The 114,307-nt window shown below is 31.5% G+C and overlaps 11 protein-coding genes and 4 pseudogenes across 31 annotated transcripts; 6 read left to right on the forward strand and 9 right to left on the reverse strand.

Moving 5' to 3' along the window:
* Window positions 1–2,101: 2,101 nt before the first annotated feature.
* Window positions 2,102–4,092, reverse strand: LOC111291326 (uncharacterized). The gene has a single exon (XM_089768176.1). The coding sequence runs from the start codon at window positions 3,969–3,971 to the stop codon at window positions 2,487–2,489; it is 1,485 nt and encodes a 494-aa protein (XP_089624302.1). The 5' UTR covers window positions 3,972–4,092; the 3' UTR covers window positions 2,102–2,486.
* Window positions 4,093–7,035: 2,943 nt separating this feature from the next.
* Window positions 7,036–8,781, reverse strand: LOC111290420 (uncharacterized). 3 transcript variants are annotated; one of them, XM_022881722.2, is made up of 4 exons: window positions 8,196–8,781; window positions 7,618–7,715; window positions 7,521–7,542; window positions 7,036–7,380 (listed from the first exon to the last, which is right to left on the reverse strand). In XM_022881722.2, exons 1-4 carry the CDS (start codon window positions 8,407–8,409, stop codon window positions 7,364–7,366), a joined length of 351 nt encoding a protein of 116 aa, XP_022737457.1. In that variant the 5' UTR covers window positions 8,410–8,781; the 3' UTR covers window positions 7,036–7,363. The 3 variants fall into 3 exon arrangements, with proteins under 3 accessions (XP_022737457.1, XP_022737458.1, XP_022737456.1); XM_022881723.2 differs by having other exon boundaries at window positions 7,521–7,527; window positions 8,196–8,779; XM_022881721.2 differs by lacking the exon at window positions 7,521–7,542 and having other exon boundaries at window positions 8,196–8,746.
* Window positions 8,782–19,499: 10,718 nt separating this feature from the next.
* LOC111290765 (tetrahydroberberine oxidase pseudogene) lies at window positions 19,500–21,984 on the forward strand (annotated as a pseudogene).
* A 5,904-nt stretch (window positions 21,985–27,888) lies between these two features.
* On the forward strand, window positions 27,889–29,785 carry LOC111291375 (tetrahydroberberine oxidase pseudogene; annotated as a pseudogene). The gene has a single exon (XR_016346441.1). The product of XR_016346441.1 is annotated as a tetrahydroberberine oxidase pseudogene (transcript).
* Window positions 29,786–52,928: 23,143 nt separating this feature from the next.
* Window positions 52,929–54,866, forward strand: LOC111289391 (tetrahydroberberine oxidase pseudogene; annotated as a pseudogene). Its single transcript, XR_016346442.1, has one exon. The product of XR_016346442.1 is annotated as a tetrahydroberberine oxidase pseudogene (transcript).
* LOC111289393 (Sugar isomerase (SIS) family protein) lies at window positions 54,356–57,958 on the reverse strand. Its single transcript, XM_022880396.2, has 2 exons — window positions 56,992–57,958; window positions 54,356–54,627 (listed from the first exon to the last, which is right to left on the reverse strand). Exon 1 carries the CDS (start codon window positions 57,610–57,612, stop codon window positions 57,004–57,006), a length of 609 nt encoding a protein of 202 aa, XP_022736131.2. The 5' UTR covers window positions 57,613–57,958; the 3' UTR covers window positions 54,356–54,627; window positions 56,992–57,003.
* A 155-nt stretch (window positions 57,959–58,113) lies between these two features.
* Window positions 58,114–61,686, reverse strand: LOC111289394 (protein phosphatase inhibitor 2-like). The gene is made up of 5 exons (XM_022880398.2): window positions 61,587–61,686; window positions 60,467–60,520; window positions 59,588–59,700; window positions 59,228–59,401; window positions 58,114–58,570 (listed from the first exon to the last, which is right to left on the reverse strand). The coding sequence occupies exons 2-5, from the start codon at window positions 60,469–60,471 to the stop codon at window positions 58,347–58,349; spliced, it is 516 nt and encodes a 171-aa protein (XP_022736133.1). The 5' UTR covers window positions 60,472–60,520; window positions 61,587–61,686; the 3' UTR covers window positions 58,114–58,346.
* A 150-nt stretch (window positions 61,687–61,836) lies between these two features.
* On the forward strand, window positions 61,837–64,996 carry LOC111289392 (uncharacterized). The gene is made up of 7 exons (XM_022880395.2): window positions 61,837–61,995; window positions 62,737–62,923; window positions 63,079–63,219; window positions 63,590–63,698; window positions 63,836–63,897; window positions 64,327–64,430; window positions 64,625–64,996. Exons 2-7 carry the CDS (start codon window positions 62,831–62,833, stop codon window positions 64,725–64,727), a joined length of 612 nt encoding a protein of 203 aa, XP_022736130.1. The 5' UTR covers window positions 61,837–61,995; window positions 62,737–62,830; the 3' UTR covers window positions 64,728–64,996.
* Window positions 64,997–65,283: 287 nt separating this feature from the next.
* Window positions 65,284–68,840, reverse strand: LOC111289395 (uncharacterized). 3 transcript variants are annotated; one of them, XM_089768186.1, is made up of 4 exons: window positions 68,714–68,840; window positions 66,341–66,506; window positions 66,035–66,242; window positions 65,284–65,612 (listed from the first exon to the last, which is right to left on the reverse strand). In XM_089768186.1, exons 2-4 carry the CDS (start codon window positions 66,488–66,490, stop codon window positions 65,545–65,547), a joined length of 426 nt encoding a protein of 141 aa, XP_089624312.1. In that variant the 5' UTR covers window positions 66,491–66,506; window positions 68,714–68,840; the 3' UTR covers window positions 65,284–65,544. The 3 variants fall into 3 exon arrangements, with proteins under 3 accessions (XP_089624312.1, XP_022736135.2, XP_022736134.2); XM_022880400.2 differs by lacking the exon at window positions 68,714–68,840 and adding an exon at window positions 66,638–66,867; XM_022880399.2 differs by lacking the exon at window positions 68,714–68,840 and adding an exon at window positions 66,589–66,863.
* Window positions 67,029–81,517, reverse strand: LOC111289389 (uncharacterized). 11 transcript variants are annotated; one of them, XM_089768180.1, is made up of 8 exons: window positions 81,166–81,202; window positions 80,871–81,056; window positions 76,678–77,455; window positions 70,658–70,783; window positions 70,458–70,553; window positions 70,101–70,247; window positions 68,714–68,894; window positions 67,029–68,386 (listed from the first exon to the last, which is right to left on the reverse strand). In XM_089768180.1, the coding sequence occupies exons 6-8, from the start codon at window positions 70,206–70,208 to the stop codon at window positions 67,155–67,157; spliced, it is 1,521 nt and encodes a 506-aa protein (XP_089624306.1). In that variant the 5' UTR covers window positions 70,209–70,247; window positions 70,458–70,553; window positions 70,658–70,783; window positions 76,678–77,455; window positions 80,871–81,056; window positions 81,166–81,202; the 3' UTR covers window positions 67,029–67,154. The 11 variants fall into 11 exon arrangements, with proteins under 11 accessions (XP_089624306.1, XP_089624309.1, XP_089624303.1 ...); XM_089768183.1 differs by having other exon boundaries at window positions 70,458–70,561; XM_089768177.1 differs by lacking the exon at window positions 76,678–77,455 and having other exon boundaries at window positions 70,101–70,202; window positions 81,166–81,517.
* A 6,846-nt stretch (window positions 81,518–88,363) lies between these two features.
* Window positions 88,364–90,996, reverse strand: LOC111291151 (membrane steroid-binding protein 2-like). The gene is made up of 2 exons (XM_022882773.2): window positions 90,644–90,996; window positions 88,364–89,048 (listed from the first exon to the last, which is right to left on the reverse strand). The coding sequence occupies exons 1-2, from the start codon at window positions 90,949–90,951 to the stop codon at window positions 88,706–88,708; spliced, it is 651 nt and encodes a 216-aa protein (XP_022738508.2). The 5' UTR covers window positions 90,952–90,996; the 3' UTR covers window positions 88,364–88,705.
* Window positions 90,997–93,712: 2,716 nt separating this feature from the next.
* LOC111290820 (RNI-like superfamily protein) lies at window positions 93,713–97,726 on the reverse strand. 2 transcript variants are annotated; one of them, XM_022882303.2, is made up of 3 exons: window positions 97,561–97,726; window positions 94,997–95,404; window positions 93,713–94,532 (listed from the first exon to the last, which is right to left on the reverse strand). In XM_022882303.2, exons 2-3 carry the CDS (start codon window positions 95,353–95,355, stop codon window positions 93,974–93,976), a joined length of 918 nt encoding a protein of 305 aa, XP_022738038.1. In that variant the 5' UTR covers window positions 95,356–95,404; window positions 97,561–97,726; the 3' UTR covers window positions 93,713–93,973. The 2 variants fall into 2 exon arrangements, with proteins under 2 accessions (XP_022738038.1, XP_022738039.1); XM_022882304.2 differs by having other exon boundaries at window positions 94,997–95,419; window positions 97,561–97,701.
* Window positions 97,727–98,656: 930 nt separating this feature from the next.
* On the forward strand, window positions 98,657–101,246 carry LOC111290229 (single-strand DNA endonuclease 1-like). Of its 2 annotated transcripts, XM_089768190.1 has the most exons (3): window positions 98,657–99,250; window positions 99,633–99,700; window positions 99,850–101,246. In XM_089768190.1, exons 1-3 carry the CDS (start codon window positions 99,085–99,087, stop codon window positions 99,862–99,864), a joined length of 249 nt encoding a protein of 82 aa, XP_089624316.1. In that variant the 5' UTR covers window positions 98,657–99,084; the 3' UTR covers window positions 99,865–101,246. The 2 variants fall into 2 exon arrangements, with proteins under 2 accessions (XP_089624316.1, XP_089624315.1); XM_089768189.1 differs by having other exon boundaries at window positions 99,633–101,246.
* Window positions 100,995–102,153, forward strand: LOC149516171 (uncharacterized; annotated as a pseudogene).
* Window positions 102,154–102,221: 68 nt separating this feature from the next.
* On the reverse strand, window positions 102,222–105,668 carry LOC111289987 (splicing factor-like protein 1). Of its 3 annotated transcripts, none has more exons than XM_089768187.1 (2): window positions 105,319–105,637; window positions 102,222–104,762 (listed from the first exon to the last, which is right to left on the reverse strand). In XM_089768187.1, the coding sequence occupies exon 2, from the start codon at window positions 103,536–103,538 to the stop codon at window positions 102,816–102,818; it is 723 nt and encodes a 240-aa protein (XP_089624313.1). In that variant the 5' UTR covers window positions 103,539–104,762; window positions 105,319–105,637; the 3' UTR covers window positions 102,222–102,815. The 3 variants fall into 3 exon arrangements, with proteins under 3 accessions (XP_089624313.1, XP_022737101.2, XP_089624314.1); XM_022881366.2 differs by having other exon boundaries at window positions 102,306–104,671; window positions 105,319–105,654; XM_089768188.1 differs by having other exon boundaries at window positions 102,473–104,671; window positions 105,319–105,668.
* Window positions 105,669–114,307: the final 8,639 nt, after the last annotated feature.

Consider the following 114,307-nt stretch of genomic DNA (forward strand, 5'->3'; position numbering starts at 1 on the left):
TAACCTTTCCAATGCTTACCAAGCAACCGGCTGCAAAGAACATACTGACAGACACTAGTAAACCATTTTTTATAACAATATCAAATGGATTTACAGATATCAATTGTTATTCTAAATGAATAACTCCTAGATTTCTAAAAATGGAAGAGCAGAATAACAACAAAATTCTCAGAAAAGAGAAACCATCAAGTTACGTCTCTGACAGAACATCCATAGTAATCACTAACAGGCTCATTTGTAAGAAGCCTAGAATCCTTCTATAAACTGGTCCAATTGTGTTGCATTATCCACCTATCAACTTGAGATGAAAAACAAATATTTCTGTTACATTAACTAGCGATAAAGATCAACAGAGCTCCAGTTCTTAAATATTATGATCATGGATTTAAATAGCGGTGCAGTTGCGGTGTAGTGGCCGCTATTTTTGGGTTGAGTTTGACAGTTGAGAGAGTGCTGTACATTGAGAAATAATGAGAAGTAAGAGATTGAGATGAATGAGAGTGTGAGAATGAGACTGAAGAAAATAAAAAGGAAGAGATGCTGAGAGAGAAGAGTGAGTAGAGGGGCATAAAACCAAAACTTTAGTTCTGGTGCAGAGACCATGGGTTTTGTTCATGTGAATTTTTATTTTTTAGGGAAAATTTTGTTTATAGGAAATTTTGAAGGTTAAATTTTATGGTAGGAAAGTTTAAAATTAAATAAACTTAAGAATTAATATGAGATAGATAGAGAAATTTTGGAGAAATTAAATAAAAATTGAGGTAATAAATTTTTGTATAACTTAAATAAAAATTAATTAAAGTTAAATGATTATATATTGATTTATTATTTATTATTTTATATTTTATATTTGAATTTATTAATGATATTTTGTTTTGGTATTTGTATTTTTAATTTTTTAGTATTAGATTTATTATTATTATTATTATTATTATTATTATTATTATTGTTGTGTATTTAACTAAAAATTGAAAGTTTGATCCCTTGTATAATAATTTAAAAGTAATTTATGATAACAATTTTAAATTAATTAATGTGTAAAAAATTAAAATACTTGATAGAATATTGCATTTCAAAATCATAAAATAATAAATATTTAATAGATTATTACATTTAAAAATCAAGTAAATAAAAGATATGTGATATCATAAACTATTTTAAAAATAATAAAATAAGAGTTTTTATAATAATAATTATAATTACAATATTTTATAATATGTAATGCAAAAAAAAAAAAATAAATCACGATTGCAATAACTGTGATAACCGCAATAGCCTCCGTTATGCCCGTAACCGCGATAAATGTGATGTGACAAAAAACGCGACCGCAACCATAATTTAAATTTCTGATTATGATTAAACATTGTGTTCAAAGTTCTTAAAATTTAAGCATTATTTCAGCATCCAAGCAACATCACAACTGTCCTCTAAGGTTCATCCATCATACGTCTAGCTACCTAATCATTGGCATTTAAAATTTCCAACACCGGTCACGACAAAAAATTACAGTTACATCCACTTGTACAAAGACAAGCTGCATACATGTTGACAATAATAAAAATCATCCTTCAATCAGAAGTATGAAGCTGATGCACCAAGTCTATTAATCAACAATACCATCACAATTGCAACTGCTTATAAATTAGAGTTAATAAGGAAAATATGCACAACTACAGCAACCACTTCCACTCAATTAAAAGAAGAAAATTGAATTTGAAGTTGTTTTCTGCAACTAACAGAGCATAAATTCAAAACATGTAACAGGTACTCAAAAGTCAAAGAAACATAATATAGGCACATACACTTTAGTATTCCAATATAATCAAACATTTCATCCAAAACCAGAGTACTTAAATGATAGTAAAAAACTAAATCAATTACAGTTTGTGGTACCTAACATGACAGCTTAATGATAGGTAGAGAGTTCTGTAGCATGAAATGGGAAATATTCTATACTTTATCAGAGTAAAACGCAGGTCAAGATATCATAAAGAAATAAGAGGTTGTTAAACTCCACAAAATAGTATAGAGGCTATATTAATGAGAATAACCCTAAGAAATTATATTGCTTAAAACGAAAATAATTTATATGGATCAATGATAACAAAAATATATCACCTGGTAGCAGCAGTTGTTCTGAAAATAACAGATTGAAGGGTCCAGGTACGTGTCTTGATAGTAGTTCATGCCTCTCTTATGAGTAATAGATATGAAACTAAAAAAATTCAACTATGGTTCACATTATTCTACACTTGCACACTTCTGCAAAGTTCCAACTGCATCTTTAGACAGGCATGACTATAGAACCCATAAATGAAATAAACTGAAATGAAACATCTGGGAAGAACTTTCCATGGGCCATGTATTCCATTACAATGTATCGACAAACATCTGTAATAATCTGTTACAAGCAAAACAATCTCTATCCAAAATTAGGCAAAAATTCCAAGTCAAAAACTGATTGCCAGTACAAAAAAGCTGAATTATCAGAAAACATACAAAATACCACGACGATAAAACAGCAGACTAGCTGAAGTAATAACTGCCCACACAAATATGATCCACCAAGCCATAAACAAAGCCACTTCTTTAACAAAACCAGAACAAGGCAGTAAACCACAAACCAAGTTGTATTTGTCAAATGAATTACTGTCAATCTGAGATAAGCCAAGAAAGAGAAGCACCAATACTGGAGGTGCAAAGAATTGCAAAACTGTAAGGCATAAGTAGTGATTGTGCAAAAAAACCTTAGCACGACTAAAATCCAAATCTGGGACCTTGCTGGCATGTAATCTTTGATACCAAGACAAAACTGCTTCATTCAAAAACATCTGCAGGTTTAAACGTAAAGCCACAATTTGTAGGACTCCTGACAGCAATAAGCACAAAACCCTAAGCCTGGTAAAGTCTAATTTTGAAAAACCCACATTTCCAACCAACTTCTCAGCGTCTCCTCTACCATCATAACTATTCTTGTTAACAAGAATTTCAGTTAATGGACTAATCCAAAGTAAAGCTGTGAACACAGTTAACAAATAACTGGCATACAAAACCATTCTAGCAAACAATCCACAAGAAATTATGGACAAATTACATCTAAGCTGATCAGTCCCTAGCCAAAAGGAACGTGCATTCTTCCCAGCAGGCATATACAAAAAACCAGCAAGGAATCCCATCAAAATAGCAAGAAAAATCCTCCAAGATCCTTCAACTGAATCGAAATGGAAATCGAAAACCGACGGTCCAATTCCAGAACAAATCATAATCCCTATAAGAAACCCCACAACGCCAAAAATTGCACTAAATCGCTTCTCCGACCTCTTAGAAGCAGATTTCTCAAAAGATATCTTTGCAAGTGCTAAAAACACTTTGGTTAAACCAATAAATCCAAAAATAACCGGAATTAAATTCCCATTTGCGAAAACCCCAGAACCCTCAGACTGACCTAAATACTTGTAAAGCAGCAAACAGGAAATACCCACAACGGAGAAAACAAAAGAATTGTGATACTCATTGAAAAAAAGCCTTGTTTGAAGATGACCCTCGTCGAGTTTCAGCCTGAAGATCTGGGCATTGTTTTCATCGAACTCGAACTTGTCTTTAGATTTGTTCCTCTTTTTGAGCTCCACATTGGTCCTTGATGACAAAGATTGGTAACCATCAAGTCCAGGACCTGAATCTGAGCTGGAAGGTCTACGAATAGCGGCTCTAACACCAGAGGAAGGGTTGTTGGAGTTGCCAACGTTTTCAGGGTGGATGTAAGTCTGAAGACCTTGAAGAAAGAAAATCGGGATTTTAAGGAATGTGAGGATTAGAGTGAGTGATAAAGAGAGCAATGTTTGGAGTATAAGATTCTTGTAAAATTGAAACAAGGGTAACATTGTTTTTTGCTCCAAGGAATTTGGGGCGTTGAGAGACAGAGAGAGATGATTGAGAGATCCCGATGGTTCAGTCTTCAGTTTTAAAAACATGGTAAGGAATATGTTTATTTTAGGGAAGTTTGGACTTGGGTCGTTTGCTATTTCCTTGTTTGTCGGCCTTCACTTCAAATGGAGCCCAACTGATATGTGGGTCATGTCCTCATTGTAGAAATGCCAAGCCTATGATAGTTCTCAACAGTATCATTAAAAATCTGTCTTTCCTATGACATACTAAAATAGTTTGAAATTTAAATCTTCCTATCTGCAACTAGTTTTCATTTTCTTAAATTTCAACTTCTTTTATAAAAATTATTTTTAGGAAGTGTACGAATAAAATTTTTGCTTATATAGTAGTATCAATTTTTTAAAAAATTTTATGAATCGATGTTTTTCTCGTTGTTTCGTCAAATATATCGATTCTCTCAAAAATACGAATAAACTCATGTTTCTGGAAGATTTTGAGTTTTTAAAACCACTATATGCATTTGATTTCTCTTTTCTTACTCAAAAAATTGAAATTTAGATTGTAGGATTCAACAACTCCTTTCAAGTACTCTTTGGATTTTGCTCATAACATGTGCACTACAAAATTTTTGCAGATGCTGATACAATATTATTCATTTCCTGCTGATAATTCTCACAGAAACACTAAAAGCAGGACACAGGACACTATTCCCATCTTGAGGTTGAGAATTGCAATACCGTACCACTCTCTAAAAACTTCTTGTTATGTATCGGTTCTCAGTTTCGTCAACCTAAGTGAGTTTGTTTGATTTAATCCAGATTTAAGCTGATCGGGGACTTTTAGATATTGCAGTTTGTCAGAATTTGGACTCCAAATCTACTAGAAGCTAATGACCACACGAACTAACAAGCTAAATCTAAGATTCAAAACTACAACTATTTCAAAATGCTCGTCCCCTGCCTGCTCAGTCTGATCAAAGATCCTTGCTTCAGGATTCGCTTCAGTTCTTGTTCTTGCCATAAATCTGATAATTTTTAGTAACACAAGCTTCTTCTTTTCTTTTTTTTTTACTTTTTTTTGGGGGGGGGGGGGTGGTTAATCTCTTCTCAGAATGCTAAATCCGATGTGCAACAGTATATACAGCTAGCTAACAACTTCAGAGAGGAGATGAAAATGTAAAGTGATGATATAATTATCTTAAAAAAATAGAAATAGGCATTCAAAATTTGGGTTGAAGAAAGCATGAAACAGTAGCGGAACAGTCGATTATTGTTTCATCAACGAGTAATATATATATATATATATATATATATATATATATAGTTTCATCAGGACCATTTTTATACCATAGACGGTAGCATGCATTTATATTGCCAACGGAGCATCTTATTGGCTTGGCTTCAGATACAAGAAAAGAAGATAAATGGAGAAGAGCATTTTCTATAATTTGCACGCACTGTGTCAAAACTCAAAAGGACCATCTCCCCCTACTCCCATGTGCTTTGTAGTGTCCTCCATAACAATCGGCCTATACACTCTCCTGGTCGCATGGATGCTCTTAGCCTCCTTTTCCTGAATGGAAAATGACACCTTTTTTATTATTTTTTAAAAGAAAGAAAAATTGTCGCTGTAAATTGCTTGATAAAAACATCAGCTTAATGGGATACACAGTAGTAGTAATACTTTTGAGTACAGTAATAATGATAATAATAATGAAGGGCTAGCTTGACTGGTAGCTAAAATTATTGCAAATTATATATACAGTTGATATTTTAATATGGTATACGGCAACTGGATGGTTTTGTACAATGCAATGATATTTCCAATCCAGCTATACCACAATAATGGAAAAATGTCACTTGAAATTGAATGAAATGACAGTCCACACAGTTTGATTTTTGTGCCAAAAAAAAAGTAGATAAAAGTTTTATCATAAAATAGTTTCATCTACATTTTCTCCACTTTAATTTAAATGGTGCAAATTAAAAGTCTAAATGCAAATATCTCTCTTGGGGAGGTTGTTTCCCTTCATTTGGAGTAGGATTAACGCTAAGTCTGAAATAAAATATTGCCTCATTGAAAGATATAATGAACTGAAATGAATAATTTTGTTATCGCTGGTTTGAGTTTACGTATGAAGAGCAATGCTCTCATAAATTAGTTAGTACATAAAAAATCACACATCAAATATAGAATTATTTAAATAACTCGTTTCCAAATGCTTCAATTCTATTAATCTCAAACTGACAATCTCCTCAATATGACTAAAAACTTGCATAAAAGATTCCTACAAGTGTGTATGTGTTTCTTTTGCTTTCTCTTTACATTTAAATTCTTCATATATAAGTGAAAAGAATATGAATTGGCAATGAAAGTGGCCCTCTCTCTTCCTCCAACGTCAAGTCATTTGATGGTAGCAAGCTAGCTTGAGATTTCAAGTGCAAATTACACCAAACACCTCCCACTAAATATCTTCACGTACGACATTCTTCTTTTCGCTTGCAATATTTTTTTCTTTAGTAAACTGGAGTACCTTCTTTACATCCAAGAAAAGAAAAAAAAATCATACTTGAGCAAAGGGATTGGGTGGCAAGTTGCAAAATCGAAATCAACCAAATATTTTTTTTAATCAAGGAGGCTGCACTTCGATGATAAAAAAAAGAAATTGTAAATAGCGTGAATTAAATTTTAAATTTATTAAATATCACTTTAAACTCAAATTTCAGCATCATAGTTGATAATATGTCATAAAATTTCTATCAAGAATTGATATCTCCATCCATTATTCATTGACGTTCATTAATTTCCAGTTATGTCCTGTTAGCCAAATACATTGCCATGCATCGGTTGGTAGAAACAGATAGGATAAGATTGTCCTTTAACTTTATCTGATAGGCTTTATTATCTCTACCACGAAAACTAGCAGCAAGGTATTTAATATTTTTTGTGAAAAGATTAAGCAACTAACACTATCATGAGGATAAGGCGTGCCTGAGAGATCAAGATTGAAATCTCTCCTTTTGTACCTGTCGCCATCTGCTTTATCCCATCCTGTGACCTTTTCACTAAACTATATATTATTCTAGTAAATATAAACAATCATAAAACATTGTATATAATGAGCAAAAAGATCTTGCTCAAGAATCAAAATATCGTGAAAATATCTTCCATAAATCAGTCAGCCGATATACAGGACTAAAAGGGCATTGTCATAATCCTGGAAACTCAAGTACTATTAGAAATGTTAGCCAGGCATAATTCAGCCATTTTTCGTAGTACATACACTCACAAACCTCGCCACTGCTTATATATTCTACTTAGAAACCCACTACACTGAAGAAGTGAAAGAAGCAATGGAAAAGAAATTAAATAAAAATAAGTCCTAAAACAAGAATAATCTTTTTATCATTTTGCGGGTGCCATGGATGGAACTGGTACATTAGGAAGGTCTTTCTCATCTTTATCTCCTCTTCCGTTTTCAATCTGTGGGACCACCTGAGAAGACACATAGAACTCTTGTCATTGCATACGAGGACTTTGCTTGTAGAAAAAAGAAGTTTATTTGCTAAGTAAGGCTAAAAATTCATCAATATCAGAAACAGTCGAGACAATTTGTTGTACAGATTGGAACTTGCCAGCTAACTGGGCCCATAGCACCTTGATTTTCAAAACATCTGATCATGATCGAAAAGATCAGCGTTCAATTAATATGGGGTCGATAGAATGACCAACCTGATCTTGTGATGAATCATGCGGCTGAGCTGGTGGTCTCCTTGATCTTTTACCGGGCCTACCCTTCATTTTGCTTCTACTTGTGCCAATAAAATCCACTGCGGGTGAAGCCCAAATGGACCAGACAAAGAATAATTAAGAATACTTAAAAAGAAAGTTCTGACCAAGTGAACCCTGCTACAAATATCTCCAGGCATATTCGACATTTTATATATTCTTTATGTGGTGTTTGGAAGACCGGTCAAAAACGAATTTTAAACGTCTCAAATAAAAGAATTCACGAGTCAATATTTCACGGCTTTTTATGCGTGGACACTTCCCAATATGCCCAAAAAATCTTCCAGGTTTTGGCACTCTAACAAAAACATTAAAGCATTAAGCAAACAAGGTCTAATGATTAAAGAAAAAACACTAGCGTTAGGCAAAAAAATTCACCATTCCGCACAAATGGAAGATGGAGCCATGATTAATACAGCTCAAAACAAAAACCCGATATCTCTAAAGGGAAAGGACTGTGGCTAAAAATGCACCATGATCAAAACCAAAACAAGGCCGATTACAATAAGGTTAAGATTTACCTGAGGTGGCATGCTTTTTCCTTATATGAATATTCTGTTTGCAATCGAGAGTCGACTCAGAGCTGTCTGGAAGGTATCGGTCGAGACGGAGATTATAGCGGTCGTTGTTCTCAAGCATTGTTCGGACGAACCATGCCTCCATGGAGTTCAAGAAGTGCACATGCTTCTCGTCCGTCCACGACTCATTTGGGTTGCTGGGCACGTGCGAGTCCATGCCCACCGGCCTCCTTCTCCAAAGCAAAGCCGAATACAAAAACTTTTTCTGTCTCTCTGATTCGCGATAAACAAACAGTTTGTGCCTTGGTTGGGTGGGTTTATTTATTAATTTATTTTCCGATAAATGCCTATTTTGTTTTTCTGTTCTTGTTTCAGGGGTAGCAATGTTTTTGAAAGAAGAGAGGTTTCACCCAGGGTTTATATATAGACTGGGACCGCAGGGTTGGTTGCAACTTCAAAAACAGTAAGACCCTCCAATTACAAAACGTTGAGGGTACTGAAATTCTATACTCGCTGCTTTTTACCGCCACCTGTTCAAACTTATCTGGATAAATACTTTCATGTTTCCCAACAATATTTGTTTTCTAACGGGAGAATTAAAGGCAATGAAATTCCAAAAATCATGTGCTCATGTAACTCTAGCTGTCTTTGCATCATTTCTTTTCTGTGTTCATAAATATTTTTAAATAATTATATATTTTTTCACCAAAATATCTTCTTGTTTTTACATCATTCGATTAAGGATCCAATTAAGGATTTCATTAGTGTATATCTTAAAATAATTAAATTATTATATAAGATTAATATTATGAATATTTTAAAATTATAATAAAATATGTAATATAATATTTTAATTTAAAAAATTTTTAAGATAATTTTTAAATTATAAATTTAATAATTAATGTAATAATTACGTTAAATAATTAAATTTAAATAATAACATATGACACATAAATAATTTTTTAAGTATCAATCATTGTATTTAATATTTTTATATTAAATATAATGATTGATAATTGATTTGATAAATTTTAATATATTAAATTTTAACTAATTTTAAAGAATACTTTAAAGATATTTTATCAGCAAATGTATAAATTTAAACACCAAAAAAAGGAAATTAAAGTACTTATTAAATTCAACAAGTAGTTGTTTCTAAAGCTTTCCAACCAAACACTTTCCACGTTTCTATTCATCATTGCTTATAAGAAATTTCAAGAAAGAAAAGGCATGATTAATTTCATATGCCAATGATAAAAATATTTTTATAATATCTTGTCATGTTTCAATAATGTTAGCTTGATTTAAAATAAAAAAATATATTTAAAAAAGATAGATTTTTTAAAATTTTTAACATTGATTTTTTTAATTTACTCACATTTGACAAACTTGAGTTCGAGAATTAAAAATTTTGCTTAAATATATATATATATATATAAAAAAAAAACAAAGAATGTGGATGGCATATTTAGTGTGGGATAGAGAGGCGAGTATGAGGGTTGAGAGTAGGCGAGCGAGTACATGTAGGGCAAGCAAGGTGAAAATATCTGGGGGCGCCTAAAAAGGATTAAAATTGGATTGAAAAGAAAGATATTTTGGGGATCAACGAAGAATCTGCTGGGGGAGTTTTTATGAGATGCTGACTGCCTTCCTTTTCGTGGGTAGGGATTTTCATTGAAAGGCATGAGATGTATAAAATATTAATTTTATCTTCAAGAATATTTAACGAGTAAAAATAATTTTTATATTTATAATTTTAAAAAATATAAAAGTTTAATTTATTTTTTAATAATTTTATTTTTATTTTCTATATTAATATAATTTTATATAAATATATATATTTTTAAATAAAAATATTAATTTTAATTAATCTTGGTGGGTATGATTTTATTTTTTATTTCTCTTTTTGATTGGAAGGGGCAGCTAATCTAATTTACGCATCGATCCTTCCTGTAACACTGTAGTAGTCAAACACCGCAAACAAAACACAGCTGTCCTTCCATGATTGTACAGCGCAAACACAGCTGCCCACCTGTGCTTACCTGCAATATTTAATCTTGAAAACTTTTTTTAAAAAAAATTTACGAGTAAATAAATTATTAAATATTTTAAATTAAAATAAAATATATGTATTTGATAATTTAAGATAAATAATTATAAATTATATATTTAAAATAATTTTAATAAATAATTATAGATTAAATTTAAATTTAAAATTTTTTTATCAAAAAAATAAATTTAATCAATTAAATTAATGATATTAACATTTTTTGTAAAGAAAAGTTTTTTTTTTCTTGCTGCTTTTTACCCAATAAAACAACGACGTCTATATCAAACTGGCAAGGTAATCATTTTCTATGTAAATTGTTTTTTTTTTTTAAGCAAATTTTTTTATTTTCAAACTTTACTGATAGAATTTGATATTATATCTTTCACTAATAGAAATAATTCTTAATATTTGTGCTTGGTATTTATATAAAGTTATCCACACGGAGCTGATCAAACTATATTCAATTGAAATTTTTAAAAGCTTGTCCAAAATTTAGATTCAGCTTGTACATCAAAATCCATTAATACTCATTTAATTTAAATTTATTATTAAAATATTTAAAAAATTTTACAGTAATATTTGATAAATTTAAATATATATTTAAATTAAAATTAAATAATAAATATTTATTTAATAAAAAAAACCTTCACAAGCCAGGACTTAGCACGAAAAATTTTGTTCAAAGGCCAAGTTGAGAAAGGCTCACTAGCAAGATGAGCAAATTGTGATTTAGAAGAAAAATATAAGGAAAAAAGTTAGGTAAGTTTCTCTGAAGCAAAAAGGCGAGTAGCTTTTTTTTTTTTCTTAAGTGGGTAGTTACTTTTGTTAAGGGAACATACCAAATATCATTAATTTTATTTGATTTTTATATATTTTTCTAACTAAATGGATGTCATTTTACTTGTAATATTAACTAAATCAAAAAGTTTTTTATATATGGTATAGGCACTTGCAGTTGGTAGCGCATATAAGTATCCCTAAATTTTGTCATATTTTGTCTTTGAAAACGTCAAAAATCAAAATTAGTAGGGATTGTTTGGAATTTTGCTCTTAGAATTTTTTTTTCTAAAATAAAAATTCACTTCATTTTAGCCTTACATCTTCTTTAATTAGTTGTCTTTTAAAACAACACGTAAAAGCTTAGGATATTATGCTTATCCCAACAAATCCTTTACGAAAAATCCACTTTCAATTCAAGCATGCTTCCAATTTTTTTAAATGTTTTTTAACCGGAAACCAACAGATTCCAAAACTTTTAATATTGCCTTCCATCTGTCATTTTCTTCTATTCCTTGTGTGTGTGTGTGTGCTTTTTTTTTTCTTTGGTCATTACATTCATAGTTGGCTAAAATTTTAAAGTTTTATCAAACAAGAAACTTTTTTTTTGTTCATGCTTGTTGGATTCTATAGCTTTATAAACGTTATCGCTCGTGAAATAGTAATTAATACGAATTCTTTACCTACTTTATCCACTTATACATGGACAATCGCAATAAAATATTGTCTAACAAAAAACTCAACAATTCATTTTATAATTATCTTGCACATAAAAAGTTTCCTCTTTAATTGCGCAACAAATTAGTTTTTGATGAAGGTTAATTATGCATGGCCTGTTAATGCTTTCAATTCCATCATGGTTTGTGTTATAGATTATTTGAAGTACATGGTTGTTGTTAGTAGTGCTTCTCCAAATCGGCAGCATCTCCATATTGTTTCAATGTTCTCCAAAAAAACTTTGTTAAGCTAAATGTGGAGGTGCATTTCTAAGTCTAATCCAGGTAATTTAGGTACTAAAGATATGTGTTGGGACAGTGATGGCTATTGTATTTTTGGTTTTATTAAGAAACTTTTGGTGGAGTTTGATTAATTGAAATCTAAGCTATCTATAATGGATTAAAACTTACTTGGGAGCATAGTTGCAGGAATATTCTTGTGGAGTCTAATTCATTATTGGTTTGTTCAAAAAAATTTTACAACCTTTTCGTGATAATTATTCACTCTACGAGGTCATCCATGATTGTAAACATCTTCTTTTAATGGATTGGAATTGTTCTCTTGATCATATTTACATGCATGCCAACTCTTAAGGTCACAAAGACCGTAAGACAAAAGAGTTCTATCAACAGAAGACAAGAAACCCAAGAACAGTGATAATAACAAGAGTCCAAACATTCACAAAACCCTGAAAGCCAATAATCAATCAAACTGACCCCAAAACCTACATTGCTAAGGGGTTTGAACTTCTCAAAAAATAATTGCACCCTGGACCAAAGCACCACCAGGCCTCCAACAAAAGGAAAGTTAAATCATGATGCTTCCAACAAGCAACAAGTCATCAACTACTCCCACCAATTACAAGCAAAGATATTAGAAACATCGAATAACCCATCAAAATAATTTATGAGTAAAAAGTAACCAAGATTATTCCAATTAAACACTAACCAAAAAGACCCTGAACTACTATCCTCATCAACATGCATTTCTTTTTTCATTTCCATAAGTATTTTAATTACGGTACCTTCCTCTGGATGTGAAAGACCAAGATTTTTCTGAATTATCAAGTTTGACAGCTTCATCATATATACAAAGAATTCATATTTTGGATTCATTATCAGAGATACATATATCATTCTCAAAAATTACAGGAGGTGTAGAAATACGCTATCTAATCTTAGAGCGAGTCTTCTTCCTACTCCAGTTAAAAATTTTCACTTCTTTATCTTTATAACAAATTTGATGCAGTTGAGTTAAATTCTCCTCCAACGCCTTAGTTAGGCTTTCGTAAGAAGATAAGTTGGGAGTGACAAAGCCTAGAGCTTATACAGTGTAGGCAGTTTTATGCTCTTAATGAAACAAATAAAAGTTACATCTTTTTAGTTTTTATTTTGTCATCAATGAGGCTCTATCCACTTAAAGGCCCAACTTCAATGCCCTAATGGCATACTGTTCCTTCCCAAGATGACAATACCTGTTTTCGGTAGGTCCAACTTGATGAGTCTAATAATAGAATGAGGTTCGGATTAGGGCCCTAAATATTATATTTGACCTCCGTTTATATAAATTTGATTAAGGAATCCACCAAATCGCCAGAATTTAATCTTCGAGTAAACACAATTAAATTTTAACCAACGCTTGAAATATCATATTTACATTTGAATTTCAACAAAGTATATATACTCACATTCAGATGCCATTTTGTATTTTATAAGAAGAACTGGATTATTAGATTCTCCAACCACTTCTAATCCACTTGTGTACATAAGCCTCCTAAGCAGGGATGGCATCGGGTCGAGTTCGGAGCGAGTTTTGCTCGTCCCGAACCTGACTCGATTTTATGGTTTATTAAATCCGAATTCGATCTTATCCGATTTTTTTATACTCGAATCCGATCCGATCCGATACTATGTAAACTGTATCCGATCCGATTCGAAATTAATAAAATATTATTTTTTAAAATATAAAATATTATTTTTTAAATATAAATATTTAAAAATATAATTATATAAATATATATAATTAAATAATTAATTAAAAAATAATTTTTTATATAATATCGGGTCGGGTTTTAGGCATACCAGAACCCGACCCGACCCCAACTGCTCCATAACTATACCCAATCGAACCTGATCCTAAACCCGAAATTCAAAAAAAAAACCCAATCCCACAAGATCGGATCGGACCGAAACCCATAGGGGACGGGTTTGATTGCCGTCCCTACTCCTAAGAACCATCCTAATATAAGAGAAAGAAGAATAATGGTGATAACTGGTAACCGTCTTTATGAACAGTTTGCCTCAAAAAGTTCATTGGAGATGGCTAGAGAAAGTGTGTGAAAAATATGAGAAGGTCGTGGATGTGTTTATTCCATAAAAGGAGTACAAGTGGAAGAATGATAGGTTTTGTCCGTTATGCGTCGATGGTTGAAGTGAGAATTAGGCAGTGCATAACCTAAATGGAGCATTGCTACTGAACAAAAAGATTGGATTTAATTTGGCTGGGTTTAAACTTAAAGCCGCATATTGGGAAAAAGTAAGGGGTAGAAGTTTTGAGGAGAGATCAAAGAAGGTTAAAGTAGAGTTCCAGATGGGAAAACGGGCATGCCAGCGAAGGAATGATAGAGGGTCATTTTTAGTAGAAGCAGAGCCCCATTAAGAGAGACAGAATGATAATTCTTATCTTTAGGCTCTGGTGGACAAATCAAAGCCTTCTGGTAGTCTTCAATCTCTAGAAGTCAGCAAAGCCAAAGAGAGTGTTGGTAAGGTAGATGATGAAATTTTTCACTGGCTGGAGAGAAGTGTAGTAGGCATTTATTAGACTATAAATTACTTTCTGATGTCATAAGTAAGGATGGGATAGAAGTTACTATCATAAGAAGAATCTCTGTTGACGTTTATCTTATTACATTTGAGGATAGTGTAAAGTTTGAAGAAATGAAATCTAAAAATTGCTCTGGTTTATCCAATTGGTTTGTGGATATTGAGATTTGGTCTGAGAAAAGAATTAAAAGTAGAAGTAGTATGCCGTGTGCCTATTCATGCATGGATCGGCAGACCTTCCAAAATATTGCCAGTTGTTAGGGGGAGTTTGTTTGTATGGATAAGAATTCTTTGAAGCTTCAATCTTTTCATAGGAGATATAATTTTATTGTTACAGATTATTTTTCCAAAATAGAAAGCATTGTTTAACTTATAGAGGGGTAATTTTGTTTTCCAATTAGAGTCTCATAAATAGATTTGAACAGCAAGAATTTGTGAACTTGTCAGGATAAACAGAGTCATGTAGCAAAACAATTCCACAGCTCAGATGATCTCGGTGTAAAAGACGCATCAGAGGAAGTTGAAGAGGCGAGCTCTAGTAATAAAAGGGCGAAGAAGAAAGATGCACAAAATAAGAGATGATAGGGAATATTTCCCTAGAGGCCTGGTTCCTATCATTGGAAACAGGAAGGATTTTGAGAAGAGTGTATAGCTTTTAAGAAGGTAGTTAGGGAGATGTCAGAGCAGGCCTGTAATTCTCAATGCTCAAGTACGGGTCGGAGTCCTCAGAAAGGACAACAGTCTAATATTGGAGACGATATTTTAGTAGTAATGAGTTAGATGGGTTGGGGGCTAGTAGAGAAGCTAGGCCTAAATTAAAAGGAATTAAGCATCAACAATAAGAGTTAAAAGCAGTAAATTTTTAAATTTTTAATTTTTTAAAATTAAAATCATTCAATAAGATTATACGAACACATAATATATGCAAATTATATAGGTTTCAACTATGATTGTTACCTTGAATGCTGAAATTCTTTTAGTTCAAGTTAGTAACCTTTCAAATAGCTTCTTAAACCAAAAAGTTAATCAAGTATTCAGTCTCTAACGGTGATCCATACGAAGAAGGTGAAAGAGTCTTCTCTAAGGGATGGAAAAAACTCAAAATCGAAATCTCTAGCAAGTAAGATTTGTTGATTGCCTTTTTTGTATTTTCTCTCAATTGTTCACAACATATAAGATGTTTATTCTCTTAGAATACTACTAGAGAAGGGTGGCTTAATTATATAAAGACAAAGAGTAAGTCAAAACTCTAAGGTATTTGGGTTTCTTTATGCTTAATTCTATTTTCAATAGAATAACCTTTTGAAAAAGTCCTATTCTTAATAGGACTACTTGCTTGGCCGGCCAAACAACATCCCATTTAGTATTAGATTTTTGTATGTTTCTCTATATTAGATTTTAACTAAATAAATTAAGTCTAACTTAATTTATCTCAATTTTAATCTTTCACAACATGTTTTATTGTGTGTGACCCATTAGGTTATTTAGCATATTAATAATAAATATAAGTATTGTGAGTCTTAGTATTTGGTTGTGGATGAAACAAATTTTTTGACTTCATCACTAATTCTTTAATTAGACAATCTTATGTTTATAGATCATGATTAGTACTACCTTTATTGCCATGACCTTTAATTGCTAAAGAAAAATTAATATGGCTTGACAACCTATCAATGACTGATCTTAGTGTATAATTAAAATCCTTTCATCGTATAACATCTTGGTTTAAATATTGAGTATAGTTTAATATTTACTCAATCTTGTTCAACCATGTTAAGGTTTTTCCTTAACTTTGACTCACAAATAAGTTTTACAACAATTTTAAAATTTCATTTCACTTTGGCCAAAGATTTATCAAGTTAATTCAATCAAGACAAGTTGAGATACTCTCTTGATTACACAAAGTAATGAATCCCATTTTGATTACTACATGAATCTTCATATATCTCATGTTATACCTAACAATACTCAATTGAAACATTATTAGTTAGAACTATAAGTAACGTAAAGTTAAAGTATAACATTCAACATATAAGATTATAAATAATCTCAAGTAAAAAAATTACTTATACAACCAACACATGAAAATGTAGCTATAGAGACTATGTTAACTACCATATAGCATTCCCATCTCAGGTTATGTTTAGTGAACTTATTCTTATAACAAGTTCTTATATGTTAGCTTAAGTTTACCCGAATTTTAACCTATGAGTTTAGTTGCTTGCTTCATAAGTAAAAATACAACCATGCGTCTATCTAAACAACTTTTATTTATGTCCTTTTTTAACAAAGCATTGACTATGAACATTTTAAAAATAATGCTTTAATGTAATGATACTCTCATAATTACAATTTCATTGCAATTTTCTTGCAAAGCATATTTATTCCAAGGACTTTATCTATAAAAAGTAAGTAATATTAATCATGTGTATACAATCTCATAGATAAAGAATACCTTTGATAATAATAAAAATACATAATATAATATGTTTCCCATAACCAATCTGATTGGTCATAAGACATATTACCAACATAAACATCTATACACCTCATGAATTTTCTTTTGTGTTAGGAGTTTTGGGGCTAGATAGAAGGGAGTTGTTGTCTTTATCGCTAGTCATAACTTAATTAGGGGTAGTTAGGGGTATAGTGTAAACTATCGGGTGTGTTTAGCATATTTATAGGTTTCAAGAAGAAAGGGAAACAATGAGAAAAGTGTTTTAGGATGTTTGTGGAATATCTGATGATATGAAATACATACCGTAACGAGGTTGATAACGAAGTTTCATATCGAAATGGTATTCTTACAGGAAACTAAATTGGTTTCTTGGGATTTTAGATCTATAGAAAATTTGGCCAAATGGGAATTTCAATTGGGCTTATAGTATTGCTGGGGGGAAATCAGGAAGTCTTTTGACAATATGGGATAATCAGTTCTTCAACAAAAATGTACTGGTGGTAAAAAACAAATTTATATCGTTGAGATGGATGTTCTATTTTTAATCAAACTAAGATTGTTTTTTTGAGGTCAGAGCTATTGAAGAAGGTGCCCTGGTGAATGATTCTGAGTGGTGGTCTTATCCTAGAAAGTAAATGGTCGGATGATTATTAATAAAAGAGGGGGAGTGATGTGGTCATGCCCGTGTGATAATATCTTAAAATTTAATGTTGATGGATCCATGAGAAGCAAGCCTGGTTTAGCGAGTTGTGGTAGGGTGTTAGGAGATTCGACGCTTTTAATAATTGAATCAGACCCGAAAATGGCAATATGTTGGGTGTATAGTAAATCTCGACCTTAAAATCTTTAGAAGGTTTTTGCTAGAATTGACAGGCTGAGAGAAGTTATTGGAGACGTTGACTTTGTTCATGTTTACAGGTAAACTGACTTATTTACTGATTCCCTGGTAAAAATGGGTGTTGATTGCTCTGTTTTGTTTCTTGCTTAGGTGTGTGTTATTTGTAGGTTCTATTATGATGTCTTGTTTCGGGTGTAGCATTTTCGAAAGCTTGCTTTTCTTGTAAGGAACAAGTTTATTGTATTGCTCTTTTTCATGAATGAAATATATTAATTGGTTAAGAAAAAACAAAACACAACTTTAAATGAGCCAATCGATTTATTTGGATAAACGATAAAATTAATTTTAATAAGATTAATTATTATATAAATAAAATTATATTGTGAGATATATATTTGAATACAAAAATATAAAGAAGACATTGAGATAAATTGTAGTGAGAATAAAAAATTATAATTAAAGAAATTAAATTAAAAATTATTTAATTTATATAAATTTAATAAATAATTAACATTTATTAAATTAGTTTATGGCAAATAATAATTTTATTAATAAATAATTAAGTTATCTTATATCAAACAATAATTTTATTAGTAAATAATTAAAATTTATAATATGATCCTTTAAAAAAATAAACTTTTGAAAATTTTTAAGTAAAAAAAAATTAAAAGTAAAACAAAATGAGAAAACAAAAATAAGTGTTGGAAAAACTAATCAAGTGTTAAAAAAATTAAAGGGAGGATAATAATGAAAGATTATTATGATTAAAATTTGCCGATTTTTACAGGACCTACAAGAGCTCGGTCTCTAACTAAAAGTCTTAAAATATTTTTATGACGTTGATATTTGTTATCCAAACACACTTATAAAGCGATCACATCCTGTAATCTTGCCTTTTGAACCTGCATTTAAATCCAAATGAGCCGGTAATTTTATGTCCATTCATCAAAGAAATTTCATAATTGAAAGTATTTGATCTGTTGGTTTTGCTAGAAATGCATTTTTTTAGTATTTTAAATAAAAATGAAAACGAAAGAGGCCCATTAAGGCATTGGAAAGTGGATAACACTTTTCGCTTAAGCAGATATCAACGCTTAGAAAAAAAAGAAAAGTGTAGGATGACTTTGCTGAAAGTGATCATCGAATTTCCATGGCTTCTATGATTCGTACTTTCATGGAAACTTCATTCATGTCTGCTTGATAAACATTTTCTTCTGACATATACGTGGCCTTTGCCAGATGATTTTCACATCATGTTGGTATTGTTTTTAACCACCTGATTAGTATACAAGAAATAAATATTTCATCATCCTTCATTGAATATAAGAATCAAAGACTGCTAAAGGGTTTTTAAATCAATTGAGCCAAGAATTGCAATAATAAAAAAAAAACAAAGTTAAGAAATTTAACTATATGCTATAAAAGGTCACACAATTTTTCAATATAAAATAGGTGTTTATTTGACTCGTATCATTAATCTATTGGTGACTACATTAACTGATTGTTCAATTATTATATATTTTGCCTAATAGTCTAACGAAATTACCATGAAAGTCAGATATGTATATAAAAATTCAGGATTCAAACTTTTATCTTCAAAATACATAATCTAGATACGATTGATCAAGTTGGCACATGACTCGTGGTATTCGTGGCCATCAAGCATTAGCCTCACTACTTTGCACTATAAATACGGTAGCAAACTTCAATCAATTCCCAACTCCAGAAAATGAAGTCCCCTCAGCCTCACTACTCAACGTTTCCTTTCCTTTTTGCCTTTCTCTTGTCAATTTCATGGGTGATCACCACAGCTGATCAGTCTCATGAGAAATTTCTTCATTGTCTTTCCCTGCATTCAAACGATTCATCTTCCATTTCTAAAGTCATTTTCTCACGAAATAATAATTCATATTCATCTATCCTAGAATCCTCCATTCAAAATCTTAGATACTCCACAATTGCTACCCCAAAGCCTTTAGTCATTGTTACACCCTTGCATGCCTCCCATATCCAAGCCACAATTTCCTGTTCGAAAAGACATGGCTTGCAAATTAGAACTCGAAGTGGTGGTCATGACTTTGAGGGTCTTTCTTATGTTTCTGAAGTTCCATTTGTTCTCGTTGATTTGGTTAATCTTCGATCAATCGATGTTGATGTTGATGTTGAGAACCGCATTGCATGGGTTCAATCTGGGGCAATATTAGGTGAATTATATTACAGGATTGCTGAAAAAAGCAGAACCCTTGCCTTCCCAGCAGGTACTTGCTATACTATTGGTGTTGGTGGCCACTTTAGTGGAGGAGGTTACGGCTTATTGTTTAGAAAATATGGGCTTGCTGCTGATAACATTATTGATGCTCACTTAATTGATGCTAATGGAAGAATTCTTGATAGAAAATCAATGGGAGAAGATGTGTTTTGGGCGATCCGTGGAGGCGGAGGAGGTAGCTTTGGGATTGTTCTTGATTGGAAATTAAAGTTGGTTTCTGTTCCGGCAAATGTGACTGTTTTCACAGTCACAAAGACCCTGGAACGAAATGCAACCCAACTTATCCATCGTTGGCAGTACGTTGCACACAAGCTTCCTAATGATATATTCCTTCTTGTTGCCATATCAAGGGTGAATTCTGGTCAAGAAGGAAAGAAAACAATTCAAGCTTCTTTTGCTGCCTTGTTTCTTGGCGGGGTTGATAAGCTCATTTCATTGATGGAGAAAAGATTTCCCGAGCTTGGACTAGTGAAACAAGACTGCATTGAAATGAGTTGGATTCAATCTCTTCTTTACTTTGGTCAACTTCCAACAGACGAAATTTTGCTTGATAGGGCTGCGGTTAACAAAACATTTTTTAAAGTAAAATCTGATTATGTGAAGGAACCTATTCCAAAAGCTGTATTTGAAGAGGTGTGGCCAAAGTTCTACGAAGAAGAAGGAAACTATGGCATAATTCTCTTGATACCTTATGGGGGAAAAATGGATGAGATTCCAGAGACTGAAACGCCATTCCCACACAGAGCTGGCAACATGTACAAAATCATATACAATATTGGCCTAGCAGGAGAGGAAAATTTGGAATTTCAGAAGTACCTAAGTTGGATCAGGAGATTTTATCATCACATGACTCCCTATGTTTCCAAATCTCCACGAGAAGCATATGTCAACTATAGGGATCTAGACATCGGAGTCAACAATAAAGGCAAAACAAGCTATGCACAAGCTAGCATTTGGGGTTTTAAATATTTTAAGAATAACTTCAATAAATTGGTGCATGTGAAGACGTTGATTGATCCTGATAATTTCTTCAAGCACGAACAAAGCATCCCTCCTCTTTCATCTTGGTAGAAGGAGAAAGTTTACTATAGCATCCTCAAAAAAAAAAAGCAGTTAATGTTTGTTTCTTTTTCGTTACAACTTAGAATAAGATGCTTAGAGTCGAAGTTCTTCAGTTGTTAAGCATATATAGAAATAAGCCAAGTGATTAAAATTGTTGAGTAGACCAAATACAAATGGTTAACGTCAGCAGTTTTAAACATGTGATAATAAAATAATAATGTTTTGTCTTCAATCCAAACTGCTGGTTCTGTCTTTTGCCATGGATGGATGGGATATGTTGGATTAGTGTCTAACTTTGAGACGATTTCGTTGCAAGAGGTCATAATTATCTGCCGTTATCACACCATTTGTAGTTTCCTCATTTCTTTTTTTTTGTTTTTGATAAAAGGTGCATTAAACAGAAACAAAAGTCCCAACAGTCCCAACAGGGGTCACACAGAAATAGTTTTGGGAAACATAATTCCCATGGCATTAGTCAATAACAAAGAAGCCAACAGTTCAGAGGTTCCTCAAAGAACAGAAAGGAAGAGTTCATAGGGGATCCATTTAGCTAATTGGTCAGCACAAAAGTTTGCCTCCTTAAAGTTGTGTTGCACCCTCACGTTCTGCATCCATTCCAGCAACGACTTGCAATCATCCACAGTAGAGCCAGTAATGGGAAGGAGCACCCTGCAAAACATACCTTAAGATTGGTTTGGGAGTCAATCTCCACAATATGATTGTTGTAACCCCGATCGGAAGCAGTGCACAATCATCTCCACAATAAGAAGTTTATGTGTATAATATCTTCTTCAGTCAAATAAATAATATGATGAGAGGTTTAAAGGTAAATTAAATTCTTTTTTTTTTTTTTAAACTAAAATATATCTTTTATTCAAAATTTTAATATATCAAGACGGTTTAGATATATTTACCAATATTATCTCATATATTATTAGATCACTAAAAGGCATATGACTTTTAGCAGAATTTTATCGCTAAAATGAAATTTCTTGCAATATGAAACTATTCATGTTTTGGAATCAGCAAATAACATATTGGAAATAAGGACGAGAATTTGCTACCTTAGAATCATACACGATTGGGACAAAACAATATACAATTATATACAGAAAATGGATATTAATTACAAAATTATGGATAGATTTAAAATCCCATGGGTTGTTTTTGACTAAAAATGAACAAATTATCAAAATAAAAAAAAATTAGTCAAAGTACGATTGTCCACTATAAAATTAGGTGACATTTTCGAACTTTCCTCATGGCTTAATTTGGAGTCTATCGTAGAGAAAAAAACCAGGTAAATGGACGGCTTTCCTGATCAGATGATGGCTTTTGGAGTTGTATTTTTATTTTGTAAATCCAACATTAGATAAAAGTAGTATTGATTTTCAACTTGTAATCTAAAAAAGGCGAATCAGCATTAAAAAAAATTTTATTTTTATAAAAAAATTATTATATTCATATTTTTATTATGATATTAAATTTGATTATATAACTAATATTTCCTACAAAAATAATTTTTTTTGGAGTATTTTATATAACATTATTATCAGAACAATAAGTTATAACATTATTATAGTTTATAAATATAACAATAAAACAAGCGAAATTATTATCAGAATAAATAAGTTAATACATTTTATTATATTAAATATGCTCAATTTTGTTTAAAAAAATTTGTTTATACAAACTATGTAGTATAAAGATATATTTGTATGTTATAAGTTATTTTATTAAAAAAAAAGATTATAATTGAAAAAAAATTATAATGAATTATTTCTTTCCTTTTTATTATTTATCAGAACAATGATTGTTAAACAATTTTTTTATTAATTTTAATTATCCAAATAAAAGGTATATATACCTATTTTAAAAAAAAAAAAATTATTTTCTTTTATTTATTTATATTATCCAAACATAAGGTAAAAAAAAGAAAGGGGAAAACATGACAAAATTAGCGCTGTTAAATTATTATGGAACAATCTAAAACGACAGAAAAATTAATACTATAATACAGAATCAATTAAGTTTGGGCAGCTTTTAACGTTGAGAAATGGCCAACTAAAGTGCTAAAATTATTCCGCCAACTAACAGATTGATCATAACAATCATTTTCCACATTATTATAACAAAGAAAATGCCAAATAGAAAAACCATTTGATTCATTTGTATTTGTAACTACTTGCTTTTTTTTTTTATCATTTGTATTGTACGTAAATAATAATATAAACGAGTGCGTCAATAATGAAATATTAATATGTTATTTATTATCATATATATGTTTAAGAAAGTATCTCATACTTTGATTATGAGGTTTTAAATTTTACCAATAAAATTTAAAAGTTATCACGTATACTATATTAAGATTTATTAAAAATAATTATTAATTTCATATGATAAATAAAAAATACATCACATTATTTTATTTTAGACTTACTTATGAATTTTAAAAACTCCATATGCAGAATAATAGTCTATATGATCACAAGTACTTTTAAATTAACTGGTTGCACAAATTATTGTTAACCTAGTAAAGTTTAATTTGAATTACTAAAGGAAAATGTTAGTCAATAGGAACATGTTAGTCAACCATGCATTTCATATTTCAGGATGGTCATTACTAACTTTATTAGGTTTCGTTAAAAAGTCAAACTTTTAAATCAAACAAGCTTATCTCATACATACAAAAATTGGCTAAATAAATGATTTAAGCAATCTTACATTTTCTAGAGCTACATATATATTTATATATCAAAGAGACCATACTTCATTCAATATATATCAAAATCATATAGGAATTGAAAACAAAAAAAAACAAAAAAAATTGCTTATCTTCTCATTGAAAAAATGGGTGAGAAGCTTAATCATCCCTTTCCCTTCATTTGATCCATGTCCTCCCTTTATCACGTATCTTCAACTATCAAGCAAAAAAAAAAAAAAAATTCATAAAAGCATGTTCAAAGTTGGTGATGCTTTTTTCTTTCTCATTTTTTTTTAATTTTCTTTCTTTTATTGGTTAGCGAGAGAGTTTCTGATTAAAATTTGATAAAGAAGCCCTAAATCGTAAACAATAATCTTCTCCCTTTTCTCTATTTCTTTTCTTCCTTAAAATCCCCTATTATTCCTCATCTTTTACCAAAAGGGTAAGAAATGGAATCTGGTAACAAAGATCTTTTTTTGTTAGATCCTTTCATTTTTTTCTCTTTTAATTCTTTTTTCCTTTGTTTTCTTTGCAAACCACTTCTCATTTTTCTCTTTTTCTTCCTTTATCTCCTCTCCATTTTCCTATTTTTTGTTCTCTTTACAGATTCCTTAACCCCTTTCTTTTTTTCTTTTTTCTTCTCCCAAGCCCTCTGTTGTTTCCCCTTTCCTTTCTCAACATATTTGGAAGTTCCTCTCTCAAATAACACTTAATTACCTAGCTAACCCTAAAACAAATGAGAAATATCCTTTGTGTCTTTATTTGATTGGTGTCACACAAGTATAAACCTATAGACAAAAATGTATAATAGTTAGATTAGGTATATATTAATTTAGCTTTAATATGGTAGACTTGGTATACAAGGCACTTTTACTTTCTAAATATGAGTAGTTAGACTCTCATATAATAAGAGTTTATTAAGATTAGGATGAAATTAATTTCAATAGAATTGAAAATGGTAGTGGAGATGAGATTTGTTATTGTATCGGTAAAATTGATTATTATAGTAGTAAAATTAAAATAAGCGACGAAATATATGTTTGGATACAAATCCAGTCATGACAGTAAAGTAAATTATAATGAAAAGATAAAATAACAATTAAAGAAATTATATTAAAATTTATATATAATGAAAAGGCAAAGTTAAAACTTACAAGGGACATTTTTGTTCCTTTGCCATTGTTTGAAGGGTAAAAAAAGATTAAAAAAAGAAATAAGAAAATAAGGGCATTATAGGAAAGAAGATTGTGGTGAAGAAAAAAATTTTTCGCTAAAGGGAAAAGTAGTCAACAAAAAAAAAATAAAAAAGAAAAGAATATGGTGCATTTAAAACTATTTACCGCTGTCATGGAGTTGTTTGCCAAATGTTTCTATGGTCCACTTGGCACAACTTTTCAAACAAAAAACATATCCATTAGAGCCACATTTGAATCCAAATGGGCCTAGGTATAAATCTCTAAAATTTAAGTCCTTCCAACATTAAAAATCAAAATAATTTGTAAGGCGGTTTTGAATTTTGCTACTAGAAAATTTCTTTGAAATGAAAATGCAAAAAATTTTGGTCATATCTCCTCTTTTGTATTTGAAAACAATAAGTAAATTTTACTTATTTTGTCGAGTAATCTGTTAATAAAATATTAATTTTTTTAATTTTAATAATTAAAATTCAATTCTTAATAATAGCAAGTAAAAAAAATCATTTTTATTATTATACTTATAAAAACTTTCCTCTTTTTATCTTGGTAAAAAAAGAGAGTTTACTATAAACCAATTTTTTCTTCTTCCATTTTTTGTTGTATAACTTAGAATATGATTCTTTGAATCAATGTTCTTTAGTCATTCAAAAAAAAAAAAAAAAAGCTAAATGATTAAAATTGTCTAGTTAACAAAGTACATATGGTAAATTTCATCGATTTTAAACATGTGATTTATTTTTATTGATGAATTCAAAGAAAATGATGTTTTTCTCCCCTTTCCCATTATAAACAATTGGAATTAACCCTTGTCAAATTTTTAATTGTTTTGAATATATTTATTATTATTTTAGTATAAAAAAAATAATAAATAAACAAAAAATTGAAATGTATATATAGTATTTCATTTTTCATATTGTATATGTTATTAGCATTGTATTTTTATTAATAATTTGATCAAATGTATGATTTTTAATTATTTAAATTATAATTTTTTACAAAATATTTAAAATAAAAGAAAAATAATAAAAGTAACTTTTTATTTTATTTTTATTTTATTTCTTTTAATATTTATATTTATCCTTAGTATTATATTTTAATTTTTAATTTATTTTATTATAAAAATAAATAATAAAAACTCAAAATTCATAAAAAAAACACCAAATTACAAACTCACACCATATAAATCATAAAAACTCAAAACTTACAAAATCTACTTCATATCATTTCATATTGTGTTATAGTGTCATGTTTAAAACTACCAAGTCTAATCTCAAGAATATTTAAGAAATCCATTTGTTCCTTTAAATAGACTATGTCATTGAATTAATTTAATACTTTAAGAAAAATTTATTTATTTTTATTTTATCTACTTTATTTTTTACTAAATGTTTTATTAGAAAAGTAAATAAAATTTTTTATTGGAATATTTTCAAAATCTTTTAAACACTTTTGGTAAAATTTTAGGAAAAATTTTCTCTTTGGAATGTCTAGGAAACCACATTTGTAATTTTTTTAAAAATTTTATCATTGAAAGAATGTTCGTTTTTTTTTTTTTTTTTACAAAATTTTATAAAATTTACATGATACAAATAAATGAATATAATTATAAAAAATTAAAAATTTATTTATCTAAACCCATATCTTTAGTTTGTTTATGTTGTCAAATGATTAAAATATAACTTTAAAATAAAAATTTAAATATACATGTAAATAAAATAAATAAAAAAATTAATAAGCAAATTAATAAATAACAAAATATAAAATAAATAAAACTAAAAAAACGAAAAGTAAAGCAAAAAATCAAAATAAAAAATTACCAAAGAAAAAAACAAAGCAAAAAAATTGATTGACATGGGACAATCAATATAACAATCAATGTGCAACTGAATTAATGAGTTAGACTTAAATTAAGAGTTGTCTTCGTTGAAAATAAGTTTAATATATACATACATATAATAATTGTTAAATTAATCATACAATGTTTATAATGTATTTCAAAATAAAATATTTTCATGGATCGAGTTGCTTAACGAACTTGTAGATTTGGTCTAACTCAAATCGAGTTATTAATAAAAATTTCCCAAGCCCAATTACGGTGTCATATGGAAGAGGGAAATGTGTTTGTTTATTCTAAGGTTAAGTTGAAAAAATTATAATGAGATTTTTTTAATTTAATAAATAGATTTATATAATTAAGACACGTTTAATTTAATTTTTGATAATAATTAGAACATCATTATTTAAATGAGTGCATAGCAATCATCTAAGGCAATCAACGACGTTGAAAACCTTGAGCATATATATGACAAAATTATCATTATTCTCTCTGACTATATTTCTTTTCTTTTTTTTTTTGTTATTATGGATATACTTAAAATCTCAATCTCATTGGTTGTTTACAATAAAACAATTTTTTTTGTCAAATGAAAACTAAAAAAAAAAGGGACAATTGTCCGTTAGTCAGATTAGGTGGCCACTGGTAACTTTCTTCGCAGTATAATTCCTAGTCAACGAATTGGACATTTTCTAACGACAGTTCACATAACCGGGCACCGCCTAAATGATGCATCCGGAATTGCATCGCATATATTCTTTCATTATCATTTGCGATCTGAAAGTTGAAAATTGGGTTTGATTTTAACGTGTACGCTACAAATTCTTTGAAAAAATTAGAGAAATTTGAAAAGCTTTTTTATCTAAACATATATGTGTAGCCCTCGCATTATAGTCAAAGATTGAATCGCCATGAACGACGTCACGTCGAATATTTATTTATTTGCTTGATCAAAGTCTGGATCACCTTCATTTTAGTAGGAAAAAACAGAAGAAAACAAATTAAGTCGAGTCGCTCCTCAATTTCATCCAGGGGTTCACATATTTTGCGGAATATTTATAAATACGGATTCTCTCAATATACTTTAGACGCACAAAATCAACATAAGAAATGAAGTCTCCTCACTTTTCACTGTTAACGCCACTGCTTTTTGCTTCTCTCTTCTCCTTGTCATGGGCAAATTCGGCTCATGAGGATTTTCTTCATTGCCTTTCCCTTCGTTCAAATGACCCTACTATTTCTAAAGTAATCTACACACGAAATAATTCTTCATTTTCCTCTGTTTTGGATTCTACTATCCGAAATCTTAGGTTCTCCACACCAGATACACCCAAACCTTTGGTCATTGTAACACCAGTAAATACATCCCATATTGTAGCAACAATTTATTGTTCAAGAAAACATGGGCTCCAAACTAGAACTAGAAGTGGTGGGCATGATTTTGAAGGTATTTCTTATGTTTCTGCAGTTCCATTTGTCATCATTGACTTGATTAATTTTCGATCAGTCGATGTTGATGTTGAAAATAGAGTTGCATGGGTTCAATCTGGTGCAATTCTTGGTGAACTTTATTACAGGATTGCTGAAAAAAGTACAACTCTTGCCTTTCCAGCGGGTACTTGCCACACTGTGGGTACGGGTGGATATTTTAGCGGAGGAGGATATGGCTTATTGTTTCGAAAATACGGTCTTGCTGCTGATAACATAGTTGATGCTCAACTCATTGATGTAAATGGAAGAATTCTTTATAGAAAATCCATGGGGGAAGATTTGTTTTGGGCAATTCGAGGAGGTGGAGGTGGTAGCTTCGGAATTGTCCTCTCATGGAAACTAAAGTTGGTTCCTATTCCGACAACTGTGACTGCATTTTCAGTTAGCAAGACCTTTGAACAAAATGCAATCAAACTTATTCATCGTTGGCAGTATGTTGCACCAGAGCTTCCTTATGGAATATACTCATCTGTTGCTCTAAACAGGGTGAATTCTAGTCAAGATGGGAAGAAAACAGTTGTAGCTTCATTTAGTTCATTATTTCTTGGTGGCATTGATGAGTTTGTTCAGTTAATGCAAGAGAGATTTCCTGAGCTGGGACTAGTTAAGGAAGATTGCATTGAGATGAGTTGGATTGAATCTATTCTTTACTTTGGCCAAATACGAAATCAATCGTTGGAGATTTTGCTTGATAGGAATTTTCAGAGTCCTCTTACCAGGCCATCCTACAAAGCAAAATCTGACTATGTAAAGGAACCCATACCTGAAATTGGACTGAGAGGTTTATGGTCAAGATTTTCTGAGGAAGAAGCAGAATCTGGTGTTATTGGTTTTTTTGCTTATGGGGGGATAATGGATGAGATTCCAGAGAGTGCAACTCCATTTCCACATAGAGCTGGCAATTTGTACAAAATCTTATATAATGTGGGTTGGCAAGAAGAAGACAACATAAACTCTGAAAGGTACATAAGATGGATCAGAAGGCTTTACAGTTACATGAGTTCTTTTGTTTCAAAATCTCCACGAGAGGCATACATTAATTATAGAGATCTTGACATTGGAACGAACAACAATAAAGGTAATACTAGTTATGCACAAGCAAGTATCTGGGGTCGTAAATATTTCAAGAACAACTTTGATAGATTGGTGCATGTGAAGACGATGATTGATCCTGAAAATTTCTTCAGACACGAACAAAGCATCCCTCCTCTCATTTCTTCAAGAAATAAAAAAACTCATTAGCATAAAGCTTCTTAGAAAAATAATAAAGAGTTGCTGAACTTCTTTCTTAGCATTTCTGGCACAATGGTTGAATGCCCAGTCTAATAAATTATATATATACCAATAAGATCGACTCGGTTTTTTCTGTAGTATAGATTTTAGCATTTCTTTCTCCAAATTTCTATTTTATGCTATAAAGTTCGACTTAATGCAATTATTTACTTTATGCATTTCGCTTATATTTATTCAAACGAATACATAATAAAATCATCAATACCATCCACCCAATTCAATAAAGTTGCTCAATTTAAAAATTTGATGCATAGTTTTAAGATAATTAAGCTTGGGCATAAATGACGATGTAGGGCTTAATTGCGGTATTAAGCTATATAATTTTTGGTTTAACTTGTGATTTTAGAATTAATTGGATCATTTAATTTTATTTTCAGGGTTAGTCTAGACTTTTAACTAATTGTAAATGGAGTATTTAAGAAGATAACAAATGTTTTTGGACTAATTAAGAAGGTAAATTAAATTCTTTTTTTTTTAAACTAAAATATATCTTTTATTCAAAATTTTAATATATCAAGACGGTTTAGATATATTTACCATTATTATCTAATATATTATTAGATCACCAAAAGGCATGTGACTTTTAGCAGAATTTTATTGCTAAAATGAAATTTCTTGCAATATGAAACTATTCATTTTTTGGAATCAGCAAATAACATATTGGAAATAAGGACGAGAATTTGCTACCTTAGAATCATATACGCTTGGGACAAAACAATATACAATTATATACAGAAAATGGATATTAATTACAAAATTATGGATAGATTTAAAATCCCGTGGGTTGTTTTTGACTAAAAATGAACAAATTGTCAAAATAAAAAAAATTAGTCAAAGTACGATTGTCCACTATAAAATTAGGTGACATTTTCGAATTTCCTCACGGCTTAATTTGGAGTCTATCGTAGAGAAAAAACCAGGTAAATGGACCGCTTTCCTGATCAGATGATGGCTTTTGGAGTTGTATTTTTATTTTGTAAATCCAACATTAGATAAAATAGTATTGATTTTCAACTTGTAATCTAAAAAAGGCCAATCAGCATTAATCGGAGTCAAGGACGAAATCGCAGTGAACGACGTCACCTGATCTTAATATCCATGGTTCCAAACTCACACCAACAAAGGATATCGTCACATATATTTAGATTATAGAAGTTCACATATTTTGACTAATATTATGAAAAGCTATAGTTAGAATAGTTTTACTACAACTACCATGCTATTCAAATAAAAAAAAAAAAAGTCCAAATTATTCTTTTTTTTTTTTTTTGGGTGTAGTATAAGAATTTCCACTTCATGATTTGTCAACTCATTTGATCTTTTACCTTTAATATTTGATAACGAGAAGAATGTTTGTGTGTTGTTACGGATAACAATTTTTTTATTTTGTTATCTTTATTCATCTTATAAATTTTTTTGTAAAATTTATTTGATTGAAAAAAATGAAAAATAAAAAAACAAATGAGAATGACACATGAATATTTTAATTGATCTTTATTTTTTTATAAAATTTATTCAATAAAAAATTAAATATCAAAGATAGAGAAAAGTGAACAAGTGAAAAAACAAAGATGAAAAATAAAACAAAAAATGAGAAAAAAAAAAAAGGAACGATGAGTTTTTCTTGAGAAATTTAAATAATTGAAAAAAAACTAAAAAATAAAAAAATCAAATTCAGATATGATGCCAACACCAGTGTTAATAATGAAAAATATTTTTAATAATAATATCAAATGAACTCAATATTTAAATAATTTAAAAATATTTATTAAATAAAAAAAATAAAAAAAATAACTGGTATGACAAGTGGTGTTACGAAAAAATTAAAAATTAAAAATTATTTATTGAACATATAAAAAATAGAAAATGTAAAAAAGCACGTCACATATTCTTGGTACAATGTCTTTATTAAAATTAATAAATATTTTAAAAATTAAAAGAAAAGTGAAAAGGAAAAAAGGAATTTAGTATAAGTGGATTTCAAAAAAATAAAATTTTTAAAAAATATTTTTTATAACTTTGGATAAAATAATGAAATATAAAAAAGAAAAAAAAATGCAATAAGAGGGTGCTATGTGGCGTAACGTAAAACAGTCAAATTTAAAGCCAAAGTTTGCAAAAATATAAGATTTAATAATTAAATAGTAAACATGCCACGTTTCACTGTAAGATATTACATGAAAACTTATTTTATATATTTTACATGTTCGATATAATTTGAGGTATTTAGAAAATTATTAGGGCATTTATAGTTATATTTGGTATTACATATTTTATTGGTGTTTAAAGAGTAACTGTCGTAACGATTTTGAGATCGTCAGATGTAAATGAGTTTTAAAATTGAAAAAAAATAAAAGAGAGTCGTTAGCAATATTTGTTAGGGTGTGATTGGTCACCAAAAAATTTATCTTTTTAATAAAATTATAAAAATGAGTTTAAAGTTTATCAAAAAGATAAATTTTGATCTACGAAAAATCAGGTTGAGTTCGAGAGTCGATTACATTGGAGAAAGATTAGTACCCCCACAACGCTCATAAATTGATACTATTTAATTATGCGCTATTTTCGGTGTTGGATAAAAATGATTTTGACTTGAAATTTAATACTAATTCTCTTCGTTTTAAAAAAATATTTTTGCTAAAATTTTTATTTAAAAATATTGAGAAAATCTTTAAGTTAAAGAATTATCTTAAAATTCTCCAACATCTAAATAAAATTTAAAATAACTCTTTTCGCTTAAGATTTAACACAACAATCCTTAAAATGAAATAACACTCTTTTATAAAAAATTGTTGGTGACTCTCCAACATCTAGGCAGAGTACCAAGAATTATTTCTTTTGGAATGTTTTTTTTTTTATTTTGTAATATCACAATTTTTTTTAAAAAGTATTATTCTTTTTTTATTATAAAATATTTTATCACTAAGTAGTAAATAAAAATTAAAGACAACATAGTGCAAATAATTACTGATAATAACATGCTAACGTATGTATGCCAATGAATGTTATGTAGGATGAGATGCAATTTAAAAGTTAAGTTCTTAAGTATAATGAGGTCACCCCGACTCTCCAACATCTAGGCAGAGCTTAGATGTGACTGTTTATATTTAAGATCTTAATTTACTGTTATACCTTTTATTTATTAATCTTATTATCAATGCGAATTACGAAATCGTGTGAAAAGACTTAACGAAATAAAATTTCTTAAATACCGCATCATCTAGGCGACAATCGGGAACAAATTACTTTAAATGAGATTTTCACACGTGTCTTTAAGATTTTCAGAAGGTTTTGAGTAAAGGCTTGAATAGAGGTTTTGAAGGTTTGGTTTGAAGGTTTAAAGGATTTTAGGCTTGAATTTTAAGATATAGAAGGTTTAAGATTTTGATTTTAGAGTTTGGAGATTTTAAGGTTTGGGTTTTGGGGTTTGGGGTTTTGATTTAAGGGTTTGCATTTTAGAAATTTTGAATTTTGGGATTTGGATTTTAAGGATTTCAGATTTTAGGGATTTTAGATTTTTAGAGGTTTCGGATTTTAGGATTTTGGATTTTAAGATTTTGAATTTTAGGGGATTTTGAATTTTAGGGATTTTAGAAACCTAAGATTTTGAAAATTAAAAATTAGTGTTTAAGGTTTCGTTTTTAAGAAAATACGAACATCTTAAAAATCTCCAACATCTAGACAAATTTTCGTAGCAAGTTCGATTTTAATGATTTTTTAAAATTAATTAAAAATTTCTTATATTTTTTATTTTATTTTTTTCATGAAAATTTATTAATAATAATTCTCCAACATTTAGGCAGAATTATTTCTTTGAAAAAATATTTTTTATTCCCTCCAACATTTAGGCAGAAAAAATAATAATAATAACTATTATTTTTTGAGCATTTTTAATATATATTTTTAATTATTACTTGTTTTCAATTTATTATTATTAAAATAATTAAATATTTATTCTAACAAATTTAAGAATTTATCATGCATCAATATAAAAAAAATACTTAAAATAACAAAAATAATAATATATAAAAAATTTAAAAATTCAAAAAAAAATTTTTTTACCTGAACCGGATCGATCAATGGTCCGGTCAACGTTGGTCTGGATCGGTCTGACCAATTTAACAGTTCAATCAGCGGTTCAGACAGTCTAGTGGTTCAGACCAGTTCTACCGGTTCACTGACGATTCGTCTGGATCGGTTAAAGGTTGGCTGAAGCGGATTGGCGGGTCAGTTTACGTGGATCTCGGGTCAGATCCTGATCCACACGCGGATCCTCCTTGGCTAAAACGACGTCGTTTTGGGTCTTTCCCAAAACAACGTCGTTTTGAGTTTTGCTTTCCTATATATAACTAAAGATTTTTTTTTGGTTCATTCTTTTCTGTTTCAAAAAAAAAAAGAGAGCTCTGGGGCTCTCATCGTCCGATCGTCAGACCACTGCGCTGGCAGCTGCCTGGTCACCGCCGATAGTCGTTACCGGTGATTTTCGATCGTCGAAAAATGCAAAAGTTATTTTGACAGCTCTCTTCAACGCCTTCTTTCTAGATTTGGCTTTCTTTTCACCAGAAACAGTCTCGATCGTCGTAGATCGGGGCTTGAAGTTTTTTGCTTTTTTTTTTAGACTAAAACTGATCTGTTTTCTTTGTTTTTGTAGTAAGCTCAGCGCTGAAGTTCCTCTCTATGGGGAGGACTGTTTATCTTTATTTTTTGTTTCTGTTTTCGTGCTTTTGTTTGGGTATGGGTTTGGTATGGGTTGAGGCTCGGATTGAGGTGCTAGTATGGGGATTGAGCTTGTTGAAAGGGGGGCTAGGCAATGATGAAGGGTAAGCTCTTCGTCTGGTGTCAAAAGGGTGTCCGAGAGAGAGATCTTTAGGGGAATAATTTATGAGGTTTTTAAGGAGCTTCAAAGGGGAACAGATGATGGTTGTAGGGGTGGCTATAGGGAGTGGCAGGATGTGGGCTGTAGGGTGGTGAGTATATAGTGAAGGTGGGCTGTAAGGTGGCTGGTTGGGGGCGGCAGCAGTGCCGTACACCAGCCACCCTACTTTCTGTTTTCTCTTTTTCCTATATTTGCTTTCTTTTTTTTTAATAATTAATAATTATTTTTAAAAATATATATATATATATTTATTATTATTATTATTATTATTTATTTTAATAGTAGACCCGAACAAAACCAGTGTCTACAGTAGCTTATATGAACTTATGTTTTTTAATTTATAGTAACTTTTGATTATTGAGATATTATGAATTCAAATTTGACTTTAATGGTTAAGATTTCTATTCCTTAATTCGCATTATTCCTTCTATTTATTATTCTATTTTTCCCCTCTTATTTCTTTTATATCTTTTGTTTTTTTTTCTTTTTCTCTATATTATCTATTTCATAAATATCTCTTTCCCTTGCTTTCTCTACATGAAAAATATAGCAAGAAAAAAATGTAGAGACTCCATTTTGCATATTAGTCATATATGCTTGGAGTAAACAATAGTTATAAGCTCAAAATGCATAGGTACACAGATATTAGAGCAGAATCAAGTTAGTATACCAAAAAACTAACGAAACAAACAAAATAGAACAACCAAGCATTGGTTCATTAACTCATAATGTCTTTGCAAAGTGAAAAATATAATTTGTTTTTTCACATTGAATCTAATTACTATGAAAGTATTTATAACCTGTTTGCTAATATTATGATAACAATATATATATATATATCAAAACTTTCAAAACTATTATACATCCAGTCTTAATAATGAGATGTAGCATAAAACTCTTTATTCACAGTTTCTTCTGTCACTATGAAAGCTCAAACTATCTTAATTACTCCAAAATGCATTATTTGCCTATCTGGCTATGTTTAACCTTCAATATGCTTCAAATTTAGCTTTGCGTTCCCAAAAACTTCTAATACATCTTTATAAATGCCATTTCAAGAATACAACCCATTTCATCTACAATAATTTAGCAATCCGAACCTAAATAAGCTTTTATTCATATATCTAAGCAAGCATTATAATACTTATAACTAGCTTTCAACCATGCATTTCATATTTCAGGATGGTCATTACTAATTTTATTAGGTTTCGTTAAAAAGTCAAACTTTTAAATCAAACAAGCTTATCTCATACATTTAAAAATTGGCTAAATAAATGTTTTAAGCAATCTTACATTTTCTAGAGCTACATATATATATTTATATATCAAAGAGACCATACTTCATTCAATATACATCAAAATCATATAGGAATTGAAAAAAAAAATTTTGCTTGTCTTCACATTGAAAAAATGGGTGAGAAGCTTAATCATCCCTTTACCTTCATTTGATCCAGTCCTCCTTTTATCACGTATCTTCAACTTTCAAGCAAAAAAAAAAGAAGAATTAAAAAATATAAAAAAGAAAAATTCATAAAAGCGTGTTCAAAGTTGGTGATGCCTTTTTCTGTCTCATTTTTTTAAAAATTTTCTTTCTTTTATTGGTTAGCGAGAGAGTTTCTGATTAAAATTTGATAAAGAAGCCCTAAATCATAAACAATAATCTTCTCCATTTTCTCTATTTCTTTTCTTCCTTAAAATCTCCTTTTATTCCTCATCTTTTACCAAAAGGGTAAGAAATGGAATCTAGTAACAAAGATTTTTTTTTGTTAGATTCTTTCATTTTTTTTCTCTTTTAACTCTTTTTTCCCTTTGTTTTCTTTGCAAACCACTTTTCATTTTTCTCTTTTTCTCGCTTTATCTTCTCTTTATTTTCCTATTTTTTTCTCTTTACAGATTCCTTAACCCCTTTCTTTTTTTCTTTTTTTTTTTTTCTTCTCCCAAGCCCTATGTGTTGTTTCCCCTTTTCTTTCTCAACATATTGGAAGTTTTTCTCTCAAATAACACTTAATTACCTAGCTAAGCCTAAAACAAATGAGAAATATCCTTTGTGTCTTTATTTGACTGGTGTCACACAAGTATAAACCTATAGACAAAAATGTATAATAGTTAGATTAGGTATATATGAATTTAGCTTTAATATGGTAGACTTGGTATATAAGGCACGTTTTTTATCTTCTAAATACGAGTAGTTAGACTCTTGTATAATAAGAGTTTACTTAGATCAGGATGAAATTAATTTCAATAGAATTGAAAATGGTAGTGGAGATGAGATTTGTTATTGTTTCAGTAGAATTGATTATCATAGTAGTGAAATTAAAATAAGTGACGGAATATATGTTTGGATACAAATGCAGTTATGACAGTAAGATAAATTATAATGAGAAGATAAAATGACAATTAAAGAAATTATATTAAAATTTATATATAATGAAAAGGCAAAGTTAAAACCTACAAGGGACATTTTTATTCCTTTGCTATTGTTTGAAGGGTAAAAAAAGATTAAAAAAAAATAATAATAAGGGTTTTATAGGAAAGAAGATTGTGGTGAAGAAAAAAAAATTTTACTGAAGGGAAAAGTGGTCAACAAAAAAAAATGGTTGTCATAACGATTTTGGGACCGCCAGACGTAAAACGATGATGTTTTAAAATCGAGAAAAATAAATAAAAAGTAAGAGTCGCCACCATTCTTTGTTAGGGTGTGATTGGTCACCCAAAAGTTTATCTTTTTAATAAAACTATAAAAACGGATTTAAAGTTTATCAAAAAGATAATTTTGGTATACGAAAAATCAGGTTGGGTCCGGGAGTCGGTTACGTGTGTAGAAGGATTAACACCCCCACAATACCCATAAATTGGTACCATTTAATTACGCGCTATTTTTGGTGTTGGATAAAAATGATTTTGACTTGAAATTTAATACTAATTCCCTTCATTTTTTTAAAAAATATTTTTTCTAAAATTTTTATTTAGAAATATCGAGAAAATCTTTAAGTTAAAGAATTATCTTAAAATTCTCCAACATCTAGGCAGAATTTAAAATAACTCTTTTCACTTAAGATTTAATAGAATAATCTTTAAAATGAAATAACAATCTTTATTGAAAATAATTGTTAGTGACTCTCCAACATCTAGGCAGAGTACCAAGAATTATTTCTTTTGGAATGTTATTCTTATTTTGTTTTATAATATCACAATTTTTTTTAAAAGTATTATTCTTTTTATTATAAATATTTTATTATCAAACAGTAAATTAAAGATAAAATAATATAGACAATTATTAATAATAACATGCTAACGTATGTATACTAATGAATGTCATGAGAAATGAAATGCAATTTAATAGTTGGGTTCTTAAGTATAATGAGACCACCCCGACTGTCCAACATCTAAGCAGAGCTTAGGTGCGACTATTTATATTTAAGATCTCAATTTTTTATTATACTTTTTATTCATTAATTTTATTATTAATGCAAATTAAGAAATCGTGTGAAAAGACTTAACGAAGTAAGATTTCCTAAATACCCCATCATCTAGGTGGCATTCAGGAACAAATTGCTTCAAATGAAATTTTCACACATGTTCTTAGGATTTTTAAGAGGTTTTAAGTAAGGGCTTAAGTAGAGGTTTTAAAGGTTTGGTTTTAAGGTTTAGAGGGTTTTAAGGCTTGAATTTTAGGATATGGAAGGTTTAGGGTTTTGATTTTAAAGTTTAGAGATTTTAGGGTTTGGGGTTTTGATTTCAGAGTTTGAATTTTAAGGATTTTAGATTTTTGAGGGTTTTGGATTTTAGGAGTTTCAAATTTTATGGGGTTTTAAAAACTTAGGATTTTGAAAATTAAAAATTAGTGTTTAAGGTTTAAGTAAAACGCGAACATCTCTAAAAATCTCAATCATCTAGGCGGACTTTCGGAGCATGTTCAATTTTTTATAATTTTTGAAAACTAATTAAAAATTTCTTATGTGTTTTTTTTTATGAAAATTTATTCATAATAATTCCCCAACATCTAAGCGAAATTATTTTTTTTTTAGAAAAATATTTTTATTCCCTCCAACATCTAGGCAGGGAAAATAATAATAATAGTAATAATTTTTTTTTAGCATTTTTAATATATATTTTTAATCGCTTTCATTTTTATTATTATTAAAACAATGAGACATTTATTCTAACAAATTTAGAAATTTATCAACCATAAATATAAAAATATACTTAAAATAACAAAAATTAAAAAAAATTAAAAAAAAATTTTTGTAAAAAGAAGGCTGATCTGATTCCTTTTTTGTTCTTGCAGGAAGCTTGGCGCTGAGGTTCCTCCTTGAGGAGAGGACTGTCTTTGTTTTTTTTTTGTGTTTTGTATAGATCTGTTTTTGCATTTCTGTTTGGGTATGGGTTTGGTATGGTGTTTGGGGTTGTTGAAAGTATTTTGATGGGGTGTAGTTCGTCTGAGAGTTTTCGAAAGGGGTTCTGAGGGCTTTCGAAAAAGAGGGTTCGAGAGTTGTTGAAGGAGATTTTTTTTTTTCGAGCTTCGTGGGGAAGAAGTAGGGAGTTTTTAAGGAGCAGATGATGTTGTAGGGGTGGCTATAGGGAGTGGCAGGAGGTGGGCTATAGGGTGGCTGGTCGGGGCTGCTAGTGGTGAGTGTAGAGTGGCTGGTGCCAGGCATCAGCCGCCCTGCTTTCTATCGTTTTCTGTTTCTTTTGTTTGTTTACTTTTTTTTTGTTTTTTTTTTTTTATTAATAATTATTTTATTTTATTTTTTATTAAAATTATTATTATTATTAAAATTAAAACAATAGACCCAGACAAAATCGGTGTCTACAGCTGCCCCTCTTTGCACATTACTGAGAATCAGGAATATGGCAAAGACAAAGACAACGATTTTATCCAAATCGTGATTTTTGTTTGAAAACATAAAATGATTGGGATGATACCGCAAGTCGAAAAATAATGAATCGATCGAGATAACATCGCGAATCGAAATTATGCCCGGAGGTCTTAGGAATCATGCCCGGATGTCTTACAAAATTACCGAAGGTCTTAGAAATCATGCCCGGAGGTCTTACAAAATTGACTGGGATAAAATCGCAAGTCGAAAGATAAAGAATCGATCGGGATAACACCGCGAATTGAAATTATGTTCGGAGGTCTTACAGAATCATGCCCGGTGATCTTTCAGAATTGTCCGGAGATCTTAGAAATCATGTCCGGAGGTCTTACAGAATTGACTGGGATAACACTGCAAGTCGAAAGATAAAGAATCGATCGAGATAACACCGTGAATCAAAATTATGCTCGGAGGTCTTAGAAATCATGCCTGGAGGTTTTACAGAATTGACTGAGATAACACCACAAGTCAAAAATAAAGAATCGATCGAGACAATATCGCGAATCAAAATTATGTCCGGAGGTCGTAGAAATCATGCCCGAAGGTCTTATAGAATTGATTGGGATAACACCGCAAGTCGAAAGATAAAAAATCGATCGGGATAACACCGCGAATCGAAATTATGCCCGAAGGTCTTATAAATCTCAAAATTTTTGAATGCTTCTCATAATCAGAGGCAATGAAACTTTAAATTTTGAAAATCTTTTAAAACATGGCTTTCGTCTAATCAGAGATTTTTGAGACTCTAAAGATCTTTTCTGAGAAAGGTTTCCTCTAAACAGAGGCTTTGAAATCTTGATTGAAATTGATTCCTGTTAAACAGGGCTTTGAAATCTTGATTGAAAACGGTTCTTCTTAAACAGAGACTTTAAAACTTTAAAAACATGCCCCCTTTTTTTTTTTTAATACTTAGAAAGTTGATAAATGTAAACATGATACAAATGTTTATTCTCATCAAATGATGCTAATGGAAATGTCGATGCAAATGTCAATGCCAATGTAAGAATGCAAATGCTTGATACATTTGACTTTTTCACAATGTAAATCACAATGTCTTTTTCATGTAGATGCCCCTACAAATACCTTTTCTTAAAATACAGATGCCATGATGCAAATGTAAATTCTTCTTATGATGTGAATGCAAATATCTTATACAAGTGATGCAAATATGAATGTCTTTCTTGTGATGCAGATACCATGATGCAAATACAAAAACTCTTCTTGCCCCACTTTTTTTTTGAAAAATTTTTGTTTTTGTTTTTTTTTTGAAAAAATTTTTTGTTTAAATTTTCATTGTTTTACTTTCACCCAAAAAAATGATCTCAGTATTATGTGCAAAATGCTCAAATAATCTTGAAAATTTTTAAAAATGATCAAAAATTACCCCACATAAAGTATATTTGCAATTGAATGAAAAAATTCCTTTTATTGGTGGGCATATCTCATAGAAAGCTCGACGAGGGTTGCAAGAATTTCTTTCGGGCTTACAAAAGAGATAAATTTTTAAAACACTTTTTTTTATTAAAAACGTGATACTCCAATGTGAGTCAAAACTAGCCATTACTTTTCAAACAAGATTTGAGAAAAAAACAAGGCTATTTTTTTTTTTAAAGAAAAGTCTTTAATGGGTACTGGTATTTCAAAAGATTTTGTATCGAGACTTTTTATTTCGGATAGAACCTTGAAACTCTGAAATTCATTTTGGGCCTCAAAAAATGACTTTAGCTCTAAATTGTCCTTTTGGGATTTTCACCTTAGAGCTATATTTTTTTATCAGTGAAGAATTCAACAAGTATATACAAATTCAGGGATATTGCTCTTCAATCTAAGTATCCATATTTGATCAAAATGGGTTTTTCAAGGTGTGTAATGTAGGCCGAGGTTAAGGGTTTTGAAAAAATGGATAAATAGGTTTAAATATATTATTCAGGGTGATTAGGCCAAGGATCCTGATAAGCACTCTCTGACTTTCTTTTTTTGCCCCCTTTTTTTGAAACATTTGACTTTAATTTTAGCAACTTTACTCACTTTTTTTTTTTTTTGCCTTGAATTTTCATTTTTAAGGTATATATTTTCTCTTTTTCTTTCTTTTTTTTATTTTTTTTAATTCTAATTGAAGCTTCAGATTCTTATCTCTAAGGTTTCTTTGTTTTGCCTTAGAAATACTTAACTTTATCTTTAGCTGTTCACTTTCTTGAATCTTGAAATTTCAATCGAAGCCTTGTTTACTTTTTATCCCAGACTTTCACCTCCGAAGGGCATGTTAGATGCTTTCAATATCGGATACTTTTCTTGAAGTTAATCTTGAATGTATCCTAATTTTACCCCCTAATGTAGAAAATGATCCTTGGCTAAGGTTTATTTTGGAACAAAAAATTTAATAGGCTCAAATCGATAACAAATAGATAGTTTTTATGTACGAGAAGGATAGAGAAAGATGGTCATTCATCATTTCAAACATGATCACTTGGGTAGAAGAACAAATCATTGAATATGTCCCTTTTATTTTTTTCTTCTTTTTTTGTTTTTTTGTTTTATTTTTTATGCCCCATCTTTTTTTACTCAAGGTTCTAATGACGGTTAAGTCGTATAAGATCGATCGTATAATTCAAAAAGGCTCTTTGGGCTCTAAAATTTTTTTGGCATTTTCTTGGTGAAAGGAAGAGAAAAAGTATAAAAGTATGAAATATATTATCTTAGGCAGAAATGAATTCTTTTCTTTTTCTCAATGTGTCTTAAGACATAGAACAAAGGTTATTTAAGAAAAAGGCTCAAGTGTTTTTGTATCTATGGTCATAGCAAAATTTTGACACATATTGAATTATCAATGGGAAAATTTGAAAGAATATCTGATTTTTGAAATTCAAAACAAACTTTCAAAATTAATCTCTTTTGTTCTTTGCCTAGGAAAAGATTATCGGCCCTTTAAGGTTTGAACTCAAACTCACATTCCCTGAAAGGTTATGGTTAATGAGTCCAATTATTTAAGTGATTAGAGACATGAAAGTATTTAAAAAGGTGTGGAGGTATTTGATGAGCTTTTTCCTAATAGTAATCACCATTTCCTTTAATAATCCTTTCATCTTTATTGTAAAATAAAACTTCTTTTTCTCTTTTTTCTCTTTTTTTTTTTTTGAAAGTTACTTATGTGGGACTTTTATCCAAACAAATGCATAAAGAGAAAATTTCATGAAAAAAAATCTCAAGTATTCAATTCTTCCAAAATAAGTTAAATAACTCCTGGAGACACAATGCACATGTCTTACATACATAGTAAAAAAAAAAATCATCCTATCTTGATTTTCAAAACTTAACACCTCTATCTTCATCTCAACTTCTCATATTTGACAATTGAATGGAGTCAACAACTTCCATTATTCTATTACCTCCAGAGTCAGAATGCCATTCTTGATAAGATCTTCAACTTTTCTTTCAACTGCCTGTATTTTTCAGTTGAGTGGTCAATTGCCCCCATATGGTAATCACACTTGTCATTGGGATTATAACTCATTGCTGATGAATTTGGTGTTATTTTCAGAGGCACATGAGTAAGATATCGACCTTCTATTAGCAAAGGTAAAAGGTGAGAAATAGGGATGAATAATTTCTCTTGATCATTTCTTGATCTCTTTCGATTCTTTGTTGGTCGAGTGGTGGATTCAAATATAGGAACATGATCATGAATGACCACTTGAAGATGAGAGTTTGCTGAAAAGCTCAAATGCTGACTTGGTTGGCAAATATATGAGTTTTGAAAGATATGGCTTATGGTAGGGTGATGGGGTTGATAAGCAAGATAAGGATTGTATGGGATAAAGCTATTAGGTAGATGCTCCTTTAGTGTGACTGTTGCACCTTTTTTTTATTCTGTTTTGATGTATTTTTTTTTCAACATCTGTCGTATCTTTTAACTTAATCCTATCACTCTTAATTGCATTTTTTATAATTTCACCAGAAATCATCATGTCTAAAAAATTTTTAGAGAGATTCCCAATCATTCTTTCATAATAGGGAGTGTGCAAAGAATTGACAAATAGAATAATAATTTTTTTCTCTAACAAGGGTGGTTGTACTTGAGCTGCTATGTCTCTCTATCTATTTGCATATTTTTTGAATGTTTCAGTTGATCTTTTCTCTATGTTTTGTAAGGATAACCAATCTGGCATCATATCTTTAACATGCTTGTATTGTGCTAGAAAGGCCCTAGCTAATTCATTCCAAGAGTAAATCTTACTTCGGTCTAACTGAGCATACCATCTTACTGCAGGTCCAGTAAGACTATTTTAAAAGCAATGGATCAATAATTTATCATCATGAGTGTAGCCTGTCATCTTTTAACAGTACATGATAATGTGTATTAAAAAACATTTCATTCCATCGTACTTTTTAAAACTTGGGGCTTTGAATTTTGATGGAATAACAAGATCAGGTACTAGACTAAGTTCATTGACGCCAACATTTTCGTACACATCATGGCTTTCAATTACTTTCAGTCTCATTTTCAACAGATCATACTTATCTTTCATCACTATATCTTTTGATGGATCTGGCACCCTTTTTAATTTTTTTAATTCTTTATGATCATCCATATTAGGCACAGTAGTGAAGTCGTGAGGAGTATGCCCAAGATTGACATTTGTCTGAATTGATGGTAACTTGGCAAAATGGCCAATATAAGGTTGATGAGTTGTTGGAAGTACTTGTGACACATGGGGATCTTGAACATATGTGAACCCAGATGGATACAATGGTGTCTTGATAGCTGTTTCCTCCCTTATCCTGTGCGTCTCAACAACTTCTTTTTCTTTTGTCAATTCCACTATCATCTGTTTTAATTCTGCCAGTTGTCTGTTCACGTTTTGTTACATTTTCGTAACTATTTCACCGATCTTTCCTTGGGCCTTTTCTACTCTGTCCATTCGACTGGTACCTTTATTTTTCATGATTATGGTACTGGTTCGAGTGCTATAAGTGTACAGATTCAACTGACCTCATTTCCTAGAATAGCTATCCTTGAACCTTTTATTAATTACCAGAAGTCAGAAATGCATGGCATGAATTCTATTATATATATATAAAAAAAAATTGCTTCGAAGGTTTGACAAGTATATTTACAATTATCATTCTTTATTCTAAGCTGGCATGAAAAATAATGTATTCAAGCAAATGATGCACGATATGCAAGTCAAATTTTGTTACTTTGGTGAGGGGAAACTTGAATTCCATCCTATATTCAAAATGGGTCATCTAGATATATCCCTTCTGTCTCAAAAGTTTGGTGAAAACATACTTGCAACCATCATTCTTTCTTACACTCTTTTAGGCATGCCAATAAAATAAACAGATGCATCAATTCATAAAAAATCTAGGTTAAAAGAAGTTTTCATTCATTTTCAAAAGCATCAAGTTTACACATCATGAACCATTCTAAGACTGGGGCCAAAAAGTGCCAAACATGCTCCCACTTCCCTTTGTCTTTCCTGAAAAATAGTTGACTATGATTACTAGAGAGGATAACTCTTTGCTTAAAAAGCTTTTTATTCATCATTCTGACCAACTTTACTATTATCTGCAGCACTGCCTACCATTTCGACATGGATCAAAAAATGGTTCTCATGAATAACTAGCTTCATTTTGGCATTAAAACTCAGATATCTAGCTTTCATCAATCCTTGTACCCTATGTTTCAAAGCTATGCAATCTTTCAGAGAATGGCCCACAACACCAAAATGGTATTCACATTGAGCATTAGGGTTATACCATTTAGGGAAAGGTAGTTTACGAGGTTCAGTAGGGATAGGGGCAATGAGGTAGTTCCCTAAGAGCAGCGAGTATAACTCTGTGTAGGACATGGGTATTGGATCAATAGGAGCTTTTCCTTTAGTGTTACCAGAGTTTTTCTGTCCTATGGTTGGTTTACTTTACTGAAAAAGTGCTGGTATAATTGGTTTCGAGGTGAATTGAAAAACTCTTAGTCGAAGATCGGGTTCAAAAGGTAGTGACGGGATAGCATGCTGAACAGATGATTGTGAAATATAAGATGGTGGATATGGGTTTAGGTGTGAAATTCTTGGTGGTTGCTTGAAAATTGAGGGTTTAATCTTAGGTGCTTGGAAAAGAGGTTGAAAATGATCATAAGAAGGATTTAGGTATGGGTTAGGACTTGAGATAGTTGGTGATGGTTGTTTGAAACCAGGTGACTCCTTATTGGAAATCAAACTCTTGAGCTCAGTCATTTGCGTGGCTAGTTCACTCATTCCTCTTTTAAGTTCGCTCAAACTTCGATCACTGTTCAAATCACCCAATGCTTTAGCATACTCTGGCTGTCTGGCAGAGTGTTGGAACTAACGGGAGTCAATTGACCTTGACTTGACGGTAATGACAACGATCTTTGAAGAGGAACAAACTCAACTCCATCACTACCTCTAATCATTTCTATCAATTGAGCCATCTGTTGTTTCATCGCTCGAAGCTCAAGTCATAATTTCTCTTGATTCAACTCCAAAGCACTAATTTTTGCTTTCAATTGATCTCTCATTTTCATCACTCTGATTCCCATCAAGACAGACATTTTATTCCAGAACTTAGACCAAAAATTCTAGACTATTACCCTTATTGAATGAATATCACAAAAATAAAAACACACAAAGTATGTTTATGAATACATGAATATGAGAAAGTCACGGAATGCATATATACTTATGACAATGGATTTTTATAGGTACAAAGACCCAAATAAAAATTTTCGTTAACCATGAATGTGTATGCAAAAAATATTATGTTATAGGGATAGCGGGATATGAAATGTAACGTTTGTTCCATACGACCCTACCATTCATGAATTTATATGCATGAAATGCAATGACATATTTACATGAATGATGAGATATATTCCTATGACTAATACAACATACTTGTATAGAATGCATGAACCTATCAAGTGCATGTTACATGGAATGCAATGCTTATATTATGCCAACCTAGTGAAACTGATACTACCTTTTATGATGTATATGGGATGGGATACATGTATGATGTATGAAATGAGAAAGATGAAATAAAATATGAAATTTTTTGTTTTGAGAAGGAAAAAAAGAAAGAAATAAGGCTTGAAAATTAGTCTTTATTCGGCCAATAAACAAAAGATTTAAGAAAAATCTTTAATCTTTGAAAATGTTTTTTTGTCTTCTTTTTTTCTTTTCAATGATTGACCTAAAATAAATACCACATATTCAAATATAATGCACACAATCAAAGAATATATAAAATAAAAAAAATGAATTGAGAATTCAAAACAAACAAGTAAGAAAAATAATATAACAACCATACAACCAAATAATATAATGTATAATGTCCTAATTTTTGGTAATTTTCTAAAAAGGTGGCATGGCTCTATCCTAGGCAGGCTTCCTATGGCTCACGATATGCTGGGTTAGAATTTATATGTCTAAAGGTTCCTAGACTATTCCTCACATCATCGTCCATTATAAACTAGTAAGGTTCTCCGATCCTCGCCCATTATAGGTTATTAATGGAAAGAGTTCAATCTGAGTGGAAGTGTTTTGCTAGCAAATACGGAGGTTATCACCTCACGAGAACGTAGCTACTTCACTTCCTCTTAAAAGGGATGGAGCCTGGGTATAGAGCTCATGCATGCGAGTGAATATACAAAGTATGTGTAAAGCAATGTATTAATCAAAATAACATGAATAATCATAACCATAAAATCAAAATAAATTAATAACTATCATATAATTTATTTTATTTATTAACTCGAATGTTTTCGAAAAATAAAATAAAAGAAATTAAATTAAATATCAAATAAAATCAATTAAATCCAACCATCGTCAATAGTGCATAATTAAAATTTTGGCCTAACTCTTAAATAAGTCCCCAGCGGAGTCGCCAAGCTGTCGTAACGGTTTTGAGACCGCCAGACGTAAAACGATGATGTTTTAAAATCGAGAAAAATAAATAAAAAGTGAGAGTCACCACCAATCTTTGTTAGGGTGTGATTGACCACCCAAAAGTTTATCTTTTTAATAAACTATAAAAACGGATTTAAAGTTTATCAAAAAGATAATTTCGATATACGAAAAATCAGGTTAGGTCCAGGAGTCGGTTACCTGTGGGAAAGGATTAGCACCCCCACAATGCCCATAAATTGATACCATTTAATTACACGTTATTTTCGGTGTAGGATAAAAATGATTTTGACTTGAAATTTAATACCGATTCCCTTCGTTTTTTAAAAAAATATTTTTGCTAAAATTTTTATTTAGAAATATCGAGAAAATCTTTAAGTTAAAGAATTATCTTACAATTCTCCAACATCTAGGCAAAATTTAAAATAACTCTTTTCGCTTAAGATTTAACACAATAATCTTTAAAATGAAATAACAATCTTTATTGAAAATAATTTTTAGTGACTCTCCAACATCTAAGCAGAGTACCAAGAATTATTTCTTTTGGAATGTTATTCTTATTTTGTTTTATAATATCATAATTTTTTTTAAAAGTATTATTCTTTTTATTATAAATATTTTATTATCAAACAGAGAATTAAAGATAAAATAATGCAGACAATTATTGATAATAACATGCTAACGTATGTATACTAATGAATGTCATGAGAAATGAAATGCAATTTAATAGTTGGGTTCTTAAGTATAATGAGACCACCCCGACTCTCCAACATCTAGGCAGAGCTTAGGTGCGACTGTTTATATTTAAGATCCCAATTTTTTGGTATACTTTTTATTCATTAATTTTATTATTAATGCGAATTAAGAAATCGTGTGAAAAGACTTAATGAAGTAAGATTTCCTAAATACCCCATCATCTAGGCGGCATTCAGGAATAAATTGCTTCAAATGAAATTTTCACATGTGTTCTTAGGATTTTTAAGAGGTTTTGAGTAAGGGCTTAAGTAGAGGTTTTGAAGGTTTGGTTTTAAGGTTTAGAGGGTTTTAAGGCTTGAATTTTAGGATATGGAAGGTTTAGGGTTTTGATTTTAGAGTTTAGAGATTTTAGGGTTTGGGTTTTGGGGTTTGGGGTTTTGATTTAAAAGTTTGGATTTTAAAGATTTTAGATTTTTGAGGGTTTTGGATTTTAGGAGTTTCGGATTTTATGGGATTTTGGATTTTTTGGGGTTTTAAAAACTTAGGATTTTGAAAATTAAAAATTAGTGTTTAAGGTTTAAGTAAAACGCGAACATCTCTAAAAATCTCCATCATCTAGGCGGACTTTCGGAGCATGTTCAATTTTTTATAATTTTTGAAAACTAATTAAAAATTTCTTATGTGCTTTTTTTTTATGAAAATTTTTTCATAATTATTCCCCAACATCTAGGCGAAATTATTATTTTTTTTTAGAAAAATATTTTTATTCCTTCCAACATCTAAGCAGAAAAAATAATAATAATAGTAATAATTTTTTTTAAGCATTTTTAATATATATTTTTAATCATTTTCATTTTTATTATTATTAAAACAATGAGACAATTATTCTAACAAATTTAAAAATTTATCAAGCATAAATATAAAAATATACTTAAAATAACAAAAATAATAAAAAAACAAAAAATTAAAAAAAAAATTTTGTACATGAACCGAACCGATCAATGATCTGGTCAACGTTGGTCTGGACTGGTCTAATTGGTTTGCGGTTTGATCAGCGATTCGACGATCCGACGGTTTAGATCGGTTTACTGCGCGGTTCGTATGAACCGGTTCAAGGTTGGCTGAAACGAGTTGGCGGGTCGGTTTGTGAGGACCTCGGGTCGAATCCGGGTCCACGCGCTGATCCTCCTTGGTTAAAACGACGTCGTTTTGGGTCTTTCCCTCAACAACGTCGTTTTGAGTTTTTGCTTTACTATATATAGCTGAAGATTTTTTTTTGGTTCATTATTTTTTGTTTTCACAAAAAAAAAAAGAGAGAGAGGGAGAGAGAGCTCTGAGGGAGAGGTCCGGTCACCCGTCATCCGATTGTCGGAGCACCGCACCGACCGTCGTCTGGTCGCCGTCGGAGGTGGTCGGAGGTGGTCGAAAAATTACCAAAATGCATCGCGATGCTCCTCTCGGCCTCTTGAGTTCAGATCCGAGGTCCTTTTTAGGAGAACAAGCCCCGATCGACGTAGATCGGGATTTGAACTTTTCTGAGTTTGCTGTTTTCTTTTTTTTTTGTAAAACGAAAGCTGATCTGATTCTTTTTTTGTCTTGCAGGAAGCTTGGCGTTGAGGTTCCTCCCTGCGAGAAGGACTATGTTTGTTTTTTTTGTGTTTTGTATAGATCTATTTTTGTGTTTCTGTTTGGGTATGGGTTTGGTGTGGTGTTTGGGGTTGTTGAAAGTATTTTGAGGGGGTGTAGTTCGTCTGAGAGTTTTCAAAAGAGGTTCCGAGGGCTTTCAAAAAAAAAGATTCGAGAGTTGTTGAAGGGGATTTTTTTTTTTGAGCTTCGTGAGGAAGAAGTAGGGAGTTTTTAAGGAGCAGATGATGTTGTAGGGGTGGCTATAGGGAGTGGCAGGAGGTGGGCTGTAGGGTGGCTAGTCGGGGCTGCTAGTAGTGAGTGCAGGGTGGCTGGTGCTAGGCATCAGTCGCCCTGCTTTCTGTCGTTTTCTGTTTCTTTTATTTGTTTACTTTTTTTTTGTTTATTAATAATTAGTTTATTTTATTTTTTTATTAAAAATATTATTATTATTATTATTAAAATTAAAACAGTAAACCTGGACAAAATCGGTGTCTACAATGGTACATTTAAAACTATCTACCGTTGTCATGGAGTTGTTTACCAAATGTTTCTACGATGCACTTGGCACAACTTTTCAAACAAAAAACATATCCATTAGCGCCACATTTGAATCCAAATTGGCCTAGGTATAAATTTCCAAAATTTAAGTCCTTCCAACATTAAAAATCAAAATAATTTGTAAGGCGGTTTTGAATTTTGCTACTAGAAAATTTCTTTGAAATGAAAATGCAAAAAATTTTGGTCATATCTCCTCTTTTGTATTTGAAAACAATAAGCAAATTTTATTTATTTTGTCGAGTAATCTGTTAAAAAAATATTAATTTTTTAATTTTAATGATTAAAATTCAATTCTTAATAATAGCAAGTAAAAAAAAATCACTTTTATTGTTATGCTTATAAAAACTTTCCTCTTTTATCTTGGTAAAAGAAAAGAGTTTACTATAAACCAATTTTTTCTTCTTCCATTTTTTGTTGTATAACTTAGAATATGATTCTTTGAATCAATGCTCTTCAGTCATTCAAAAAAGAAAAAAAAAAAGCTAAATGATTAAAATTGTCTAGTCAACAAAGTACATATGGTAATTTTAATCGGTTTTAAACATGTGATTTATTTTTATTGATGAATTCAAAGAAAATGATGTTTTTCTCCCCTTTCCCATTATAAACAATTGGAATTAACCTTTGGTAGAAAAATTTTGTTGTCAAAATTTTAATTGTTTTGAATATATTTATTATTACTTTAGTATAAAAATAATAAAAATAAATAAACAAAAAATTGAAATATATATAGTATTTCATTTTTCATATTGTATATGTTATTAGCATTGTATTTTATTAATAATTTGATCAAATGTATGATTTTTTAATTATATAAATTATAATTTTTTAAAAAATATTTAAAATAAAAAAAAATAAAAGTAGCTTTTATTTTATTTCTTTTAATATTTATATTTATCATTACTATTATATTTTAATTTCTAATTTATTTTATTATAAATAATAAATAATAAAAACTAAAAATTCATAAAAAAAACACCTAATTACAAACTCACACCATATAAATCATAAAAACTCAAAACTTATAAAATCTACTTCATATCATTTCATATCGTGTTATAGTGTCATATTTAAAACTATCAAGTCTAATCTCAAGAATATTTAAGAAATCCATTTGTTCCCTTGAATAGATTATGTCATTGAATTAATTTAATATTTTAAGAAAATTTTATTTATTTTTATTTTATCTACTCTATTTTTTACTAAATATTTTATTAGAAAAGTAAATAAAATTTTTTATTAGAATATTTTCAAAATCTTTTAAACACTGTTGGTAAAATTTTAGGAAAAAGTTTCTCTTTGGAATGTCTAGGAAACCACATTTGTAATTTTTAGAAAAATTTTATCATTGAAAGAATGTTCGTTTTTTTTTTTACAAAATTTTATAAAATTTACATGATACAAATAAATGAATGTAATTATAAAAAATTGCAAATTTATTTATCTAACCCATATCTTTAGTTTGTTTATGTTGTCAAATGATTAAAATATAACTTTAAAATAAAAATTAAAATATACATGTAAATAAAATAAATAAACAAATTAATAAGCAAATTAATAAATAACAAAATATAAAATAAACAAAACTAAAAAAACGAAAAGTAAAGCAAAAAATCAAAATAAAAAATTACCAAAGAAAAAAATAAAGCAAAAAAATTGATTGACATGTGACAATCAATATAACAATCAATGTGCAACTGAATTAATGAGTTAGACTTAAATTAAGAGTTGTTTTCGTTGAAAATAAGTTTAATATATACATACATATAATAATTATTAAATTAATCATACAATGTTTATAATGTATTTCAAAATAAAATATTTTCATGGATCGAGTTGCTTAACGAACTTGTAGATTTGGTCTAACTCAAATCGAGTTATTAATAAAAATTTCCCAAGCCCAATTACGGTGTCATATGGAAGAGGGAAATGTGTTTGTTTATTCTAAGGTTAAGTTGAAAAAATTATATGCACTTATAATGAGATTTTTTTAATTTAATAAATAGATTTATATAATTAAGACACGTTTAGTTTAATTTTTTATAATAATTAGAACATCATTATTTAAATGAGTGCATAGCAATCATCTAAGGCAATCAACGACGTTGAAAACCTTGAGCATATATATGACAAAATTATCATTATTCTCTCTGACTATATTTCTTTTTTTTTTTTTTGTTATTATGGATATACTTAAAATCTCAATCTCATTGGTTGTTTACAATAAAACAATTTTTTTTGTCAAATGAAAACTAAAAAAAAAAGGGACAATTGTCCGTTAGTCAGATTAGGTGGCCACTGGTAACTTTCTTCGCAGTATAATTCCTAGTCAACGAATTGGACATTTTCTAACGACAGTTCACATAACCGGGCACCGCCTAAATGATGCATCCGGAATTGCATCGCATATATTCTTTCATTATCATTTGCGATCTGAAAGTTGAAAATTGGGTTTGATTTTAACGTGTACGCTACAAATTCTTTGAAAAAATTAGAGAAATTTGAAAAGCTTTTTTATCTAAACATATATGTGTAGCCCTCGCATTATAGTCAAAGATTGAATCGCCATGAACGACGTCACGTCGAATATTTATTTATTTGCTTGATCAAAGTCTGGATCACCTTCATTTTAGTAGGAAAAAACAGAAGAAAACAAATTAAGTCGAGTCGCTCCTCAATTTCATCCAGGGGTTCACATATTTTGTGGAATATTTATAAATACGGATTCTCTCAATATACTTTAGACGCACAAAATCAACATAAGAAATGAAGTCTCCTCACTTTTCACTGTTAACGCCACTGCTTTTTGCTTCTCTCTTCTCCTTGTCATGGGCAAATTCGGCTCATGAGGATTTTCTTCATTGCCTTTCCCTTCGTTCAAATGACCCTACTATTTCTAAAGTAATCTACACACGAAATAATTCTTCATTTTCCTCTGTTTTGGATTCTACTATCCGAAATCTTAGGTTCTCCACACCAGATACACCCAAACCTTTGGTCATTGTAACACCACTAAATACATCCCATATTGTAGCAACAATTTATTGTTCAAGAAAACATGGGCTCCAAACTAGAACTAGAAGTGGTGGGCATGATTTTGAAGGTATTTCTTATGTTTCTGCAGTTCCATTTGTCATCATTGACTTGATTAATTTTCGATCAGTCGATGTTGATGTTGAAAATAGAGTTGCATGGGTTCAATCTGGTGCAATTCTTGGTGAACTTTATTACAGGATTGCTGAAAAAAGTACAACTCTTGCCTTTCCAGCGGGTACTTGCCACACTGTGGGTACGGGTGGATATTTTAGCGGAGGAGGATATGGCTTATTGTTTCGAAAATACGGTCTTGCTGCTGATAACATAGTTGATGCTCAACTCATTGATGTAAATGGAAGAATTCTTTATAGAAAATCCATGGGGGAAGATTTGTTTTGGGCAATTCGAGGAGGTGGAGGTGGTAGCTTCGGAATTGTCCTCTCATGGAAACTAAAGTTGGTTCCTATTCCGACAACTGTGACTGCATTTTCAGTTAGCAAGACCTTTGAACAAAATGCAATCAAACTTATTCATCGTTGGCAGTATGTTGCACCAGAGCTTCCTTATGGAATATACTCATCTGTTGCTCTAAACAGGGTGAATTCTAGTCAAGATGGGAAGAAAACAGTTGTAGCTTCATTTAGTTCATTATTTCTTGGTGGCATTGATGAGTTTGTTCAGTTAATGCAAGAGAGATTTCCTGAGCTGGGACTAGTTAAGGAAGATTGCATTGAGATGAGTTGGATTGAATCTATTCTTTACTTTGGCCAAATACGAAATCAATCGTTGGAGATTTTGCTTGATAGGAATTTTCAGAGTCCTCTTACCAGGCCATCCTACAAAGCAAAATCTGACTATGTAAAGGAACCCATACCTGAAATTGGACTGAGAGGTTTATGGTCAAGAGTTTCTGAGGAAGAAGCAGAATCTGGTTATATTCGTTTTTTTGCTTATGGGGGGATAATGGATGAGATTCCAGAGAGTGCAACTCCATTTCCACATAGAGCTGGCAATTTGTACAAAATCTTATATAATGTGGGTTGGCAAGAAGAAGACAACATAAACTCTGAAAGGTACATAAGATGGATCAGAAGGCTTTACAGTTACATGAGTTCTTTTGTTTCAAAATCTCCACGAGAGGCATACATTAATTATAGAGATCTTGACATTGGAACGAACAACAATAAAGCTAATACTAGTTATGCGCAAGCAAGTATCTGGGGTCGTAAATATTTCAAGAACAACTTTGATAGATTGGTGCATGTGAAGACGATGATTGATCCTGAAAATTTCTTCAGACACGAACAAAGCATCCCTCCTCTCATTTCTTCAAGAAATAAAAAAACTCATTAGCATAAAGCTTTTTAGAAAAATAATAAAGAGTTGCTGACTTCTTTCTTAGCATTTCTGGCACAATGGTGGAATGCCCAGTCTAATAAATTATATATATACCAATAAGATCGAGTAGGTTTTGTCTGTAGTATAGATTTTAGCATTTCTTTCTCCAAATTTCTATTTTATGCTATAAAGTTCGACTTAATGCAATTATTTACATGTTTTACTTTATGAATTTCGCTTATATTTACTCGAACGAATACATAATAAAATCTTCAATACCATCCATCCAATTCAATAAAGTTGCTCAATTTAAAAATTTGATGCATAGTTTTAAGATAATTAAGCTTGGGCATAAATGATGATGTAGGGCTTAATTGCGGTATTAAGCTATATAATTTTTGGTTTAACTTGTGATTTTAGAAATAATTGGATCATTTAATTTTATTTTCAGGGTTAGTCTAGACTTTTAACTAATTGTAAATGGAGTATTTAAGAAGATAACAAATGTTTTTGGACTAACTGAGTTTTTTAGTCATGATTTTGGGATTACTTTTGACCTTTAACTAACTATGAATTTGACCTAGAGAAAAAGAGAAGGACAAAACAAGGAAAAGAAAAAAAAGATTAAAGGGAAAAAAAAAGCAGTTGCAAGAAGAAAGAAGGCTCTGCCATGGGGAGAAAAGAAAGAGAAAACAGGAATAAAGATTATAAGAATAACTTCAACAGATTGGTACATATAAAGACCGTGAATGATCATAAGAATTTCTTAAAAAATGAACAAAGTTTCCCTCCTCTTTCGTCCTCATGGAAGAAGTAAGGTGATTAGACTTGAGAGTTCAGATTTTTGTTAAACATGAATAAAGATTTCAATGAAAAGTATATTGCAAAATATTAGTGTTGTTTCGTTACTATTTCTGTCAGTATGGGTTTGGTGTAGTTTTTATTCATCATATTTTGGCTTAAACTTTGATCACCAGAGTGGGTTGCGTGGAAGGCAGGGGTACAATAATCAGCAAATAAATTAAAATTTAATATATTCAGGCTACAGGCTCTGATGCATTTGATATTTTGAATTCCCTCTATCAAACAGCTTGAAGCAAGCTAAGGGATAATTGATGATTGTCCTTTCCAATCAACTAATCATAGAATAACCACTACCTCAGAATTCAATTACCACAGTGAAATTGGCCATTGATAATACTTTTTTCTAATAGGGCTACATTTAAAACTTCATAATCTCCAAAGGCCTAAGATCTCTGCCTAATTCCCTGACCGAAGCTTTCCCAGGTTTTCATGAGGAAGAGACACCTATGAATGTCATAACTGGAAAAAAAAGTTGCTCGTAGGACAGAACCAATCAAATATGTTTGCTAAGCTTTTTATCAGACTCAGAATTGTTGATGATAGCATGAATTTCAGTAGCTTTAGGAACATTGGTATTTATTACTACCGTTATCAATGTTAAGTTAACAACTACTATAACTGTTTTTCACTTTTTCCCCTTAAGAAGAAATATAATATTAGGGATTAAGAATTTGAGATGTCTAATGAAGAGTAGAGTTTGATGGTAGGGCATATTTTACTCGGGCGCCGCCTGTGGAAACTCCAAATATGACCTAATTTGTTAGAGTTTTGTATCTTCTACCTAGGATAATTTTGTTCAAGTATAAACATAAAAACAATGCAGAGATCAAGATCAAGATAATAGACTTGGTATCAAAACCTACTCCCAGAATATCTGCACATGAAACAGAAACTGGTGAGTGGGGAAAGACTTCTGAGATATGTTTATGGATGGTAAGAGAGCTGAGATATCATTCAAATACAGAGTTCCATTACCATAAATACCCAGAACTAAAGAACAGACAAATTAGCTTATTAAAATTTTATAACAACAAAATTATTAACTTGATATAATATTGAATATCTGTTGACAGCTTAGTATGCATTCACGGATGCTATAACTGCTGAGTTGGCCTACACTGATATATTGATAATTTATCAAGTATGATAGATTTTTTCTATGATCATTGATGGATGTTATGTTATAACTACTAAGTTGGACTCCACAACTATGCATGAAAGCAAGTAATCTTAATTGACTGTTTTAAGCTACAGACTAATATGGTCATACCTTCAGTTGATTTATTCTTTTTGGAAATAAAACAGAAAACAACCAGGGGCATGTAATAAAAAACCAACAACAACAACAATAACAGACTTAAGAACTGAAGCTCCCAGCCATTGCCAAAAACCAAATCCTTTTTCTTTTTTTTTTTCTTTTTTAATTTTTAATTTTCAGACATAAGCATACAAGCGCAGAAAAGGTTGGAGGTCCAGACAGAGTACATACCTAGCAGACTTTTTACTCAAGATTGGTATGACGAGCTCGGATAGCCTCAGGACTCTCTCCCAAAACCTCACCCAATTTGTAGACCACCATCTCAAACAACACAAACATGGCCCCCTCGTAAACACTCCCCATAGGTAGCAACGTTCTAGATTTCTCCTCACCACGATCCTCCTTATCATCAGCCATTGTTTGTGCTGGTACATACGCCACTACATTTGCATGCTTCACGCTGTATCCAGTCTCAGGTTGGGCATTTAGCAGCAAAACTCTACCACCGTGGGATCTTGCCACCGAGCATATGGCATCAACGGTGGAGAATCCTCCAGGGCCAGCTGAGGCTATGAGAAGGTCTTTGGAAGTAATCGGAGGAGTGGTCATGTCGAAGACAAAGTGAGCAGAGAGGCCCAGATGAGCCAGGCGCATGCACAGAGCCTTTAGCATTAGACCTTCTCGGCCTACTCCATAGAGAAAGACGCGACCCTTTTGGGACGCTATGGAGGTCAACTCTGCTACCATGAGGTCTAAGGCTGGTGGGTGGGTAATGGGTTTGGAGAAGATGGAGGCTATATGGTTGCATATTTGGGAGGCTAGGATTGCCATTGAAGCGTTATCGGTGTCCATGGTGGCAGAGTTTCTGGGTTATGTGCTGGGTCGTTGAACCGTCTATTATATCCTCCCTAAAAGACAAAGAACAAGTGGATAACAGATGTGTACTACGGATAAGCGTGCAGTTACTAAGATTTGAGAGACAGCAAGCACTATTAACAGTGCCTAATTTTGTTACACTAACATGAAATTTTCTTTCTCAAATATGGCAATGAATCTCTAATTCATTCAAAAATCCACCAGTAAAAGATGAGCTTAATTTTCCCACGTTGATTTGGCGCCGTCTCAATTGAATCTTGCGCCTTTGTCAACAAAAAAAAAAAAACCTTTTGAATCTTGTGTTCAGATAAAATCGCAAGAAAAAAAAAATCCGTGTGGCAAACCATGAAAGAGATAACTCGCCCTTCATCAGCAAATGGCAATTTCCTAAATCAAGCGGTTTTTGAAGCCCAAGCAAGGTGTTTAAGAGTTAAGATATACATCAATGAAGCATATGAATCAGGGTGCACATCAACGTCTCAAAACCTTGCCATTTTGCTTATTTGTCAAAGATCAAAAGTTTGGTGCGCAAGTCCTCATACAAACATGCCAAATGAGGGAAAATTATGTACAAGTTTAACTCAAATATGGAGAAATACAGAACCTAAAGGTTTTTTTTCTTTTTTTTTTTTTGCACCAAAATACCATAAAACTACCAGAAAAAGGATGTCAAAACAGTCAGCTTTAGGTCTCAGACTGGCCGGATGACTTTAAGATCCATTAGCCGGACTTGCAGAAGATTTTTGAGGCAGAGTTGCAGGACCTTCCCGTATTTCTATGTCTTTGACACCAGAGCTTAATGATGAAGATGAATCTCCCTCCACTTCATCATCTCCATCCTCAAGGAAAGAGCCCTTACGTCGCAGTTCCTTTACCTTCAAAAACTCATCATAGTGTGCCTTTCTTTGTTCCTTAAAACTCATACCACTTCGACCTGTTTCAGAATATGACAAAAGTGGAACAGACTAAACCCATCACCCACAGATTGAACACAAGACAGAAAACTATCAACAAGTGATGAACTAAAAGAGGTACCATAGATTGGGATGGTGGAGGGTAATGAGAGGTGTTGAACCTTATCACTTTTCTGGAACTAGGTAATGCATGATTTGTAAGACATGTCATTTACTTCTGTTTACTTTCTCAATATTTGAAAAGGTATAAGAGTAAACCATGAGAATCATACAGATGATTGGAACCCATCATAAAATGGCACAAGGAAATGATGGAAATTTTCAAGCTATAAGTTAAAGCAGAGTTTAGAAGCTTTTAATGATAACGTTCAACATCATGAATCTACACAACAGCAGGTCAATCCTGACTATTTCAACAATCAACTTCCCACCCTTCCTTCCAAAAGAAAAAACTCTTCTCGAGATGACAAAGTTCACTAGGAAAAACAAGAAAGGGTATAACCATCAAAAGCTGTCTACTAGAGCAGAACTTATACCATTCATACTGTCAAGGATTTTTTCTCACTTTTAATCTCTTTGAAGATAAAGCAGTCATTAGAGATGCTTACCAACTTAAAGTAAAACATTTTTAAATATGCTAAGGGAAAAGGACAACTTAAAAGCAATGGTCAACAAACCTTCTTCTTCATGATCCATAGGATCAGCTTCATCCTCAGAAGATGACCAGCCACCAGATTGCCCAGTTTTTCTACTTGAGGAAGCCACATCCTTCAAAGCAGAGCATAATTCATCTGCATCCATAGCATCACCGATACAATCGTTGAAACTACGTCCTATGGGAGACAAAGACCCTACAACCAAGATCCAGATTATAAGGTGAGAAATGTAACCCAATTTTTAGAAAAAAGCTCTAACCAAAAGCAGAAATAAAGTGAAAACAAAACTAGATCAACACCGTTTTCTAACATTTACACATGTACCCACACATAAAATAATAGGCTTATGCAGAAGGAAAAACACCATGTGAACGAGAATACCATCATCATCAATCATGGGGTGGTATGGCGTCTTGGGTTCAGTTATTTTCTGCCTTATGGGTTTATTTGCTTCAATTTCCTCCAGATTTTCCTCGTTCCATCTTACACGCCTACTGTTACCCCAACAAAGAACTATCAGATCCAAAAAACAACTAAGAAAAATGTAACTGAAAAAAACTATAATTCTTTCTTTAATAGCAAACCGTATTAAAATAAAAATCGAAGCATAAAAACAAGCAAGTATAATGCAAAATGGAAATATACTACAAAAACAGCTAATACTGGACTACTTGAGTCAAGAAACTGGATTTGAACTCCAGCCATAGCCAAATCAAGGCAGTGATACAAGGCTGACTTCTAGATGAGTTTACTATATCCTTCCTCATTAAAGTGATACATCAACGTAATGCATTGTCACTTGGCACGACAAATAAATAACTAAAATGGGCACATTTACCCCATTTTTACCAGTGCAATCGGCTCACCTTCAGTTATATCAAAACATTAACTGATATGTTTGAGAGCCTTTTCTAAATGACAAAAATACCTTATGAATATTAAGTAATTCGAAAAATCCATTCTCTGTTAAAATGAACAATCTGCATGGTCAATATATTAAAGAAAGCCATATCTAGAACTGCTTAGATTAAACCTAAATAGGGAAAATACAGGCTAAGAATTGAAGTTGAAAAGTTGAGGTTGTTTAGCGTCAAAAATAGCAATAACTTCTTATTACATGCTATAAAGAATAATGATAAAAACAAATTTTAATACTACAAGTTAACCACAAATCAACCCTACATCCCATCCCGTCCCATCTCCTTCCAAAAGGGCAAAACAGGAAAGTAAGAAAAGAATATGGAAGATATTTGGAATTACGTCATCTGGAAAACTCCCACGTGCTAACAGCAAGCTTCAAATAGTCCTGGTCCACTGAAACATTATCATAATCACTAATCAAAACTTTAATATATGGAAAATGAAACATCTAAATTATTATGCAGATAATACAGAGTGATACTACTGATTCATGCTATAATCAGGCTTGTCTTGGCTGTTATTTTATGTAAAGCATAAGAGTGGCAAGGAAAGAATCAAACCTGAATGAGTTGAAAGGCAAACAATGTTTCAAGTTGATAACATTACAAATTGAGAAATTAGGTACTAGAAAGACCAGAAGTTACAACACCAAATTGTGTCAAAAGCCCTAGCTACTCAAACTCCAGAAAAAAACTATGCAAAACCCAATAACAGAAAATGCTAATAGTGGCCATGAGAGGAAGAAATTACACAGAATTATCCCGAAATAAACTAAAAAAAAATTCCCAGCTGCTTCATCATGAGAATTCCTGGCAGCAAAAATCTCATTATGCTAGGGCTACATGCATCAGCAACTCTAACTAGCTATACAGAGTCAACAGAGATTCTCGATTCCCAACTGTAAACCCCAATAAGTCCAACAATTTCAGGTTTACTGCTAGTAGAATCCAAAATAATAATAATAAAAAAAGGACATACAGAATTCATCTACATGCAAAATGGACCATGCCTAAAACAGTGAACGACTGTACGAGTTAATGGCAAAAGATAATGAAACCGAAAGTGTACGCATAGATTATACAGCTAAGAAACTGCAAATCCCTAATTACAAAAAAGTTATAGTAATAAAGTACAACTACATGCAAGTAATTAAACCTAGAATCAGAAGGACAATGAAGCAAAGGGCGAAATTGCAGAATAAGAAGGAAACAGTAATCCGTTGAATGAACTATATAGAAATAACTAATCCAATCCATCAATTCAATACAAGGATCCGCCTATGAAGCTCAGTTTGGTCGTCGAGAAAACGCAAGAACAAATAGAAGAAAAGTTTGAAACGGCCAAATTAACTCCAATAATAATTAATAATCCAAAAATAAAAGATTTCCATTTCTTTCTCTTTTCAATGAATTTCAAATACATGGGGGAAAAAAAAGGAAATCGGGAGAGAAATTTGTACCTTTCGATCGCTCCTCGTGTCGACCAAATTTCCACGAAAATGTTTTTAGGGGCTTTTATTTTACTCATTTCTTGACCTTCTATTATTTATTTTTCTCAATTCTACCCTTCGCAATTTCCAATTACCGGTTGAATCCGGATGCAATGGAGTTACGACCACCTTCGGTTTATTAGACTTTTTTGTTGACGTCAGTTTTAACGATCCCAGTGGATCTTACCGTGTAAGCGACTTGGGGTCCATTGACGTGGCCAAGGGCAACATTGAAATATGAATGTTGAGGCACCCAGGGAACGAAAAAGAAAAAAGGGGAAATTTGGCAAGAAAACAGAAAAGCAGCGGTTCTTATTTTTTCCAGCGCTTAACAGCACGGCAGGAGAAGCGAGAATCCTGCAATTAAATTCCTTTGAAAGTAAGGATTATTTCTCACATTTCTTTCGAATTTGATCTGTTTTACTGTGTCTTTTTTTTTTTTTTGGATCGAAGCCTTTTGTTCTTTCTTTCGTTACTCTTAATCTGGCAGTTCTGGCCATGGATTTTTATTTTGGTTTTCCAATCTTCACAAGTTGTTAACTTTCTTCTATTTTTCATGCTTCTTCTATTATGGATTCGTAGCTAGATTTTATTTTTGTTTTTCTTCTTTGAGACGAGATCTCAATCTAATCTTTCCACTGCTCAATTGGATCTATTCCATTAATGGATACTGTCAATTTTCATTTTAATTTCCTTAAAAATTAAAACTATAAATTTCTGAAGAGATTCGTTCTTGGTTTATGGTTCGTCTTAATTATTAGTTCGATCAGATTTGGCATGTTAATATTTTGGAAGGAAACAGTGAAGGAAACAGTGAATGTTGAATGCTAGTTGCATCTTGAGAAGTTAGATTGAGAGGTAGGAAAAGCTGAAAACGAAGCAATAGTTGTTTTATTGCAGATTATTTGCCGATTGAAAAGATTCTGAAAATGATTTTGCAGGCTTATTTCTTTGTTAGATTATAAGAGTTGTTGCTTAAATAACTTAAGCAATGAAAACTGGTTTTTTGAACAATCTTTAAACGACTTGACTGGGCTGAGTTTCTTGTACTTGACTCCATTCTTTTTGATCTTTGGTTAATTCTTCTTGTTTGCCTTGTAATGTTGACTTCAATTTTCAGGATTCAGGCTGTAAATTATGACAACAAGAGACAGTTATTTTTAGTGTTGAAGTTCAGAAGGATTGAATAATTGATATTAGTAAACAAGACAGAGATGTTCTCACTCTTTTATGGACTTTGGAAGTACATATTTAGTAAGACGGAGTTTCATGTACTCATTCTTGGAATTGACAAGGCTGGGAAAACAGTAATGTCTCTCAAGTTATTTCTTTGGTTTTAAAATTAATCTTCTACTCGTCCCTGGCAGATAAGTAATGACTGCTGTAGGATTCATCCATATCAAACTGTTTGCAAAAAATTTCTGGCTTTCAGCATTGATCTTTTTTGTTATTTGTGAATTAGACATTGTTGGAGAAGTTGAAGTCATTATACTCAAACTTAGAAGGCCTACCACCTGATCGAATTGTTCCAACTGTGGGGCTTAATATTGGTCGGATTGAAGTATCAAATACGAAACTAGTGTTCTGGGACCTGGGAGGCCAGGTAAGTGGAATTCATAATATATATATATATATATAAACACAATGGATATTTCATTAATTATTCGCTATGGTGATTTGAGTGCACATTTAACTCATGCCTTTTCAATGCTACTTCTTAGTTTTGTCCAATTGAAAGCTTTCAGTCTATTCACTAATTTAGCTGCAATGTTTTTTTAACAGAACTTCTCAAAGCACTTTGTTCCTGTATCATTCAAAATGTATATAAGGGAGATAAACTGACAATATGCAGTCGCAAGTTTTTATGCTAAAACCTTGACATTTGATTTTATAGTTTTATGTCATGCATAAAACAAATGCCCAAAGCAAGCTCAATATGCAGTGCAAATTTATCTTTTTCCTATCTTTCCCAGCCTGGCCTTCGCTCAATTTGGGAGAAATACTATGAAGAGGCACATGCTGTGATATTCGTAATTGATGCTGCTTGCCCTTCACGTTTTGAAGATTCAAAATCTGCACTTGGTAAATAATGTCTAATCATTTAATGATATGGGGGCTTATTTTGTTATAGTTCCAGGGTATTGACTATAGTTTTATAACTTGTGAAGTTTTTTGATGGCGATATATTGACTTACTAATACCTTTTATTTCGTATTCAGAGAAAGTTCTTAGACACGAGGATCTGCAGGGAGCCCCTCTCTTGATATTAGCAAACAAGCAGGTACCCTTAATCCTAATCCCAGATCCCCAAAATCCAAGTTATTTAAGTAAATTACAAGTTGACAATGAAAATTCTTCCCTTTTTCTTTAAAGCATCTATGAGAATTCCTTGTTTCATATCATATATCTCTCCGTATAACATTCTTATTTATTTCTGCATTTAGTGCCTTATCTGTGGCATTTTTATGCTTTTTGGACTTGGAAACATCTGGTTTCATGTCAGCATAAATGAACTTTATTTGGCATTTAGAAAGCAGGTGGTGAAGGAAAAAGCGTTCCACATAATGGAAAATTCTTGAGCTTAGTAACTGTTATATCTGTTTTCCTTTTATTCTTTATGAGAAACACTGTGGTCAAGATTTTCTTCCATCTCCTCTTTTGAATTTGAGTGGACTATAATCAAGGTTTTAACCAGTGTGCTTCAATGCAGGACCTCTCTGAAGCTGTATCTGCTGAAGAACTTGCCCGATATCTAGATCTTAAAAAATTGGACGAAAGGGTTTACATGCTTGAGGCCATTTCTGCTTTTGATGGGTAAGCTTATTCATGAAAATCTTGTCTCCATAAAGTTTGAGCTCCATTTTCTTGTTGGATGCAGTTGGAATCTTTCATTCTATATGTACTATTGACCCTCAGTTTGGAGTATTGTACCGTCATTGTAACCATGCAGTTCACCTTAAATTTACAAAGATATAAACGTTGCAGTTTTTTTTTTTTTTAAACTGCAGGATGGGGATTAAAGAAGGTGTGGAGCGGTTAGTGGAGGTAATGGAGAGAAGCAAGAGAACTGAAAGATTGAGAATTCGTGCGGGTGTAACTGCTCCTACTTAGAGCTTAGAGGGAAAGATACCAAGTTGCAGTTGATTTGCCCTGCTTTTGTAGCTTCTGTAAATAATAAATCAGGGTTCACATTAGATTTTATATATTTTGATTAAAAGCTGATCGATTCTTTTCCACCCTCTGCAAAGTTATGTCCATTTTTTTTATTGTTTTGATGGTGTGTGAAATTCAGATGATACTGATGTCTTGCAAGTTGTCGCCATTGAAATAGCTTCTTAATTCTCATTCATACTAATTGTGAAAGATGCTGTTTTATAGGAGTATTGTTATAAATTACATACCAACATTCCTACTTGGTATTCATTCATCCAAGCGGCTTCTTGTGGAAGTGGTTTTCAATGCAATTGGGAGTGAATAAAAGAGCAAATTGTGGAGAGAAGAATATTAACTACTTAGATGCCAAAGCACAAAGATGAGTAAGCACCTGGGTAATCAGGGTGCAATACTAAGGAACTAACCATTGATACTGAGAATGAGGCCTAAGCTAAGCATTAACCAACTCATTAGAGCAAATTATTCTGCTGGGATGGGGAAATCATTAGCTCAATTTTGGCAATAGCGTTGTCTTCTTTCTCATAAAACTGTTCAAAAAATTCAAACAATTTCCTTTCAACCATCATTTTCCAAACAAGAGAACTACATCCAACAAGATCAAGGGGGCAAAAGACAGCATTTCAGAACATAGAAACACCAAGGACATGATTTAACTGACTTTTAGCAAGTTGGAAACATCTGAATAACCCAACTACCAGATTCACTTCTTGCAACTCTAAACTGCTCTAATTGTCCAAAGTGCCATCTATGGATTTCAAACTGATTGCTTTTGTGCAGCAGCACCTGCAGCATTAGCTTTTTCCTTAACAGCGGGCTGTGGTCCTGTTCAAATCAACAGACAATGGGAAGAAGGAGGAGGAGATGTTAGACTTCTCCCTCCGTAAGACAGCCAAGTTATCACGAGTAAAGGACACGTATCTAGAGACCAGCAAAAGAACACATATAAGCACGAAAAATTTTCTTGTAACATTTTTTTAATCATAAAGATCAAAATCCTTTTCCTTAAGATGAAATAGATAAACTGTCATCCAATGTTAAAAGGAAATACAATATGTGAAAAAAAAAAGGCATCCATGCTTAATTAGGTTGTCTATATATATGTTCTTTTTCATGATTTCTGTTTTCCACCTTAACAACTTCAAATGGTGAAAAGCTTAAATTTCCAGAAATTATTTGACAAGTTTGAAATGAAAATGTTCAAATAGCTTACCATCAATCTCGGCCAATAAAAGAAAAAAGATTACCAGAAATAAGGGCCTTAGGCCTGGTCTTGAACAAAATCTTCTGCTGAATAACTCCAACAACATCGAGCTCCACCTTTGATGAAGAAGTAGCCTCATCACTTTGGTCCACGTTCATGCGCTTGATTTTCTTGAGAACCAACATGGGCTTCTTCAGGGCCACTTTTGACCCTGTTAATTCATGATAGCCAACCGTGAAAGTGTAATTCTCCTGCAGAATCATTTAACATGGAGGTCTGTTAATGGGGTGGGTGGCTTTTTAACTAGTAATATTACTGTAAAAATCTAAAGCAGAAGCAGAAAAAGAACCTGGAAGGAAGGGCGGCAAAGCAGTCCGATTTGGAGGTTTTGGAGAGAATCTCGGAAGGAAGGCTGCACTTCAACCACGCCTTGCAATTCGATTATTGCCCATTCAGGGCACTTCTCAGCTCCACAGCTACACTTTACCTGGATCTGCATTTTTCTTTCACTTTATCTGCAAAAGCAAAATTCCATGAGTTAATACTAATAAATATGATTGGATTCCTCTCTGTACAAGAAACACGGGGAACATTTACTTCGACGGATTTCAATTTGATATTTGGGTAATTGACGGCAAGTAGCAACCTGGAAGGTCGCGGGTCTTATGTTTGTGTTGGTGGATGCTTCGACAGAAAATAAGGAAACCGTTCTGTCTGCACCGATTTTACGATTGCAACGACGCTGTTTAATTTTTCTTTTATGTCATTTTCCTCGAGGTCCAGGTGCATTTTACAAGCCTGTAAACTGTGAAAAATGAACCATATATATTGTAGCGTGAGAATAAGATTGCAGCTTTGATTTTCCTTTTAATGATTTTGGTTCGTTTTATGGTAGATCTAAAAGGTTGCATGGCACATTAGAAACAATACCAGGACTACAGTTAGTGTTATTTGATTTCAAATTCCAGTGTCGCACTGCCACGCTAACTAGTGAGCTCAATGATGCAAACCTCATTCTAAAATTATGTGTACTCAAGTGGTAAACAATAATTAGACTGCAGTGAAACAATGAAACATAAAGCGAAAAGTTACAAGGTTAGTAGTCTTTTCTAAATTCTAGCAAGTTTCCTGAACTATACAGAGAAGACGATAGCCTTCAGCATTCATGGCCTCGCCCCATTGCGACGATGAGTATAATTAAATATAGGATTTATAATAGGATGTTCTTTAGATATGGACTGCTCTGTGACATCGTATTGCTGACATATGAAATCAGTTTGGGAGAAGTTATCTATACCAACATTTCGCAGGGTCAAGTGACTATTGGATTGGGTCAGCGAAGTGCTCGGTTGCTGCTGAAAGTAATCCTGAGTCCCCAGACCATGCTCAACTGGAATTACCCCAGTGAGAGTTTTAATTGCAAATTCGATGCAAGGATCTGCCCAGATATCTGCCAAAGGCGTATCAAGGGATGACCTAGGCATCTCATCATTCTTGTGGCCTTTTTCAACCATTCCAGCATGTTCTTTCCGAATGGCTGGGACTGACACAGGCATATCAATACCACATCCTTGTCTTTCAACACTCCTATTTCCATTTTCTTCTCTCTCATCATGAACTTCTGGAGTAGCCAGAACTCGTGGACATTTATTACTGTTGGACTCAGAGATTTTTGGAGTATCACACGGTATTCCAGTGAGAGTTTGAATGGCAAATGCAATGCATGGATCTGTCCATAAATCTGCGAGAGGCATATCAACAAGGGATCCTGGCACCTCACTAGTTTTATCATCACTTTCGACCTTTCCAGAATGTTCTGGAATAGCAGCTTTCCCCAGCGGTAAAACACCTTTATCTTCATCAACCTTAGATTTTGTTTCTAAATTTTCAACATGACCATTTCCTGTTAGCATGTCCCCATAAGAAAGCATGTTATTTGGTGCCAATAACAGTTCCTTATTCTTAGATGCGTCAAGGCCGCAGCTTGTTTCCAGAGCAGACTCAAGTTGATCAGGCTGTTTAGAGGCCTCAAGGATACAGCTACCAGGGGAAGAATTCTTAGCTGCATCAGGTACTACACTTAATTGCGTGATTGAAGATCTGCGACCTCTAGTAGTTTTTACTTCTGGTGTTGGATCAAGTGCAACTCCAGCAAGTCGCTTTGAAGCTCGTCGAGGAATATTGAGAGCCTTTTTAAGCCTGGTCTTGCCCCTTCCCTGTTTGGTTTTTTCATTTTCAATCCTTGTCATCCCATTTTCTCTAGACTGTTTATCTAAGAGGACTCCAACTAAATTGTCCGAAGCATGTAAACCTTCATCAGAATCTTTTCCTCCTATTTGTTCTGAGTCCTTAGCTTCTGACAGGATCAAGCTGCTCAATTCAGCACCTACTCCAGCTGATATATGAAATAGAAATTGCATCAGATGCATTACCCTATCTGATCTGATCAATAAGCATATCAGTAGAACCCAACACCCCAACTTTCAGCATCAAGTAGTCCATTACCAAAGATTAAACAATATATCTTGTTCAATTATATGTTCACAAATCACTCTATATTAATTTGTCTGGATCCAACAATACCATAGAACTCTGGATCCCCCTTCCAAAAACATGATAAAATAAAACGTAAAGCAAAATAAAGAATGAAGAGAAAAGATCCATTAATAGGAAAGAAAAATAATAACATTAACCAGAGTTTTAGGGGATTGCAAATTTAAACCTTTATGCTGATCAGGAGCCTGTTTAGAGAGGAATGTCTGTTCTCCTGTACTGGCAGAAGTAAGCATCTCTTCTTCCTTTGTTATCCCACTCAAATTTGAAACCTGTTCTGCACTCTGTCCCTCTGTTTCATCAGTTGTTCCATTCACAGCTACCTTCTGTTGCAAAACAATGGCAGGCTCCTAAATGACAAAGGAATAAAATAATCAAGAACAGGTCAAGTTTTGCATATCAATATCCAGATAGAACGACTGAGAACAATTTCTTGAGTAGAGAAATAGGTGTTAATGCTGCCTCAAACACTAATTGAGGGATGACACCATTCAACAAATAAGACAAATCTTTGAAGTGATTGGTTATTGCAGTCTTGGATTTTACGGGTTTATACATATCTATATTAAATGTCAATTCTGAAGGCTGATCATCATCAAGAGGCTTGTACAATGGTACCAACATTCAGGATAAATGGACTTCTGCATAACCCTAATAATAAAGATTAACCAGACGTTTGGACATTTTTGACGTATTTGTCTGACAACCCTTATTATTTCACAGAGGCAAGAGGCAACATTCAAGCAGCACAAGCTGGTCTCTTGATAAATGTTTGCTTTTATTAAGGAGTATTAGTCCCATTACTTTAGACAGAAATGACCAGCAAGAAGGTGAAGAAAATGCAAACACAGCAATCTAAGAATTTAAAGCAATCTAAGAATTTAAAACATACTTCAATCATGAAAAGCTTGTAATGCTGAATCACTTCTGGTATGGTAGCAGAGCAACTTGGAGTCCAGGTATTTTCAAGGTTTAGAAACCTTGCTAAACAATAATTTCTCAGAATCACATAATTTAGAATCTAAATACATATAAACATATTCATCCAGGATATACAAAAAAATAATCATAAAAAATGTATAGAAATTACACAAACACATGCGCGCATGCACACACACATAGGCATAATCCATTTGTCAAGAGAAAGACAAAGGCAATGGTTCCAAAACAAGAGAATTTCAATTTTAGGAAAATGTGCAATAAGATAAAACATAAACTTGATCTTCAACTTCATACTCTATGAGTGAAATGCAAGTACTTGTCTCACAGATTTCTAACTGTTCACAGGATTAGCAACAATCATGTGTATTCTGATTTTTCTAACGCCAGAGTGTGCATTTTAATACCAATGCCCATCATCCTAAGACTTTGGCTAAAGAATAGTAGAAATAACCAGAGGCAAGACAGTACTGCTGATCAACAAATCCAATTGACTAATAAATGTAACCATGGAAATTAAAAAAGTAGAGAACCAAAAGGTAAGCAAAGTTTCTTATAGAATTAACTGAGAAATACAACTATAGAAACTAGGAGAATCCAAACATGATTTCACATACACAGATATTATCTTCTTCCAAGTCATCATCATTGCTGCCCTTGTCCTTCGGCTTGAAAGCAAGCCTTCCAAGCTCCCCGGTTTCAACATAACGAAGTGCATCCTTCATGGAACGAAATACATATCCACTCACAGGATCAGTGTAAAACTGCAGAAATTAAATATCAATTAAAGTAGAAGTGGGCAGCAGCTAATAGGCAAGGCAACAAATCAACTTTAAAGCAAGAATAATTGAAAGATCACAAACCAAGGCAAATCAATGTCCACGACCATGACAGGACCAGGATGCTTACTATGAACTACTGGTAAATTTTCTTTAGAAAGTATGCAGACAACTATAAGAAAAAAGTTTTAGTACCGCATCTTTTCTGACTCTATGTGCCCTCTTTGTTATCTTGACTTCCTTAGTCCATCCTGGAGGTAACCCTTCCGCTGCAGCCTTCTCAACTGTAACCTAGATTGCTTGAACAATAAAAATTTTCTGATTTAGTAAAAAATTTTGGCAAATATTAACAAGCATATAAAGTTAAAGGGAAGGAAAAAATTTCATCAACAGACATTTTTTGAAGATTGCTTGCCAGACACCTTTTCCTTCTCTTCTGTTTTAGAACCACGCCTGTCAAGATAGCAAGACACCTCTGCCCGGGAAAGGAATCTAAGTTCACCACAGGGAGCATAGTAACACTGCAATAAGCCCAAATGTCATGTAAGCTTTGCATGAATCATCTTGCATTCAGAGTTGTTGCCAGTAAAGACGTTTTATGTGTTTGATGGATCCAACATAAGTCTCAACTAGCGTTCAGAAATCAAGAAGAGAAATAATTCAGAAGAACTGCTATGCCAAAAGAAGAAGCTGGTACAAGACATTTGAATACAGAGAATAATATTAATGTATGCTAGCAGATCCATGTGTCGTACCAAAGAAACCACAAAAAATTAAAGATTACTGAAACAGAAGCATAACAAAAACAAGTGTTTTCCCCTCACTTAACATAATATTATTTGATCTCCTTTTATTTTCCAAGAAGAAAGGGTAGGGTAGAAGATAGAAAAGCATTCTCTTCATTTGCAGCATTGCATCCGCTGCAGATAAAGACAAGGACGAAAGGCACAAAGGACACTTAAGTGCATTTCAGAACTCTAATAAGAATGTTTCTCACAAGGCAACCCAGTCCTAATCAATATGTTTAAGGCCCAGCCCAGAAAATAAGAAAAATATATTGCTAGAATTCAACGGAGATCTACCATCAAGCATGCTGCAGAAGGGTGCCAGATGGACCCCTTTTAAAGATAACTTCTATATCTCCAAGATCATGAAAATCAGCTTTTTCCTTCTCAAAATTCTCACAATTCAATTTGACTCTAGTTTCATATTGGATTAAACAATCAAGATATTATGCCAATGATATGAGAATGTTGGAAACATTTGCGTGTTAAAATTTTTCAGTAAGTGGGTTACTACTAATTGGTGATTTTAATATTTAACAAAATAGACTAATAAATTTAGTTGTAATACGAGAAAAGCATGAGAGCTCAAATAATTTAATATGATCACCTAAGTATGGACTTTACACATCTTATTAGGTCAGTATGTTTTAGCGGTTGTATAGGCCTTTAACCCGATAAACCTTTGATTGGGAGGTTTCTAGGGTTTTAATATAAATTGGCTAAAGTCCCCTCCTTCCTTCTAAGTAACTGGTATCTACCCATTTCGAGCCATCAATAAGAGAAGAGCTAAAAGGAAGATCTAGTCTCTTAAGGAATTGATGTTGCTTCTGCTTATCGATTATGATTAACCAAACAAGTACGCAATATAATTAAATTTGGTGTTCTAATATTTACATATGGTTCTTGGGATTTAGAATTATGCTTACATATGGTATCAGAACCTTCTTAGGTGAAATTAGGACCCAAATTTATGATTTTTAAATTTTAATTTAGCATGAAATTAAGTTTTGAGGGGAAATCTTGTGATTGCCGCAATCCAACTTTCTAATATTATTTTTCCAAAATTGATTTGGTGCTTTTGTTCTCCTCTGCAAGAGGATTAAAACCATGTATGAAATGTTTCCTAATTCATCATATAAAGAGAAAAATCAGGTTTTAAAGATATAGGTTCAAAATTTAAACCAAATTCAAGACTTAATTAAAACCTTGATATTTTATGTGTTTTAATTCAAATTGGTTCTTGAAAATTGTTACCCACATACTATAAAGATGAAACAAAGTGTTTAATTCCATAAAATTTTGGATTATAAGCCCAAATTTGAATAAAACCAAATTGGATTATGTATAAGTTTTTAATCTGAAAATTTGGCTCAAATTTATATTGATTCATGTTGTTTTGATGCAAATTGATGCATGGGCTTTGTAAATTTATTTGTTAATTAAAGTTTAAAAGATTTAATTGCATAAAAAATCAAAGAAAACCATGAAATTTGAAGAAAGCTTGACATGGGTTAAATATAGGTTTAACAATCTAGTTTCTTTCGGTCAATTGATCTTGTTTTTGTAGTTTTTGATGTGGGTTTTCATATAGGTTGGATAAAACAATGACTTAATTGAGTTTTAAAAAGTTCAATTTCATGAAAAACACAAGAAAAAGCATCAAAATCGAGCTTAAAACAAGAAAAAGACCCGAACAAGTCAAAATAGGATCTAACTGGGACTCCATTAGATGTTGAAGACAACCTCCCAATAGATGCAAGACAAATCACACTCTCGACTGGTGGCACGTGTGGTTTACCCCAATAGCTTATATATGATTTTTCTATTATTGTTTTGGAATTTTTTTATTGCATGATATTTATTATTTTATATTCATGCATAATTCAATAATTATTATATATTATACACATGTTTTCTAAGAAATTATTTCATGATAAAATATTTTGGCATGCTGTGAATCAATTAGAGATATGTACTCTCCCTATATGTTGTTTAAAATTTACATACTCTCAACGTAAAGTTATGTGCATAATTGAATAAAATTAGTAAAATTTGTTTTTATTAATTTTTGGCTATCCATTTAAAATGCAACATGCATTATTTTGAAAGGCAAATTAGGTCTGAACTCCATGAGGTTTAGGTACAGCTAGTATCAATTGGTAATTTACTTTATAATTTTCATTTGATCATTAGATAATATTGAATTATTATTTATATGAAATAATTGAAGTGTAAAATTATTGCCTTGATTTATTTTTTCCATGACTATGTTGACATTATCTATCATCATTAATTTGTGAAATTTATATTGTGATGGATGGTACATAAGAATAAATTATGGATTTAATATTGATTTATTCATGAATTTCAAGACACTTTGATTTTGAATGCAATAAATTAATTTTGATCTAGTGAGACACATTCGCTCTAAGTATCTCACAAGGAGAGATCATATTTATAATGATCCATCGAGATACACATTAATTATTAGTGGCTCACATAGGAATGATAAGCTTTTTAAGTATTTAATGACTCAAAGAGATACATAATTGTTAAGTATTTCGCAAGAGTGGTCAAATTGCATACACTTAGTTAAGTATATCAAATTAAAGTTATGAGCAATCTAAGTTTCTCGGTGTAAAAATATACAAGTAGTTAATATGAGTGTTGGCTACCAAAGTGGCTCACTTATTGAAACTTGCAAGATTTTCTCATTTACAGGAACGGGAGTATTGTCAAATTACCTTATACAATTGCCTGCCCAAATGGGTTTATTGTGTTTGGTAATTTAAAGTGGACATGAAGCATCACGATTGATGGTATACTGCTTTGGAAGGTTTAACACAAAAGGGGATAGGCTTTTCGAAAATTAGAATATTTTCGTAATGACTTCATGTGAAAAATGCCTAATCGCATATCACATTCTCTACCCAAAGGAAAGTTTGTGATGATGCATTTGGACTTTTTAATTTAATTATTAATAACACATCATGAGCTAGTGCAATTTGTATGGATTATTGCTCATATGTGAAAAGTTACATTCTTTTGTCTCGAATATTACAGTTGATTTAGTAATAAAAATTAAATAGCTCTAATTAATAGTGATAAAAAGTGATTTAGAGCTTAACTAAGTCATGGGTGTTTTCTTGGACATAATCGTTAAGTATTAAACATTTTGTTAATTATTGTCCAATTGTTATAATGTTACATTTTATGATAATAAAAATCTTTTACTTAAGACAATTTGTGAATCCTTTAAATATTGTCTAGTCATATGAATCCATTAAAATTATTGTCACAAGCATGATCAGTAAATTTGTTATATTACTTTGTTTTAGTTTATCATCGTTTAATAAAGTGGTTTTATAAAGAATCATACTTATGCAAAATGTCATAGGTGAAATTAAATTTGATTGTTTTCAAAGTATATGTTATGTGTAATAACTATGTTTAGTATGCTTACAATGTTTTAATTTTATATATCACATAATTATGATTTGGAATTTTAAGCATTAAGTTTAAAGCCTAATAAAATGCATAATGTGATATATATTTTTGAAACTCTTGTTTTTCATAGACATATGAAATAGTATTATTGGCTATAATGATTTATATAAGACATTTAGATTTTATGATAATCTACGAAAACAGTGAAAGAGTATTGTTGTTAAAAATTATGTAATTATGTTATGAGAAATAACACGTGTTAAATAATTGCATAGCGAATTTGTTTCACATAAATTGTTAGACTAGCTTTTAAAATCTTTTGTTTTTACAAAATACTTATTAAATCAAGTATGCTCTCATAAGATACTAATTATTTTATAATTATGATATTATAATATGTTGAAAGAGCAACAAGTAAAAATTTATTTTTTAATAAGTATTTGGAGCATGTCTTTTGGTATCATGAAATTTGGTAAATATTATCATAAGGATCCTACGTAATAAAAAATGAGTTGTGAAAGTAAATTGATACAAGTAAAAGTTTCAGTCAAGTTGGTAAAATTAGTTTTGCGAATTTCAATATGTTAAAGGTTTTGACTAAAATATAATGTTGTTAAGGCTTACTAGATTAACTTACCTTAATGTTTGTGTCACAACTCATGTTTGGTAATATTGAAAATATTATATTTCTCACATGAACATTATCATGTACATGAAATTGATTTATACTATAATTATAATCTGTATATGTTTATCTAGAAAATATGCATTGTTGGCATTCATCATACACTGTTATGTTGAGATTTATGGTATGAAGATTGTGTAATTTGTTGAAACTCATAAATATAAAGTATCTGTATAAGTAGTTGTTCTTTTTGACCGGTCAAATTTTAATTTTGAAATTTCTTATAGTCATGCTTGAAAGATTGAAATGCCATATAAATGTATTACTAATTATTAAGACAATTTACTTGGTAGTATGGAATATGATTTGAAAATTTTTAAAGTGCATAAAATGATAAGGGACATTCTAAGTTTTAACTTTTAGTGATCTATATAGGTACATTTAGATTAGTATCTCACTTGGAGTGATATATGTATAAAAAGACATAAGAAAAATTAGTAAAACTATAATGATTATAAAATTTCTTATGTTTTTATCAAATTGTCTCTAAGTTTCTACATATGATTACCTGCCCAAAAAGAGTGATTATATGTTTTTAATTTAGAGATAATTGTAAAATATTTTATTGAGTGAAAATATACATAGATTTGGAGAATTTATCTGCCTAAAAAGGATATATTTTTTAAAGTCTTTGTGTCATAACGTATAGATTTGTGGACCTACCACTAGACATGGATGAAAGGTGTCACCACCAATCTTTTTTGTTTAGGTATGATTGACCACCTGGTACATATTCTGATCCACGAAACCGGATGTTAAGTTCAAGAGTCGGTTATGCATGATGAATATTATAACACTCCCACAACGTCCATCCAAAGGATGGTATCAATTTGATTTCAAATCCTCCAAGCCTTGATCATATTTGTAATTTATCGAATTAATTTAATATTGAAAATTAGTCTTAAAATTATCCTAATAGTTTGGTAGCAATCTTAAGGTAATTTTCTCACCTCAAGAGTATTCATAAAAACTAGTGTCTCATTTTGAAAAAAGCTCCGTCATCGGATTTATTAACATATTTTATTTAAAAAAAATTAATAAAATCTCCCAATAGTTTGGTAGGACTTAAAAATAAATCTTCCAATAGGTTAGAGGATAAAAATTATTTTTTTTATTTAAAAAAAATTATTTATGGAACTTCCTAATAGTTTGGTGGATTCTATTTTAAAAATTAAACCATGAAAATTCTCCAATAGTTTAGTGAAATTCATGAATTTATTTTGTAAGGATTTTTATTTGAAAAAAATTTTTTTTATTTTTATTGAAAGGATTTTTTTATATAAATACTTTTTTGAAAAATTTATTAGAAAAGATTTTTTTTGTAGAATCATTTTTCTTTTTTTTTTAAAAAAAATTCATTTACTTTCAAAAATAAAATGGCCGAAATAAAATTTCTTAAAAATAAAACCAGAAAAAAAATAAAAAATAAAATGAGCTAAAAAAATAAAATAAAATAAAAAAATCAAAATAAAATGAAAATGAAAAAAGAAAAACCTGCCTTCGGGTCGGGTCAGTACCAGGATCAATGCACGGATCCTCATCAGGTCACCCGCGGGTCAGAGCTTCCAAAACGTTGTCATTCCGCAGTAGTATAAAAATTAAAGCTTCAGCGTTTTCTTCAGAATTACCTGAGCCACTCCACCTCTAGCTTTAAGATTCTCTTCCTTCTATCTAAAATCCCTCAAGAAATCCGTCGAAAACTTTAACCGAAAACTGGGAATTCCATCGGTTTCTAAAAAAGTCACCGAAAAATTCAACCGAAAACTGAAAAACCCATCGGTTTCTGGAAAGATAGCTGGAATATGGTCGAAAAATTCAACCGGTTGCCGAAAACTTCATCAAAAAACTCATGTTCATCCCAAAAAACCCAAAAATTTCCAAAAAAAACCCAGATTTCTTCAAATTTTTTCAGATTTCTCTTAAATTTGCTCCGATTGCTCCCAAAATTATCCAAAATCCTAATTCCAACCCCAAAAACCTAAAATCAAACCTAAAAACTTTAGATTGAACCCAAAATCCCCAAAATCAAACTTTTAGAATATTCCTACTGCCAAAATTTTCCAGACCTTTCTCTTTACGAATTTTCTCTATGTGTATATCCTCTGTAGAGCTTATTCAATTTATAGGCAGCCCTAGGACTAATTTTAGGAAATGAAAAAAATCAATCCCAGGCTTGAATCCTAGGATTGCATTTTATCCAGTGTGATTTTTTGTCCAAAATTCCAGTAATTGTATCAAAACTTTGACCAAAGGATTTTGATCCTGATTCCCTTTTCCTGTTCACGTAGATTGGAACAAAAAAGGAAATAAGAAAATAAAGAAAAGGAAAAGGAAAAAAAGACGAAAATAAAATATAATATAATAACAATATACCATAATACTATATTATAATATTTACTATAATAACAAAAATACAAAAGAAATCGATCCAATTAGGCCCTAACACAAATGGGCGTCTACACTTTGCATCTTTCATTGTTTTAAAGTGTGATCACACAAAGAATAATATTTTCTTTAAAAGAATGTCCAAAATTAAATTTATAATGTGGCACCTTGATTGTTTTTATAACAGTAGTAAAGATATTAACTTGATTAAAGTCTTATCTACTTAGATTATTGGTTGGCCTTTGTACTCAATTTCAATATGCTAGGAAAATATCATCATATGTTAATGTCTGCCATGAGTGATAAGTTCTTAAATATTTTGTACAACATAGTAAATGTATAAATTGTTAGTCACTTTAATTTATCACATCTAAGGATATACATCTGTTGCATGGTGTCTTATGATAGCCAAAAGGGTTAGCTTCCACACAAGAAAGTTTTAGAGCTATTATGATATCTCAATTTGACTTAAGTAAAATTAAGAGTTGTTGAAATATAATTTCATTTAATAAATATTTATTTTGGTTGTTTAACTCTCAATTAAGATATTGGTTAGATTATCTTAGTTATTATTATCAAACCTAGCAGTTATCAATTTTAAAGGGCATATTGTTATCATTTATTGACAATGTGTTTTAAAGAAATTTTAATATTTTCTTTTAAGAAACTCTCACATGAGGGGGAAAATATTGTTTTATACTTATCACAGTATGAGAGTTTTGAGAAATGAAGTTTTGTAAAAATAAGCAAAACTATTTGCTTTGTTAGTTCAATTCCTTTCTTGATAATCTTCCCCAAATTTTGTTGCTTTACTTTTGAGAGAGAACAAGAATTTTATAAGTGTCTCCCATTTCACTTCCCTTATTTTAAATTATATATAAACTAATTTTGAGAATTATTTCAACGAATGATAATATAAAGGTTTTGATTTTTTATTATTATTATCATTATTATTAATTTATTAATGCCAAAAACTATTCTTTTAAAGGAAGTAAAAATTAGTGGGAGTTCTTCTACATATATTTTAAAGTAGTAAAGACTCATAAATGCCCTAAAGTTCTTGTTTTGGAGATATCATATGTGTTAAGGTCAGTAAGAGTGAATAAGCTATTGGATTAAGCATGTTTTAGATATAAAAATTGGCAACTCAATGAATTCCAAATTTATTGAAAATGATCTCATGTTAAGACATTGAGAATTTTGTATTGTATGAACATATGAAAATGAAAATTTGTTCATTTGTAAGTGGTTTTTTAAAGTTACATCATGGAAGTTCAAGAACAATAGTGGTTATCACATTTGGCATAAGGGCAAACAATACATAATTTTATTATGACTCCATTTATTGAACTACTCATTATTATTCAAATTTTGATTGGAGCATGTTTGTGATTCGCTGGATCAGTGAGAGACACTGTGATTTGATAAAATGATATCTTCTCTCTGTTTGTGGTATTACTAAGCTCATAATATGGATATCTACAGGTATTGAAAATAGAACCTGTTAAGGTATTGGGTTTAGTATGGCAATGATGCATTGTAAATTTACTTTTGAAACTATTATTGTTTTGGGTTTCTTTACTTTGTTAAATGCATTGCATGTGATTGCTAATTACCTACAAGACATAGTTTGAGATGAATAAGTCCATGAGGTGCCATCAAGTTAAGTGGAACCCATTGTTTTATATATACATCATAGTTGTTATTTGTATATATGTTTATTATTGCCTATGCACATCTTACATTGACATGTCATATTATAAAATCTTAAGACTTGGTATTTGTCTTAAGTACGACTTTAATGTCATTTGAGTATGTCTCATAAATGATACCAGCAAGTAACCTAGAGGATATAGAGGAGACACACAAGCACATCTGGATGTCATGACAGTTTCTTAGCAAGTTTAGAGAAATCGACTAGAGAACTAACAATGAAAATAACACATTGAGATCATATTTAGGTGTTATTTTCTTGCTACACAGTCACACTAAGATCCATTGTCAATAGAGTTTCTGGTACTTGTAACCATGTATTAGTCTTGTGTTAATAAAGGACATAATGGCTGCCATGATTCAATATTAGATAGTTTTATTAGATAGGATCATTACAATGTTGTCTCAAGGACTAACTTGTTTTTAAAGCTATGCCCACATCAAAGTAAAGTTAATCAGCCTAAAGTCCTGTTTTCTAAATTATATTTTCTTACAATCAAACAACCCAATTAATATTGCCCAAGTGAGAGAATGTTAGAATTTTTCAAGTAAGTAGGCTACTATTAATTGGTGATTTTAATGTTTAACAAAACAGGCTGATAAATTTAATCATAATACGAGAAAAGTATGAGAGTTCAAATAATTTAATGTGATCACCTAAATATGGGTTTTACACATCTTATTACGTCAGTATGGTTTAACGACTATGTAGGTCTTTAACCCGGTAAACCTTTGATGGGAGGTTTCTAGAGTTTTAATATAAATTGGCTAAAGTTTCCTCTTCATTTTTAAGTAACGGTATCTACCCATTGAGAGCCAGTAGTAAGAGAAGAGTGAAGAAGACCTAGTCTCTTCAGAAATTGGTGTTGCTTCCGCCTATCAACTATGACTGTCCAAACAAATACCTAACATAATTAAATTTGATGTTTTAATATTCATATATGATTCTTGGAATTTAAAATTATGCTTACATTACGGTCTAATGATTTCATTTTCCATCAAAACCTTATCTCCAACAAATTTTATTTTTAAGAAATTAAAGAATTTGACAGTCCACCTATAGCTTTACATAAGTTATCCAGAAGCATTTGTTACCTTCAAACAAAAAACAAGTTAAAATCCATTAAAACTCTTCATTAACCAATTATCACCGCATCATCGACCCTCCAACAGCTACAAAATCAAATGCATAAAGTAGTTCCTATTTTCTAAGTAGAGGGGGAAATCACTTCCTTATCTACCCTAGCCGCAAAGAAAAAGCAGGGGAAACTGAAAAAACACAATAAATATAAAAGGAGCTAAATACAACAGTTACAATAGTAAAATCCGAAAGAAATTTACGGTTGCAGTTAAATATCTTATCTTTCTCATGCTATAGACTCGGAACACACAAACACAAAAAATAATACCACTAGTAATGACGCAAAAAAGCAGAAGCTCGAAATTGAAGTCCCAAAAGTAAAATTAAGTAAAACAAACCAAGGATCTTACATTTCTAAAGCTAAAACTTTGATATAAAACCAAATAGCTGAAATAACAGAATCTTAGAAACTGGGTTTTCTTTATTAAATGAAATAATAAATTTACACTTACCTTATCTTTTTTACCATTCCTTCTCTGTCTCACTTCCACTTTCCAGCCAGGTGGTAGCCAGTCATCGGTTGTCTGGTCCTCCATTTTTTTTTTTACAAGTCTTTGGGCTTACCGATAGCAACTTCCGGCGACAAGGGAAAGAAGAAGAGAAAAAAATGGGTGTTTCTCTTTATTAAGTTTGTATACCTGTGAAGGAGAGTCAAAAGCCTATTAAAAAAAAAAAAAAAAGAGAAGACCGGAAAGTGTAAAATTCAGACGAAAGGGTTTCCTCAGAACCACGTGTTGCCAAACTTACTGTGTTTCAATTGGAGATACGGTTCAAACGTGTCCCCTCAACAGCATATTCCGTAAGTTGCGTTTAGATTTTAATAGATTTTTAGTTAAAAAATACAGTCGAATGTGAACCGCTGAAGTGTAAAAACTAAGAGACATAGTGCTTCGTTAACCGTGGGGTTGTAACTCTTTGGACCAAACTGTCCTCCCTTTTGTCGTCAAGTGTTCAACTTATTTTCGGGCAAAAACTACTTGATACTGGAGTCTCCTCCAGTCTCCACCATGGCAGCGATGGGATGGGATACAAGGATTGACACAGCATGATGATCTATTTTTATCGTGGGGTATGGAAGTAGGGGATTATTTCTATTTGCCGCATAGATTGGGGACTTTCGTACTCGTATCGGTTTATCTACCCAGTCAGCGACGTGTCCCCGTACTTCACCCTTCAGGTAAGTATCCTGTTCTATTACTGCTTTTGTCGTTGGAGGTGGGCTTCTTTTGCCCAATGAACTTTTCAGTTTGCAGAACATTAAAGACTGTGGACCAACGTGATGAGATCTTACCAAATCTCTCGGCCTACTTTCCTATTAAGATTTGAGAATGTAATTATCAAATATTATCAAAAAAATTATATTTAGGTATGATAATTTATATATTTATATTATATTTATTTTGTATCAAATATATATAAAAAAATTATTGTATTATAATTTTTATTAATATATCAAATAAAAAAAATTTATTTTTTTTTAATTCATATATAATTTTTAATAAAATTTTAAATCATTTTACTTTCATATGTTTTATCATATAATATTTAAAATTATAATAAAGTATATGTGTAGTGTTTTATTTGGGAATTGTCTTGAATTCATTATTCATATCATTGACATTTTTAAACTAAAAAAAATCGGTTCATTGATTGTGGATCTTTAACTTTATTTACCTTTCCCAATTTTTGGTTACTTTTTGAATCTTGTAAAAAGTAGATTTTGCTTTTAAAATATACAAAGCTTGAATCCAAATCAAGAGGTTCAAAGATTAAAAGAGCGTTGTCAAGAAAAGTAAAAGTTTATAAGATTTGGAAACTGCCAAGATATGAGATTATCCTTATTGCCATACAACTTGTTTCCACTGAGTTACGTTATGTTTCAGGGTCTTGTAATCAATCAACAACTTTTTTCGCAATCGCTCCTAAGTGTGCTCTAAGTCAACTGCACTATCTGTGAAAAGACCCCCAAAACTCATTTGGCGTAAAGCGTAAAAATCAAACCATGGTGACAAATTCGTTGAATGCAAGGAAACGTGTTAGGCTCCTTTAAATTTAGAGGATCTAACAGGAATCAAGAAAATAGGCGCAAGGAGAAGATTTAATTTGTATTTATCTGAGCATTATTGGATGACATGACATCCATAGTGAATCAGACTGAGAAAATGTTCAAAGCTCCAGAGAAACTTGCTGCAGTTCTGTAAAAAACTCGGACGCTTTATCTTTTGAACTCACAAAGACATAACAACTCTGATTAACAGAAAACCTAGCAAGCAAAATGGTTCAGTATAATAAGTACTACCAAAAGGGAAAAAGCTCCCACATAACCTTACAGCTTAATGAAGCCACTATATTTACGTTGTTCGACCCTCTTTAATGTACATCTTACTATGTCAAACATTGATTAAAGAAAGGTTTTGTTCTGCATGTCTATTATCTTTTAGCGGAGAAAATCAATTATGTAGTGGGTTTGGTCCAGTAGGGACAAGTCGATGTGAAACTGCGTGCACTGAGCTGATTTTGTTGCTGCCAGGCTTCCTAGGGCTATGGATGGCAGAGAAGCTTGTTAAGAACATGGGAGAATACTTGTCTCTCAATCTTTGATCGATTTCTTTACAGTTGCTTGATTGATATATCGGCAACTGGTAACTTGAATAATCCTAGGATGATGAAAATAGTGAGAAACAGGAATAGAGAGTTCTGTGTTCTCATGCTGGGGAACGAGTAAAGAGCTAAGAAGAAGAGGATAAAATGGCAGAGGAAACAAAGTTGTTTTTCTTGTTTGTGTGTGTCGGTAGCCTAGAAGTATAGATATAAAGGATTCAGCTGACTGTGATGAGCAAAACATTAACAGCTCAACGACTAAAAATTCAGAATTCTCTGTAATACTACCTTTGACGTACTCACATCTTCTGTATATCTTCAAAATGTCAAAGGTTGACTTCTGGACGAAGTCGTTATCGGCAAAGAGGCTTGTTGTAGCACGCTAAGGATGAATTCATTCTTCCAAACAGTAGTATAAAACATGAACTCAAACTTCACAATTTCCAACAAAGAATATATATATATAGCATGTGATTGTTGACACGGCTGAACAATTTCAGTTAACCATACTTTCCATACATTGACTCGCCCTAAGTTTGAGAATTGGGAATTAGGCTTGGGGTTACTCCTGAATCTTGAATAAACAAAGCGAAAGCAGGAAACTGGTAGATGCCACTGAAATTTCAAAATTTTTCAAAAATAATTAGTAAACTTCAAAGAATCTGGAGAGTGATGCAAGTATTTTACATGTTGAGCTTATAAATTCTTATTTATCTCTAATAAAGCTCAACTGACAACTCATTACATTAAAACCTATCAACAACTGAATTTTCTCATTTCTTAGTTTCCGCCTCTATTGTATAATAACCATATTGTTTCCTTGTGCACCTTCCTGTTGCCTTTGACTTTTTTAATTCGCATAACCGTTTTCCTCCTATCACCCGATTTCCTTTTATAATGTTGGAACGTAGGTCAATCCAAAACTATTATTGCATACATGTAAATATTATTTAATTTATAATATGACTTGAGTTATAATTATATTCCTAATATAATTTTACATAAGTATAATTAAAGATTTATTCTCAATGTGATTGAGACATATTCTGTATGAATAGGCATATAGACAGAACTTGAATCTTAATCCAATTAAATAATATAATAATTCTTAAAAAATGATATTCAAGAGATTTTTAAGATTTAAACCCCAACTCCTATAATCCCATAAAGTAAGTGTCATAAATTGATCTTAGAAAATTAGGCTTATATTGAAGTAATTCTAAATCTTCTAATATTCCTACAACCAATCCCCATATATAAAACTTATCCCTAACACATTCTTATTAAATTGATGCATCAATGCCTATGCAACGAAGTAATATGAGGTATAAAAAATGATTTGGGAGTTAATTGATGTCATGAATAATTCCATTGGGGGTTTGTTTTATCATTTAACATGTAATTTTTTGGGTTAATTGAGATTGAGTGATTTTTTAAATTTGTTTTAGGTTTTTAACTATTGATTTTAGGGTTAATTGTGTTTTTTAACATCTCTTTTCCTTTTTCTTTCTTGGTTTTATTTTTAAAAAAAAGATTAATTATGTATTTCATATACGAATTATAATTAAAATTTTAAAAAGTTATAATTAAATATTTGAATTTAATTTTTGTCCATCAATTTACACTTAAAACCAATACTATTAATAAAATTATAACACATTCCATGTTTTAATTGATTTTTTTAGACACATCATGTATTTGATTAAATGTAATAATCTCCCGTGCATATATAAAATTTTGACTATAATTCAAATATTAAAGTATAAATAATTTTTTAAAAAATTATAAAAATCATAATAACAATACGATCTAGGAACATATCACCATATTAATTGATTATAGTATTTGATATTTTCAAATAGGATAAGATTATTAAAGGATTCCGATTTCTTTTGTTTTTCATATTGTAAACATTTTACTAAAAAAGCTCAATTTATTTAAATAATACTAGTTAGATTTATTAATGCAATGAGATATTGAGTTATGGTTTTTTTTTTTTTTTTGCAATTAAGGTTTTCATATAAGATATTAGTGATTAAATTAGGAATGAGATGAAAGATTTTCTTTTAAAAATTAATCTATTTTAATCTTTTGAATCTCATTTATTTAATTTATTTGATAATCAACTATAGGTGGTTTTTTATGTTTAGTTGATAATATATAGGTCTTTCTTTTTGTGTTGAACTGTTACATGTTTTGTTCTGTGTTGAGCTGGTAATGGAAGCTAACATCTTACAAGTTTATTCAACTTTACACTTTCATGTAACTTGCTTTTGAAATATCATAATTAGTTTGTAAAGCAGCTTTAATTATTTTTGTGATCTTGATGACAAATAAAATATTTTTCAATAAATTAATTTGATATATCATCATTAGATCAATTAATGTAAATATACAAATACTTTCAGTTTTTGAGAAAAATATCTAAATACTTTTTAAAAATATAAATTCGTAAATTATTCTTATTTTTCATTATTTATTATTTAAATTAATATATAATTTTATTATACATCTACGGCAAAGTATGGGCTTATGTGAAATAAAGATGATTTACTTCTCAATTATTTTTGTGTAACCTCTTTTGTTAAGGACACTTGTATCTTTTAATTACAACTTGCTTCGAGCAACTCTACTTAATTTCTTTCTTTAATGCAAATCACGAGGAAAAAAGTACTTGACTTTGCTTATTCGTTTATGCTCTATGCTAATTGGTGGGAATCTGTTCTCAACTTCCCATCACATTGTGATGAAGAAATGCTGATCGATCAGCAACAATTAGAAGCTTGGATTCTTCTTTTTTCAGTCAACGCTGCTGTTCTTGCCCGATGCGATTCAAAACCATATTGCTTAACATGATTTACACCAAAGATTAATGAAATTCATGAACACATGATGGTAAAAGTCTTCGAATACATTATTCCAGCTGAAAAGTTTCTATAGACAAAAGAAACTGCTTATGACAATGCATAGGTACAAGTGGTCTTATACACTTAACATAGTGAACAGCACCACTACAAATGCGATCTTATCATGGCAAATTCAATAGTTTTTTACCTATGCTTATTGCATTTCATGACAATGAAACATGCTTTTCAATACACAAACAAATGAAAAGGATCGTTTTGGTTCCAGGAAAGAAAGAATCTGCTTCCAGATCTAAAGGTGGGGAAGATACTTTCAAGTGACATCCCTTACTTTCTATTCTTTCTTTCCAAGAACCAACTGTATCTCTCTGCCTTCAAAAGGGAAGAGAACATACATTCCTGGAAAGATGGCATGCGAACATAAACAGAATTCTGATCAGTTGTGCAGTGGGTTTGGTCCTCCAGGGACAAGTTGATGCGAAACACCATGAAATGCCCTGTACTTCTGGTTTCCAGATACAGAACTAGCAGAAAAATGCTCTGGAAATGAAAAGGAAATGGTTCTCAACTTTTGTTGTGTTTCCTGGTAGGAAGCCCAGGTGACTTGCCGACAACTAGAGAGATGGACCGTTGCTAGCATAATTGCGAAAAACAGAAGTGGGAGAAAAGGACTAAGAGTTCTCATGTTCTGAAATGACCGGAAAAGGAATCGTAGGAAAACAGGACCTTCTGAGTTGGATTTCTAGGTTTGAAGTCTATATATAATGGTAACAGCCTAACAGGCAACCGGTTTTCAATAATCACTCCTAGTATTTAGAATGACATGAATGCCCATATTCTAATCATTATCAGGCCTACCTCTCATAATGGATTAATCAATCTTGCCTCAAATGGGATAAAGTTAAACAAAGAGCCAAGAATTTGGTGGAGTTTGATATCAGATATGAACTTCAGCTACAGATAAGTTTAAGTCGGCATGTCTTAATGAATCCAGCAAGACTTCATAAGTTTCTGTGATAATTTGTTGTAAAATGCTGGAAGGCAAATAAAGGTTCTTGGCAAGAATGATTAAACATGTCCCCTATCGATTTCAAAAGTGGCATGAACGGACAGGTTTGATAACATTTGGCTTCAACGAGAGGTTAGTCGTCTTTAAGGGTCCAGGCATTGAATAAATTGTACATTTGATTGGATATGTCAATGGCTCAATGTTCATCTCAACTGCCAGCCTCGAAGTGAAATTTATAGCTTAATCACCTGTCCTGTCACTTTACCATCCATTGTAACTACGCTGTTCCTTGGCTACGGGGACACGAGTAACAGGAGCTTTTAAGCAGCAGATTTAGATGCACTCCCACTGACGATGCTATAATGTCGAGCATCATTGATCATCTTCATATCTCGTGGGGTCTACGAATCTCTGTCATCAGCAAGCAGTCTTGCTGAGATCTCAGGAGCTAATCTCTTCTTCAATATGGTGATGGGATGTTCTCCAGTTTTTAATGACCCTGTTACTATCCAAAGGCATGAGAGACAGGTTTAGAATGTGAAAATGGTTACCACCAAGTTACCTACCCCAGTGGAAGCTGCCCTAAGGCCTGATGGGGCTTCGTGGAACAGTCTGAACCACTTTCCTAGCATCAGAATACAGTCAACTCAGGCTCTAGCGCCCAACCTATCCAAGTCCAGAGCATGTTATACGTTCTAAAGAATAAAATATGAGTATATCGTTGGATTTGTTCCCCGACCCATTGTGTTGAAAGCCAACTACCAGCTTAGGAATGTAAAAGTAAATTCAAAGTGAATCAGATTCAGATCCGGCAAATGTTAAATTAATACTGGAAATGAATCCATTGTTAGTTAAAGGCAGATAAGATCCAAATGTTCGACTAACTTATAATTGGGAAAAGTAGTACTATATAAAAAAAATGGCATGTTTCTTTAAGCGAAAAGAATTCATTTGTATTTGGCAGCTCTCGAGCAGTTAATAAACGAGTTGGTGGACAGTAAGAAGTTTTTTTTTTCTCATCTCTCACAACCTCCGGCCACAAAAGTGCAAATGCCCGGGCAGGCCACTAGGCCTGGTTAGATCGGATTTGATGTTCTAAAACCAAATACATTCAATCCTTCCAGCAGATTCGGCCCAAAGTTGCAAAGAGCTGTAATATTACCGTCTTGAAGATTATTGGCTTATCGAATGCTGCAATTCTTATCTCTTATATATGTCTCCACGATTTGAGCTATGTACTTGCCACATGCCTTTTTAGGCACTGGTCACTAATGCCTGAACTCTTTTGGCCTCCTATATTTAAGCTAAACTCTTTATCCAACAAATGAAATGAATAGCCAAAAGTAGCAAGAAATTTGTTCCCCATGACTTACATGGAAAAGCTTGGAACTCAGAAAACTCATCGTTCATGTATCAGCTGGCGCCTTAAGGGAAGATTGTAATCCCTAGTTGAACAAACTCATCATGCATCTAGAGAAATGAGAGGAACTCTTTTAATAGCTTATAATGGCTATAATGCAATTACAGCTCCTAGGGATTTTGTTGATCATAGTTTCTCCAGCCACAAAGATCAACCAGCTCAACTTAACTAGTATCAGTTTCAATCCCCAAAGTTTTAACATCCCAATTTACTTTTGATTAACGAAATATTGAAGCAAGTTTACTAAAAGAGTATCTGCACCGAGCAAGCTTATATATGAAATAAAGATTCACAGAATACATTAATTCAAACAACATTACTCTATATCTTCTGGCAGCACTAGTAGAAACAGTGATGATCCATTCGAAACGGTAACAACTAAGCCCAAACATATCACTCCTCCTTAGCATCAGTTCCAGAAGATTTTTCCTCTGTTCCAGCAACTGCACTTTGCGATGGACTATCTTCACCTGGCTTAGCATCACTTTCTGTAGCTCCTGAGACTTCACCACTGCTATCCCCTTCAGTTACTGGAACCGTCTTCTTGATGGTTCCAACCTTAACATACTTGCTCATGAACTTGTATTCCCAATCTTGCAAAGCCTCCAATTCAAATGGACCAAGACCAGAGATGTCCCCAGTTAAATCTTTTTCTTCAAAAGACATCTTTGCAAGAGCTCTGCTAGCATCCTTTCCAGCAAACAATGCATAAGGTCCACCAGGTCCATAAAACATTCTGCAAGAAAGATTACATTCAGGTAACAGCTAAGAACTTTGTGATTCATTTCATGCATAATTCTTGCATATATATGATTAACCATGCATCTTGCAAATTTTACAGTCATAAAGAAATTTCAACATAAATTGTGTTAAAGATCACTTGAAAAGTGATATTCAAGTGTTCCCAACACATATGAATAGTTTGTATGTGACAAAATGGAATCAGTATGGTATTACAATAAAAGTCTCAAGCCACAACATAAAATATTATTAGTTGTACCGAAATTTACCACTCACAATGCAAATTACTCTAAAACTATACCAGTTGAGTATCTTTTTGACGTTATAAATTAAATTTAAATAAACTATTTGACCAAAGAAACAAATAGCTAAATGCAATCAATGTGAACCACATCAAATAGGAATAAATGGAGAAAATCTAAGCTTCAGAAACTATTTTAGCCTTAGATACATAAATTATTTCAATTAAAAGTGAACCAAAGCACATTGTGCAGGAATAAAGTAGAGTTAAGATCTACAGGTTTAGCTCAACCAAATTCGAGGATTACATCAAACTCTCTTTCTCCACTGTGTGCACGAGGTGCATGTGTTACTGTGTCAGTGAGAGAAAGAGACAAGGAAAACACAGGATGTATGGAAGCGTATTACCTACAATTACTGCAGTGCAGTTAACCAATTATAATTCAGCATTATGTAGGGCCCATAAAAAAATTATGTAAAACCTACACTTTTAAATAGTGGAACCCTACATAATTCTTTATTATGATTGGCTAATTGCGGGATTGTAGTAAAGAAAATTGTAGGTGAAATGCTCACCAAGACATATGTTTGATCTGATAAGAAATGAAAATTAGGGTTCCAATTATTAGCTGCTGAGATACACAGTTCATAAAACAAACTTAGCTGCTCATCTGTTTGCTTAATTGAATTAAGTATATAATACTTCCTATGAACTGAAATAGACTCATATCGGTCAGCATAAAAAAACATGTTAATGTTCGCGATCATAAAATCAGGTTAAAAATCCAGATGAAAGGGAATAGCACCATATTATTCCATTTTCATTTTCTCACTCAGTCAAAACATGTGATTCAGGGTCAAAGTCTAGAACTTCTAATTACACAACCAATCATGTACCAGAAAATTTACCTACAACGAACTTGTTTTGCTAAATCTCATACACAGTTTATCATCTAACAATTTTGGCACTGATCATCCAATATTAAGAAATCAAACGCAACCCATCAGTGTAATTACGTGGACCAACCTAGCTATTTATAAGTTTTATCATATGGTAGCAAAATCATAGGCAGCTCAATTATTAAAAAAAAAAAAATTCTAATATCGATCAACTAAAAGTTTAAAGAAACCACTGGATCAGCAAATAGCTCTGGTGAGAAGTAATATAGAAGAAAAAAAATTAAAAGCAAATGTCTGGAAAACCTCAAAAGCAATACCTCATAAAATAAATAAAAGCCCCAAAATTTTCATACCCAAAAAACTGCTATAACAAAGCTGATATTCCGACCCCAAAAAGTAGTCTAAAAAAAATCTAATTCAAAAAGAAAAGAGAAAGTAGCAGCTTAAAACCTGCTTTGAGAAACGTCATAGATCTGGCCCTTGATAGCCATGAGAAGTGGCTTCTTTGAATCCGACCCATCATATTGTTTAAGTTCCTCCTCGGAAATCTCGCCCAGCTGAACCGGGGGTGGAAGCGGCTCTATCTGCTCCTCTAAAGCCCTGGACCGTTGATGGTGATCACTAGACGACCCAAATAGACCCGTTACCGCATAGTAAATGGCCCACAACAGAGCAAGAACCGTAAAGAAAGCGGCCGTAGATAGACCCGTATAGGCCGTTATTGCCTCCTCCAAAGTCTCCCATAGCTGCAAAGCCATCGCTTCGATATATATTTTTTTTCTTTCTTTCGTTTAGCAACACTCAGAGTAAGTGTTTCCGCCGTTTGGTCTTAAATTTGTCCTCCGTTTCTCCCGCAAGTGCATAATTCATTAAATAATTAAATCTCAATGTAATTTATTATAACTGAAAATAAGATTAAAAGAATAAAATTATCTGTCATATATAAAAATTGTCTTTTTTAATTAATTAAATTACCTAACAGTCCTTAATGCGGTGGGTCGTCCACTACTATCGCTAATTTATTTTCTTTTCTATTTTTAATTTTTATGATTGTATATTAATTAATTTTATGCACAATTTACTCAATTCTCCGTTGGCTTTTAGGTAAGATTTCGGTCATTTCCATTCTCATATAATAATTCTTTTATTTTTTTTTACTTTTATTTCATCTTTAATGAATCTAAGAAAGAGGGAGGGTAACCAAGTCATTTTAGTTGTTAAGGTTGGTGGATGGCAGGTCGCGGAACCTTTTATTCACACTTTTTTTTTTTTAACTCTTCGCATTTTTTAAAAATTATTTTTAACTAAATTATTTAATTATTTTTTTAATCATCCAACTTTTAAGTTTTTAGGTTTACAAATATTAAAATTCTTAAAAATTTTGGAATTACATATTTAAAAATCTTTTGAAAGTTTTAAAAGTTATATATAAGAAAACTTAAAAATTTTTGTAAAATATTTTTATCAATTAATTTTTTAAATTTAAATGTAATTTTTTTAATTTATATATATATATATGAAATTTCAATAAATTATATAAATTATGAAAATACATATATAAAATTTTTAAAATTAAAATAATTAAATAATTTTATTTTTAAAAAAATTTTTTTTAAAAAGTTGGAGCATGGAGAAAAAAATGAGAGTATGATTAAAATCTCTCCAAGATTATAAGTTTGATAATTTAATTTTTTAAAAAAAACATATTAAAATATTAAATATATATAAATATAAATATTTTATTATTTAAAATATACTTTTAAATTAAAATAAAACTAAAAATAAAAATTTTAAATTAAACCAAACCAACTTGAATCTTAATTTCAAAATCTATGTTCGACACTGATTCAATCCAAGCCGAAAGTGTGGACAGGTCTACACACTTCAAATTTATTTTTTGGGATAATTAAAAAAAATTCAATTGCACTAGCCGGGAAAGATATTTTCTTGGCATAATAAAAAATAAAATGAAAATTTTTACTTGAAATTAATTAAACAATAAAAAAATAGTATTCCATTTCTTCCATCCAAATCCAACCACGTTATTTCAAAAAGTATATACAAATATCAAAACATGAGTTTTGATTATGTATTTTTCTATGCTTACATTTCCATCAAAAGGACTCGTATATATACTTCTACGGAACTTCATTCCAAAACCTTATTTTGATTTTATATTTTCTCACATGAAATTTTGAAAATTTTCTGTAATAGTTGTACGAATTGATACCTTTTTAAGCCAAAAAAAAAAAAGAAAGTCTTAAAGATTCAAAATTGTTTAGTATATATATTTTTAACATTAATTCTAGAGAAGGAAAGAGCATCATAATAATTTAAAAAGCTATTAAAAATGAAAACAAAAGTAAAATAAACGAAAAATACTATTAATCTTACCCCTTCTTCTCTTATCAGTGTTATGTTAGGTACACTGGCTAGTTAATAAGCTTCAAAAAGCAAGAAGCTTCTCTTTTTGTATGGATTCTTACTTAAAGCTTGGAAACCAGGAAAAGGCAAAGCAAAGATTTCTGCCATCATCTGTGCCAAATATCATAAAGCTGTTTCAGCAATGACGTGAGATATTTGAAATTTGATGTTTGGGCAACTTAGACATGATAGTCAAGCTTCAAGAGTTTCAAAGCTAAAAGCAAACCTTGGGTTCAACATGCTAGGAGGTCAATTAGCGTGAGCCGATTAAGCAAGATGACAAAAAAACATGATCCTTAAAAAGTTGGAATGTTGACTTCTTTCCCACCATTTTGGACCATGTTCATATTTTGTAAAATCAGCTATATAAATGGAATACCATTGTACTATTCCACTTTTACAATTATTTTAAGAAGACCAACTGTTTCAATTTCAGACAGCAGATCTAAGAATGACCATTATCTTCAGATTTTTCCTGTCTAAAGAGTTAAAACGTTAACTACCACATACAATGACACAGACTTGCCACAGAAACATGTGACTGTCTCCTAATGGCAGAGCCACAGCAAATGTTGACATCAGCCAATTGCTTACATTAAGTAACCAACAGGCGTTTATGTGAGAAGTTGCTATTTCTATCTTTATGCATCTTCGTGGAATCCATAGAGATTGCATTTCTTGAGAGATTGCATTCCTTAAAATCTTTTGAGTTTGAACTCGACACCGAGGAAAACCCATTGATCAAATTATTGCAAATCAGAAGGGTCCAAAATCTTTTGGCATGTCACAGGAAATCCCCAGGTTCAAACTAAAGAATAAAAATCCATGATATAAGAATATTGGTTAACGTTTTCCTTTTCAACTGGATCTAGAATGCACATTAGATGTGGTGCTCAAAGCCACTTCTGAAGCTACCTAAACAAGATTCTATCACCTGAAAATAGAAAAAAAAAAAAAAAAAGAGAAGGGGGAGGGGGGGAATTGACCACATATACAGTACTAAGACAGATGCCTCTCTCAAAGGAGAGCAGATCACCAGAGAGACCTAAGACCTTCAAAACCAACCACCAGGAGGTGGGATGTTTGGAGGAAATATAATGAACAATAAGGACAGTTTTCAACTATCTTCATTCAACAACCTCTTATTTTGTTTACAGCATAGAAGGAATACATTAACCAAAGAAAGAAAGGAGGGAAAAATGGTACATAAGCTAAGGTTCTAACTCAACCACATAAGATTATGACATTGGATGCTCTAAATAATGTGCACAAGAGCTATCCATTAAGAATACTGAGAATGAGCTTATCAAGTTGTGCACATCTCACCCTCCAAAATACAAACTCAAAAGGCTCAAATCAAAGGGAAAGTGAGCTCACCTCATCAGCTTTCCATAGCCCTTCTTCATACTTATACCACCTCATGAGCCCTTCATCATTTCTTGTCCGCTGACACATGATGCATGAATCTTTCATGCATGTTATGAATTGACGTATCCGAGATGCCTTCTCAAGAATAAGCTGATCAAGCTCGCTCATAATTTTTCTTCGGGCAGGAGGAGGTGGTATTTCTATCAGAAGGCAATGAGATATGTTAAGCACTTCTAGGTTTTGTAAGTCATCCAAGATGGAGATCAGGGTATCCTTCACAAGCATTGAGCAGCGGAGGCTCAAAACCCTTATCTTTGGTAGATACTTTATTATTGTAGCGGCAAAGAAATTTTCAAAGGGTCCCATCACCTTGAGTTCTCTAAAATTCTTGCAATTATTGGCAATTTCTTCCATGAGATATGGAGGGCTTGCTATGGTAGGCATTGTCAGGGATTCAAGATCTCGCCAGATGCGAATAGCTTTGCATATTCCAGTTTTCTTTATTCTATTCCAAGCCGGCATAACAAGCCGTCTGAGGCGTGGGCACCTGCAGTAAAGAAAAAGAAGATCACTTTCCACTGCATTCACCGAAATAGCATATAATTATGAGGAGAATTGTAACGACATTCTTCAAGACCAAACAAAACACACACGTGCAAACACAGAAAGGACAATTTGATCAGTGTAATGGCAATAAAAGACACTGATATATACAATAATATGCATAGATACCACTTGCAAGTGCATTTTAAACAAGCTAAAAGACTAACATGAGAAAACACCATGTTAATTGACTGTTGAAATTCAAAGCATTAGATATGGTCATGATATGGGTAGCAAATAATTGTTGCTATCAGGCACCCTGTTAACATTAATATGATGTATCATAATATGCTTTTATTTCATAGAGATCATCAACAACTCTAAATAAAAGATGAGGTTAATACAAGATTGGAAACACCATCAGAAACCTTGAGACAATTCTAAATAAGTAAAATTCACTAAAATTACCTTTCAGCAGTATAGGTCAATTGATCATCGCTCACATATAGATTAAAGTGAAAAATCAAGGTCATTATGTTTCCCTGGCTGAGACTCAAAGATATCTTCAACAAACGGCTCAATGCCTGGTCAGAACAAGCGCGCACATATACATAAGGCTCCAATGGAGTTTTGATAAAATCTGACTTCATCACTGATAAATCAAGTGTTTTCCAAACCAAAGGATCACAACAGGCCATACGCCATGAACTGCAGACATGAGCGATGCCTGAAGTTAACTCAAAGATATCAAAAGACTGGAATATCTTCACCAACATATCAGTGTCCAAGTCCTCCCATCTTCTAGCAACATGTTCGATTTCTCCCATTCCACCAAGCTTTCCAATATCTCCAAGAAGTTTCACAGCATCATCAAGCCTACATAGACATGCACTATAGAAGGCTCAGTCCATTATATACATAACTTATATTGACAATGACAGTAAGTAGGTAGAAGTGTACACCTAGTCCTCATAGAACAATCAAGGTAGCTACATCTCCTATTGAAGCCAAGAGCAATAAAGAATGTGTTCAGAAGCATGGAAATTCATTCTCTTGATGCTGTTCAAAATAAAATTCAAAATCCAAAAACATACTCCTAGCTGGCATTTCAGGCAGTAAATTCCATAATCCTAAGGAGAAGAAAAAAGGGAAGTAGATATCACTTGTTTATGATTTTCATTCAAAGATGCCTTGTGATGATAACATGAGAAGAATCCAAATTCAACTACATAGGTACGTACATGTGACCAACTGTGAATAAAAATTTGGTCCAAAAGTCCTCCTACCATGTAAGAAAGCAGTATACATACATATGAGAATGTGTTTTATTCACACAAGTACAAGCATGGATGTACACCGCAATACCAGTAAGTAAAGCCCAGACCACAATGTGCTTCAGAAACATCATTTCCCCTATCTTTGATCCAAAGTTAGGAGGCTACCAATCAGTTGGGTCATGAGGGAAAATGGACAATAAGTTGGCAGTATCTAAATAGTTTAAAATTACTATTTCATCAAAAAAATCTTAAAATGTCCAATTTTGGCAACCCAGTTGAAGGAATTCATGAATACACCACAAATACGCCTTCTATATTAGCATAAATAGATCAACCACCTTGGCTATATAGATAATTTCCCTTGTCTTCGATCCAAACTTAAGAGGTTATCAATCAATTGGACTCATGAGTGCAAATGAACAATAAGTTGTCCGTGTCTAAATAGTTTAAAATTACTATTTCATCAAAAGTATCTTAAAATGTCCAATTTTAGCAACCCAATTGAAGAAATTCATGAATAAACTACTTATATGCCTTCTATATTAGCATAAATAGATCAACCACCTTGGCTACACGTACATTATTGATAATATACAACCAGATCCTGACAAATCCAGCTTTTAGTCTGGTTTCCTAGTTTCTTGTCATTTTAACGTTCACTATTTCACAACTGTCATGTTAATGATAAAAGTTATTTCTTAACATAAACTCAAAATAGAAGTTAACCTCCAGTCTGATTTACATAAACCGCAATGTAACATCAACAAATCTAAATAACCAAATAGCTAATATCACATTATCCTCAATATCTCCCAAATAATGAATCTTGTGCTAAGGAAATCTTCATGCTACAAATGTCTGCCTATTGTCTATTCTCTTACTTAGCACACTGCCTAGCATTAAGCACAATAAAATTTATTAATTTGCATTCTATCCCTTCACTGCCTTTTTTCTCAGCTTTTTCAATTTCAGACCTATATATCAAAGGCATTCCAAGATTCAAGTCTCCCACCTGCATCATCTTGTATTTCATCCAACAACATCAATATACTATAATAGTGTTAAATTATAACCTTAGCAAGAAGCCATTACATGGTGCTAAAAGGGGAATTACCAAGCACACCAAATAGCTGTCAATTGATCGACAGCATGTCTAACAATTACACATTGAATGATAAAAAATGAGTGCATTGAACATAGACATGTCGAACAAAATGGTTACATTCTCCAGCTTTGGAGTCAGAAATTTTATTTTTTAAAGTCAATCTGTAAGTAAAACCCTTACACACAGAAGGAGTGAAAATATTTTCATACGAACTTGTTCTATGACGCGTCGAAAATATTTAACACATGACAGTCAATTATCAAACTCTCAAAGAAATCATACCGAAAAAGACTGATACGCTAAATGCATGAAGTCCTTTGTTATAATAACATCTATCTCGTTCACTATAAGCAAGGTAGAAAGCTCCTTGTCAATAGTAAAAATTTCTACTAGAGGATCTAAATTCAACAAAATCAGTAAAAAACACGCTAAAACAAGAACCAACCTCTGCAATAAAAACAGACAAAATTTCAAGCAAAAAATAAAAGATTTCGTACTTCAAGAAATCTTGGTTCACTCAATTTTAACCAGATCCTCCATCTTCGCTTACCCTTAACGAAAAGATCCACGTTGATCTGACTTTCACCTCACAGTCTTATAAACAACTAAAATTCTATATTATATATGCAAAAAGAGACAGAGACAGTTACCTTAGGACAAAATCTTGGGGATTCTTCGACAGGGAGCTTTGTTCTGATCTAGTCGTAAAATGGAAAGAGATAACGTTTTATCGGGATTTCTCCCAAAGGTATTAAAAGGAAGCAAGTTCCGCCCAAAAAAATAAACTTTAAAACGGAGGTTGACTTGAGTGACCATAGAATAGTCGTGCTACTTGCACCCAACGTTTACTCAACAACTTTTTTTTTTTTTTAAATATCCAATTTTTTATTTAATACATCACTCACTTAAAAGATAAATTTACTAAAAAAACCCGATCACCCTATCTCTCTTTTTTTCATATTTATTTCTCTCTTTCCAACCGAAATTTTTAAAAAATTTTAAATTCAATTAAACTAAATTCAAAAAAATTTTCCCTCATTTGAAATTAAAAAATTAAAATTAAAGATAATTTTTTTTTTGTTTTTTCTATTTCTTTATTTGATTTCGTATTTAATTTTATAAAATTTCATATTAAAATATTTGAATACAAATTCAAAACTTTTAAAAATAAATTTTAAAAAATTTTAAAAAATTTTTTTTAAATAAATATCCATAAAATTTTAAAAATATTTAGAAATTCAAAATTTTCAAAAATAAATATTTGAAAATCTTTAAAAATTTTCAAAAAACTTTTAAAGGTTTCCAATATCTATTTTCAAAAACATTTAAAAACTTTCAAAAATAAATTTTTAAATGGGGTGTATAAGAGAAAAAAATAATTGAAAAATAAATATTTAAATAATTTTATTAAAACTTAAATTTGTAATATAATTTTAGGATTATTGAAAAGAAGTTAGGTGAAAATAAAAATATTCGTAAGAGAATCAGGTGCAGGACACCGAGCAAATGTGAGAATTATGCAATGAAGCTTTTAACTCTTTATAACAAAATTACTAGATTTGAATTTTATCACATTTTTTATGCGATATGATTAAAATTTTTATATTATTATTTGAATTTAAATATTAATTATAATAAAATTTATTTAATATAATTTTTTATTAAAAAATTTTTTCAACTGTAATTATCATAAACTTTTTAATTATTATTATAATAACTTTTATTATTATTTTTAACATCGTCGAAATTAATTTCCCTTAAACCTAAACATCCTAAAACATTTTCATTAAACTTTTGTTTGGTTGGGTACAATTTCGTAACATGCGCTCGGTTTTATCTGGAGCCGGCTCTTATAATGTACTGTCAGATCGCTGAGTTCAGATGGTCTCGCGTTGGTGGTTCCAAGCACGCGCATAGCTACTTCGTGTACGAAATTCCAATTAGATTAATGGGCATACCGGTGATATATGTGATACCAGCGCCATGGTCTAGAGAGCGGAGACTACTTTAATCATTGCGGGGGCTTGAACTGAAACATTTACCCAAGCCTAGTTCTTTAACGGGTCTGATGAGGGACTAGCTGCTAGCCCAGCCCATGAACAGGTATAGACTCGCGCTTTCTCTGACTATTTCAATTTTCCAACTCCCAAACTGGAAGGAGAAGCAGGGGGAAAATGGGAGTGACGAATTTGTGGGATATTTTGGAATCATGCAAGGAAACTTTGCCTCTTCATTATCTCCAGAACAAAGGGGCATGCTTAGATCTGTGTTGTTGGATGGTTCAGCTTCAAAATGTTAATGAATCTCACTGTCCCATGAAGGACAAGCTTTATCTTAAGGGTCTCTTTCACCGCCTCAGGGCTCTCTCATTGCCTTGAATAGCAGCCTTATTTTTGTCACTGTTGAATTCCTTTGCTCTTCAGCCTTTAATTCTAGTGAAAAAGGATATGGTTTTCCTTTCAAAGTTGGAAACTTTATGTAAATGGCAGCTTTCTAAAGGTTTTCTAAAGTTGGGGTTTTTACTGAAATAATACAATTCCCTTACTAAGAAAGAGTGTCCCTATTCTTAGCGGAAATCTAAAGCTCCAAATATATAGACTGAAATTCGGTAACCTAAGATGACTGATTATTGGGATTGGGCCTAGTCATTAAGTCTTACTTTTTTAGAAGCCAGCCTGTGAAGTTCTTTTAACCGCTTTATTCTTGTATGGTTCTTGTGCAGCGTCCATTCCAGCTCAAGCAATTCAACAGCTATGTGCTCAGTCTTTGAGTGGCCTCCTGAAAAAACAGGTAGATCCTTTGTTCCAAAATTTACCAAGTACATGTTTAAAGGAATATGTCCATGCACATGCAATATTTGCTCTATGCTCATCATTACAACCATGCACTTGGAAGTATGCATTTTGCACATATGAGCTTATAGTGTATCAATGGCTCAGATGAATACATCCTAAGATTGCTGAAAGACATTTTTGATGATTTGCCTGTTTGCAATCAACTTCGTCTCAGTTAGTTGTTAACATTCCATTGAAGGAGGTACTATTGCCATCTTTCATCTTTATACAAGTTCATTCTTGAACATCCGCAAACCAAAATTCTTGTTTATCTTGCTGCTTTTGAAAGACTTATTGCTTCTGAAGAACCTTTATTGGTCACTCATGTTGTGGAAGGGAATTGCTAGTGTCATTCTGAAAGTATTATCATCGGAAGAGTGTGTCTGGAGTTACTAATGATGTCAACAGATTGTTATGCTCTCCAATGCACTTTTAAAAGCTAAAACAATCAGCACAAATAAATGATGGTTTAAGAAATGATTAGATTGACTACCTTTAAATGATTTTGTATCCTAGTTAAGGAAATAGACTCAACTTATATATGAAGTACTTAAGATAAATTGTTTCAATGTGATTACTTGTAAGCCTCCACAGATTGTGATGTGATAACCAGAATATGCATCATAATTTCTTCACAGATTTGTAACTTGCAAATATTGTAGAGTAGTATTTAATTTTCCTTTGAAATTCCTGTGATGGTGTTGATGCCGATCTTTAAATCCTAGCATACCATTGGTAAGCTTTCCCATTACAGGTGCCAGTAAAGTGTCCTGTATCAGCAATTATTAAGCACCTAAAAGTTCATGGAAGAGAATGTATTGAGGTGTCTTGAGAAGAGTTTGTGGAATTACAAGCTCTGTAGTTTCAGCTGACCTTGTAGAGAGGTATGTAGCAATTATCATTTGCTTGCCAGTATCTGTTGATGCTAAGTTGGTACATGGAAAGATAAAAGTTTATATATGCATAAGAACACAACCATGGTTGAAATTAATTTTTCAGAGAGATGGCTTGAAAAAAAAAAAGAGCTTGATCACTATGAATAATAGAGTGAATTGTGAGATCCCTGTCCTATCTCTTAGTTTGATCATTGCACCCCAATATCCCACCAAAAAATGGGCTTTTATATTCAACCTGATCTTAAACCTTATAATAGCTCTCTCCATCGATTTTGTCAAATATTTGGCAGCCTTTTTTTATCCTCCTTGATTCTTCTGAGTTATTAATTTATCCTCTGAAGTTTGAATAAATGATTTATTTCCGTTTTCCACGGTGCTTTTCCTGAAAGGATCAGAGAGTTTGATGATAGAAGAGCTCTAGAGAAGAAAAATCAACTAAATCAAGACCATAGAAATCAGAAAAGAATGTTCTGTGGCTGAAATAGGTCTGAAACGTTAAGATCTGTTGCTTGAAATTGAGTTAGGGAACAAGTCCAGCACCATCGCTTCAAGGGAAGTTATATCAGACAAAATGACAATAACAACTTAAGTTAATTTCATAAACAAGACCCCCCCCCCCCCCCCCCCCCCCGGTTATTTTGGAGTCAGAAGGCAATGTTGATTGCAAAGCTGCAACGTTATGGGTACAAACTGGTGTGAATGCTATTTGATCTTTTGGGCCCCTCTCTGCAAGTGCACTCCCAGAATGTTTCCAGATGTACTCAAATGAATGGTCAACAGTTTAGAATAATTGATTTGAGTGACTCAGAAACTGATATATCACCCGAACATGCAAGGAAAGCAAGAAAGCTTAGACTGTTTCTTGCCACCATTCGAGACGACTTTCATTGAATGAGCCAGGAAACACTCTGTAGATAGACAACTATTACGCATGTTTTTGTTTGTAATATGCCAAAGATATTTCTCTGTTGTTCAACGTTTGTCTTCTATTGTGAGTTATTTATGTGAACCCTGATTGTCATTCATAAAATGGTACAACCATTCAAATGCTAGCCTCACAAGTCACACCCTTGACCCTACAACCAAAACTGCAGGGATTTTTTTCACGCAATTGATTAGTATACCATCACGGTTCACATGGAAGAAGGGGAAAAAAAAAAAAAAGATAATTTATTCCTGACATTCGGAAATTGGATTTTTTCCCCCCTTTCTTTACAATCATTAGCAGCTCTTCAATCCTGAATCCTGCAACGGTCAAAAAGGTGATAGTGATTTAAGCTAAATAGCCAGTCCTTCAGAAATGCATTCTCATACTGGAATATGAAATAAGATGTAGGGGGTTCTTGAAATCCAGGGAACAGACCACTCGACAACAATTGCTGTGGCCAGGGGGTTTTAAAATCTACCTAACAGACTACAGGGCAGCTGCAGCTCCTGGACTTCTTGACATGGTTGCACTCCGTTCGGGTTTCAGCAATGCTCAAAGCATGCTGCAATCAATTTTATGATTCTACTTTTTCTCATTGTAATTATTTTTATTTCCGGTGGATTAGTTTTGCAATTTATCACAGAAATACTATTCAAAGTCCATCCAGCCCCCTGGACAGAGACTATCCTGGATAAACGGTTTCCCATTATGCGTAAACAGATCTTACAGTAGAAAACTAATGCTTAATATTAGCAACTGACGAATAAATTTGATTGTAACAACATCAGCCTGTTACTGTAGGCATAAAGTAAAGTTTATACATTAACCAAGTCACTAGAAACCCCTGTACAATGCGTATCTATTCAAGCATTGTCTAAACCAAAAAAAATGGGAAAATGAAGTATCATTCATAAAAGATAATGATATTTGCTTCAGTGCCACTGCTTGGAACAGCAAACATATGGCAGGTTGATGAAAGCCTTGAACGGCTTGTTTGTTAATGTGGACGATGACTTGTTGGCCAAGGAATAGGTTGCAAATTCCACTCTTGTGTCTGACTGGGAAGTAATGCTGGAGCTGATTCCAATGTTGGTTTGTTAAAATATGGCTCAAAGTGGGAACTACCATAAACTTTGTTGCCACGGAACCAGGTATTTGAACTCGATTAGGAGAATGAAACACCGTTTTTTGAACACAGGCCACTAATACTGCTTGGATCATGGAAACTTGAGATGCCAGGTGCAGAGTTAAAACCTAAAGACTTGACTTTTAGGCTGGAGTTGAGTATTCCCTGCATAGCAGGATGCCTGAAACAAGTTCAAGCCCTCACCTTGAGGAAAAGAAGCTTGATGTTCTGGTATCAATGAGCCAGGAGGGACAGGCCAAGCAACATGGCCAGGGATTATTTGGGAAACCGCTGCAGGCCCACGATTCTGTGTAAGAGGGTTCCCAACTGAGTGTCCTAAAACCAGTTTAATCCCAGCCACCCTTACTGCCAGCATCTTTCCATCCATTTTATAACCATTCAAGTGTGAAAAAGCAGCAGCTGCGTCCGTTGGATTTTCAAATTTAACAAAGCCATAGCATTTGCTTAAACCTGTAGTTTGGTCTCTGATCACTTTTGCTTCAGTTAGCTTACCAAATGGAGAAAACAGCTCTTTCAAACGGTTTTCATCCACAACTTGAGGTAGATAGCCAAAGTAAAGACTTGCATCATCAACTCTTTTGTTTGGTTTATTCTGAGTTGGTACAGGGTAGGCAGCTGTTGGATGGCTGTTGCTGCCACAGGTGTCACAGGAAATGCTCATGAAAGTAGAGAGAAGGCTAGGACAGCAATACCGCTGGTGGCCTTTCTCACCACAAACATTGCAACCACTTGCATCTTTCTTCAGTTTTGCAAGCTCAGCTAGCTGGGCCTGTTTGTGTTCATTCATTCCCTCTGCAACTGGGATTAGCAGTTTCTTAACCATTTGAACTGCAGCATCTAATGATTTTTTATTGTCCACCTCTATTCTGACATGCAAATCTTCTTTTTCAGAGGTAAGCTTAAGGTCTTTTATTGATAAGCCTTTACCTCTCAAAAGAATCTTAGACCCACTTCCCTCTCCATCCTCTTGAGTGTGTTTCCCTGAGGACCAAGGATGAGAACAATAAAATTGTAACCAGGATATTCTTTCGCCGGTATGAAAAGCTTTTCACAGAGCTTTGTATTCATGTAATCAGATGTTCGTTTTTGTTTCAAATTGGGGTTTTTCTGAATCAACCTTGATCTGATATCTAGACGTTTTTGAACAAGATTTTGCGAAGCCTCACTTCCCTGGTATTTATTCTCATTCCAAGGTTGTCGTACAATGGTTCGGGAGGAGGAGATCTTTCATGTTCAGCCCTATTATCATGAAGTTCTGGCTTCAGCAACTTGTCATTTATCTCTGAAAGTACAGCCTTTAATTTCTGAACTTCAGGATCCAACTCAAACCTGACAGGAACCTTAACTGAACCAGGCAATTTCAATTTGGGCTCATCACTAGCCCACCTGGTTTTTCTTACTTTATGAATCCGTTCATCTTCACTTGTATGTCCATCTCCCTCAGGCTGTTTATCCCATCTGCTATGCCTGTGTTTTCCAGAATTACCTATAAATCCCTGTTGTTTGGAAGCATCACTATCATCAATTGCAATGGACAGTCTGGATTGCCCTTGAAAATCTGGAACCTGATTGGACTTCTTTAAACCTTGCATGATAGCTGACTCACATGTTGTTCTATCCACTAACCTCTTCTTTTCAATTGAATTATTAGGAACAGAAACTGGCTGGTGCCCAACTTCATCAACTTTACTAACAAAAGATTTCTCAGCTGAAAGATGCTTCCAATGGAGCCTTTACTTGTTCTTCATTGTCATTATGCTGCTACCCTTTTAGGTCCTCTTCAAATTTGTCACATGAATAGTCCTTCAGTTCCTCACTTGACTCCTCCTCCACTTCTCAAAACATTAGTTCATCCAGTCACGACTTTCATCATCAATCCAATAGGAAGAAGAATATGATAGACATTCATTTTGTTGGCCCCGAAGCTTTTTCCATGGCAACACGTCTTTGAAGTCCCTGGAACATATGAAGCTTTAAATTTTACCCATTGCACCTTGAACAATGGCTAATCTATTTATATGAAGAACACCTCAAACTGGTTCTTCCACTGCATAAAAAATGTATAAACTCACATTGCTAAAACTTAAAACGGACAAACTATCATCAAAACATTGCAATTTGTAAAATTCTATAGAAGCTGAAACTGGCGGATTAAAGAATCGATCCACAGAAGATAAATCATGGAGTACAGTCAGAGAAGGTACAAAAAAAAGCTCATTTCAATATTACATGGTAAAATGATATGGGCAGAAAATGGTAAGCAACAAGTCAAATAACCAAAACCAACAACTGTGCACAATTATTTAGAATTCGATGAATCATTAAACTTTAACAACTCTGAAAATTTTCACCTATCAGATAGAATGCAATATTAATGGTGAATTTTCTGTCCTCGAAAGAAAATGCAGCAATCGCCCATTCTTGTTGTTTGCCTTTTTACATAACAGTAAAATTCTACTAATAAATAGCTACCGATAAAGTGAAATTTCGATGAATATTACATGAGAATGAAATCGAAATGAATAAGTTAAAATTCATGGTAAAACGATCGATGACAGATGATAAATTTAGCCAAGAAAAGTAAGGGTTTCAGTGAAACGGACCTCAGCGAAATCAATAAATCCAATCCCCCATGCCCCGAATTTACTGGCACTACCTATCTATCGATCTATCTCTCCTGAACTTAATGGTCTTTTTATTTTTCCTTTTCTCTTCAGAAACCTTGACCAGAAAAGGTTGCCGGGTTCTCTCATTTAAATAAAAAAAAAAAACCTCAGACTGAGGAGTGATGATTTGTACCATCCGAAATGGGTCCACAAACTATATTAGGGTTAAAAGGTGTATACGAAACATCTATGCTCGTCCGGTACTCAAGCTCGGGAAAACAAAAAACTCGAATTTGTTCGGTGGTCAAGTTGAATTTGAACTTTGAACTCCAACAGTTATTAAAGGAATTGGATTTTGAGTATCTTAACGTCCATAAGTCTAATCTAATTTTTCGATTTTTAACATATATTTTAAATATTTTATTAAATCAGCGTACTATTATCTTTGTTCTCAATTCTTATTTTATTGATACGTGACAATAACTTAAAAAGTAATGAATGAGACTTGATAAGGTTTTTTTTTGGTAGGAGATCAATGGATAAAATTTTTTGTTATAAATCATAAAAACAAAATGTTAGCACTAAAATATTAGTTGATGATTTTTTCTGATAAAATAAAAAAATTTGTTCAGCTCAGTAATCTAATTCATTTTTTCTTTAATTCCTCATAATTATTGAAATTCTTTGATTTCTGAAATCCATTGAATACTTTTGCAAGCATTCCAACCCACTAACCCTTTGGCAACAAAATTTTTTTTTTACCTTTCTCTCGCTCATCGATTTAACCTACTTATCTAAAATCCCTAATAATTATTAAAGTATTTTGTTTGTTAAAATTTATTATGTCAAGGATTACAACAATATTTTCTTAATTTTTCTCAAAACCCCAAACAGCCGAAACAATCCACATCAATCAATTCCCTTGAAATCCCCTCGTCCAAGCGTTTTCCAACCATTTGTGACCCCAAATACATCGTATTCATTCTTTTATCAATTTCACAAGAAAATCAAAGCTGCTGGCGGCTGATTGTTGTCCATGCTATCCTAATTCTCTTTTTTTTCTAACCTAGGCAAGTAAATCTATTTTTTTCAAAATTTTTATTCTATTACAAAATACCCACACCATGGTACATTTAAAATTGAGTTGCTTAAGTTTCAAAGAAGAAAAATTCTAAGAAAAAATGGCAGCTTTGATACTAAACATTGTACCAAAATTTGATTGTTATAAATCATTCTTTGATATGAAAAGTTATCGTATGTTTTAGAAATTGTTGAATGAATGAATTAATGGGATAGTAGTTTTTAAAGACTTTTGTTGTTGTCACACTGTATAAGCTTGAGAATTTATTCATTAGACACAAAAAATCATATAATCACCATAAATTTTTTTTACTTAGATGTAATTGATTACCTATTTAAATTTATCTTTTTTAAAGTTATTATAACTATAAACTAAAGGCTCCTAAAAAAATATATTTTAGTTTATATCAACAGAATTAAGTTCGAAAATCGATTACATGTAAAAAAGATTTTATCATCCAATTATGTTCAAAATTAGTACCAAATTAATTATATATTATCTTACCTAAATCTTAATCAAAGATGATTTTTTATCTTGTAAATTCTGTAAAAATCAATTCAAATCCCTTTTATTTATTTACACAACATTGTCATACAAAAATTCTGTAAAAAATATCATGCAAAACATGCAATATCAATCATGCAAATATCATAACAAATATCATACCTATATAAAAATCTTACCAAAAATCATGCAATATAATAAGTAATCATGCAAGAAATCATGCAAATATAATTATAATTATTCATGCAAAAATAATGAAAATATTAGGTAATAAATCATGCAAATTCATGCAAAATGTTAAGCAATTATATATTCATGCAATAATCATCATGCGAAATATTAAGCATAAAAAAATGCAAAAATAAACATGCAAAATTATCATGCAAATAAAAATTTAATAAATCATATAAATATTTAATCATGCAAATAAATAATAATCATGCAAATATATTATTATTCACGTAATAAAATTAAATTCATGCAAATATATAAAAACTAAATTCATAAAAACATCCTGTAAATATACCATAATAAATCATGTACAAATATTATGAAATAAATATGCAAAACAAAAAAATCCATGCAAAAATCAAGTATTAATTTAAAAGGAAAAAAGCAATGAAATAGAAAAATAGTTAAATAAAAAAACCAACAAACTTATGAACTAGGTTGAGTTTTGCCGATTTGCGTGGGTCCTAGCATAGATTGAAGCTACAAATGGATCCGCTTATCTTGTTACTAATACAATGTCATTTTATCAAAGGCATTTAAAGCAAAAAGTCAACAACTTATTTTTTCATCTTCATATTGTCTCTTTAATCAAATTATCTCCCTTCACTCTTCTTTTCAAACTTAAGAACAAAAGCCAAAGACCGATTACCCTTCCTAGAATCCACTGCCATCTACTTTAGCTGCTACTTATCTCCTTTCGTCAACCACTTACTACATGCCGAAAACACCTCTTTAGTTTTTTCTCTGCCTACCATGGTCCAAAACTTTGAAGAAAACCCAAAGCTGAAATTGAAACTCTTAAAGAAATCCAAACAACTATCCTATAACATTATCATTTTCTACCATTTCCACCACTAAAGAACCTTAAAAAAAAAAAAAAAAAACTCATTTCTTCTTCCATTTCAAACCTAAAAAAAATTCCTTACAATAAAAAAATCGAAAACTCTTATAATAAAAACTTTTTATTTTGTTTACAATTTTTATATAGGTGTTTTGCTACTAATTTGTGTGTTTGTGATTGCTTGTCAATGGGTAATTATTGATTTTAGTGCCCTTGTATTTATCGAATAGGTACTTATAAGTCTTTCGATTATTTGCTGATGATTCAAACTTGTATTCTTATCTTTTGCTAGGTTAATTGTATTATTTGTGGAACCACTTCGTTGAATGCCTTAATTGAATTTGGAGGTAGGACTTGTAGCAACTACCACTAGTTCAAGACTTTTAACGTATGGCTCTAGCTTGCTTAAGTATTTGACCCTTTTGAGTGCTTTGGAAATTGTCTCTATTTTAATTTTTATTTGTTGCTAGATGTTTATGTTTTTACTAGGAATTACTTAGTTATGTTCTTGGTTATGTGCTAACTGCTTATTGCCTCCCTTCTGTCTCTGTAGGATTAGGCATAGGAAAAAGATATAAGAGAATTATAAAATTTTATGGGTACACACCCTATAAGACTACTGAAGATTTATGTCTTATGAGTGTGTATATTTATTTGTGAATGGATTAGAGGAGACTGGGATGATCCATATAGGTATGATATATGAGTGCATATGGGTATGTGTTTGATTGTGTTGAAAGGATACATATGGGTATATGTTTTTTAGGCTAAGAATACTCCATAGGATTAGAGAATATTGAAAGGGTCTATTGGTGTTGATTGTTGAGTGGATGATATGTTTTAATGTATGTTTGTAATTTTTTACAACTAGTGGATCTTGTTTTTCATCCATGGATGTAGGTTAATTAGATCAAACTACGTTAAATTATTTACTTTTGTGTGTTTGATTGATTCTTTGATTTTGCTTCCGTTGACGTGATTAGATTGGGGTCTTTTGGCCTAACAAGTGGTATCAAAACTGTGGTGATCTCCAACAAGTGGTATCAGAGCCAAAGATTCGAAACGTGAAAAGAGTTGAAGGTTCAAGACGTGAAAAGAGATAGAGGTTTGAGACATGAAAAAAGATAAGCTTCGAGAAGCTCAATTCAATAAAAAAGTTTGAATTTATATTTTAAAGATCGATTTACATGAAACGTAAAAGCACATAATAGAAAGTGATTGTGAGACTTCCATTATAGGTGAAGTCAAGTATGTCTAGCATGAAGACATATGATTGATAAAATTTGAGTCAATATGAAGATTGTTAGAAATAATGACTCAAATTTCATAAGTGATTTGTTTAAGATTTATTAGAGATTTGTTTGAGATTTGTTAGATATTACTTGATCGACAAGAAGACTTACAAAAGAAAAATTTTAAAAGAAAGAAGATTCTTAATAAGTAAGTTTGACTTACAGAAGAAGAATTCTAAAAGGAAAGCGATTCTTAATAGGTAAGTTTGTATAGTTATAAATAGGTGAAGTTTCTGTAAGGTTACGCATAAAAAAATATATAAAAGAGTTGTAAGGTTTTATGGTAGATATCTCATAAAACTACTAAAAATTTACGTCTTATAGATGTGTATGTTTATTTATGAGTGAACTAGAAGAGACTGAGATGGTCTACATAGGTATGATGTATAGGTGCATATGGGTATGTGTTTGGTTGTATTAAAAAGGTACATATAGATATGTATTTATTTGGGTTGAAAATATTTTATAAGACTAGAGGAGATTGAAATGGTCTATGGGCGTTGATTATTGAGTAGTTGATATATTTTGATGTATGTATGTAATTCTCTATAACTAGTGGATCTTATTTTTCATTCGTAGACATGTGTTAGTTAGACCGAATCATGTTAAATTGTTATTTCTTGTGTATTTAATTGATTCTTTGATTTCGCTTTCGTTGACGTGATTGGATTAAGGCCTTTTGGCCTAACAATTCTTGCTTGACTATTTTTGCATATGGGTGTAGCTTATACTCTAGCTTTGAAATATTGATGTCTCTATGCTAAATCCTTGCTTCTTACTAATTTACCAAAACCCTTTTTGAAAATCTTTGCTTGATTGTTTCTTGTTTGATGCTTGATTGTTTGTCGTGTCTTTTTACTTTTTTTAGTCCCTTTTGTATTGCTTGAGTTACGATTCTTGCTTGACTATTTTTAGAGATTGGTGTAGCTTGTAATCAAGCTTTGAAGTATTGATGTCCATATGCTAAATTTCTGTTTCTTACTGATTTACTGAAACCCCATTTGGAAATCTTTGCTAGATTGCTTCTTAGTTGATGCTTGATTGCTTGTCGTGTCTTATTGCTTTTTTGAGTCCTTTTTATATTGCTTGATCTTGTCGTTAATTCCTCAATGCTTGATTTCTTGATGTCTCTTTCGTTGATCACAGATCGAGTATTTTTATAGACATCAAATTCCATTTCAATTTGGACAAGTAATAACTTCATTGGATTTTACCAAAGATTTGCAAGATTTTATTTTTCTAGTTTCTTTCCTTTTTTTTTTCCATAGATTGGGCCTCAAATATATCCTTAGGCAATTGATCAATAAATTCTAGAATCTAAAATCAAATAAAAACCAAACCTATCAATTTCTTTTTGCAAATTAAACCTATGTTTTTTTTTTCAGTGTTTTTTTTTTTAATTTTTTTACTTTGACTTTGACTCTTTTGACTAAACAAAAATAATAAAACCAAAAACTAAAAGTTAAACAAAAAAAAATACAAATAAAATTTTAGGCTTTTAATTTTTGGACCTTAACAATTAATTTCTCAATTAAGACCCAATAACAATTCTTATCTAGTTTAAAGTCCATTTAAAATTTGGAAAAATTTCTAGATAAAATGGGATATCTATAGCTATTATGTTCAATAGAGCTGAAAATAAGAGTTTGATTATGATGGAAGAGTAAGGTTTTGGACCTTTAATTAATACTCCAGGGTATATCTTCTTATTGTTTGACTATCCTTTGTTTCAACCATTTTTAGGGGCATGGGGTTTTTATTAGAAGATATTACTAATATTGTATTTGGTGTTATTAAGTCAAAATGTGTTATAAAATCAAAGGCCAGTGTTATTAAGTTATTAAAAACTTTATATTAGTTTTTGAAATATAATTTGCATAAAGACTATGATGCCTAATATAGAGTTCATGAGAAGTTATGGGATTAGCTCATCACAAATTATTAAATATGTGTTTGGCTTTCCTAGATTGTTCCTATATAAACTTGAAAGCATTAAGAAGGTTGTTAAAAGAGTGGATGATATGGGATTTGATATGAAATCAGATATGTTTCTTGTTGCTATTAGGAGGTTAAGTTTAATGAGTGAACAGAATTGGGAACTCAACTTGAAGCTTTTTAAGGGGTTGGAGGTTTTTTGAAGATGATAACATATGTACTTTTAGAAGCAAACCCTAGGTGCTTGTTGTGTCAGAAAGAAAGATTGAGGAGTTCAATAAGTTTTTGCTTAGTAGAAAGAACATAAATATTTATTTTATAATAAACAACCTAATAGTGCTCATATGTAATCTTGAGCATAGGCTGAAGCTTTGGCTACTAGTTATTTATTTAAAAATAATTTTAAATGCTACATAATGAGCAAAGAGCTCACTGCATGTTAGCATACTTACTCTTTAGGAAATTTGTGATTTAGGATATTTGATGGTGAATTTGAGAATTGAAAATTTTTTATTGAAATTTGGAATATTTTAATTTTTCCTTTTTTTCCTATATGTTACTTTTTTTCTTTCTAAATCTATTTGAGATCTATTTTTGAAATTTATTTTGTATTTTTTTAAATTTTTATTATTTATACTTTAATTTATTATTTATTTTGATTAAAGGTGAAATGGTAATTTTATAATTTTAATTGGTAATTGTTTAAAATTGGATTGGTGTCATGCAAATATCTGTTGAGAATAGTTTTAATATATAATATAGACATATAGATATTTACATCTTTAAATTAAAATTTTATGGCGCTTGAAGTTGAACATAATATAAAAAATATTTTTAATTAAATAAATTAATATAATAAATCGATTCAAGCTACTCGATTATAATATTAAAATCGAGTTCAAATTTAAAATTTGATTGAGTTTACGAGTTTAATGACTAGTTTGGTATTGCTAAAAATATTAGGGTTGAAAAAATTACGTTTACAAATTATGATTAAAAATTTTGGGTGTTGGGTATTATTGTGGTACGAATATTTAAAATATTTAAAAATAATAAAATATTAAAAAAATAAAGATAATAAAATGATATTCCATTTCAATGTACTTTTTCGCTGTAGATTTTTTTTTTTTTTTTGGGCTTAGGTTAGAAAACTAAGGTAGTCTTTGCTTTAAAAAAACATACTATTTTTTTTTTTATAGAAACTAAAAATATAGGTAAAAACATGTTTGGTTTTAAAAAATAAATAATAATTCTAGGAAAATAAAAATAAAAACAGGTCAAAGTTAGAGAATAAAAAAAAAAAAGAAAATTTGAGTGTTTTCAAAGAAAATGTGGAGAACATTTGAAAAAAAAGGCAAAACACGGATTCTTTAAAAAATTTTTAATTGTTTACTCTAAACTATCTGAACACCAGAGTTACTTCATAATAGACACAAATTTATGGTTCTTTTGGGTAAAAGCTGAAACAAGCTTTTTTCCTTTATTCTCCTTCCTTGCATTTATTTTTTTCTCTTCCTTTTATTTTCTTTCAAATTGCTCATTGTATGCAATTAAAAAGACGACCTTTTGATTGTTTGATCTTTGTTTTTCTTGCGTAAGTATTCCTTTTTTTATTTGCATTGAATTCTATTTGTTTGTTGAGAAAACGGAAGGATATTGAGAATTTTCCAAGAGCTTTTTCATTGTGATTTCTCATAAGCAAAACATGACCTGGAAAGTCGATTTTGTTTCCTTGAGATTTTGATTCATGCCGGGCAATGTAGGCTACTATGATAATATATTTATTTCTTTTCCTTTATATATTCGTTTTGTTTGAATTTTTTTTTTTTTTAACAATGTATAGATTTAAACCATACCTTGCTTGTTGGTTGCTGTACTTGGCTTCGTGTGAAATATTTTTTAGTCAATTACTACTTTAACTTATAATAAAGAAACATTTAATTCTTTTTATATGTGCCCTCAACAGATTTGTCACTTTCGAACTTTGTTTAACTCAAACCTTGTATCATGGAAAAAAAAATCACTATATTCATATATATTTACATGGTGATATAGTACGTTAAAGCTGTTGTTTGTTTTAATCTTTTGTCTTTATTCTTGGTTAAGTACGTTTACGACTTCAATGAAATTTTTAATCTTATGTTGTAGCATGTATGAAGAAAGATGTGGTTGCTCACATTCCCAACCGCCCAAAATTTCCCTCAAAATCTATTTTGTCTAGTGATGAATGAATTGGATCAGGACAAGTTTTCGTTTGAGCCAACTTGGATTCAATCTTTTAATATCTATATTTAAATTTAATTTGATGTTAAAATATTATTTTTAATATCCAATTCTATTAGTATATTCATAAATCGTAATTAATTAGATTTGAAATTAATTTAATAAATTTAATTTAGTCTAATATTTATAAAATATTATTTTTTTAAAAGGAGGGATTAATTTACACAAAAAAAAGTTTTACACCTTCTTAAATTTTTTTTTTTTAACTTTTGATTTCAATAGATTCAAAATATGAGATTAAATTATTTTTATTTTTTTGATTTATTTCTCTCTTCTCTTGAATTTTTAAAATTAATGGCTAAAAAAAATGTAAAATTAAAATATTTTATATTAATTTAAGTTGATCTTATTTTTTTAATATAAATTATATTTTGATTATATATAAATTAAAATTTTTATTAAATTAAAATTTTAAATTAAAATATTAAATAATAAATTTATTAATATAATATATATAATTAAATAAGTAATAAAAAATATATTTTTATATATATTTGAGTCGGACGGGATGGTAATCCTTAAAACTTGATTCTAGAAAAACAAAAAAAATTCTATCCTATTGAATCGAAACGGTTGAGAACCCGTCAGTTATGAGTTATGTTGCCATCCGTAATCATGCGTCCTTCACAATGTCACCTTGCGTGAATTGCTACCTTATTGTTTTTGCCTCTTGTTCCTTGCCGTTCAGAAATATTGATTATCTTTTTTTTTATATGTTATATTTTTTAGTGCTTTCTGATATGTTTTCTCAACTTTCTATTGCTTAATTTTGCAGGCAAATCCAGAGACGGATGAAGTCGATGTTCAAAATTTGTGAGC

The sequence above is a fragment of the Durio zibethinus genome, chromosome 11, assembly GCF_047325235.1.
Source record: "Durio zibethinus cultivar Kanyao isolate XHJ-2024 chromosome 11, ASM4732523v1, whole genome shotgun sequence".
NCBI classification, from domain to species: domain Eukaryota; kingdom Viridiplantae; phylum Streptophyta; class Magnoliopsida; order Malvales; family Malvaceae; genus Durio; species Durio zibethinus.

Bases quoted from the DNA above. Each gene is read 5' to 3' on its own strand.
- LOC111289392 (XM_022880395.2), top strand. From the start codon at position 62,831: ATGTTCTCACTCTTTTATGGACTTTGGAAGTACATATTTAGTAAGACG. The intron at 63,699-63,835 runs GTAAATAATGTC...TTTCGTATTCAG, and splicing joins AGATTCAAAATCTGCACTTG to AGAAAGTTCTTAGACACGAG. The intron at 64,431-64,624 runs GTAAGCTTATTC...TTTAAACTGCAG, and splicing joins GCCATTTCTGCTTTTGATGG to GATGGGGATTAAAGAAGGTG.
- LOC111289395 (XM_089768186.1), bottom strand. From the start codon at position 66,490: ATGCAGATCCAGGTAAAGTGTAGCTGTGGAGCTGAGAAGTGCCCTGAA. The intron at 66,243-66,340 runs GTTCTTTTTCTG...ATGATTCTGCAG, and splicing joins TTTGCCGCCCTTCCTTCCAG to GAGAATTACACTTTCACGGT. The intron at 65,613-66,034 runs GTAATCTTTTTT...TGATTTGAACAG, and splicing joins GCCTAAGGCCCTTATTTCTG to GACCACAGCCCGCTGTTAAG.
- LOC111289393 (XM_022880396.2), bottom strand. From the start codon at position 57,612: ATGGACACCGATAACGCTTCAATGGCAATCCTAGCCTCCCAAATATGC.
- LOC111289987 (XM_089768187.1), bottom strand. From the start codon at position 103,538: ATGGTTAAGAAACTGCTAATCCCAGTTGCAGAGGGAATGAATGAACAC.
- LOC111291326 (XM_089768176.1), bottom strand. From the start codon at position 3,971: ATGTTTTTAAAACTGAAGACTGAACCATCGGGATCTCTCAATCATCTC.
- LOC111290820 (XM_022882303.2), bottom strand. From the start codon at position 95,355: ATGGGAGAAATCGAACATGTTGCTAGAAGATGGGAGGACTTGGACACT. The intron at 94,533-94,996 runs GTAATTTTAGTG...TCTTTACTGCAG, and splicing joins TTGACCTATACTGCTGAAAG to GTGCCCACGCCTCAGACGGC.
- LOC111290229 (XM_089768189.1), top strand. From the start codon at position 99,085: ATGGGAGTGACGAATTTGTGGGATATTTTGGAATCATGCAAGGAAACT. The intron at 99,251-99,632 runs GTCTCTTTCACC...GTTCTTGTGCAG, and splicing joins GGACAAGCTTTATCTTAAGG to CGTCCATTCCAGCTCAAGCA.
- LOC111289394 (XM_022880398.2), bottom strand. The intron at 59,402-59,587 runs GTATTCTCGTTC...TCTTGGTTGTAG, and splicing joins CCCCATGATTGATGATGATG to GGTCTTTGTCTCCCATAGGA. The intron at 58,571-59,227 runs GTTTGTTGACCA...ATTCTGAAACAG, and splicing joins TATGGATCATGAAGAAGAAG to GTCGAAGTGGTATGAGTTTT.
- LOC111290420 (XM_022881721.2), bottom strand. From the start codon at position 8,409: ATGGACTCGCACGTGCCCAGCAACCCAAATGAGTCGTGGACGGACGAG. The intron at 7,716-8,195 runs GTAAATCTTAAC...CTTCACCCGCAG, and splicing joins GAAAAAGCATGCCACCTCAG to TGGATTTTATTGGCACAAGT. The intron at 7,381-7,617 runs GTTGGTCATTCT...GTGTCTTCTCAG, and splicing joins ATGATTCATCACAAGATCAG to GTGGTCCCACAGATTGAAAA.
- LOC111291151 (XM_022882773.2), bottom strand. From the start codon at position 90,951: ATGGCTTTGCAGCTATGGGAGACTTTGGAGGAGGCAATAACGGCCTAT. The intron at 89,049-90,643 runs GTTTTAAGCTGC...TCTTTCTTGCAG, and splicing joins TATGACGTTTCTCAAAGCAG to AATGTTTTATGGACCTGGTG.
- LOC111289389 (XM_022880392.2), bottom strand. From the start codon at position 80,954: ATGGAGGACCAGACAACCGATGACTGGCTACCACCTGGCTGGAAAGTG. The intron at 70,248-70,457 runs GTACTAAAACTT...TAATTTCTGCAG, and splicing joins ATAGAGTCAGAAAAGATGCG to TTTTACACTGATCCTGTGAG. The intron at 68,387-68,713 runs GTTTAAATTTGC...TTCATATATCAG, and splicing joins GGCTCCTGATCAGCATAAAG to CTGGAGTAGGTGCTGAATTG.